This window comes from Astyanax mexicanus, chromosome 1 (assembly GCF_023375975.1).
Source record: "Astyanax mexicanus isolate ESR-SI-001 chromosome 1, AstMex3_surface, whole genome shotgun sequence".
In the NCBI taxonomy this organism is placed as follows: Eukaryota; Metazoa; Chordata; class Actinopteri; order Characiformes; family Acestrorhamphidae; genus Astyanax; species Astyanax mexicanus.
In genome coordinates, this window is record NC_064408.1 from 77,411,203 (window position 1) to 77,555,381 (window position 144,179).

General features: G+C 38.2%; 1 protein-coding gene across 3 annotated transcripts; it reads left to right on the top strand.

Moving 5' to 3' along the window:
• Window positions 1-16,786: 16,786 nt before the first annotated feature.
• Window positions 16,787-112,355, top strand: kif26aa (kinesin family member 26Aa). 3 transcript variants are annotated; one of them, XM_049483550.1, is made up of 14 exons: window positions 16,787-17,262; window positions 35,987-36,153; window positions 73,836-74,028; window positions 85,847-86,059; window positions 87,696-87,789; window positions 91,135-91,397; window positions 92,663-92,846; window positions 95,884-96,043; window positions 96,587-96,749; window positions 97,901-100,973; window positions 101,793-101,986; window positions 105,321-105,341; window positions 106,683-106,833; window positions 110,781-112,355. In XM_049483550.1, the coding sequence occupies exons 1-14, from the start codon at window positions 17,110-17,112 to the stop codon at window positions 110,948-110,950; spliced, it is 5,199 nt and encodes a 1,732-aa protein (XP_049339507.1). In that variant the 5' UTR covers window positions 16,787-17,109; the 3' UTR covers window positions 110,951-112,355. The 3 variants fall into 3 exon arrangements, with proteins under 3 accessions (XP_049339507.1, XP_049339518.1, XP_007258273.3); XM_049483561.1 differs by lacking the exon at window positions 105,321-105,341; XM_007258211.4 differs by lacking the exons at window positions 16,787-17,262; window positions 35,987-36,153 and adding an exon at window positions 65,987-67,332.
• Window positions 112,356-144,179: the final 31,824 nt, after the last annotated feature.

Below are 144,179 nucleotides of genomic sequence, written 5' to 3' on the forward strand. Positions count from 1 at the left end.
TTGGATTTAATGTGATGATTCGTCTCTCTCTCTCTAGAAAACATGTATAGTGACATCATTGATACACATTTTTTTTTTTTCAATATGCTTGTATAATGTATGTTGTAATGCCTGGATAACTGTATTATTTCAGGTAAAAACGTTTCAAATTCATAAAATGAAGATGTAGGTTATATACAAGTGCTTACTTTAATTTAAATGGAAATATTATTTAATTTGCATTTTTCTGTTTTAAAATAAGATTCAAATTTCTGTGGCTGACATCTGTTTAATCTCTTATACAGTATTTTTAAGTTAATAGTATTGTTAAAACGTTCTCTCATTTTTATGTGATTTACAGGAAAATAAGTATGTTTACTGTGACATTATAGATTAAAAATATAAGAGATTATTATGCAATGCAAACAATAAATGCTTCACTGTACCATATTAACTTTTGTAAGACTGCCGCTACTTTGTCTAGATAAGGGGTTCTTAACCTTTTTAACTGTGCGACCCCCTTGTAGGCTCCAAACAATTTTGCCATTCCCCCATCGCCAACCATCCCACCCCCCCCACCAGCATTAGCAGCACAAATAAAACACTAATTAAACAGTTTGCTTATTAATGTGATGGTTGTTCAATGCGTGGCTTAGTTGAGCTGTTTCAGGGCAGTGGAAATCCATATTCCAAATACTTTTTATTAAAGTTTCTCGCTTTCTTCATCTTCTCCTAAAATTATTGTCCTGTATTGATTTTTATGCTTATAGTAACATATTGCCAGTTGTGATAAAGAGGCAAAACAAATTGAATTGAATAAAAAAAAAACTTGGATTATTTAGACAAATAAACAATTCTAGAAACAAGGATGCACAGTGTCATTTATGTAAAGCACCAAATGCCATGTGAGTATTAACATTGCTCCCTGGTAGCCAGTCTTGCTAAAAGTGATGTACCTGAGTGAGTGAGTGAGTGAGTGAGTGAGTGAGTGAATCAGTGAATGAGTAAAAGTCAGGTCGATGACTTTTGGACCCACTACCAGTGCATACCATTCCTGGCTCTAGTGAGCCTTTGGTTTTGCACATTTTAGTGTTTACCCTGCTCCCAAGACACCTGCTCCAGCTAATTAGCTAATTAACAAACCCTTTCTAAGCTAGTTTTGTAGGAGTGAGTTTGTAGGCATGTAAGTGCAGGAAACCACTAAGATCTCTCTAAATGCAGCCTGACTCAGATAACTCTTTACTCTTCAGCGCAGTGATGAAATCACTCTCAGTCACTCCAGTGTACATTTCTGATTTGGCTGATAGCATTATTCCGTGCTGAGTGTCAACAGCTGCCGTCATACAGACTAAAGCTGTCTGAGGCTGAGAAGTAGTTTATTAAAGACTGGGTGCGTGCAGCTCCCTCAGTGATATCTGTATTGTTTGTCAACATTGTCACATAGAGTTTAATGAAATAATATATGATTTTTTGCGTACTGTAGCAAAACAGACAGACAGATCCCATCACTGTCACCCTGTCTACAAGCTAAAGAACAGATGCACATAATCATTGTGATCTGTTGCAATTTGCTTCAGTGCCATCATTTATTTGTTTGCATACTCCAATGAAATTAGTACTGGGAATACAAATTGCACTACTATGTTGGTGGAATTTCTGTTTCGCTGATTATGCAAATCGCTAAAAAGTGCCATTCTGAATGCAGACCCTTGAATGCAAAATGTAACCGCATGTCATCAGAAGCTGCCATCAAGTGCTCACTCGCCAGCGATAATGGGAGCCTATCGGCTGGGATGTGATCGTAATCATGCGTAATTGCTCTATTAAGTGCTTCCATTATAATATCTCCCCACGTCTCATAGTCAATTATGCCTGTGTCGTTAACATCATTATCTTCGGTGTCGTTGGATGTGTGGCTAATATGGGTCTCCTGACTGACTGCAAAAATGAAGTATCTGTCAGATATCAACCTTCCTTACCTTGTCTGAAGAAGGAAGACTCCAGTTTGAGGTCACAACAACAGCACTTACAGCAGATGTAAGCAAATCTATGCAAAAAAAAAAGTATTTGCTCGGGTATGCACAAAATGACCAAAATTATAAAATATTACGAATTAGGTTGGCTGCCGTCAATGGATACTGACATTTGTGGACATTATTTATTTGGAACTTTCAACTGCCAGGATACATGATGCTAAAAGCTCCATAGTAGACACCTGGGCAAATACTGTTAAATCGGTTGCTAACTTTCTAGAAGAAACACACTAATACATTTACTACTGTCACTTATCTATTATTATTATTATTATTATTATTATTATTATTATCATCTGATTTCTTTTTATTACTTTACTACTTTACTCAATTTATTATTAATACACATATCTTACACTTTTTGTGGGAGGGAGATCTATGGTAGGGTGGGAGGGAGATCTATGGTAGGGTGGGAGGTATGTGGGAGGGTAGGAGGTATGTGGGAGGGTGGGTGAGCAAGTTATTTCAACTTGGAGAATCTGTGAATGCTGTGCGTAATAACAGTCCTCCTTTAAAATAAATAAAAATACTTGATAAAAAAAAAAATTAATAATAATTGGTGATCTGGACCCTGGTCATTGCAGATCCAACATACATGGCTGTAATATTTATTTATTTTTAACCTTCATAAAGTGTGTTACATCAGATTAGAGAAGTAGTACATAATTTTCAGGACCGTCTTGTGTCACCGCAGATGTAGTGTGTCAAAGATGAGTGGCTTATCCATATGTTACCCCACATCCGAGAGATCAAAGCTGACGTATGCTGAATGAAGTTCTTTAGATCACTGACATTCAGATCTTCAATGCATTTCTAATGCACTTTCAGCTTTTCTGCAAAGAGTAAGGAAGAGTTGTAGAGACCTGCAGGTGTAAAAGAATAAATCATTAGATAGAAATAGTGTTTTATATGTTGAAGTGCTCATACCCTATATTTTTTGTTTTATATTTAACATTTGTAGGATTCTATTTTTTATTCATTTTTACATGGCCATTGCCCAAGCTTTCTTTATCCCTTAGAATTCAATAAGCTGTTTCTGTTACTGTGTGCCTTTAATATAGGTATAAGTTATATTAGTGTTTTGTTCTTGTTCTGATTGTCTGGGATTATCACAAAAGCAGTTAAAGCATAAACACTCCTAAGAATTGCAGTGTAAATGGGTGGGGCTAAATTGAGTTAGGTTGAATGGGTGGAGATAACTAAATTAATCAATTCTCTTATCAGAGAAATAATGTCCACTCTGCACTGGGATTCAACTATTGCTTTAGTTTAGGGGTGGAGGGTATTGCCTGAAAATAATATTGCAATATTTTTGTGTATAGTTGCAATAACGATATTCTTGCCAATATGACAAAACACTGACATTTAAAAAAAAATAATTTCAAGAATATTCTATTGCAAAAATATAAAATGTTACTTAATATAAATATACGAGTTTCATATATTTAGTAGAAACTAAAAATCTAATTCTAATCTAAATCTAATCTGTCTTGTAAATGGTAACTTACCAAGACTCTGATTTTGTATAAATATGGTAATATTGACAAATGTAACAAAAAAAAATACAAAAAAAATAAGTAACGTAACAACAAAAATCTACCACAAAACATATTTAATGCGTGTCAGCTACAAAGAATTAAATGTAAAAACAGTAAGCAGCGAAATAAATACAAAATTAATACTAAATGCTTTCAGGAATATTGTGATATTCAAGATTCGCATTCACATTAAATCATTATTATATAGCATTTTTACTCCTAAGTATCAGCTTTAAAATCATGACGCTCTTTTTTCTTGTAATAGAGAGGCTAGCGTCTCTTTTATTGGTACTCTGGGCTTGGCAAGCAGCTAACTGTACTATGTAACTCTGGTGACATGAGCAGGACAACACAGATTATAGTTCTGTAACTGACAGCTTGTCCAGAAATGCATGTGTAAAGCTTGTCCTGTTGATAAGACTCAAAGTGTGAATTACAACAGTAGGGGGTTACCCAGAGCAAAAAAAAAGCTAATAAATGTTTAAGAAACTCTTTTTAAACCTTTTTCAGTCTTGATAGTAGGTACATTCTGACTTTTGCTCATCAAGAAGTTGCATAATTAAGTATAATATTTATTCACATTTTCTCTAAACTCAATAACAGGTTTTTTCTGGCTTTAGATCTTTTTATTCATTTCATTAATGTGTTATTTTATATGTTCCAAGGACCTGTGAAGTATATCCTCATTAAGGCTTGTTTTTGGTTGAACTGCAAAGGGGATACACACAGGTGATTTTTGTTAGCCGACTGCTGGCAGCATGAATATGCACAAGCCCTATTTTAAATGTTTTTTAGGGGATGGCTGTGGGTGGAGGTCTTGTGTTGACTTCAAACAAGACTTGGCATGGATGAATCAGACACATGCCTGTCATGTCATGGCATAGCTTAGAAATGTCCATGTGCAGATCTTTTGGATTTGCAGCAGTTTACAGCTCAGAGCTGATCCTACTGCAGACTCTCTATTCAGCAAATCACACGTTTAACACACTCTTGACAGGCTGGAACAGGTGTGTTACAGAGATAGATGTCACAGGCAGTTTCAGTTCACAGTTCAGTTCACACAGTTTAATTGTTTCAAATCATCACAGCAGCACAGGAGAATTGTGTGTGTATGTACACTGACATTACAAAAGTCATGAAATAGCAGTATGTAAATTAATTACCTTAACGGATGGCCCTTGGCAGCAACAACTGCAATCAAGCATTTGTGATAACTGACAGTGAGTCTTTCACATCTCTGTGGAAGAATTTAATTCAGCTACATTAAGGGTTTTTAGCCTTTGATTAGGCCAATCCAGTAATTTTATTTTTTGAGATATTCAGAGGTGGACTTGCTGTTGTGCTGTAGATCATTGTCCTGCTGCAGAACCCAAGTATGCTTGAGCTTCAGGTCACAAACTGATGGGTGGACATTCTCTTTCAGGATTTTCTGGAAGAAAGTAGAATTCATGGTTAGTTTAATTACAGCAAGTTCTCTAGGTCTTTAAGCAGCAAAGCTGCCCCAGATCATCACACTACCACCAGCATGTTTTACTTTCATTATGATTCTCTTTTTCTAAAACTATGCTAGTTAGTTTTATGCCAGATGTTACATAACTCACTCCTTCCAAAAAGAGGATGTCATCAAGATGTTTGTCGGCAAATGTCAGACAGGATATTCGTTTTCTTTTTGGTTAGCAGTGTTTTTTTTTTTGCCTCAGAACTTTCACATGAATACCATTTTTACCCAGATTTTCTTACTGCTTAATCATTAACACTGAGCTTAACTGATGCACGTAAGACCTACAGTTCTTTAGAGGTCCTTTTTGACATCCTGAATGAGTTGTCCATGCCCTTTTGGAGTAATTTTGGGATAGACCAATGATTTATGAAGGTTATCTATTATATTCTTAGATATTAAAGTTTGTTTGAAATTTGAAAAAAAATTAAGTATGTCCAAAAAGCGAAAATAAAAATAATCTGTAATGGGCTAAATACTTTTCATGTCACTGTACATGAGCGTAAATTGTTAACTTCTGAGTGAGGTTGAAAACATTCCAGTTACATTATATTATGTTTCTTTAGTTGTGCAGGGTTTAACACTCCTCAATCCACAGTGCCTCACGTGATGCATCATAGAAGGCATTACCACCCTTAGTGAACAGCGCAGTGTGTGGTAATGATAGTGACCAGCTGTGTCTAGCTAGAATTGTCCTTACAAAGTGACGAGTGTGTCTGATAGAAATCTTGCCCACATTCAATACAGGAAGCCCCACACTCACATCCCACTTCTCAGCTCATCTCTCTGCATTATTCTTTAGCCACCACTGGTCATGGCCAAAGTCATTGGACTTGGCTAAGGCTCATTTAAAGCAATTTATGTGCTCCAAAATCTTCCTCAGGAAAATTTTGAAACCAAGCCTGTTTATAAACTTATTGGAAATATTCATTAAATCTATTCAGCCTTTTACCAGGACATGCAGTTTTTTATGTGACAGTGTGGTATCCTTAATCACGCATCCAAATCAGGGAAATGAATTGTAGAGCCAGATTTTACAGAAACAGTAAAACTTCTAGTAAAACCTCTGGTAAAACTGCTGGTAATTCCCATTTGTGAATGAGAAAATGTGTTACTGTGACGGTACAGTATTTCTTTATGGTATCACAGTAAATCTGCCAATATGTTTTATGACACTGGCTGATAGTTCACATTCACAGAATATTATGACCACCCAACAGGACCACCACAGAGCAGGTAATAGTTGGGTTGGTGGTTATTCTCAGCACTGCATTGACCCTGACATGGTGGTGGTTGTATGGATAGTGTGTGTTGTGATGTGTGTGTATGAGTGGATCAGACACAGCAGTGCTGCTGGAGTTTTAAACACTGTGTTTAAAAACTGATGAAAATGAGGTGTTTAAAAACCCCAGCAGCACTGCTGTATCTGATCCACTTGTACCAGCACAACACACCCCCACCATATCAGTGCCACTGCAGTGCTGAGAATGACCAACCACCCCAATAATACTTGTTCTGTGATGGTCCTGTGGGTCCTGTCCATTAAAGAACAGGGTGAAAGACGAATAATAAAGCATACAGAGAAACAGATACAGCACTACAGTGTGTAAATATAGAACTACAATGTGTTTCTATTTGCTCAGTTTAGCTGATGACATGAACAAGGAGTGTAGAAGTATGTAGGTGGTCATAATACTCTGACTGGACTGAGTATAAGCTCACACATTAATCTATATAAAAATGTAAAAATTTCATTGTGCTGTAATCTCTTTAACTGTAAGGTTGTCCATCCACACCCAACCGTTAATGAATTCTCATTGTGTGGAATTTTTCTGTGTATTTATCAGTGTAATAAGAGTAACATTATTCTAGGTGTATAGCTACTGGTTTAATGGTGCAGGTAACAGTTAAAAAAGTAAACAAAGGGTCCTATTTTAGCAATCTATAGGCGAGCCAACAATTGCACATAGCACAGCTGGATTTAGGGCGTGTCTGTGTGTCTTTGGTATCTTGAGGGTGCAAAAAATATGCCTTGCTCAGCTCAAAACATGCAAAAGTCGTGAACTAATTTTTTAATAATTAATAATGAGTGTGTTGTGGGCATAATGTGAAATAAACCATTTAGCCTTTTACTTGCCATTCCCTTTAAGAGCCAGGTGAGCTCTGACTTTGGCGCATTGGTATCTTAACAGTGCGGCTCTTTTGCACGTCATATGACCTGCACGTTCACGCTGTGAAGGTGCACCAGCAGCTCATTCATCAGCAATGTTATTTTATTTAGTATTTTGTTTATTGTTCATGTAAAAGTTGAATTTGTGCGCTACAGCACGTTTAATATGTGTGTGTAACGAGCTGTGGTGTACATGAGCTGATAGGTATGAATGGGTGACTATTGACTGTTGTCAGGGTTTAAACCAGTCAGTGGCGCCCCTGTGTTTTCCACATCAGAAATTTTGCTGAACACACTTCATTTTCAGACCACCACACACATCAGCGTAGATTTAATCCTAAACTCCAACGTTATTTTAAGGAAAATGGTGCAAGGGGTAGAAATAGACTGTTGACAGGTTGTAAAATAACAGTGAGCATCGTGATGCGCTTTGCACAGGGTGTAAGATAGTGCCCATACAGTTTCTATTATCTAACCAATAACTGTTAAAAGTAAGCTTAGCTTATAATATATTATATTATACTATAGACTATTGAAGTCCTTTAATTGGCTGTGGTAAAAAGATAACGGTTAGCAACAAATCCAAAAATCAGGTCTCAACATTTTTTGTGAGGTTTCCTCTTGATTTTTATTTTATGATTTTTTGGTTGAGCACTACTATTTTCAATAATGATTCACTACTGTTCTCATTGCTTCATTCTAAACAGTTTTTTAACTGAGGCAGTAAGTGTGACTCCCCCTCCCCTTTCCCCAAACTACTCCATCTGCTGCTGTGACAAAACTCTATTTATTGTGTTTAGTGATTTATGTTTTAGTGCAAAAGGAGTCAGAGTGCCTTCTTATCCCATTCAGTTGTGGATTTGGTGTTGAAGCAGCAGCACTGCCTTATTTTAGAGGCTAGGAGGACTTAGTGGACCACTAAAAGAAAAGTTGATACCTAAAAAAGGTAACAAGAATTTTGCTCATTTTCTTGTCATTCTATGGTCCATTATTTTGTGTTAGGAGATTCTCATGATCATCATAATGTTTTATTGTGTATATTTAATTTAACATCCTTATACATGTAATGTTATACATGTAATGCAAGTTGACAAATTATCTGCAGTGAAGGTCAGTGACATTTCTCTCTGGACCTCTTGCTCTTACATCGCTAGTCTTGGTTCTGTCTGATTAGCAAAAATGCTCAGACATGCTATTCACTAGTGCTAATAGACCTGAGACAGAATCAATCTGACTTACTAAATTTACCCACAAAGTTGATATATTTGTTATCAAAACTGACAGAAAACCTGCAAGATGTGTTTTAAATGTGGTTTAATTTAATTTAATCATCAGGAATATGAGTAGACAAAAAAAGAAGTGTGTTTTGTCTGCTTTATATTTAGAACTTACATGTTTCTGCTTTAAAGATCATGGATCTTTACTCAAAGTTTAGCATCTTTTAATTTTTTTTTTTTAGTTTCGAAACCTTATTTAAATGCAGTCTCCTCCTGTCTTTTTTAATCTCATTACTCATTACTTTGATCCATTTACATCTTGACAAGCTTCACATAATAGAATTTTAATTAACCTGTAATTGTGCTATCACAGAAGACACCCTATATGTTTTATATGCTTCTTATTAGAACTGCACTATATATTGTTTTAGCATTTCCATCACAGTGTCACATCACTGAGTATGCAGTGTCATAAAATACAAATTAAACCAATAACATTCTGCTACAACCTGCTTAATATAAAAGGAAAACTCTCACTGTTCTTATTTTCCAGGAGTAGATTTTATCTGCCTAAAGTCATTTATTTTTACTCAACCTCGATACAAAAAGGACATTATTAACAGCTTTATACATTAAATAATAGTTTTTTTTAATCTGCTGAAAATTAATGTATTTTAAATATGATAAATTGTATATTGGAGAACAACAACATGTTTCACTTTACTTTTTATGGGTCATTACAGATGCCTCGTAGATGCTCAACTAATGTTCAACTCCTTTCAACTGAGTATCGATGAATAAATAGCATCTGAACTCTCAGCTGATTGTAAAGGATTCTTAATTGAACCTAATCTAACCTACATTTAACCCTAAAACTAACCTTAATCCTAACCTTTAATCAACCTTAAAAACTAACCCTCACCCTACTCTTAGCATAAAACGTAAATCTTAAAAATCAAACACTTAACTCTTAAGCTAGGTTAAGGTTAGGGAATGGGGTTAGGATTGGGTGTAGGGTTACATTCAAAAGAGAATAATTTACATTAAACTAAAAATTAATTTACATTCAATAGATATTTAGTTTAATGTCAGGTGACACTCTACAAGGCATCAACAATGGACTTTTAAAGTATTCAAGTCTTACCTAAAAAAAAATATTTCAACATCAGTTTTTTTTCAAATACTGTGTAGCCCTATCTCATTAGTGTTGTTTAAAAACTATGTTGATTTTTGATATTTTTGGCATAATGTGAGTCTAACAAGTAACATTTACATTGTTTTTTTACATTCATAATAAATGGACCAATACAAACTATGACAAATAATTCTTTAAAAGTATAAAATTCTTTTCCATTCTTCTTTTTTTTTGGAAATATGAGCTTTGGCATGATTATACCTACAGCTCTGGACCACTTTAGTTTCTGAATCAGTTTTTCTTATTTTGCTATTTATAGGTATATGTCTGAGTTTTTTCATTCTATAAACTGCGGACAACATTTCTTTCAAATTCCAAATAAAAATATTGTAAATTAGGACATTTATTTGCAGAGAATGCAAAGAAATTTTTAATGCAAAGAAAACACGTTCATAATTATAAAGTTTTTATGAATCTTGGCATGTTCTCCTCCACCAGTCTTACACACTGCTTTTGGATAAGTTTTGTGCCACTTCTGGTGCAAAAATTCAAGCAGTTCAGCTTGGTTTGATGGCTTGTGATCATCCATCTTCTTCTTGATTATATTCCAGAGGTTATATTTTCAATTTGGTAAAATCAAAGAAACTTTTTAAGTGGTCTCTTATTTTTTCAAGAGCTGTATGTCATTCTCTTCATTTAGCTTTTACAGATATAAAGACACAGTTACTGATCATTTTAGATGGTTAAGATCAACAAAACACACACAGGTGTCACAGTATGCTGACAGTTAAGCACAGTGGTCCCTGGTCATTGTGTTCTGGTGGTGACGGAACGAGAAAGGCAGCTGGTGGATTAGTGTAAAGACACTTCACCACTCTGTTGACTGTTTCCTTTTTTTTCTTCCTTTTTTGTTGTGAAAGTATCCTCAAAGTGTGCCTGGTCACCCGTGCCTCTGTCTGACAGAATGCAGGGACCAATAGAGACACACTTGGGGTGGTGCTCTGGGACAGCAGCTCTTTGAAAGCAACTGACTCGTGAGTAATGGGTGTCTGACCTCTCAGTGTGGCTGGGCCTGCGGAGCTCCAGAAGCCCAGTAGATGCTGTTTAGGATGCAGACGACACCTTGGCTATTAAACTTTATTGAAAGCAGGCAGCATAAAAGTCTGCCAGTGTTGTACTAGTGCCTATTGTTTGGGCTGTTAGTGGGTAGATGGACTTGCTCAAGCTCTGCATCTGTGCTTATGTATTCTGGTCAGACTCTGTTTTATTTATTCTTCAGCTGTCACGCTATAAATGTCACTGCATGTGTGTAACAGATGGATGAGATATCAGTGGACGCTGTATTTGTTGCTTTAAAGTGTGAAATTTTAGGTAATATGATTATGCCCAACTGATCCAAGCTTAAGCAACTTTAGTGGAGTGGATAATGTAGTGGATAACACCTTTGCCTCGCAAATTAAATGTTTGTAGTTTAGTTTCTCATGCATGCAGGAAAGCCAATGTTACACCATTAAACAGACCATATTTACCTACTATTGTAAAGCCCTCTAAAGATGACATAGCATGTGTTATGTATTACTATGTAGATATATCTTATCTTGGCTATATATTGAATTATCTTAATACAAATATGTCTATCAGTTCCATTTGGAGCAAACATATTAAACCTATCAAATCAATTATTGTGGGAAAATAAGATAAAACATAAATACTTAGACAGAAAAATACATTTGCTTATATTTTATACCACTCAAAAAAAACTATTTGTGGTTCTTTGCATTTGAGAGTCTTTTTGTCAGCAATGCAAACCTAAATTGATCAATTACTTATATGTATTATATATTTTATACAGTATCAGTCAAAAGTTTGGACAAGCATTCTTTACAGCAAATAATAATATTTGTTCTTTATGTATATTATTTACTACACTGTGGATTTATATTAAAGCCTATGAAGAAACTTTATTAAAACTATGAAGGAACACAATACAACACAATACAATTAGGTTGTAGAAAAAAAAGTGTCTGGCCTTAGCAGTTAACAAGTGCTCAGCACTTCTCCTTTAAGAAAGTTGGAGAACAATTCCAGGTTCTACATCATGAAGCTAACAGAAAGAATGTCAATGTCAGGGTTAACAAATTTGGCATCAAAGCAAAAGATGCTTCTTTGAAGAATCTAAAGTATAAAACTTGTTTTGGCTTGTTTTACACTGGGTGATATGGCAACAATGGACCTTTCAAGTATTCAAGTATTTCAAGTATTCAAGTCTTTCAATGTCAGTTGAAATGTCATCTCATTAGTGTCGTTTAAAATCTATTTATGTTGATTTTTTTTGTTATGTTGATTTTTATGTTGATTTTTAAAAGAAATGGTTAAAAAAAAGTTATTTGTTTTCGCTTAAATTTCCCCTTTGTGGTTAAAGTGCAACCGGAAACAGGTAAAAAAACAATTGTAAACAGTGAGAACATCCAATAACTTTTAGAAAGCTTTCTCCAACATAGTTTAGATACTGACACAATGCACCCTCAAACTTTAAAAACAAAATAAACAAGCACACCCTCAAAAATACAAATAGAAATAAATTAAATGGTGCCCTTTTTGATAAAACTGACAAAAGAGAAAACAAGTACAGTTTAATATGCTATTAAATAAATAATTTTCATTATTGGACTTGACTTGCAAAAAAAGCTTTTAAATAAATGCCAGTGTTATATAAAAATCAGATTATCTTTTGCCCTAAATATGCAAAAAAACATAAAATGTAGTGCATACAGAACCTGGTACACAATTAGAAAAGGAGGGGGCTAAGCTCACTGTGAATGTCAGTGGTGAAAATTAAAACTCAGGGAAAACCAATTTTTATAAAAGCATATCGTCCTTAACTGTACATTCGAATTAATCCATTAAAACGATTAATAGCCCAGCTCTATTAACATTTTTTTGGTTGCTTTATAATTGCATATGCCTTTCTTCACAGTTTTGATGCCTTAAAAATGAATCTACAATGTAGAAAAAAAAAATAAAAACATTAAATAGAGAAGGAGTGTGTCCAAACATTTGACTGTTTCTGATTTTTCATTCATTAATTTCCAAAAAATATATATCTATTTATGGTCTCCATTACAGATTGGAGATTTTAAAGGCCTGTCTCTGCAGGTATTGATTCTTACCCACAGTGGGCAGAACGTCTGGGCTGAATCAGCCAGGCATGATGTTCAGCTTGAACAGGTTGTGGTGCTCGCATGCCGCTACATCTGAAGCAGATTGCAGACATCTGGTGTGCCAGATCAGTCTGAGCCCGCCTGCAGCGAACTCTTTCTAGTGGTCCCCTGGCCTCAGACAAAAGCACTCAATCACACAGAGGAGGACGGTTCACTCCCTGACCCTACACTTCACTCCTGCACACAAAGCACTTCAGAGAGGGGCAACACAAGGGTTACCCCAGCACTGTGCTCGGCTGTGACTGAGCATACAACAGCAGGAAGGAGAAAAACAGGAGTGCAAGCTTTAAATCATATTCTACACATTGTTCAGGGAGTGATTTAGGATTTATAAGAATGAAGCAGCTGTGAGGAGAACTAAATAGCAGCAGACTTGCAAGTGGATGCTGGAGATGTAAAAGTAGAAGCCTTTTTATGTATAAGAACAAACAGGTATTTAAAAAATATATATATATATTATATAAGATAAATTATCTCCAAGTGTTCAGTCATCCTTCAAAAAAGTTAATTAACACTAAGCAAGGAACAATATACAGGCAGCTACCTGCTTTATCAGTCATCATTGTGGTCACTTGCTGCTTTAAAGTAAAAATTGAGCCATCAAAAATGTTTAAAAGCACTACTTTTACCAAGGAGCTAAAATATTATGAAATCAAATGAAGCGAATAATGTTGATCATGTAGTAAAAATGAATCCTTTTCAAGATAAATACTTAACTTAAACTGAACAGTCTGTCAGTCTGCCCATTCAGGACAATAGTTCTCCTAAAGTCTCCATTTCCCAGCATTCTCAGCCCATTGACTACAATAACTCGGCTGAACACGTGACACTGCAACGTTCAGCCTCATTCACCTTCTGATTGCTCATTTTCCACACCTGTTTGCACCTGTATAAATAGCCCTCTGTTTCCTTTGCTTCTTGCTGAGTATTATCTAGTTTTCTAGCTGTTACAACGCGTTTCCTGACTTTCTTAACTTCTTGTTATCAACCCGTTTCTGCTCTTTGTTTACTCTCTTACCTAGCCCTCTAGTTTTGTTGTTGATCTTTGGTTACCAACCTTGCTTCCTTCTTTGACTATTCTCTTGCCTATCCCCTTTTATCCTGCTTTTCTTACCGTGTACCGTACACGAGGTAACTGCGTTGCCTCCACATGGCTGGGCACGTGCTTGTAAGCAGTGGTTGACGGCCTGTCAATATTTCCAGATACAGCCAAAATCACGCAAAAAAATGCTCTTATTTACATTTTAAAAAGCCATTAAAATTCCTGATTAAAGGGCTGATTATTGCTGTTTTGCAGTTTTCCTCGGGTTCTGAGTGATCAGGTGACTCTAAAGCGTTGACTCTCAGTCGGTCCGGATCTCTGACACGAGACAGCACAAGGGTGGGAGCGGGGCTGGTAAAGTCATGGGTTCTGCATTGTTTAATATCACGATATATATATTGTGAAAAATAAAACATTGCAATGTAAATTTCTTTCAATATCATGCAGCCCTAGCTTCCATCATTGATAGGAAGTGTGGTTCATGCTTTAAACCACCACTAAAAGCTTTTCTGGACAAGCTGAGAGATACAGAACCATCAATAAAAGTGATTAAGAATTATCCTGCCTGTTTCTTTAAAGTTACATACCGCTGTTAGGAGCGTGTCAAGACAGAATTAGCAAATACAGTGCTGCTGTTCTCTATATTACAGGTCAATGGCACAATAGCATCATAGTAGCTGTTATTGCAAGGTGAAAATGGTACACAAAGTTCATATTGAAACATAGGAACTTTTAAATAGATGAGTGACCCCAAGTCATATATTGCTTTAGGCTCTTGGAGAGCTAGAGTTTGTCTAGATCTGGGCAAATTAATAACTAACATACAATGCTTTTCTAGTGAGTGTTTTACATATAATGTTTTGGTCAACTTGTAAGAATGATCCTGTCATAAATTCTGCACCAGTGTAACAGTGTAACTTAACCTTTATGTGCTCTACAAGAATAAAACTGCATTCCAAATCAGATTATCATCAGACTTTATCTATTCCTGTTCTTTGCTGCCTGTAAAATATTTTCATTGAGCATGCCTGTGGCCTAGTTTTAGAGGGCACATGAGATATCTCTCTTCACTACTTTTGTGCAAATTTGTTTTTACCTTTGTAGCTATCTGACTTTTCTCATCAAGGGAAAGACGGCTCACAGGGAAAATCTTGACTTTTGGGTGTACGTGATGACTGCTCAATTTCCTCTCTCTCACTCTCTCTCTCTTTCTCTCTCTCTCTCTCTCTCTCTCTCTCACACACACACACACACACACAAACACACACAGCTTTAAATCTTCCCTCAGCTCTTGGATCAATTTAAGTCTCTAAAGGTCGGATATCGGCAGAGCACTATCTTAATATATTATATACCTTCAAACAAGCTTGAAAATCCCTTTTTGTCTGGGAGCTGTTGGCTTATAAACCACTTCGGCACTCAGTTCTCAGGTGATATGTGATTCCTTTATGCCAGTCACCCTATCACAGTTCTGCAAGAAGCATTTTAGCACTTATATTGGATTTTTAGATTAAGAAACTGCATTTACTCTGTTGAAAGCGATAGCAGTGGCAACAGATCATTTTCTTTTCCATGTGTCTGATTTGCTTAAACAGCTTTCAAGTTCAAATTTTAATTATAGCTTGAAATCTAACATTTGTCAGATCCAAATGGGAATTTTCACCTTATGATATGGTCAGATTAAGAAAATATTTTCAGGTATTTGTCTGGATTGGTTTGGATTAATATTCTAAAGTTATTGCCATCGATCTGTGCTGGCTAAAAATGTAATTCAGATGTTCTGATCAGTTTTAGAGAAAGTAATTGTTGGACTAACTTTTAGGGGTGTAAGAAAATAGTAGTAGATATATTAAAACATTGCAATATTTATTTTTTACTATTGTACTGTTTTTCAAAAACACATTATTGATTTTTTTTAAAGAAAAATCAGTAAAAAATGCGAGCAAATGTAAGAAACGCGGGTTGCCAGGTTTGCCAGGGTTGCCAGATTGACACACAGGGGCAAGCAAAGACAAATCTTACTTCATAGCTGAATATAGTGAATATACACGTTTCAACGCTCACCTGTTTCCATGGCTGCAGCCTACTGTTTGCATGCTGTTGTTTATATATAGTGTGGAAATGGGACTAGGGGATTGATGATGGGCAGATTCAAAGCTACATCCCACACAGATTACTGTGATGTACCACACAGTTTAGATAAGAATATACTGGCTGAAGCTCTGCTGACACCATGCTGCCAATTCTTAAACTCAGCATGCTTCCTTAATATCTGATGACACATCCTGAAAATGTTATTACATGTTATTTCTACAAAAAATATAATCCTTCATGGTCCTGTAATTGTTAGTTTACCAAGTTTACGGAAAGATTTGTGTCAGACAGTGCTTCCTTTTGTGATGTGTTTAAATCTGGCTGCAACATAGCAGAGTTGTCCAACTAGTCTATTAGGTCCCACTAATGTACTTGCATAAAAAGTAAGCTTTTCTTTCAATCAGATTTTATATGACTTTAATATGACTTGCTATAAAAAAAATTCACATATATCCTTATATACAGTATCACAGTACATTCGGTAGTCAGTATATTGAATTTTAACCCATGTATTGTGATACATATTGTATTGAAAGTTCTTACTAATACAAAACCTTACTACATTTGGGTCCTAACAGAGTTTAATTGGTTTTGAACTGAATTTTCTCTTATCAATTAGGCATAGGTCAGATTTTGTCAAGTTACTGTCATGGTTCTGTTGGGTTAAACAGCATTTAATCAGCCTGGTCTTGTGCTTGAACACATTCATTTCAAGCTACAGTTGTAAATCTACAACTCTGAAACTAATTGTGATGTAGAGATTCAGTAAATATATAGTCAGTATAGCTTCCTCTGCAATGCTGAACCTGTCTGAATAAGATTTTCACTTTTCCTCTTTTTTTGCAGGGTCCTGGCTTTGCAGCGTTCCTCCTCGATAAGCTCCAGGCTGTGGCATGGCCTCCGCGGGGTCGTGGTGCTGAGAGCTGCTGTGAAGTGTGTGGGACGCCTCTGCACCAGCTGAGGCGCCTGGCCCTGCACTCTGCTCTGGGGCTCGCACTGGATGACGTTCCTGACCTGCAGTCTGGAACCTTCTCTGGCCTGCTGCCACCGCACCCGGCTGCCCACACTGCGTTCCCACCACACCTTTCCTGGGACTGGCCAAAACAGCGCCCCCTGCACACAGCCAGGCCACACCCCTCGAGGTCTCACGGCGAGGCAGCAGCTGGCGGGAAGCACAGGGAAATGGGCTGGATCAAGAGTGGGACTGCTGGGACGGGCATCAAGCCAACCTGCCATGCCACAGTCACTCCACTACCTGTGCATGCACAGCACTATCTGGAGGGAGTGTGGAGTGTGGCAACTGTCAGCAGAGTCCAACAACAGCAGCACACACAGGTAAGTGTCAGAATGTCAGAGTGGCGGAAGATAATTAACCCTTTAAATTATGGGTGCACAGTAATTGATATTGGAATGATATTGGTATCGAATGATAATTGCTTTTTTTAAATCACCATTTGCCAAAATTACAGACATTTTAATTGTATTCAAGAAACGAGTGATGCTGGCCGCACTACTTTCAAATTATTTGATTTATGCTCTTCATTTATTTATTAATTTTTTTTTAATGAAATGTTATAAAGTTTTATCGGTGTGTGTAGTTTTCCATAAGTTGTATACATGTGTATATTGGCATTGTGATCGGCAGATTATACATGTGAAATATCGGATATCGGCATCTGCTTAGAATTCCCACATCGGTGCATCCATACTTTGAATGGGAAGTTTCAGAAACCTAGCTACCCTTAATGTTATGTCCCTGACTACCTTTGTTTGGTTTTTGTCAGAAAGTCACTAAATATATCTATCCTATTTTTATCTTTCAGAGTAATATGACCACCTCCTTCTTTCTACTCGCACTGTCCTTTTAATCAGCTCCATTAATCATATAGTAGCACTCTGTAATTCCAGCAGACACTGTGAGATATTTAAGAACTCCAGCAGCACTGCTATTTATACACAGATACAGACAAGAAACACCTGGAACAGTTAACAAGGGGGCTGGGTTACAAATGAGACAGGTGGGAACACTAATGACAGGGTGGGGCTTGAGTGGAGAGAATCAAGAAAGAAACAAAACAGAGCCATGTACTACAGAGCACATGGATAGGAACACAAGCATACCGGGAAAGACAAGCAAGAACAAGAAAGAAGTCAAGTCAAGTCAAGTCAAGAGGCTTTTATTGTCATTACATCTGAGTACAGGTACACAGTGTGATGAAATTACGTTCCTCCGGAACCATGGTGCAACATAGAACCACAATCAATAGACAACGTAAAGTGCAGGAGTGACGACAGTGCAACATAAAATTATAAAATTAAAGAAAGAAGCAGAAAGTACTAAAAAAGGAGAAACTGACAAACATGGGCTAAAGTGCAACATATACTTAATAGTAAAGTATGCAGATGAACAGATAAACTACAATCTACAAACTACAAAGTGGACAATAAGTATAGAAACCATAGAAACCGTCATCAGTAGTCATTTAATTTTGTTATTTTATAATAATTATTATAATTTTACACTATCATCTTAGTTATAATCCATAAATAAATATACATAATTACAAAATGTATTCAGAAATGATGGTGTTTACCTGAATAAATAAGTTAATGAATAAATGAAATAAATGAATAAAAAATGGAAGTAGACCTGGTTCAAAAGACCAGTGCTTTGACCCAATGTGACCAAGTGAATCAGAGCTGTTATGAAGCCTCATCTCCTACCAAGGTCTTTTAAGATCATCTCCGCGGAGACTCTGATCACATGATGGCTCATCACTCTATTCACGTGTTCTGGCCCTGTGAATATGACTTGCACATTTGGCTTATGGTTTCATCTCCAGCAGTGTTCAGGAGTGGTGTTCATGATGTGGACCCTCGTCAGAAGTTTAATAGGAATGAATGTGATTACATCATGCAGCTCTCTTTCAGCTCAGGGCCAAGGCTCAGACATTACAGCGGTCAAACGGCCATCTTGCCATATTGGTGATCCATTCTGATTTGAGACTTGCAATTTAGATAGAAAATGTTTTAAAATAATCCACATAGTCTACGGTATATGTTATTTTAGCTTATAAAGTAGTTAACAGATATATAATTGTTTTAAATGTCATATTAGCATTAAAGTTACACTTGTAAGGTTATTTAAATGAATCCTTTAGTCATAAAAGTCTTACAAAGAGGTGGATAAGCCAGAATAAAAAAAAACTTAAAAATGTTGCTTCATTGTAATGCATATTAATTACATGCATCAGACACAATACAATTCTGTTTAATATCTTAATCCTGTAGGAAAGATGGTGAAAGAGAATACTCAGGGGTACACTTACTTAAATTAAGATGTAAGACAGAAAAGTTGCAAGGCAGAAAACAGCAAGATCCCCAGAGGAAGTTTTAAACGGATTAAGAATGGCCAAGTGTAACGAAACTGAACAGAGGCAACAAACACTTGAATTACTTAAAGTAATAATGTCTTGGTTAGTGAAAGGATTAGCACTGTCTGAGTGGCGATGTTTAAGACATCCATAGATAAGCTGCCACTGCCTTAAACTTTCTATTATTATTTCAGTTCCTTGGTACGTGAAAGGCTGCTGATGCTTAAAGCATATTGTCGTTAATGAAAGACATTTTCGTGGGCATTCTAACTGATTTAGGATCATTATTTAGTGAATTAGCCTTGCTGGTATGCTGTACAATTGGCCTTCTAGTGGCTACTTGACCTTCCCTTCAGGATATGGAGCGCTAAGTCATCTTGATGTGGAATGGCACTACATTAGCATTGGGACGGCCATCTCTGACCTCATTGCCTTGAGGGAGCTATAGATTATTCCTGACGCTAACTGCGACGGATAAGGTTGAACAAACTTTAGATGTGATCGGATGGTCTAAGTTTAGTTTGAATGCAATGTCCACTGTTGGATTTGAGATTTCATTGTGGAATCAAGTGTACATTCCTTCTAAATTGTACTAATGTACACTGTAAGTAATATAAATATAGCAATAAAGAAATCAACTGTATACCCTCAAAGTGGCATAAAGGGTTAACATGCAGATGCTATAAGGAAAAATGATGTGAAAGCTTTAAAACTACATGAGTTTTGTGTATTAACTGCTAATCAGTTGATTACTGATCATTATCTAAGTCACAATTATAGATACAAACATACCTGTCACAATAACAGTTTTTGAGGTTGATATATCATCCCAAAAAATATTTCAATAAAAGATATCCTTAAATGCCACTGACATAATGATACTAGCAATAGAAATAGAAAAGCAATTATACCCTTTTTAAAAGACAAAACCATTTTAATTAATCAAAGTTTGGGAAATATATAAATTTTTTTCTCCTACTGCAGTCCACATTGTGTGTATGGAGTCACAGTTTTTAAAGCATTGATTATTTTAGCATGACTGGCTAAAATACTGTTAAAAAACAACAAGAGACCGCTTAAAAATTATGAGTTTCTTTGATTTTACCAAATTGAAAACCTCTGCAATATAATCAAGAGAAAGATGTATGATCACAAGCTCAACTGCTTGAATTTTTGCACTAGGAGTAAAGGCATAAAGTTATCCAAAAACAGTGTGTAAGACCAGTGGAGGAGAACATGCCACGATGCATGAAAACTGTGATTAAAAACCAGGGTTATTCCACCAAATATTGATTTCTGAACTCTTAAAACTTTATGAATATGAACCTTTTTTTTGCATCATTTGATGTCTGAAAGCTCTGCATCTTTGTTGTTATTTCAGACATTTCTAGTTTTCTGCAAATTAATGTTCTAAATGACAATATATTTATTTGAAATTTGGTAGAAATGTTATCTGAAACCGATTGAGAAACTGAAGTGGTCTCTTCATTTTTTCAAGAGCTGTACATGTGAACAATAACGTACGTAAAGAGGGCTGTACATAAACAGTATCTTAAGGAGGGAGATATACCCAAAAAATCTTATTTAACATCACAGGATGGATCTACATAAAAAGTTTTGTGGAGGTTATTGCCGCTAAATGGGTTATTAGATTCCATTTATAAAATTAAAGGGTTCACTTACTTTTTCTAGCCTGCACTCACTGTGAATATTTACTCAGTGTGTTCCAGAAAAAAAAAACTTGAAATTTACAGTTATATGTTGTGTCAGTTTAATTAGAGTGTGTTTATCTATTTTCGTGACTTTTTTTGTTAGTAATCAATGCAGACATCCAGACACTTTAAAAGGTTATTTACTTTTTCTTTCAACTGTATGGTAATGCAACAGCAGAAAATGGTGTGTTTGTACCATCGTCATTTTGTAATATATATTTAAAAATATATTTTTAAAGCAGCATTATGTAAGAATTGGTATTTTTCTCCAGGGTTCCCCCTTTTAGTCAAGAAGTAGAGTATTTGTGCTTTGAGACACCCCTCCAGACTGACATGTTTACGTGCATGTACCAACACAAATATGCATTATGCAGTTCTCGCATCGTTTTTTGCTCGCTTGACATTAGCACGTTTAGTTCATGATGAGCCCAGAGTAGCAATGGAATATAGATGTTACTTTTCCTATTAGTCAGTGGAGCATCAGTATTATTTTGAAGTTGATATTTTAAGGTAAAGATGCAGCATATAATGTTGCTTTAAATCATGAAATATTCAACAAAATGCCTTATTTTGCTTATATGAGTTTGTGCCATAAGCTATTACCAATAATAATTCATCTCTGGCTGTGTGTGTGTGTGTGTGTGTGTGTGTGTGTGTAAATGTGTCATAGTCTCCTTTCTCTGTGTGGGTGCATAGTTGTCACCTCTTATCTTGTCAAAAAGCAACAAGTGTACAGATGGAAGTAGACCTTTACATGTTTCGGAGGGACTGAGACAATGCTGAGGTGAAGGCAAGCCAATCGCCTTCGCATCAAAGGCAGACAATGACTGCTCTCTTGCCCCCATCTCACAGGGACTAAAAAGCAATTAGACCTTGAGAAGCACAGCCTGCACCAAACACAAGGTTATTTCAGCCTTGGAGAATTCTTTGGCCCAGTAGGATGTTGTTGGGAGGCGTGACACCATGAATTTGAATGAAGCAGCCCTTTTTTTCAGCTTGTTCTCGTCTGAATTTGTGTGTTGAGGCGTGTGCACATGTTTGGCATATGCCTGTGGAGTGCACCTTTTGTCTGTACGTTCGCAAGACAGCCAAGGAAAGCGGTGATACACAGTGGTAGCTCAGCGTTAGGTAGAACCAGGGACCAGTCAGTGGTAAAGCTCTTTTGTTTATACAAAAGTAATAGATTAGTTTCATTTATTTAGCAGTTCTTGAAGATTTAGGTATGCTGCTTGAAGTGTATGAGCCTAGTGGGGTCTACTACATGTTAACTACATTAGCATCTTATTACCAGTGCTAAAATAAAGAAAAAGGCATTTGCACACCTAAGAAAAATGTGAATCTAAGTCTAAATCTGGGTTCATGTGTATGTTACATTGTATAAATTTGATCTAGCTAGTTTTCAATTCACTCTATACAGTTTAGAGGGAGCACTAAAGATTTTGCCATATTCTGTAGGCTGCATCTCATTATACTTTACACTGATTCGTTTGTAGAAAGTTGTTGAATGATGTTTGGCACAGTGCCTTTCTAGGTGTTGTGCAGAATTCTGCCTTCCTGGCAGACTTCGACTCCCATTCACATGCCCACGCATAATGCTGCAGAATGAGCGTAACAGATTACACTCCAATTTTCTTTATTTCTGTTTAGAAATAAGAGTTCATCTATAGTTACAGTAGATACAGCAGTCACAAGCATCTTTTTCTTCTTCTATTGTTTAATGAGTGATCATAGCCTGCTTCAACTTCCTGTAATCAGTCTAACAATAAGTCTGAATCATGTAGAAAAGTACTGTATTTTCACACTGCAGACTAACTGGACTATGATTCAGTAGGTCCAAACAGAGACTGCCTCTTTATTTTTTTTTATATTGTCCAAAAAATTCATGGTCAATTAACAGATAAAAATACTCTGTAATGACTTGTAATTAAATATTTTAACATTTAAACTTTTTTTTTTCCTGTGAGGTAGCCATTTTGCAGGTACAGTTTTTAATCCGCTAGTCTGAAGCGAAAAAGAATATTTAATTATTAATACATATCAAAATTAAACCAAACCTTTGGCACAGCAAAGGTTGTGTGTCATTTCAATACCTAGTTGTGTGAGCGCAATACCTAATAATAATATCCCATTGATATCTCATCGTACTTTGGTTACCATAGCACATTTCACACCTGCTATTTTGATTCAGATCAAGCTGAACAAAGTAAAAACCTCTGGACCAAAAAAGATGGATATAAAAGCACTTTAAGCTGATTAGCCACTATTAAATAAAGGGTGAATTAATTTGACAAAAGTCCACAAGTTTAAAGGTCTTAAAGAACACAGACCCTGCTCTTCAGGATGAGCTTCAGGTCTGCACGTCACCTACAGTCAACTAATAGGCCTCCACTGGCAGCCCTTCTAATTTAGGCCACTGTCGACTTAGAGCCAAGCCTGGTTTGAATGTGTGAACAGAGCCAAGGCTGAAAATTGTCAACAGATGGGACCACAGTTTCACCAAGGGTGAAAAAATGGCACCTGACGTCCATCTGGGGCAGTTGTCTGCTCGACTGCACACTCAGAGCTGTGCTGTGCAGCCCTCTTAACCTGGCACTGTTCCGATCCGGTGAAGGACACGAGGGCCACCCCGTGCTGCCCTGAATCTGAGCCACTCACAAACAATAGACTGAGTATTTTCTGACAGCCTGATTATTAATCGCATAATTATAGTTTTTCATGAATTCTCAGCTGTAACAGATAATATCACTATATACATAAAATCAGTGTTTTCCTCTTCCCAACACACCCAATATAAAACCAATTAATTAACAAGCTCTTCTTGTGGTAAACTGTGTAAGCAGAGTCTTGGGTCTTGATATGTTGCCAGATTATGGATTTACCCCTTCAGGCAAATGTTTACAGTGAACTTTCAACTTGGTAGCTCATTGTTTTTTTTTTACTTTTTGACATAATGTCAGAATCTGGCTGTTGTTCTCAACATTTCATGGTGAATAAACATATATAAATACTCTGTAATGACTTGTCATTAAATATTTAACTTTTTTTTCTGAGAAGCAGTCATTTTGCAGGTAATTTACACTTCTTAATCTGCTAGCAAAAACAGTCTGAAGCAAAAACATTATTCCATTATTAACCCATATTGAGCTAAAAACAACACTTAGCACAGTAAAGCAGGGTTTCTGCAGGTCCTTAAAAAGTATTAAAATGTCTTAAATTAAAATCCCAGTAATCAAGGTCTTAAATTGTCTTACATTTACTGTAAATGTGCTGTAGGTATAACATTTTCAGACGTTTAATGCCGGTGGGAAAACACATGGTTTAGTGGTGAGTTATCTAGCTACATTACTGGGGAGAGAACTAAGGTTACAGAGAGCTAGCTTAAATAGTAACATTAGCAGCAAGCTAGCTAACATGCTAACATAATAACATTAGTGGCAAATTAGCTACATTACCGGAGAGAGAACTAAGGTTAACGGAGAGCTAGCTAACATGGTAACATTAGTGGCGAGCTAGGTAACATGCTAACATAACATTAGCTGCAAATTAGCTACATTAGCAGAGAGAGAACTAAGGTTAATGGAGAGCTAGCTAACATAGTAATATTAGCAGTGAGCTACCTAACATGGCGAGTTAGCTACATTACTGGGGAAAGAACTAAGGTTAACGGAGAGCTAGCTAACATAGTAATGCTAGCGGCATGTTAGCTACATTACCGGGGTGAGAAATAAGGTTAGCAGAAAGCTAACTAACAATAGCTATATATAGCTATATAACATAGTAACTTTAGCTGCAAGTAAGCTACGTTAAGTTTTGATTTCCAATACAACAAACTATTTTTTACCAAATAAATTATGACTATGTTTTGGTTTTCTTAAATTATATTTATTGTGGTCTAAAAAAAGGACTTAAAGAGCATTACATTTGACTTTTAAAATGGTGCAAAAACCCTGTAAAGTATGTGTTCCATTTCAGAAAAGATTTTTGCAGCATTTAAATTTATGGTTTTCTGAGTAGTTTTTTCCCTTCAATGTCCAGTCCAGCATTTTCTGCTGTCAGTCTGATTCCAATACCTAATAATAACCCATCAATAACCCATTGATAATTCATTCACTATGATAAGCCATCATTATTGCCCATAGAAGCGGTTTTGTAAATGAGATGCACAGTTGTGAAGAACTTATTTTTTTTAAATGTACAGAACCTCTGGAGGAACAAGCTCTTAGGAACCTTTATTATAGTGCATAAACAATATGGCACATCGACAGATGGTGTCATTAAGACAATACTGGGACTTGCCATGGTCTAAGAAGCGTTATTAAAAAGATATTTGAGAATAATTTTAGATAAGAGAAAGCTGCTAGGAACTGTTGCCCTTGGCTATGCTTAATTAGAAATAAATTTCAGTGCTTATTAGAAATAAATTTGAAATGAGTTAGTAAAATGAGTTACGCATAGGTTTAACTAAATGGAAATTCACAAGAGATTCCTGTTAAGAAGCAGATTGGAGCAAAATACTTATGTATTTTAGCTGATCTGTTTTGAGCTGGTAACAAAGATACTGTGTGATGCTGTAATTTTAGCAATGTTATTTTTTGAATGCTGATACTACATGTATTCCTCTGAAATATATGCTAATTAAGCAATAGAACACGAGAGGGAGTGTGTTATCACAAGTAACCTCACGGCTGTGATTTGGTCGTAGGCATGAGCCGAAGGCGAAAATAAAAGACCCTCAAAAATGTATAATGAATATGCTTTTATTACAGACTGTGCCTTCCGGCAAAAAGTAGTTCCACAACAAGTGAACTGTAACAGAACTGTAGCTACAAAACGGCGTGTGGTTTATACGTTAGCTTGAAAATCTAAATTGGGTGTTGGTAAAGGTTAGCACTATGAAATAACACTGAAACACTTCTCTCCTGCTCCGTGGAGTCGTCTTCATGTGAAAGCTGTGCGTTTGTGAGCTTTTCTGCATGTTTTGCTGTGTGGTGTTGGTTAGCTAGCCGGCTGGACTGTGTTTAGGTCTGTGTAGCTTGCTTTAGCTTAGCCTAGCCTAGCCTGGCTGGTTACCGTTCCAGCTAGCAGACTGATGGATTTCTTTCTCTTTTTTCCACAAAAGACGAGCCAGCACAGGGGGCTGCGGGTGAGCGTGCATTGGCTGGGCGCTAGCCTGTGCTAAGCTAATGCTGCTGCTGCTGTTGGTGGCGGCGATGATTCAAAGCTGTCCTGTATGTATATGCCGTTGCTCTGCAACGTGTACGCGGAGTGATAACGATTTAGTGTGAAAAGCTGTGCTGTTATCACAAATATCAGCACGGTTAGAACACTTCTCAACCAATCAGATTGTGAGGTTGGAACTAACTGTTGTATAATATTTTTATATTAGCCAACTGTGTTCCATTTTTGCATCATCAAAATACTCACCTGTATGTAGGAGTGTTAGAAAATATTGTTATAGCATTCAGGACATCTTAACATGGAGAGACCAGACAAGAATCATCTTGTAAGAAAACCCACACCTGATTGGATAAAAAGTGAAAAGTGAGAATATATCACAAATTATTGTAACATATATCATATATAAGAAATGGTGCACCTTTAATATTCAACAGCAATTGGCAGGAAGCTTACTATACTTGAACTTTGTATTGAATTTGATTGTATCTTCTTTCTTAAATAAGATAATAAAATGGATTCAGGTTGCCAGTGAGTTCTCATCACGTCCCGTGCTCTGGAGCACAGCTATGACTCACTCACTTGTGTGTGTGTGTGTGTGGTAAGGAATAGAGTGAGTGAAAATAAGAAAATAAGAGAGTGTAAAAGCGAAAGTAGGAGAATAGAAGTGAGAAAGTGAGATTGATCATCGGTGTGTACCTGTGACACTGACTCACGAGTCTGAGTGGGTTATCTGTTCAGACTGGTGATTCATTCAGTGATAGTATTGCTGTAGGTTTTGTTGTTGACAGTGGCGTGATTTTACGTACCCTAATTTACCATAATGAATACGCAGGCCCATTGACGTTAATTTAAATTAATATCCTCCCTGCCGAGCCGTGCCTTTATCGATCCGCAGTGGTGGTCTTGTGCGTGGGCTTTCCGAAGCACTTTCATACAAGTTTGACTTAATTAGAAGGAAAAAAGCGAGTCTTCCATTTTGAACTGAAAACGTCCATCGCAGCGTCCCTGCTGGGCCCTAATAGTGGACTCTGACATGAGTATGTAATTACTGTGAGTGTGATGGGACTTGGATTAGTGCATACAGCTGGGCTGGGTGTTAGAGATGCTGCTCTCTGGAGCCAGAGGGCCTATTTCCACCACCGTCTGTGAGCGAGAGTGAGATTCCTCTGCTCTCGTTATCTCTGTCAGGCTGTCAGCAGATCACAGCTCGTCCAATTTTAAGATTCTTGCGTCCCCCTTATTCCTGCTAATGTTTCTACTGTGCCCTTGTCCCTGAAATGCTGGGACCACGCTTAAGTGTGTGTATGTGTCAATCTGTGTTGTGTGGATGCTCCTTAAAATCTAGGGCAAACCATTCTAAGTCTAGCATGCATACTTTTAGTACAGGAGAGCTCTCACTGACAGTTCTGAGGATATCAAAAACAGACGCTGTGAATTCTAATCGTCTGCAGAGCGGTATTACATAATCAGAGGGGTCATCTCTGTGTATGAATACAATGTTGATTACCACTGTGATGCACCAGGTGCTGACAGGTGTTTTTTACAGTATACGTCAAATGCAGAGACAGAGAGAGAAATGACTGTGTTTTCCCTTCCAGAATAATAATTAGCAGTGAGTTGTTTATTTCTATCACTGAATATCCTGTGGAAGGTTCAGGTTCCACATATATTCCCTTATGTCAGTTCAAAGCTTTCTTTTTGCACACAAAACAGTGTCTATTTTACCAGAGTCAGTTCATAATAAATGACTACTTCTAAAAACACAAATGACCTTGACTGAAACCTATATAATGTGGTGTAATGTAATGATCTGTTTCACCAGAGATACATAGTCTAGTTCCTAAGAGCAGAAGATGCATATAATCATATGGATATGTATTTTTTATATATATTTACAGTGCCATAAAAGTAAACGTATTTGCCACTTTACAGATTTTTTTTTTGTTTTTGTATTTTTGACATACTTCCATTATCAAACAAACTTTAATATCAGACAAGGATAACCTGATTATATATAAAAAGCATTTTTATATGATGATTTGATTCATTAAGGGAAAAAATATCCAACTATCCCTCCTCAGGAATTACCTGTGATTAACCACATTTTTTAGAAAAGCTCAGTTAAAAAAAAAAAATCTTGAATGTCTGGACATCAGCTTGTAACCTTAAGCTCAGACGTATGTGGGTTCTGCCACAGGACAATGATCTAAGGCACACCATCAATTCTGCCTGGCAAAAAAAAGGCAAAAAAATCACAAAATTTGGGTTTTGGGGTGGCATGGTCAAAGTCTGATCTAAACGCTGTGGCATGATCCTAAACAGAACGTTTATGCTCAAAAACACACCAATGTGGCTGAATTAAAACAAGGGTGGCACAACCAAGTTATTTGATTTATGGCCAAAAAACATTTTTACATAAGGTCAGATTGGTTTGAATAGATTTTTTTCCCTTCATAAATGAAATTGTCACTTAAAAACTGTTTTTATATTTACTCATGTTATCTGTGTCTGATATTAAAAATCTAGGCGACCCACACCACCCGAATTAAAGAACACTGATCTAACACAATAGCCTACTTTACACTGCATTTGTATATGACATTATTTGAATGTGACACAACCATAAACCATTTATTAATAAATGGCTGGGAATTTGCAGGAAACAAACTCTTAAAAGTTAAATTATGTAATAATGTAGTAATTCCCATAGTACAGGAGTTTATATTGGATAGATGTGGCACTCTCTGGGATTTGGTACAGGTGCTGCCTGTGTGGATTAAGGAATTTGTGTATGTAATCCTGTTAAGCAGAGAGTGTGAGCTCAGAGTAGAGCTGAGTAATTCAGCCACAGACCTGAGCTCATTCAGACAGTCATCATGAGCCATGAGTCTGGTGTAGAGCTATTAGCATAGAGACGTGTATAATTGAAAACTCTGTGTTGTGTTGCACCTATGCTCTCTAATCTTGTTTTCTAATGCAAGAGATTGTACATCAGCAGGGTTCAGTATATAATATTTAGATAGATACCAAATATTAAATTAGTGCTGTGTGATATGATGATAAATATCGTGGGGACGATAGAAAAGTGTTTCTACAGTTTCTATCGTTTCTACAGTAATTTCATCAATTATTCATGCAAATATATAAAGTAGGCTACGATAAAATGTATTGGCATGGTCACTTTGCATAAACTTGTTTTATATAAGTGATAATAAAGTAATCTTCGCAAAATAATTCATAATGTGGTTTTGCGACATGACGCTGCTTTACGTTATTTTACGGACACTTTAAAAATGTTTATTAAGATTATTTTGATAACTCAATTTAATTTAATATCTGTATATTTTGAAAAAAAAAATAGCTACTGCATCTACCTCATCTGTTTTCATTTGATACATATATATATATTGCGGCACTAAAAGGTAGTAATTCTCATTTGTGAAAGATGAGTTTAATGTCACTTTGAAATAAAGTTGGAAAAAAAGTAAGCATTGATATTTTTTTGTCATATTTTTCGAAGAATAACCGGAAACATACTCAAATGTGGTATATCATGATATATATCGTTATCGTGATATAAACAATTCCGTATCGTGATATATGATTTTTCCCATATCGCCCAGCACTACGTTAAATACTACACCAGAGACGCTCGTATCTGTAACAGAAATAAATGAGCTTAAACAGTCAAATACAGGTTGGAAAAGCATGTTGCTAGTAAAAGAGTGAAGTAAGTTCAGTTTCAAACATTACTGTGTGCCCTCTCACGTACTTGTTGTGAGGGAAGATAATACAAGGTTGCTACAGATGGTGAGATGGGCCCAGGGAGTCTGCACAGATCATTGCCTCCTCTGTTCCTGCCAGTTTAACAGGTATTCCCTAAGGATCTATAGCAGGAGCAAGCCTGTTTCTCAAACAGCTGGACCGGATCGGCCCGCATTGCTGATTCCGTCGTCTCTCTGCCTCGGGGCATCTGCTCCTTGCTCTAGGCTGTGCTCCACTTGATCTCTGACTTGCTTTTACACAGGAAAACTTTCTTTGTCTTGTGTCTCTATGCAGTGTTTCCTTGTACATATCTTAGAACAAGGGCTCATCCAGGAATCAAATTTACACCTTTTTCTTTTACCTATAATTGACTTTATCAGCATGAGTCATGATTGATGTCCAGAGTGTGTTTCTTAAGCTTTAAAATGGAGCTCTATTAGAAACTAACAAAAGTGAGAACTTGAATCGAGTGACTTTGACTTTCACTATCATTACTTGATACTAGGGCTCCATCTTTTGGCAACTGAAACATGTTTGGAGAATAAGTGAAATAATAAGCAGTGACTATTAAGAACTAATTATTAAGCAGTAGTTTATTTTAATGCACTGTGCCAGGTAACTGCATGTCGAAATTCTGAGCTTCATAACCCGAAATCAAAATAAAATATATCAATACTCATATAGATAATATAGATTATATAGAGATAAAATATCATATCAAACATATCAAACACTTATATCATATCAAACAGCAGGACTTAGCCTATCTAGGCAGTGCTATTGACCTGTTACTAACTTTCACTGAGTAATCCAGCTAGTAAAATGCATCAAAGCATCGTGGCTAACCTGCTACACTATGCTTTCCAAATCCTTATCACTTAACCTGTTGTCAAATGTCAGTGAGTAATCCAGCTAGGAAAAAACTGCACTCATTTCTCATTACATTAAGGTCCATTTTTAATCTCAAAGCAACCTTACAGTTCATGTACTGTATGCCACAGAAATCTTTTAAGACTCTAGTCACAATTTGAAATATAATATAAATCTGTGATCAGTTTTATAAATAATAATTTCAATGAAAGTTTTGTAATTTTTTATTAAACTCAGCTTTTATGCAGATTTCTACACAGGCAGGGATTGAATCAGATCCCCTGTAAGCTTTCCAAATCAGCCAATTAAAGATACTATTGTAACAGGGTAAGGCCCCAAACAGGGCTATGTGATAAATTGTATTTTTATCATTGCATTAATTTGAGTATAACTCACTTTCACATTCTCATTTTGGTGTATTTGGTAACACTTTATAATACTGTTCCATAGTTAATAGGTAACTAAGCAGTAACTAAGCAGTAACTAATTAATAGTGCTGCATTAACACCTAAATATTTTCTATTAACTACCAGGGAGTACTGAATAATTACTCAGTAGATAGTACTGAACTAATGATTATAGTAGTTCACTATTAACTTCACAATAATTACTGAGACTTACATATCTCCTGGAGAACTACTTACTAATTATGTCCCATTTATAATAACTATTGATTACTTACTGCTCAAATCAACATTAACTACTGAAAACCCTTACATGCCACCTGGGGAACTATAGATCTAAATATCAGGAATATTTTAGTTAAATGCATAATAATTGAAGGCATATTTGAATTAAGCAAGTGACACCATGTGTAACTACCTTATTATCCTCAGTTCCTTCCAAATATTAGCAACATATAGTAAAATACTTTAGTGTGTATTACTCTGCTTAACCATCATTTTTGGAAGAAAAAAAACATTATAACGTAATATTATTGCTTAGGAGATATTAATTAAAGTTCTCCAGAAGGCATCTAAGACTCTAAGAATGACTGTAAGACTGTAAAAAATTAATAATCACTGCTTTAATACTAGGTATCAGCCTTGTAAAAGTGCATCTTCAGCGTTTGCAGTCTCACAAACTTTTTTTTTTTTTTTTTTACTGCGCACTATTAGGGTAATTACGGTAATTTTACAGCGGACCAGCTCTCCTGGTCCTTCGTGTAAATTCTCTGCTGTGCCCTGCTGCTGCTGCTGCTGCTGCTGGAGGAGGAGGATTAAGAGAGACTCTGCTGCTTTCATATTTCTGTATTTGATAGAAAATAAACTAGTAATCAAGATATTGAGATCTTTTCCAGCTTATTTTACCCCCGGATCAGATGAGGACTCTTTGTGGGTTGTTAAACAGCTTTAGGATGTGTGTTAGCTAGCTAAGTTAGCTAAGTTGTGTGTAGTTAGCGTTAGCCAGCTAAGTTAACTAGGTTATGTGTGTGTTAGTTAGCTAGTTTAAATGTGTGTTAGTTAGCTAGGTTATGTGTGTTCGTTTGCTAGCTAAGTTTACTTAACTAGTGTATGTGTGGGTTAGTTAGCTAGGTTAGATGTGTGTTAGTTAGCTAGCTAAGTTAGCTAGGTTAAATGTGTGTTAGTTAGCTCGATTATATGGGTGTGTGTTAGCTAGTTTAAATGTGTGTGTTAGTTAACTAGGTTAAATGTGTTATTATTATTATTATTATTATTATTATTATTATTATTAATAATGTATATTTCCCTTTGTAATACTGTGTTCTGATCTGCAGTAACTCTCTAGTTATTAGTAATTATTTACCATGTGTTTCACTTTATAATACTGTGACATGATCTACAGTAACTCCTCAGTAATTAGTAATTAGTTACCATGTTTCTCACTTTATAATACTGTGGTATGATCTACAGTAACTCCTAAAGAAGAACACAGTAACTCCTCAGTCATTAGTAATGGGTTACCATGTGCTGCTGTTAACTCCCGAAAAAAGAATACAGGGACCCCTTATTAATTATCTATGAAGAACACAGGGACACCTAGTCTGTTATCTAACACAAATATTTATTCATTAAAACATGATTCCAAAAATGGGGGTTAAACAGACTACTGCACATTTCAGTGTCTAACATTTGGAAGATATTGAGCATACTATGGTAAGTAAGGTTAATATATGATAAGTGGTGTCACTGACTTTAATATCACCACTCATCGAATGACCCGCAGCAGCAGATAGGCCAGCGTTCCAGCGCTGTGGAATTACCGTAACTACCCTAATAATGGGCACTCAAAATGTATGTGAGACTGCAAGGCTGAAGATGAACGTTTATAAGGTTGGTGCTTACAATTAAAGCAGTGACCATTAAAACAAAATAAAGTACAATCAGTCTTAGAGTCTTAGATGCCTTCTGGAGAATATAATTAATGTCTCCTATGTAATAATGTTACGTTTCCTTTCCAAAATGTGGGTTAAGCAGACTACTAGACACTGTAGTATTTTACTATATGTTGCTGATATTTGGAAGATAATGAGGATAATAAGGTAATTAATGTTACTGCTACTACAAATGGTGTCACTGGCATCAAATATGCCTTTAATATCACCACTGATCAAATAATTGTTTGTGTAGACTGATTTAGATCTATAGTTCCCCAGGTGGCATGTAAGGGTTTTCAGTAGTTAATGTTGATTTGAGCAGTAAGTAATCAATAGTTATTATAAATGAGACATAATTAGTAAGTAGTTCTCCAGGAGATATGTAAGTCTCAGTAATTATTGTGAAGTTAATAGTGAACTACTATAATCATTAGTTCAGTACTATCTACTGAGTAATTATTCAGTACTCCCTGGTAGTTAATTGAAAATATTTAGGTGTTAATGCAGCACTATTAATTAGTTACTGCTTAGTTCCTCCTTAGTTACCTATTAACTATGGAACAGTATTATAAAGTGTTACCGTGTATTTTAATAAAAGTATTGTCAATAATAACTATGCACTAGTGTCTGCTATAAACATTCTCATTCCGTTTAGCTGGGTTCAGGACCTGGGTTTGGTGGGTTGTCACTGTTGGGCTCTTCAGCAAGGCCCTTATCCCACAATGCTTCGGGCTTGTGTTCTCACAAAATCACTGTGTGTGTCTCACTAGTGTGTTTTTATGTGTGTTCACTACACAGACGGGTTAATATCAGAGGCCAAATTCCGTCTGTGCCCATCAAAAGTATGGAGTATATTCTTGTCTTGTATTTTCTTGCTAGTTTTTGTCTTACAGTGCATTAAAATGTGCTGGAAGTTGTATCAATTAGTATTTCTTTCCTCCAGCAGTGAATTGTGTTTTTTTTTATAAATATGTACTCAGTGGATTAATCATGATAGTCACAAAGAAGGATCCACATACAGTGTCGCATCTTAATTTAAGTCTGTTTTCATGAATGTTTGGCATAATTAATGAAGGGATTGCTTCTAAATTGCATTAAAATTCCATTTTCATTTTCAGTGAAGTACATTTGGGAGAGAGCACAAGACGTTTCTGTATTATGTTATGATAAATATACCAGTTTTGACCTTTTTCAAATGGGAATTTATTTTAATTTATGTGTAATGTTCATAATGGGTTTTGGACTGAAACTCTTTAATTGTAGAAATTGTAATATGTAAAATGTAAATGAGAACCTTGTTTAAAAAAAAAAAAATTGCCTTACTTCACTCATGTTATTTTTTTAGAAATGCTAGGCTGTTTTTTTCTGTATTTGTAAAGCGTCCTTGGGTTTGGGAAAGGCCCTTTATCAGCTGAATATATCTTTTTTTTTTTTTTATAGACATTAGTGCCCTTAAACATACACACACCTGTACATGTATATCTATACTTATTGTGAAAAAAATGGAAAGCTTTACAAGGTAAAAGCATTTAAAAAGTAGTTTTAGTTCTACTGTAGTTATAGACTCTTGTCACTTTTGCAATATAATATCTAGCCTTGAGAACAAACAAGAATATTAAACATTAGTAATACTAGTAAGAATAAGTGGAGTTCTGGAACAAAATCAGTTGTAGGAAATCAGACAGCACTTTTATTATATAATTTCAGTATGATATAATAAAAGTCCTTTGCCAGAATGTATAAATACAATACCCAACATTATCTGAGTTGTGTCTTATACAGTTGTTGACATCGTACAATTTAATCAAGTAAGGATGGCATAGTGTTATATAAATGCTCGGAGGTCATTTGACGTTAATTCATGTGTCTATGTCCTTTTTCTTCTTTCTTACTGCTTTTATCGTACCGTATTTTTCTCACTATAAGGCGCACATATTATGGCATTTAGATTTAGATGACACTTTTAATGAACTATCAATGAATGTCTATTTTCTGCTCTATTTCCATACATAAGACACACTGTATTATAAGGCACATTTTAAGAAACACTATAAGGAACTTCTAATTCAGCAGGTCTCACTGCTGGGTGTTGGTGGGGGGTAGCTAAATAAATTAGAAAAGCTAAGCTAAGTTAATAAAACTGTAATAAAAAAAGACTTTCAAATAAGTGCTGAATATTAATCTACATAGATTTCTCTCCTAAAAACTGTTTTTTTTTGGGTAAGTAAAGCGCTCCCATTTATTTATAGTAAACTTAAATTTCTGAATTTCTCCAGCACTAAGGCTGGAGCATTAGCATTATCATTAGCGGCTAACCACTAGTGCCTGACAGTGCTACACTGAGGAACCCTGAGTGTTCCAGAAAGCCAGGACAATGTTAGCTAACAATTACCACGTAGCTTGTTTAACATGGTAAACCTGCAGACTATAGTCCGATATACTTCCCTCTGAGCGGCTAAAGTGCTAGCGCTTAGCCAGTAATGCTAATGCTGCTGCAGCAGTGCTAGCCGGGGTTAGCAGCAGGCTACAGGCTGATAATACTCACCTCTGAACAGGGAAATAATGATTTGCCAAACGGCCAATGCTGCTCCTGTAGAACTAAAGTGAAACGCCTGTATAGTGCTGTACTTCAGTGGAGTGTCTTTACTGCTCCTCACAAAACTTGACTGGAAGAATTTATACATTAGGCACACCAGATTATAAGGCACAATTAAAGGATTTTAGGTGCGACTTACAGTAAGAAAACTACGATAATAGATAGTTTCAATTATTCCACATTTTTAACAATATTAATAATATAAATTTTCCATATATCTATACAGAGTCTGGCTCCAAAGAAGGATCATTTGGCATCGGAAGCTACTTCCAGGACCATCCAGGCCGGCACTGTTTCTTCCATCCCATCAGCAGGACATAGGCACACCGGCCAGATCCAGCCAGTATCTACTCCTGTATCTCAGAGCAGCTCAGCAGCCTCCTTCTTCCTCAGGTAAGCTCAGCTCTGCTTCAGCTCTGTTGTGAGGTAGAGGCGCTTGTGTATGGAGAGCCCATATCCAGGAGGCAGTCAGTGATTTAGCTTGGGCCATGCTGCATGTCTCCTGACGCCGTGTCAGAGTCCCTTAGTCTCTCCCCCAGCCTCTCTCTCTCCCAGGAAACCTGGCCTGGCGTTCTCAGCAGCCTCTGGCGCTCCTGTCAGCACGTAGCGTTCTCACTGCCCATTGAGTTTGCAGGCGTGTGTAGCAGCACAGCGTAATGTGGCGAAATGTCATCGATCAATGCCTGGGCTTAACCGTCTTACGGCGTGCAAAATCCAAATGGGTGAAGACTGTGCTCAGCAGGGGCTTTGTAGATGCAGCAAATGCATGCCCTCCAGGAGAAGGCTTTATAGTGCACATCATATAGTAATATGACTAAAGCTAAGAGGTATCAGATCGCTATAATCTGCTTTGGAGAAAATGAGGATTTGCTCTGATGTTTCAAGGAAATGTTAATCCTTACGTTAAGCTTTTCTGCCTTCAGAAAAAAATATTAAATACAAACCAAAGCTTTTTTTTTAGTTTTTTGGTCATGGTTATGGTTAGGTTGTGTTATGTTAGCTTAATGATCAATAACATTGAGTTATTTGGCTCTGTGATGATTTTAAAAAGAGATATCAGATACACAAACACGATAGAATCATCAGATATAATTCAGGTGGAATTACAGGGTGCTAAGAGGCTTTGTTCACGTCTGTTGATATATAAAAACTTTGTTGAGGCTCATAAAGTGTTCTTTGATGGATGATGGATAAGGTTTTCCCAGTATGCAATAGATTCAGAGAAAACATAAATACGCTTAGAGCAGCTTTCAGTTAAATATTTGCATAGCATTTACAGTAAAAAAAAACATCTAGTACATGATAAAACATTGGAAATGTGCTTTATCCAGACCTGAAACTTAAATGCGCTTAGATGCGACTTAGTAGTTGAGAGATTTAGTTGTGCTTAGTTTTCTTGGGATTCTGCAAAATGCACAATAAATCATATTTCTACTGTGTCATGTAATAAAAAAACAGAGAACTAGCTAACACTTACTTATAATACTTATTATACTTATTCTCCATGTCCTAAATGTCAATATTGTGTGAAATATTTAATACTTTCTGTATGCAGTAGGTCCTAGATGGTTAAGGAAGGCAGACGCGTAGCAGTAACCACAGAGCCCACTTGTTGTTTTTAATTAAAATTAAACTTGAGAAAAAGTTTTCTAACAAGCAAAAATTCCAAAAACGTCCACTTAAAAGGTAACTATTCTACAAAAGTCTAAAAACGTGTCCTCAATATATACATTAATGGCAGTCCTTCTTTTGACTCTTATACTCTGATAAAAAGGCATGTTCATTGTATATATTTTAAACATTGCAAGTGGTTGCAAATTAACTGTGTTATATCAACACAGATTTTGCCAAAACTAGTAAATTTAAAGAAGGGAATTTTGTTTATATCAAATATTTAATTTATAATTTGACTACAAGCAACGTGAGCATGAAACTGTAAAAAATACACTCACCGAAGTGCATTCAGAAGACACCTGCTCATTTATTCAGTCATCTGATCATATCATCTAATCAGCCAATCATATGGCAGCAGTGGAATACATAAACTCATGCAGATATGGGTCATCAGTTTAGACAATGTTTACATACACTATTATAGTGGAGGGGTCAGTGATTGTTGGTACCAGACCAGCTTGTTTGAGTATTTCTAGTACTGATGATCTCCTTGTATTTTACAAAAAACAAGTCATCCAGTGAGTAAATTAAATGGATTCAAACTGTTTAAGGTTGTACACTGTATAAATCTGGAAAGGAGAAAAAGCATCTCCGAATAGAATATATAACACAGATAGACTGCAGCTGCAGGAGGTCAGGTTTCACAACTGTCAGTCAACAACAGAAAGCTGAGGCTGCAGTGAGCACAGATGGTGTGGTAAGAAAGTGCTGAACTAATGTAACACTGAACTCATACATACAGTTCATAGGCTTTGGAAAGCAGTTTTTCAACTGTCTTTGTTAACCATTATGCTTATTTAATTGTGATTTTCTGTTAAATCACAGCACTTTATGAATTATCTCGATGTTTGTGCAACTTTTTTAGTTCTAACATCAAGTATCTCCATACGGTCTGTCACAAATCAGCCAAATCAACTACAAATATTTTCTTATCCAGTTCTTACCCCATATAAGGAGGATTTCTTGTTGTTTTACAAGCAGGAGTGATTAGCATTAAGCCAGCCTGATCTGTCACATTTGCCAGTGTCCTCATTTGTGCCCAAATAAGCGGTTAAAGGACTGACAATTGCTCATACAAACACAGGCTGGAATTTGTTTGTGTAGAAGGATGAGACTGTGTGGCCATGAATAGAATGAGTTGCTTAGAGGTGTTAGACACTAATTGCTGTGTGACCATGCATACAATTAGACTATAGATGACAGGTGCTTTTCTCACCAGCAGACAGGGGTTCACTGTCTTCAGAGCAGCAGCCCACTGTAAATCACTCTGGCCATAAAAAGGCAGGAAATGCTCTGGGGGGAATACAGTCATCTGTTAGCTGGACTGCAAGCAGTGAACAAACCTGGAAACAATCGTGCGTTTTTTTTCTGGCTGCTGTTTGCTGCATGTTAGTCTATTTAGCTGTACATCGCTTGAATCAGTTAATTGTAGTGGGGGGTAATAAAACGTAGAGTATAATGTGTTTTTGCACTTTGGTAAGATCCGTTTTCAGTACGGAAGTAACACAGTGGTAAAAGAGCAAATCTGTGACTGGAAAAAAAACACATTAAATAAGAAGGCAAATAAATAAACACAAAATGTAAAGAGATTTTACAGTAAAACAATATATAATGATTTCAATATGTTGTAAAATCTTGTATCACAAGTATTTTTGTAGCTCATCATCTTAAAGGACAGTTTAAAATGTTGTTAATAAGGTAATGCACAGTTTATGAACAAGTGGCCTATGAACAAGTGGCCTATGTCATTGTGAGTGTTTATATTTGTGCGTTGGTGTGTATGTGACAGTGCTAAAGGTGGAAACGTAAAGGCAGAAATACGATTCTCGAGCAAACTAGTCATTAATTCCAAAGACAGTTCCTACTAGTAAATTATCTTTCTTTGCTTATGATGAGCACTTTATGCTTAGCAATGATGGGTCGAAGTCGCTTGTTTTGCATTTTTTTCCTCCTAATCGGTGTGTGCGGTGAAAGGCAATGGATGAGGCCAGGTCCAGTATGATTTTGAGTTTGGTGATCATGAAATAAGGAGATCTTCAGGTTTTTTTTTTGTGCATCCTTGGGGATTCCAGAAAAGACTGTGTTGTATCTTATACTTTGTGCTTGTAATTTCAAAATCGCTTTGTTCACTTGTTTTTTTTTTTCAAAATTTTCCCATTTTCAACCCCAATTTACACAGCCAATTATTCAACCCACTCATTAGGACTCCCCCTTTCACTAGTAATGTCCCAACACACCAGGAGAGTGGAGACTAACACATGCTTCCTCCGATACATGTGAAGTCAGCCACCGCTTCTTTTCGAGCTGCTGCTGATGCAGCATTGCCGAGCAGCCAGCGCGCTCTGAGGAAAGCGAAGCGACTCGGTTCTGATACATCAGCTCACAGATGCCCTGTACGGCAGACATCACCCTAGAAGTTATGTGGGAAGAGAGAGCAATCTACCCACCCGGAGGGAGCTGCATTAGCGGGGGGTTTGAACCTGCGACCTCCCGCTCATAGTGGCAGCGCTTTAGACTGCTGGACCACTCGGTGCCGCTTGTTTGTTTTTTATTCAGAATTAATGATAGCTGGTTTGTGAGTTGGCTGACAGGGTGCTGCCGTGTTTTGTTCTCTTTGGTAAATGATATGATTTGTCCTTGGCTAAATTCCAGACTTTCAGGAGTGCTTCGATTTCTTTGTGGAGTATTTCGACTAGCGAGAGTCTAGTTCTGAGTACAGTGATATTAGTGATATTTATATCACTCTTCTCTCCATCATCCAATAAAACAGGACTAATTACACTCTCTGCAATAAGATGGGCTTCTGAGCTTTTGTTCAGTTTTAGCACTGATGGTATACTCTGGACATGCTTAAGTAAGAAAAAATAAAATAGAATGTACAGCATCACTAACACCACAATAAAATATATCACCATGTGATTAAATATCCTTAAATTGCCAAACTCTACTTAACTGTATAAATTCCACAGTTCATACCTACTTAAAAACCCTGGACTAGCAAGAAATAATATAAACATATATCATGACACCCACAGTTAATTGGTATGTGTATAAAAAAATGGAAAAACATCCTGGAGTTTGGGTGGGCAGACATAACAGGGCATGTCCTGTGGTCCGTTCTCATTTGTCGCCTCCTGAAACGGGTATTTCTTTGTACATCCACTCATTCAATAATCCTTTGAAGTAAAGCGTGCACCATTATGCAAATGAGCTGCAGCCGACAAACACGCTCGGCTTTAAATATTGCTGAACAGATCGCCCGTGGCCAGTATACATATTCACTGAGAGATGTTTTCAGAGCGCTCAGACTGGGCGGGGAGTGGGTGCATCTCTATTGTCTGGTAATGTCTCTGCCCTCACTTTGGCCTTGACTTCCAGCAAGCTCACGCACACCTTGTCCAAGGTCTCCAGAAGCAAGTTGCCATGGTTGCACAGTTGAAAGTGTGAGACACAAATGGGGGAGAATTGGAGAAAGGTGAAAAACGGGAGTGAACAATAGTATGAGATTTTGGATTGGAAGCACTGCTTTTGAGAATCATGCTCTCCATCCTTCTTAAAATACATCAAATTTATTCCCTCTTCAATCAACTCACACATATTAAATATTAGATTTTACCTTCTGTTGTTGTGCAGTAGAGCTAAACTCTAAAATAAAAGTGCACGCTGACAACTTTTGGTTTCTTAACCTATTTTGAATATTTTAATTTTTGCATTTTTTGTTAGTTTAGGGCAATGATAATAAAATAAAGAGTACATTTACATACAGTTTTTTTCTTTTCAAATATAATATTGTTAAGTACAATTCCATTCATCAACACCTTGGAAACTATAATATGCATAACATTATGATTACCTTTGAAAATTCCACAAAAAATATTCCACATGTGTAGAGTGATTTGCAGAAAAAGTGACCTACAGTAGGGCTGCAGCTATCGATTATTTTTGTAATCGGGTACTCTACTGAAAAATCGATTCGATTAATCGAGTAATCGGATAAAACATTTTTTTTTTGTTAAAGAGCAATTAAAAAGGCATTTTACTTAGTAATGAATGACCAATTGGTTTCCTTTTTTAGATAAGTTATATTTTTTAATTCACAACATTTCCAAATTGCAAATACAAATAAATAAAACACAATAAATAAATAAATACCACAATAAAAAAATATTAGTAATTACATTACTTTCACATTAGGATTTCTTGTAAATATCAAATATAGTGTATAAATCAATAAAAAAGGCATAAACATCGTCTTTGTGTTGTGCATCTTAGCTTCTGAGACGTTGTCAGTTCTGCCAGTGTTGGATCAGTGTGCTGCATTCTTTTACCACCAAGCCGCTTCTCCAAAATATATCAGGACCTGTGCAATAATTGTGACACACAAGTATTACAAATGTTGCCTTTTTCTTTATTTATATGTTGGACTACTTGGGTCTAATTACATCACTAAGACTAATAACTCTAATAATAAGTTCATGGCCGTGCATTTATGAACACTAAGATTGAAACCTATCGCACTGGGGCACATTAGACACTAGTGGTAATTAATATTTTATCCAATAAATAAGAGACACACTTCCTTATATGAACAAAAGTGTTCATACAGTTTTTGTGTCACCAGCAAAATGTACTCTTAGATGAAGAAATTATGCATTTAGTTTTCAGCCAAAGTAACTTCAGTTTAGCTAACTTTTAACATTTTTATTGTTTATATTCTGAACTGCACAGCGCTGTGTTTACTGTTTACATAAAGCCTGTATGAACTCTGTTCTAATAAACTAACCACACATTATAGACAGTGCTTCTATTAATTCACACTCCAAAACGCTGTTGTTTTGTTATTAATTCACATTAATGTTAATCTCATTGATTTATTATAAGTTATATTTACCTGCTCTCTAGGCGTCCTCGCGTCTCGGGTGTCCTCGGCTCAGATGGTGCAGCATTAAAACGCGCTGTTTTGGCACTGCACCGAGTACAGGTCACAGTTCGAACATAAAATGCTTTTATTCCTTTAAAATCGCTGTTTTCTCTCGCCACTTCCATTTTTGCCGCTGCTCAAACCTCCGTCTCTCTCTTCCCGGGTGAGGGTGACGTAACGCTGAGCGCGTTGTCAAAATAAAAGTCGCGAAAATACCGCGCGCTGAGTTTATTAATTAAATAAACGATTACTCGAGGCACAGAAAATTTATCGATCAATTTTGTGAATCGAGTTACTCGATTTACTCGAGTAATCGTTTCACCCCTAACCTACAGTGAATTTTCTTTAACAAAATATGATTGATATATGATATATGATATATATGGCGATTTTATTGTTGATAAAAGGTTAAGGTTAAGGTTAGGTGTACGGTTAGGTTCTATTTTATATAATATATTACATAATCTGGCTATAATTGTTTGATGAGTTTATTTTAGCAGAGAAACAGATTATCAACAAATATATGAAAAAAACCTGTTATTAATTAGTATTTAATTAACTAAAATAAGTATTTGATCCCCTGCCAACCAGCACAAGTTCTGACACCCATAGACTGCCCATGAAGCACACAAATTAGTTCTGTCCCTTTAAGGAAGTATTCTTAATCTCACCTCGCTATGTGTATAAAAGACACCTGTCACAGATCATCAATATCTTCCATGCAAACCTCTTGACCACCCTGGACAAGACCAAAGAGACAAAGAGCTGTCAAAGGACAAGGTTGTAGAGCTAGCTGCACAGGGTTGGAATGGGCTGCAAGACCATCAGCAAGAAGCTCTCTTTGTGGAGCTCAATGCAAGATCTTACCTCATGGAGCACAGATGATTCTGAGGATAGAGAGAAGTGCTTGTTAATGATCTCAAGGGAGCTGGGAGCACATTCACCTAGAAAATCATTAGTAGCATACTTCACCACAGTGGATTAGGATCCTGCAGTGATTCTGCTCAAAAAGGTTCATTTACAGGCCCATCTGAAGTTTATTAATGACCACCTGAATGATTAAGAGAGGGCTTAGGAGTATGTGATGTTGTCAAATGAGTCTAATATTGAGCTGTTTGGCATCAGCTCGACTCACCATGTTTGAAAGCAAAGGAATGTGCACTATCAAACATGAAGGTGTAAACATTCTGCTTTTTCACCAGAGAAACCCTTAGTTTCTCTGCTAAGGGTATTTAAAGGCTTCACCACATTGAGAGGCTGATGAACCATGAGCCATGTACCCTAGAATCTTGAATGATAAACTCCGGACTTTAACCAGAGCACTGGCTTGGATTGGTCGTCCAGCATAGTGCTGACCCAAAACATATGGTCAAGGCAACAAGGGAGTGGGCTAAGAAAAAGCACATTATGATCCTGGAGTGACCCAGCCAGTCTTAGAACCTTAATCCCATAGAAAATCTGTGGTGGGAGCTCAAACTTCCTATGTTCCTATGTTCCTATGTTGTAATCTCCTCAAAATCTTCAGGATTTGGAGATTTTCTGTAAGGAGTAGTGGGCCAAAATACTTTCTGAGATATGTGCAAACCTGCTACAAGAAGTGTCTGACTTGTGCTTGTCAACTAGGCTTTCTCCGCAAAGTAAATCACGTTATGCTTGTGGATTAAATACATGTTTCCTTTGATCAAATCCAGATTAATTTATCTTTTATTTAACTGTTGTTTAATATTTTATTCTGGATTTTAAATATATTTCTTAAATATATCTTTGTAAGAGGGTAAACTTACAAAATCAACTAGATATTGAATAATACATTTCATTGTCAAAGTAACCTGGATTTAAGTAAGTAAATTATGTGGAGTTGCTGCAGTTAATCAGGTCTGGGTTCAGCAACAGTATGTGCTGAAAGAATGAGGTCAGCTGACTACCTGAATATACTGAATATAGACCAGGTTATTCCAGCAATGGATTTTTTCTTCCCTGATGACATGGCTATATTCAAAGATGACATTGTCAGGATTTATGGGGCTGGAATTGTGAAAGAGTGGTTCAGGGAGCATGAGATCATCATTTACACACATGGATTGTTCACCACAGAGTTCAGACCTTAACCTCATTGAGAGTCTTTGGGATGTGCTGGAGAAGACTTTGTGCAGCGGTTGGTCAGACTCTACCATCATCAATGCTGCAAGATCTTGGTGGAAATTTAATGCAGATAATTCTTGTGACATTGCAGAAGCTTATCCAAATAATGCCACAGTGAATCTGTGCTGCAATCAAAGCTAAAGCCAGTCCAATTACATATTAGAGTGTGAGACCACTTTTTTTTTGGCCAGGCAGTGTATGACATATTCCTGGATAACACCAGGACTGTAGGGGCTACAGACTCAGGGCTTTACTGTTCACTTGGTGGCTTATGTTAACAGTAAGGGGGATATTGTGTAGATAGAATTATCCCCTAGATATCACTTTAAAATAAACACTTTTCCCCTTGGCATTCAAAAACAGAGAGTAAGTCCATGTCTTGTTATGTCCCTACTGTTTGCTTAAGCTTCATGTCTCTTGTGCCTAATGCCCTCTCACTGTGCTGCCAGAGCCTGTCGGAGCGAATCACGGTGCCATTAGCATACACGCTGCCTCCTCAAGTGGCATACTGCAGCTTCACTGACCTTTGATCCAAGTGTTTGACCAAACAGTGTTTGGGAATGGACGGGCTGTTGTGACAGTTTCCCTTTCACTCTCTTAGGGCTTGACAGTGTAGTAAACAAACCTGAGGGAGTGAGAAGATGCACACAAAGCAAACAAACACACACACACACACACACTGTCAACACACACACACACACACACACACACACTGTCAACACACAACATTTTCTTTTTCTTTTACAGCTTGCTCTTTCAGAATACTACTACTGTCAGTTCTACTATTACTGTATATACACTGCCTTAAATTTACTTTTTTTCATTGCAGATGGTTTGAACTCAAGATATTTCATGTGTTGTCTAATAAACTTCTAATCAACTTAATTTCATTTATTAATATACATCATATATACATTTTTGAATTTTAGCCCTGCTTCACATTTCTTCTCACAAACCTAAAAGGATGTTTGTCACTTTAGATACCAATCGAAAAATTGTTTATTTTAGGTGTTTTTGTCCCATTATTCCTGCAAACACATCTGAAGCAAAAGTTACATAAGGCTTTTTTAGGCCTGAAATGCAGGAATTGTCTGAATTTGTCACATGAGCCAGCCGAGACGTAGACATGCGCAGATACTTTACATAAAGTTTATTTACTAAATGGTTACATTTGCAAGAGTTACATGGGACAGACATGGTAGAAGTCCACATAGAGCAGCAAGATACAACAAACCAGAGAGAACAGGCAAAAAAGGGTGATACACGGAAGATCCAAAAACAGAGACAGAGGGGCAAGGCAAAGGAGTATTTCAAATAGCAAAACACGGTTGCTAACAAAGTATCAAAAAACGAACAAAACACAAAACAAGTAGGAGAGCTAGTGATAAAGGAATATTAATAAGGGAAACAGAAACAGAGGGGTATTTATACAAAGGGAGACAGGAAATCACAATCTCCTAAGTCACGTGAGCCGGAACACCGAAACGTCATGTAATCCAGCATGTCCGGGAGGTTAGTCACAGGTGCATTCTGGGAAATCTAATCATTAGAATCATTAGAACGAGAACTAGAGTCCGTTGCAGGAAGACAGTAAGCGAGACAACAGGAGTGAAAGAAGTAGAATGAAAGTCAAAGCAGTAAATAAAGAAACAGTGCAGATATTGTTTGATTAGCATTTTTCATACTGTACCGACTTTGTAATAATAATAATAACAAGAAAAAGAAGAAGAAGATGAAGAAAAAGAGTAAAGAAACTGTTTAACCACTGTTCTTTAGGAGAGTTTAAGATTTGAAGGTGGAGCTCATAAAAAAAAAGTGTTACTGTGTATCAATGGCACTATCTGTCCATGCCCTTGTTTAAGGGGATACTGATATTGTATTGTAAAGAAGTGGGTACAATCATCTTTGCCAACTAAGATAGACATAAGGAATTGCCCATATTCAGTGCATACCGTGCAGAAAATGAAAAATACACAACAATTACATTTGCAATTACGTTTATGGCATTTAGCTGACACTTTTATCCACTTTTATTGACCTACAAGGTTTTTTTTTTTTTTCACAAAGATGGTCAATGTAGTGTTAGGAGTCTGCCCCAAGGACTGGTGGTGTGGCGCAGCATTTAGTCACCCAGACTGGGAATTGAACCCTAGTCACCCACATGATGCGGCAGCTCACTGACAGAAAGGTCTTCCAGCTGTGATCCAGTTTTGTGGGATTGTCTTTTAAGCAGCAGTAAGGGAAATCAAATTTGTTAACATGAGCCAAAATTCAGTAACTCCACCCTTATCAACCCAGTCCAGCCTATATGTAAAAAACACTTACATATAGGCCTTTACTGCTCATGCGTACTGTAAATGATATGCTTCATATTGTCTATATAGTCACTGTGGTGTAAAATACCAGTCATAAAGACGTGCAGTGGCTTCAGTCTGTGTCGAGTGTGCCACACCGTTTAATCAGCTGTTCAGCATGGGAGGAAGCTCAATCTCTGCTTTATTACCAGTCTAAATCAGCTTCTTATCACCAGGAGGAATCTACAGAACCCCAACCCCAACTATCACCACTAGCATGGCCACCACCATCATGCCTGTAGAGGTCGTGACCAGAGCACTGCAGTAGTGTGATATGTAGCACGCGCACATACATGCGTCATATCTGGCATTTATATGTTGGACGCAGCACATAACACACCTTGTATTACATCCTCCGGTGTGGCACAGAAATCTGCGGGTGTGTGCAGAAATTGGGCGCTGGGAGCAAGTGGGTTTTTACGACAGAGGATCGGCCGTAATCTCTCCTTCAAAGATTTACAGATAAAAGGAGAGTGGCTTCTCTTTGTCTGGAGTTAGGGCATCACCGCCAAGGCTTTTGATGTTGTTCTCTGGCTGAAGAGCAGCCTCTCATGTGCTTGGTGTATTCTCTCTCTCTCTCTCTCTCTACGAGTTTTTTTTTCTCTTCTGTTTCTACACGTTCCGTACTATTGTCAGTATGTACAGGAATGAATGTTGTGTTTAAATGGTTTCTTTCTCACAGTGAGCCACAATGAATTATTCATATGGATGGAGAGTCACTCTACCTGTTGTTTTACAAGGAAATTACATGTAATCGCAGTTGATGTGAGAGACAGTGTAGAACTGTACATTGTTCATATAATGGATGTCACTGACCGTCCAACCAGAGTGACTATATGCTTTTAGCAAGTGCTTGTGAGCTTTGCAGCATCACTCAGCATAGCAGCATAGCTGGGAAAGTGAAGACTGAATGACATTCCTGCAGATAAATAGGATGTTAATTATATATCACACACTAGAGGTGCACGATATGGACCAAAAATGTGTAAATGTACGAAAACATTGTTATATATGACTGTTATATCGATGTGAAGCATGATAAAGATCCTAAAGTAGTCTAGGCTTTTTGGCACTTGTCTGTAGAGCTTAGATCAGGCCCCAAAAATGCAACCCGTCCCTGCCAGGGCCTGTGCATGCTCTGTCCGATCCGGCCCAAGGCCACATTATTTTCTTCTTCTTTATTCTTTTTGTTTACATACATTTATTCTATTCTATTTTTCTCGTTTTCTCCCAATTTATGTGGCCAATTGTCCCACCCATTCAGCTGCTACAGCTGTATTTCCCACATTACTTGTGATGCCTCAACACAAGCCTCCACGACACATGTGAAATCTGCCACCGCCTCTTTTCCAACTGCTACTGATGCAGCATTGCCGTGTAGCATCACAGCGTGCTCAGAGAAAAGTGCAGCGACTTGGTTCTGATACATCAGCTCACAGACGCCTTGTGCTGAGCGACATCACCCTTTTGGAGTGGATGAGAGGAAAGAGCGCCTGTGATGATTTTAGGGCTCTGAACACATCACCACCTATTCAAGAGACATTTTATCCACACAGACATTCATTAAACAAACTGAGTACTTACCTGGATCCTGTGAAAAAGGCGGCGCGTGAGCCACCCGGGTCCTTAAGGTCTTGGTTAAGACCAAGGGCTGTCCTGGGGCAGGGGGGTCTGGGGTACCTGTGAAAGAGAAAACAGAGATAATAATGTTTTAACATTATAAGTAACACTTACCTGGACATCTAAATGGTTACATGCATGTGTTCTTGTCTGTAAATATGTAAAAAGTGTGCAATAATAATTGTGCACAGTTATCTTACCCACTTGCCCATTAATTAATTACTTGTTGGTTTAGCCGGGGGTGGGCTAAGAGTATTTAAGGGCAGGCGGGTACATTATTGGAGACATACTGGTAGAGCGTGGCTGTTATGTGACGGAGAGTTATCTGATTTATAGAGTATTTTGGTGGCTGCTAATCCACCTTAAACTCCTTCCAGTGTAAAGTGTGTAAATAGTTTGTTTATATTGTATATTTCGTTTTGTTTTTGGGTTTGGTGCTTCGGTGGTCACAATAAACACTTCAAAAGGGATACTTACCTGGTTCCAGACTGTTTTTACGTCTCTGCATCACCTCTCCCCGGTAACCTCCTGAACATTTGTCCTCACACTACCACAGCGCCATCTACACACCAAGAAAGAGCAAGAGTAATTGTGCTCTCACAGGACTCCTGCAGCTGATGGCAAGCTGCATGACTGGGATTCAAACCAGCGATCTCCCGATCATAGTGGCAGATCTTTAGAGCGCTCGACCACTCAATGCCCCGAGCCCACATTATTTAAGTATCAAATCAAAATCAAATTTATTTGTATAGCGCTTTTTACAACTGGTGTTGGCACAAAGCAGCTTTACAGAAACATCAGAGTTGCACTCCCTGTACTTCCTGATTTTTGCCCCCCTATAAGTTTTCAGTGCTTTTTTATGATCACAGTGTGATTTGTTGTGATTGTCACACCATAGCTTAATATAAAATAAAAAAAAACATCATTAAAATTTGCCTTGAGTCACAGATCATTTTTTGAGTGTGACAGGGCCAGAGGAAAGTGGTGAAAAATCTCAACAAACCAAGTTTTTAGTTGGGCAGAGAATCTAAACTCTACTTGTCTGCCCTCATTTTTTCTCCAGGATGAGAAGTAGTTTTGTGTGGTGTTCACTATAGACCTCTACAGTATGTCACTCTACCTTGCTCTGCCTTACTCTGCCTCCAGTTTAGTCATGCCACGTGAGCACTGTCTGCTGTGTGTACTCTCTCCATTGCTGTACACTGGTAATACAATGTTAATTTGCTGTTGACAATGTTTTATTGCAGCTCTTTCAATGTTTTTTAATGTGAAAAATGTAATCACAATAGCTTAATAATAATTTATCTTACATCCCTACTGCACAATCAGTGAAGGAATGGATGAAGAGGAGAATGTTTTGTTTTCTTCACCAGTGTGTGAATGTCGCTGCATTGCAGAGCTTTAAAACATATGAATGTGTGAAGGTTAGGGTTCACCTCTAATGAAGGCCGAACAGCATTCTGCGTTCTTCTGACCTTTCCAAACTGATAGATCTGACTTTTGCACACACTCCACTGACGCTTTAACTTCTGCTTTAATTTAATCCTCACAATTGCTACTCTGTTGTTCAGGAAATAGCTCTAATGGGAATGCATTATTATATAAATTATTTTAAATGCCCTGCTTATAAAAAAATATGTTTACATAGTGAGCCACTACAGAACTCAGTCCTCCAGTATGACTAAGCCAATTAAGTGTACACTGCAAAAAGCATAAGATGGTTTGAGCTACAAGCAGTTATTTAACCATTAATTGAGCGTTTTTCAGTCTTTTTATCAGTGTAATCTGCACATGAGTTGCATGTTTCAGTGTTATTTAATCCTTCATTTGGCCGTCTACCCAAAGAAAAGCCCGAATTGGATTGTTAAAGTTTGGTTTGTCAATCAGCTTCTCCTAATCCATGATCCATTGGTTAATTTCTTGTGAGAAAAACACGATGTCAACAAGCTGTTAACTCAAGATATATACAGTGCTTTTCTTTAAGTGCTGCTGGGGTTCTTGCATTTCATGGATATTTCAAGTCACAAGTTACACATTTTCACTTTCTGTGGTATCTTTTGGTTTTGTATTGATCTAATAATGGAATATACATGACAATACATTCCATGCAATGCTGTTTAGTGCTTCAAGCTTCCAGTTTCATCTGCATTCACACATTAACTACGAGAACACGTTTCTGTGGTAACCATCTGATATGACCTATTCCTTGACCTGCACCAGTGACAATATCGTCATCCTGCCATAATTAATAAAAGGCTATAAGACACTTTTGAATCAATCTTGTGTATCTTGGTTAATGAAATGATATAAATATTTAGTAGAATGTGGAACTCCATCTCCTATTTCACCTCATTCTTTGATTTTTTAAAGTTATTTTTAGTATATTGTAGTAGCACCTGTATCACCTCTCCAAGGAGCACAGCTCGTTCTCTGGCACCATAACGTCTGTTCAGTTGCCTTAGGGATTAAGCAATGGTGTAATGCTCTACTGTTAAACACACACACACACACACACATTTGTACACACATACACACTGTTATTTTAGCAGTAGATATACCTATAGGTTTGCACACATATCCACCCCCCCACACACATACATTGACACACACACACACACACATTGTTTTTTAGCCAATAGATATAACTATGCCTTCTGAAGGTCTAACCAATGGAAGAGCTTACTTGACTGTATGTATAGGAAAAAAAAATCATTTTGTGTTGATTTTTCACAATTTTAACCTATTTGTTCAACATAATAGCTAAACAAAGATGTTTGTAGACTTTAAATAAAGAATAATTTTATTAATTAATAGTTAGAGCATTTTTACACCTACATTTTTCAGTCTGAGACAGTTAAGTGAAGGTGGGATTGGTCTGATCCCCAACAAACTCTGGAATGATTTATTTGTGGTAACAGTGTGATCTGACCTCGATCCGACCAACTATCCAGTATCAGTACTCTGCAAGTTTGAGTTAAATGTCTCCTGTAGACAAGCTGGCATATTACCCAGATAATTACTACAACTATGAACAAATGCCATTTCTGCCATTGCCTTATAGTAAACTGCACATAAATATAAACTAGTCCAGAAAACAGGACCTTCATTTTTGTATTTAGTTTCTTGCTACTACCCCAGACAGGTCTGACCAATAAATAGAGAGAATGTTCTCACATGGTTTGTTGTGATACAGTTTGGCATGCATGGAAATCAAACCACACCATGGTAAAAAGTTTCCAGGTTTACAAACCCATTAACTAATTTTTTTACCATAGCAAACCAACTACAATCGTATCGCACACAATAATATCGCCAATATTTTTTTTATATCGTGAACGATATTATCTCCTGAAATGTTATGCCATATTACCCACCCCTATTTATCACAGCAGGGTACTTTTTTATGTTTTTAGCAAACATAAAATTCACACTGTTCTCATTTCCCATTATATATCTACTAGAGACAGATTATATCTGTTTAGTATCATTTATTTTTCAGTTTGGTGTGTGCCATATTTTGTCATATCGCCAAGAGTATCACTATCGCAAAAATACTATGAAATATTGTGAATATTTTAGGGACATATTGCTCACCCCTAGTGAGAAATCATTGGTATCTTTATTGAAAACAGTAGAAGGCCTTTGTTATTGTGAAGATGACGCTACATTATTTTATATGCGAATGATGATTGGGATTATAGTGTTGGAATTGGAATGATTGGATGATTGGGATTATAGATTATAGTTATATTGGGATGGTGAACATGTGTTATTACCTAAATGTAATTTAAGAGTTTAGAATATATCTCTGACAGAGTTTCTCCACTTGTTTTATTGAGTGAGAATGTGTTTGTTACTTGCTTTCTGCTGCTGAGACTTGTAAGGGTTAACTGAGAGTGGCTCTGTGTGCCGGGCGTCAGACTGGCCTTTGTTCCTCACACTGTGTAAAGTGTTGCTGGCTGATAAAAAGCTATTTCCCGGCTGAAGCTTAATCTCCATTTCTCCTTTAGAAGCAGTGCAGTCTGCTCTCTCAGTGATACTCTCTGTGAGGACTGTGTTTGTTCTGCAGGGGATGTGGGCACAGGAGACGTAAATAACACACACTGACCGTATGCTTTCTCCTTTCACGTCTTCTGTCTGTCTGCTTAATCTAACACTTCTTTACTTCTATCTGCACAACGCTTCCAAAATTTCTCCCATTCTCTTTTTCTGTAAGAGTCTCTATAAGGTTATCTTACTCTCTCTCTCTCTCTCTCTGTCCCTCACTTTTTCACTTTTTGCTGTGAAGTAGCTGAAGATGGAAAGTGTGTTGAGCATACCTAGGTGTGTGTGTTCGCTCTGACCCTCTTCCACAGCAATTACATGTCAGTCTGGTTTCCCCTCTCCTGAGTATTCAGTGTATGTTTATTTATACACCTCCTCAACCATAATTACATTCCAATCCATCTTCTGCAATAAAAAGAGAGAGAGAGAGACAGAAAGAGACAGACTCTCTCACACATTTTCTCAGGAAAAAGAATGAGTCAGTGAAAACAGAGTTTAAGAGGAAAAGAGTGAGAGCAGAAAGACAGAGAAAAGATGAGAGAGAGAAATGAATAACTAAAGAGAGAGAGAGGAGAGGAAAGTGAGGTGAGAGAGACAGAGTAAAGTACAGGACAGAGAGAGTGAGAGATAGCAAGAAAGAAGGATGAAGAGAAAAAGAGAGAGATAGGAAGAGAAAGAACCTTAAACCCATTTTTCTCAGGACAATAAACAAGTAAGTGAAAACAGAGTTTAAGAAGAAAGGAGTGAAAGCAGAAAGATAGAGAAAAGAGGAGAAAGAGAAATGGATAAATAAAGAGAAAATATGAGAGAGAGAAATTGATAAATAAAGAAAAAAATGAGAGAAATGGATAAATAAAGAGAAACACGAGAGGAAAGTGAGGTAAGTGAGACGGATGAAAGTAAATAACAGAGAGAGTAAGAAATAGCAAGAAAGAAGGATGAAGAGAGAGAGAGAGAGAAAAATGGAGAGATAGGAGAGAGAGAGAATCTCTTACCCATTTTCAGGAAAAAGAATGAGTCAGTAAACACAGAGTTTGAGAGAAAAAAATAGTAAAAGTGGAAAGATAAAGAAAAGACGAGGTGAGGTGAGTGAGAGAGTAAAGTACAGAGAGAGTAAGAGAGAGTAGGAAAGAGGGAGGAAGGGAAAAAGAGAAAGAAATAGAGAGATCAATAAAGATACAGAATCTCACCCATTTTCTTAGGATGGAGAAGGAGTGGGTGAAAACTGAGAAGAAGAAAATAGAGGACAGGGAGAGTCTGGAAAAAAACTAATTTGAGAAGAAAAGAGTTAAGCAGAAAGATAGAGAAAAGAAGAGGAAAAAACCTGATAAATAAAGAGAGAGACGAGAGGAAAGTGAGGTGAGAGGACTGAGTAAACTTAATGACAGAGAGAGCAAGAGATAGCAAGAAAGAAGGAGGATGGGAGAGAGAGAGAGAGAGAGAGAGAGAAAGAGATGAGATGAGGGAGATGGTGATATATATATAGAGACAGAATATCATTCACCTTCATGAGGATGGAGGAAAAGTAAGTGAAAAGAATGAGTTGAAGAAGAAAAGAATGAGACCAGAAAGATACAAAGAGAGAAATAGACAGAAGTAAGGGAGAGAGACTCAAAATCTCACCCAATTTCTTTGGATGGAGAAAGAGTGGAAGGAAACAGAGTTTAAAAAGAAACTAGTGAAAGCAGAAAGATACAAAGAAAAAAAGGTCAGAAGGGAAGAAGGGAAAGAGGAAGACTGATAAAACATTTGTGAACTATTGAGAAATTAAAAGGGGGAATGTGAGAGAGAGGGAGAATGTGAGGAAAATAATAAAATAAAGGACACAGAGAGTGAGAGATGGCAATAACGAGGGAGAAAGCAAGAGAGCGAGAGGGAAACAGAGAGAAACTCGCACATTTGTTTAGGATGGAAAAAAAGTCAGTAAGAGAGAGATAAGTAAAATAAGAGAGAGAGAGAAAGTCCACCAAGTTTTTTTCAGATAGAAGAAGAACAGAATTTGAGAAAAGAAAAACAACTAATATCACAAAAAGATAAATCTATCTTGGTGTCAAAATCAAAATATTGTTAAAAATATGATAGAAAAGGATTTCTAGGTAAACAAAGATATTTCAAGTCGTAAGTGCCTCTTGCTCTAACTTTCATCAGTTTCATTTGTACTGTCTGACATACAGCAGATACACAGAACAATGAACTGTTATCGATTATATAACTATCCTGGTCTGATTATGACACACATTTTTTAAAAGTTGTTTCTACATTCTGAAAAGCTGAACCCAAATCTCATCTGAATGGCTCTGCGCTCAGAACTGTCTGGTGTGTTTGCACTCCCAGATGTGTATTAAATGTCATGAGAGTGACATTTTAACCGTCTGGATTCCCAGTGACATCCATAAAAAGATTGCATATGACTGTAAAAATGATTCATCTTAAAGCAAAGATTCTCTTAATTCTGTTGGCCTTTACCTAATGGCAGAATGACAGATGAGAGTGAAAGACATTCTGAAGGAAAAGAGGCAAGAAGAAAGAAACTAGGGGACAATGAAAGTAAGAATACGATAAAAGAGAGAGAGGGAGGAGTACACAGAGAGGAATGTGGTGCTAGATAAAGAGAAGAAAAGAGACAGTGTGAAAGGACACGCAGGAGAGATGGTAAGTGATAGAGTAATACAGAGAGATGCATCATCAGCTGAAGGATGCAGTGGCAGCACTTGAGCTTATCAGTGGCAGGGAGATGTGAGTCACGGAGACACCGAGCAGAATGAAGAAGGTAAAGGATGGAAGTGCTTTCCTCCTAGTCACCTGTCAGAGAGCATCAGAGATGGGTTAGGAGAAGTGTGAGACTACGTAATTATTTTTAGCCTGTCTGCATATAGCCCTGTTCTCATTGGGTTCAATATGACAGTCACGTTCCATGAGAGACAGTTCTGAACCCGAGAGGGTCATTAAACCTGTGCAGAAAATCATTCCCCATACATGCACATGTTTATCTGTATTATTGCAGTATTTTTCTTCTGCACTGAAACAACAAGTGCTTTGAATTTACACAAAATAAAAGCGATACTTTAACATAATTTCTGATTTAAAAAAATCTAACAAAACAATTGTGTGGATGCACTATATTTTTATTTTATGTATAACTATCTATCTTAATTTGGTCTAAATACAGTTTAGGTTAAGGTTAGTTTAAGGTCAGTATAATGCCTAAAATAGATAAGAAAACAGTGAATATGGTTGTCTATATCCAGCTCATTTTAGGCATTGATTTTGAAGCTGCCCTTCAGGTTTTTGTGAAGTTAAACACTGGCCAGTGTGCTCATGGCAAGGTGGTGTGAATCATTAGAGTTGGAGCGAGGCCTGATAGTGGGTTGGACATGGATGGGTAGGGCATTTAATTTCTGAAGTTTCTTCAGTGGACATTAACACTCCTCAATCAGCAGTGTTTAGAAACAGTAGGGTTTCATTCAAGCAAATTATTTACGTTATCCCATCAGGTGTCGAAAGTGCTGAAACAGGTTGGTTGTGCTGCTACGTTTGGTGGCAAGCAACTTTTGACACAGGCTAAATTTTCATTGTTTTGTTTCAATTCAATTTCTATAAGGAAATGTGTGACAGACGGGCGGGTGTGGGATTATAACAAGCGATTTTTGGCAAGAGCAGGCGGTAACGGGACTAAAATAAGCGGGAGCGGGCAGGAGCAGGTTTAAAAAATCAGTCCCACACAGAACTCTTCTCTAAATTGTGTATTTGAAGGTAAAGTTAACATATTATTCATATAACACATAGGTTGGATCGGACAGTATGTTCCTTTCTTTCAATTGTCTTTCCATTCCTTTCCTACAAGCTGCCTTAAAGTGATTCTCTGACTGACCTACAATTCTAAAGCAACAGTCTAGTCTTCAACTTCACTGAAAGGGTGGCAAACCATACAGTCATGCAGCATTTCATCACACTTTCAATTTTATTAAATATAAAACAATATTAAAACCCTATTGTTTTCTGTTGTACCACATGATCTCTACCTCCAAAGAAAGCAAGTCCGTTGCTGTGTCTTATTACAAACAAATTACATGTGACTATTTTCTTGATCTGGACATGACGGGGCCAGAGGAAAATAGTGGGAAATCTCTACTCAATCCAAACTCTTCCCAGCACACCAAGAACACATCCAAAAGACAAGGACTTCCTCTTGACAACCGTCACAGGTTTGTAAGAGTTCTAAAATTCTGTCATATTGGCATCTTTCATCAAGTGCTAATGCGTGATTGCTCGGTTGTAGCTATTTAGTGTCTCATCCTCCCTTAGCGCACACCGATGCCTCGGATCGTTATTATCATTCAAATGTGAATACTTCTCATTTAGTGTTTAAATAGTTTCATTTATTTTGTGCCAACGGAGAGTCCTCACCCTGGGAATTGAAGGCTTTCTGAAACAAGTCCGGTGTGGCTCCTGCAATCATTTCACTTTGAAATTTATTCGCTGTAATTTATCGGAGTTTTGAGCTGGCTATCTGCCAGAAATATTCTGTGTACCCCCTCTATTCATCTCATCTCACCTCCCTCCCTCCCTCCCTCCTTTCTGAAGCACATGCTCTCTTTCCTTTCAGTGAAGGATACCCCTCGTCCCTCCCCCAGCCTCTCCTCTCATGAGGTACTTGCCTAATCCTGCCTCTCTCATTTCACACCCCGTGCTGTCACAGATGAATGCTAATAAGATCACTGGAGATTACCTGCTTTTCATTTTTAAAAATACCCCCCCCCCCTCACCACAGTCCCCCACCCTTGCATTTTAACCCTTTTATTGGGGGGGCTAGCCGCATGAAAAAAAACATGGGTACAGTAGATTCTTATTCAGAAGGGTTAGGGTGGAAAGAGATGAAGAACAATGAAGGAACACTTCACATCTAGATATTGACAGAGAGTGGAGGGTGGCAGCCCTGGAGACTCTGAGCCGGAGCGTTTGATGTTTTCCGCTCTGGCATTATTCCTATGAAAATGATTTGGGGTTTGAGCCATTATGAGGTCTGACGGGGGCCTGGAAATCCATCCATTGACGGTGTGGCTGAAGAGGAGGATGAAAAATGTAGGTTAGCTCAATAATAGAAGCGTCTTCTTGCTCTTCTGCCAGCTGAGCCCCTGCAGCTCACCACCATCAACAACTGCTCAACCTGTGGGTGGTCACATTAGTGTTAATGTTTGATTAGCACCAGCAGCTCAAAGCTCGGCTTCTAGCTGAAGTCCCTCATGACCAGTTCACTCGATCTGTAGCACCACAGGGTGGCTTTACTCTAAAATGGGAGGGGGTTGGGGGGGTAAGCTTGAGTACTGCCAAGGTGCACCACAATGGGGTCAGACAGACCTACTGAGTGTTGATTGTCGCTTGCAAAACCAGACATGTTAGCATGCTGAGAGAAGCTGTGCACGGGCATGGTGCTGCTGCTGCCCCCTGACATCGCACAACAAAGGTGCCCCAATGTCCCTCAGGGCACAATCTTATACGTGAAGCGCCATCCAATAAGCCAGGCAGCATTTGCCCTATAATACAGTGACCCAGATGCAGCTGTCAGCAAGAATTAAGACTATATGCCCTATCTTACACCCAGTGAAAGGCGTGTCAGAATGCTCATTTCTATCATACACCCCGCCAATCGTGTATTTTCACGCCATACACCTGTGTTGTTTAAATACAGTAGGAGCAGAGCCTACGAATATATCCGCACTGATGGGCGTGGTGATCTGGAAGTGACATGTGTTCAGGTACATTTCTGGCGTATTTCTATTCTGGTAACAGAAAAAAACACAGGTGAACTACTGACTGATTTAAACCCTGACAACAGTCAACCGACAGACGTTCGTTGCTATCTTGGCAACGCAGGTGCACCATGCAGGCACACAAGGACACGCAGAAATGCACAGTTTTAACTTTTACAATAAACAGAATACAGATCAATTTCCTCTCCAGAGAAGTGCAGAAGTGCTGCACCATTAAAATACCAATCTGCCCAAGGTCTGAGCAAACCTGACATGCCCTAAATTAAGCGGCACAGTTGATAGATTGCTAAAATAGGGCCCACAATTTTTACTGCAGAAAGACCGAACTACAGAAAATGGCCTCCCAGCAGGTTATAGACATTTAGACAGGAAAAAGAGGTCAGGAGGAAGCATTTGGGGAATGTCACTCAGAGTTTAGTCCCAGTTATCTAGACCCCGTGCTGTTTATTTGAGTGTTTTAAGCCTAAGGCTCCATTGCCTAAGGCTGCACTGCGAACTCTTACACACATTATCTGCTTTGTTAGTGAAAAGAGGCACTCAGGGCTGAAATGAAGGAGATCATAGACTGATCGATCCAGTGAGAAGCTCCATAATTGAAATGCCTGTTATAATATAAGACTCCTGCTTTAATGTAGATGTTTACTAATGATGTGGGAACAGGAAAAAGCAAGGTAGGCAATCAAGCAACAGCTAAATATCTTCCTGTGTACAGCTGTGTCTTTTGTCTTGTCAGTATAGAAATCGCTATTTATCTACATCAAAACGTAATCTTCACCTAACTTAACCTTAACTAGTCCATAACTAAAATAATCATACCTTACTCATTTATCTACACCTGATCCTAGTCTTTACCTAATCTTATTCTACATATTAATATACACATACACCTAACCTTAACTCAACCCTAACATATACCATAATTGACATCAAAACCTAGTCTTTACTTAGTCTTAAACTTCATCTTTAAACATTTTATTTCTATTTTTTCCCATTTTCTCCCCAATTTACACAGCCAATTACCCAACCCACTTATTAGGACTCCCCCTATTACTAGTAGCAACACAAGGAGGGTGAAGACTAGCACATGCCTCCTCCAAAACACAAGTCAGCCACCGCCTCTTTTTGAGCTGCTGCTGATGCAGCATTGCTGAGTAGCATCACACTGCACTCGGAGGAAAGCGCAGTGACTCAGTTCTGATACATCATCTCACAGCCGCCTCGTGCTGATCGGCATCACCCTTTGGAGTGATGTAGGGAGAGAGCTCCATCTACCCACACAGAGAGAGCAAGGTCTGTTGTGTTCTCTCAGAGTTCCAGCAGCTAATGGCAAGCTACATGAGCAGGATTCAAACCAGCAAACTCCTGATCATAGTGGTAGTACTTATCATAATCTACACCAAAACCTGGTCTTTACTTAGTCTTACTCTACACCTTAATCAACACCAAAACCTAACCTCACCCTTTACTATAACCTACACCTAAACCTTACCTAAACTTAACATTAACTCACACAATAATCTACTCCCAAACCTATTCCAAACCTAACCTTTTTCTAAACTTTAATCTACATATAAACCTAAGATTAACCTATAATTCAATCTACACTTTAACCTCATCTAAACCTAACCCTATCCTAATGCATCATTAGTGTTTTTTCATGAATTTATTTTATTTGTTTATCTTAAAAACTTCATATATAATAGAATATAACTTTCAATACCATTTTGAACACACAACAGATGTGTGTAATTTTATGTATTTCACCCTACAGTGCCAACAATAGATGAGTAAGAAATATAACCAAATAAGTTATATTTTTATACTGGAACAACTGGAACTCTATGAACACTGTAGTGTGAGGTCATGTGGCTAGAACAGACTCCTTCAAAAAACCTTCAACTCCTCTGTTTAGATAGAGAGCTCTGTTCTCTGTCAGTCTACAGAAAGTAACTGTCAAAGGAATTGATGGAAAGATATGGAGCTTTTCATGTCATGTTGCATCACAGCTGAGGTGTTTCTCTTTAAACCTTCTATCCTACCTATCCAACGTATCTCCCATCGTTCTTTCCATCTCGGTAGGGAGTTTTATCCATATTTAAAGTCAAATTCATGACATATATTTTATAAAGCTTTGTCTTCCACCTTGTTATCCCACTCACTCAACCATCCAACACTTCCTTCCCCAGAAATGCGATCGTATCTACTCTCCTACAGCTCTACTAGAACACCCTCATGAAGCAGTGCTGAAATGGACGTATATATATCCCCATACATCATGTGATAGGTGAATGGTGGCTTCAGAACAAACAAGAAAAAAGAATATCTGAAGCCTTAATTAAAGAGCAGGACTTAACCGCCGTTCCATTTTCTTGCCGTCAAGTCCTCCATCCCTCACAATGATAGATATTATTGCACCTGGACACTTCATCTCTCTCTCATTCACAGAGCTGGATTGGATCCATTTTCTATTTAGGTCTCCCTTTTAGAAAGCTGACGTATGACCTCTTATCAGACACTCAGTGCTCCTGTTGCTTTAAGCATCTGTTTTAAGCCACAGTTGCCTGATTAAATTCTGCTTTTGAAATAGCTCCCACCATCCAGTTAAGGACTTAAGGCTGCAGTAAGCCCCTTCTGATGCTGACCTTTCTTGGGGGGGAGAGGCCAGAGGGTCAACCCTGTCCAGTTAGGTGTGTTTCCTTGGCATGTCCTTCCGTTCATATCAATCACAATTACTGAAGAAAAAGAGCCTTTGGAGCAGTGCCATAAAAAAACTGCTTTTGGTTCCATGAAGATTATTTCATTGATTTAGATAGTTTTCACACCGGCAGTATTTGGTCCGGTTAAAACGAACTCTGGTCCTTTTGTAACTTTAGTGCGGTTCTGTTGAGTAGTTGTGAAAACAGTAATCACACTCGGGTGCGGATCAAAAGAACCGGACTGAGACCAGCTAGAGGAGGTGGTCTCTGTCTAGTCGCAAACGAACTTTGGAGCAGTTCGCTTGTGGTGAGAACGTGATCCGGTCTCGATCCGACACAACTATTAAATATAGTCCATTTAGGTTGTTTTCACACATGTAGTTCGTTTCTCTAGTCTGAATCAGTTGATGAGTTTGTTTAGTTGGAGCGTTTTCTCCCATTGTTTGGTTTGGTTTCACACAGACATAAACCTAAACGCACCAACAAACCACGCGAGCAGGCTGTGTCCTCTGATTGGTCGAAGCTATAAGCTGATTGTTCCAGCGCGTATATCTGTGCTTTAACACTAAGCGCTGAAAAGCTACGCTTTCAAACACAGACCAAGTGTGCATGGACCCAGCATCATAGCTGTGGTAATTAGTGTTATCTGGCTAAAATATCAGTTAAAACTGCACCTTATCAGCATTTCAGTTCAAATAAAAGGAGTATATTTGAAAGATGGGTCGGATCGAGACCGGATCACGTTCTCACCACAAACGAACCACTGCAGAGTTCGTTTGGTACCGGACCGAGACCACTTTCACTAGCTGGTCTCGGTCCAGTCCTTTTGATCTGCACCTGAGTGCAATTACTGTCTTCACACCTGCTTAATCAAACCGCACTAAAGTTACACACGGACCAGAGTTTGTTTTAACCGGACCAAAATATACTGCTGGTATGGAAACGCCCTTATTTCCGCTAAACTGCTGATAAGATGCAATTTAATCTGATATATTAGCCAGATAACGCTAATTACCACAGCTATGAATAAACACTGTTTACACACACGGTCTGTGCTGCGTTCACTGCTCACAGCCACGTGACGCAAGTTCAAACACTTTGTTTGAAAGTGCAGCGTTTTAGCATTCAGTGTTAAAGCACAGAATCTTCTTGATGTTTTCTTTTTTCGTATATTTATATTTACTCCCACGTCAGACAGCTCTGACCAATCAGAGGACACAGCCGGTTTATTGGTGCACATCTTGGTGCGTTTAGATTTATGCCTGTGTGAAACCAAACCAAACAGAGGCAGAAAACGCTCCAAACGTAAACAAACTCATCAACTGATTCAGACTACAGGTGTGAAAACCCCCTTAGATATACTCAGAATTTTGGGGCCTAATCTTAAACTATCTGAGTTGTCTTTTGAGTTGTCTTGAAAATAAGGTTCATTTTGTGATTTTGCTCCAATTTATCCCCTTTAGCAGTTATTTTATAATGAATCGTAACTGTGATTGCTACTAAATCAAGCATTGTCTTGTTCAATGTGTTGATCTGATCCAAATCCACGGTGGACAAAAGCAATGGAAAACTAGAGAAGTCAGGATGTCACACTTGGTTGATGATTAGACATATCCAAGTAATTAGCCTTAAGGCTGCGGTGAAAGTGTGCTTGGAGACCAAACAAGCTAATGGCACCTCAGTGACCGCTCCACCTAATGACTGACCGCTCCACCTAATGACTGTCAGGATAGAAGAATGACTCTCGCTAATGTGACAAACCTTGAAAAGACTATTGAGCAAGAGGCTTGTTGTTTGAGCCTCGGTCATGCCATTCACCTTTAACTGTCACCCTCTGTCTTTGTTTTTGTCTTCTCTTGCTTGTCCTACTCTATATAAAGGGCTTTATGTATGAGAAGACTTAATAAGGAACAGAGATTTGCTAGAATGAAATAAAAAAGGAATATACTGTATTGTTCTCAGATTGCATAGATGGTAGAATCCAAATGAGTCAACAGGAAAAAAAAAACAGGCAGAAATAGAATATATAGTTAGAGATCTTTATAACTGACAGTTTGAGGGTGAAATTGTAAAGTTAGCAAACTGTGTAACATGGAATGATGGTTTTTGAATAATAGTTGCTTTGAGTCACAAAAAGGAGTTAATAATGAAGTGAATGTTATCATAGACATTATTAATGAGGAGATCAGCCACTGGTTGAAATATAAATGTGAATTTTTGTAACTCTGAACATGGTGTCTGTTTACGAATAAAGTCCAATGTTTCAACAAAAACAGTCAAACAGCTTTCTGGTTGTGCAGAGAGTGAAGAAGGGTCAGTATGCTAGTGGGCAAAGCCCCCTTAATGTGGAGATGTGCACAAGAGCAGCAGCCCTAACAAGCCAAAAAAATCTAGTTTGTTTGTGCATTATCAAGCCAAATCAGTGAATTTAAATATATTTTTAAAACAGAAACGTGACCTTTAATACCGTTTCCAGTGTTTTGGTCTAACCCTATTAAAAAAGATTGGAAGCTGGTCTGTGACTGAAAATAACTGCCCGCTGGCATTTCAAACATGGCTGCCGAATGAACTAAGGACTTTGGTGTGAGTCATATAAAAGTATTTTTTTCCCTCAAACTAAGCAATCTAGCAGCAGCTTCAAGCACTGTCAGGTTGACCAATAGGCTCATTAGTAAGCACCAGGGAGTGGTGACAGTGGCTGGACTGGGATTGTTTCCAGGGTGCACACATGGCAGAGTCCACAGACTCTCAGTCATCCTTTTGTGCGAGATGACATTCTGATTAGATCTTTGGAATCAATAGAATTTCTTAGGTTCTTCAGACATCAGTGTTCTGCCAGCGTTCGCTTTTAGATGGATTGTGATTTTGGAAAAACAATCCCTGATTATCATTATCGGTTATAACAATCTCAGATTTTATAAACCTTCAGCATATGTCTGTTAATGTGTTCAATGATGCACACAGATCTAAAGACCTAGGGTTCTGGGTTAAATTATTACTAAAATAAAACCATGTGTGAGACAGTAGATGTTTTTCCTGATGCATCCAGGTGGATTTATTCCAGGTAAAGCAGCCCCCCACGCACACTTCTCAGAAACACACATTATAAGAGAATTGGCTATTTTAAATAGCCCCTAGGTGTGAGTGAATGAGTGTGTGTGGTATGCTATGATGAATTCAAGCCCTATCTAGGAGGTATTCCTGCCCATTGCCCAGTGATATCAGGTAGGACCCACCGATAATGCCTTCTTTGACATATTCCCTGTACTCATGTGATGCTTGTGCAACCTTTGGTAAGAAATGTCCTCCCACCCTCCCACTAATCCACCCATCAGCCCTAAATCAAAAGCCCATAATACTGGTCACCTTGCCATGAGCACATTGGCCGGTGTTCAGCCTCACTCAAGATAACATCTAGCAAATTACACGGTTGTGTGTGTTCCTAAGCCACCCTCTGAGGTAACACTCTATGATCAATATACATACTGTTATCCTTGCTATGACTTTTACAATAAGTGTATTGTTACATATGTAAATAACTGTGTAGAGGATAATTTAATAATTGGGTAATTAAGTATTAAGTATATTAAGTATTAGTATTGTAAAACAATGGCAATATCTGTCTGCCAGGTTCAAAGGGTCAACAGTTTTGAGACACTTTAAACTGCACTGGTATTAAAAGCACTATCAGAGCTAGGGGTGTAAGAAAATATTGATATATTGAAGTATCACAATATTTTGTTTTGCAATACAGTTTCAAAATTAAAAATTAAATTATTATTTTTTATTTTTCTATTTTTTTGGTGTCAGACATAGTAACAGTACAGCATTACACAAAGTGCTGGGGACAGAAGCGCAATGGAAGCTGGGTAAACTGCTCTCTCATACAGGTTAAATTAAACTTAGTTGGTCTCTCCAAGAGTGCCTAAACACAACAGATTACATATTTAAAAGTATATATCAGTACTTTTAACATCATCTAGACTTAGATTTAAATGTCTTTTGAATCTCATGTTCATCGAAAAAATAATCATCAGATTAGTCGACTATTAAAATAATCATTCGTTGCAGCCCTAATTAGACAGTGGTTGTATTTTGTTTAAAATCCAACCAAAAGTTGTACTCTGCCTACAGATCCCACAGTTCTGATTGGATAAAAAGTTAAAAGTAAATACTTTTCAGAGTATTTTTACACTATGACAGTTTTCCTAAAATTAGGAATTTAAACAATTGCAATATATGCTATATGTTATATGTTGCAATATATATTGAATCATAACCCCTGTATCGCGATACATATCATAATCGCCAAGTTCTTCACAATTCACAATGCACCCGATGCCCTAATCAGAACTATTGAGTGCCTTAGTGCCTGATGACTGCTGCCTTCATTAACATGTCATAACTCACCTAGCCCTCTAATCCATGCACATTCTTTGTCTTCTCTGTCTGCACATTGATTTATCCATCAGTGCTGCCATCCATCCTGCTGTAATCATGCTCTCATCCGTCTCGGCAGCTTTAATGTGTGGACCACTCTCTGGCTTTCTTTGTTTTTTGTTTTTCTTTCTATGGACACCCTTTCATTTCCTGTAATGCTGTGTATTGTTATCTAGGATGCTCTTTTGTCTCTGACTGTAGTAGGAAAGTGTTGTGAGTAGATTTATATGCTAGTGTAAGCACACACACACACTCACACACACACACACACACACACACACACACACATACTCACACACTAACCTAATCTCTTTGAAGTCCAGCAGAATAAGTTGAGAGGGCTTCTCTATGCTCATGAAGTATTCATGTCATACGACGTGAGGGCACGCGCGGGCGTATGTGCCGTATATATATATATGAGAGTGAAGTGTGTGTTTGGAGGGTTGAGAGAAAAGTGGGTAGGTGTGTGTGTGTGTGTGTGTGCATATGCTGGTGCGAGACGGAAAGCACATGTGTAAGTGTGTGTGTGTGTGTGTGTGTGTGAAGAGCACACTGCCTATCAGAGTGGCTTTGCGCTGCAGTTGTGCACTGCTGCTGCTGGTGCTGCTGCTGCGGCTGAGAAGTGAGTGGGAAGGAAGGGGGCTGGGCTGGGAGGAGAAGGAGCGAGTGAGATAGAGAAAGAGAGAGAGAGAGAGCAAGAAGGTGAGAGCGACGCGCAGATTGAAGAAGACGTGGAGCGGAGAGGGAGTAGAGAGAGGGAGCGAAGAGAAGAGGAAGGAGAGGAGGGACCGTTGGACTTCTGCCAGGGTTTCCCAGCAACAGCGGCGGCGGGAATCGCCTCCTTTTCCCACCTCCTGGTGGACCTGCTGTTCCGCTGTGGGCTTTTCCGCCCTCCTGGACTTCTGTCATCCTTCAGCGAGAGCAAAGAGAGCAGGGAGAGAGGGAAGCAACTGAGAGAAAGAGGAAGAGAGAGAGAGAGAGAGAAAAGAAGAAGAGGAAGAGAGGCACTAGTCTTCGCATCCTAGACTGAACCCAGGGGTGAGCTGAGGGTTTTTAGAAAGAAAAGAAGTGAGAGAGAGAGAGAGAGAGAAAGTGGAAAGATTAAGGAGTATGGAATAGTTTGACAGTACAGGATTGTTAGTATAGTGTAGTACGGTAAATAGTGAAGTATAATTTTCTGTGGTTTCACTTTTATAGTACTGTGTGAGGTGCAGTTTACTATATGGTAGTGAACTAGTAGACAGGAGTGTGCGCTGAAGGAAGTGAGGTATTAGAGAAAGTGAGTGAGTGAATGAGAGAGTGAGTGAGCAAGCAAAAGAGAAAGTGAGAAAAAGAGAGAGAGAAAGAAAAGAATGATAAGTGACTGACATGTGCAGAGATGGGTAAATGGATAAGATAAATGGATAATTGGTGTCTCGATTGGAGCCTCTAGTGAAAACCTACTCAAGACAGGTGGAAAAAAGTGGTCTTCAGGAAAGCTTCCTCTTTTACACACAATTCTCAGCACATATTAGGAACAGCTTCCTGGACCTAACCGGCGCTAACGCAGCAGATCCCACCTGTTTCACATCCACAATGCTCTTCTCCAGGATTTGCACTTCCCGCTGGGAAACTTTTCCGGGTTCATTATGAGCTCTCTGCTCTGCGTTTTCCCACGCCGCCGTACGGTTTTTCCATCTGCTTCCCGTCCCGCTTACCTGAGTCTCTGATGAAAGCCCCGTCCTCCGGCACACACCTTTCACCCCCACCCCTGACTCAGCCGCCTCCTACCCCCTGCTCGACTCCGCCTTGGATGTGTAGGAAACCATGGGATGCTCAGGCAAAGGTGTGGAACAGATGAGGAACAAGGTGTCGCCACCAGTTTCTGGCTGGAATGAACTCTAAAAAGAGACAATGGACTGGAGAGAACTGTGAGTACACTTGGTTTGGTTGGTTTTAGTGTGTTTTTTTACCTGGTTTCATGGGTCAGGCCCATGTTAACTCATTTGTCATCCGTGTTTTGTTTTCTGTGTTTTATTTTTTTCCAAAAGCTTTACCTTTACTTTATGATTGGAATGGATTGAAAGACTCTTTTTGATTGGACACATTTTGAATACATGAGCTACTATTTGGTCTTGCTGGAACCTCTTAAGCTCCTGACACTTGAGCTTTTCTCAGACCTGAATGAAGCCTAAGCTCAGCCTTTGGGGTTTTTTAGTAGTGAAACACCACTAAAATAAAGTCCAACAACAGGCTTAATCCACGTCTTTCAGAAACCACGTGTCTCTCATGACCAACTGCTTATTTTTGTTATTTTTACATATACATACTGCTATCCCTCTTAGAGTTTCTGTCTAAGTCCTCCAGTGCCCTTTGAAGAGGTTAACCTTGTAAAGGAGTTTTGTAGATGTTGCTCCCAGTTGTTTCACAAAAAAAAAAAAAAGAGAGAGTGGTCCCTCTGCACTGGTGCATGTGTTGTCACAGGAGGGGGATTTAACAGGTGGCTGCGTCTCAGCAAAGCCTAGCCTAGCGTGTCTGAACTCAGTCTAGCATGCTGTTAGCTTTTTTTATCCCACACGGGTCAGCGAGCACCCTAGCATCTCAATTTTCTGTGTGTGTGTGTGTGTGTGTGTGTGTGTGTGCAGTGATGTCAGTCAGATCTGCTTGCTTTATGTGGTGCAGTAGATGCTGCTCTACTTGGAGAGAGTATAGAGCTCTTCAGAAGCTTGCTGTGCTGCCTGGCACAGTCCCATGAGTGGGCGTGGGTACTTCTCTGTACTGTGTGTGTGTGTGTGTGTGTGTGTGTGTGTTAGTGTGTGTGCATGCATGAGCTAGGTGAGATTTCACACAGGGAAGGCTTTGTCTCCAGAGGTGGGTCTGGGGCAAGAAATCCCGCCTCCTCTCTCCTCTGTCTCTCTCTCTTCTTTTCATTCTGCCCTTGTTTTCATCTGATTGCCCTCCCTCCTCCACAGTCTCCCACCCTCATTCACACCTCTGATGGAAATTCAATAGTTCTGCCAGTAGAGAAGAGCAGAGCCCTGTGAGAGTCTGCTGGGATTATTTCACCTTCTATCTGTTTTCGCATTTTTATTGCGACTCTGTGACACCACAAATATTTGTCATACTAAATGTTGCAGGTTCTCATCTTGTGTGGTTTCCTTTACTGCTCTCTCTCTCTCATTTACACTCTATATTACTATACATATACACTGTATATTACTCTCTCTCTCTCTATCTCTCTCTCTTACAATATTTCTCTTAACACATTTCATCCAGTACAGATATACATACCACATATTATACTGAACTATACTAAACTAGACTACAGTGTATCAAACTAAAAATATATTACACAACCATATAATAAACTGAAGTATTTAATATTATTCAACACTACTATATACTGTATTATGATATAATACACTACCTTGAATTACCCAAGCTATTACATATGCATACTATCTTATACTATATTATTCTATACTAAACTATACTAGCATACTATATCACATATCACATCATCTTATGCAATAATATAGTATGCTATATTATACCATAATCAGTACCAATACTGATCTATTGCATTATGTACCACATTACTTTATACTGTACAATACTATAGAATACTATATATAGCATACCATACTCAAACATACCATACTACAACATACTACACTACCTAATACTGATCTATAGTATACTATATAGCATCACATCATCTTATACAATGCTACACTATGGCAGAGTATATCATGCCATATTATTCAATAATATTCCATACTATACTATAGAATACTATACTACACTACACTATACTTAACTATAGTATACTTTAGCACATTACACCATCTTAAACAGTACTATGCTATAATATACTGTAACATGCTACACTACCCTATACTGAACCATAGTATATTGTACAACATCACATCATCTTATACAATACTATACCATGTTATACTATACCATGCCATATTATACAATAATATAATACGGTTTACAATTCCATACTATACTATAGATTACTATACTACACTACACTATGCTTAATTAAAGTATACTTTAGCACATTACATCATCTTTAACAGTATTATACTATACTATGCTATACTATATAAATGCTATATAAATGCTAAGGGTGATTATTCCTGGTCCTATAGTGTACTGAACTATAGTATACTATACCATGCCAAATCATACTATACTGTACTCCACTCTACTTTATATTACACTTTACCACACCACATCATATACTATTCTATGCTTCACCATACTACATACTACACATCGTCTTATACTATGCTATACAATACCAAGTTGTTCTATACAATAATATAATATGGTTTACGGTTTCATTGCATACTATACAATACTATTGCACAGTATACTACCTTATATGTAATTAATAAACTATACCACATTACATAATCTTAAACAGTACTATACTATGGTATATTACTGTACCTCACTGGGCGCTCGTTCAAGGTGTCGTGGCAAGGACAGCTGTCCTCAGCCCACTCCCTATCCACTGGGGTTCCCCAGGGTTCGGTACTGGGTCCCCTTCTCTTCTCAATATACACTGCCTCTCTTGGTCAGGTTATCCACTCACATGGCTTTTCCTACCATTGCTTTGCTGATGACACCCAGCTATACCTGTCATTCTCACCTGAAGATAACTCAATCTCTGCACGGATATCGTCGTGTCTCTCTGACATATCCTCTTGGATGAAGGAGCATCACCTTCAATTAAATCTCTCAAAGACTGAACTTCTGGTCATACCAGCAAAACCATCTTTTCAACACAACCTCTCTATAAGCATCGACTCTCTCTCTCTCACCGACAAAGGTTGCTAGGAACCTGGGTGTTATGGTTGATGACCAACTCTCCTTCACGCACCATGTGGCCTCGGTTGCTCGATCCTGCCGCTTCGCGCTTTATAACATCAGGAAAATTAGACAGTTTCTGACGCAACAGGCCACCCAACTCCTGGTGCAAGGTCTTCAACCAGCCAAAACGGGCTCATGTCACCCCGCTGCTCATTGAGCTCCACTGGCTACCAGTTGATGCTCGCATCAAATTCAAAACTCTTACAATCGCCTACAAGGTGATGACAGAACAGGCTCCTTCCTACCTGCACTCACTCCTGAAGGCTTACGCTACCTCCCGGCCACTGCGCTCCTCCAATGAACGTCGCCTCGCTTTGCCAAACACTCACACAAAGCAATCCAGACTGTTCTCATACAGAGTTCCCCAATGGTGGAACAAACTACCTTCCACTACCAGATCAGGAGAATCTCTCGCTATCTTTAAGAGACTCCTGAAGACAGAGCTCTTCAAAGAGCACTTACTCTCCTAACACCTCTAACACACTAACTACTTCTAACCCCATTTCCTTCTTCCCCTCCTTCACTTCTCTATCCCTTTATTTCCCTTCGACCTCCTTTAAGCCCTATCTAAAAATGGGTTATCTAAATTCCTATTACTTTTGTACTTCATTATTGTAAGTCGCTTTGGACAAAAGCGTCTGCCAAATGAAATGTAATGTAATGTAATACCTTACCCTACTATGGGCTTATTCCTGGTCCTATAGTATGCTGAACTATAGTATACTATACCACACCCCAGCATACTATACTGTACTCTACTCTATACTTTATTATACTTTACTCTACCACATCAAACTACACTGTTCTCTACTCTATACTATATTATGCTCTACCACACCATACCATATACTATTCTATACTATTCCATACTACATCATATCATCTTATACAATGCTATACTATGTTATAGTATATCAAGCTATACGGTACAATAATACCTCACCTTAAACCGTACTATAATATGCTATACTGATATACCCTGCCCCTACATTATGCTATACTATATAAACTTTATACTGTACACTTTTCCAGGTCCCATAGTTTATTGAACTATATAGTATAGCACATCACATCGTGTTACAGTGTACTCTACTCTACTCTACTAAACTATACTAAATTATACTCTACCACACCATATACTATTCTATACTATCTATACACTACCCTTCACTGCCCAATCAAATATATTATATTCTAGTCTTGTGTCTCTGTGTGTATATTGTATAATAGATAGATAGATAGATAGATAGATAGATAGATAGATAGATAGATAGATAGATAGATAGATAGATAGATAGATAGATACTTTATTGATCCCCGAGGGGAAATTCTTGAACTTTAAAGTTATATTTTAAAGTATAATGTTATATTGCTCAATATAATACTAAATTATATTCTCCTAATCCATACAAATGTTCCAACACTTGATTGGATTTCACTCTTTCTCTCTCTTGCTCTCTTTCTGTCTTTCTGTCTCATCATACTCTCACTCCCTCAGTTCATCCCGAGCTAGGGCAACACACCCCCCAAAACACAAACACACACACACACACATGCCTGCCACTATATTCCTCTTTTTCTCAAATCAGTTCAGTTTCATATTAACCATAACAACAACAGGAATATATATGAGAAAATATGTATGAGTTATTTTCTCCCTCCTTCCCTTTCCCTTTCCTTCCTTCACTCTTTCATTCTACCTCTACTCTCTCTCTCTCTCTCTCTGTCTCTCTCTTGGTTTTTCTCAGTCTCTCTTTCTCTCATTCTCCTCTTTCCTTTTATATATCTCTTTCTTACATACACACAGATACACAGTGTACATGCACACCCACTGTCTCTCTCTCTCTCTCTCTCTCTCTCTCTCACACACACACACACAAACACATATACAGTCCCTCGCTCTCTTTCGAAAATACACACACACAAATCCCGGGAGGGCCTCCCCCTGTGTCCTTCACGGAGGCTGTAATTACACAGTGTATTCTGTGATTTTGCACCCCTGAAGAAACTGCACTGTAGGAAGTGGGTTGATAAAAGACGAAGGAGTGTGTGTGTGTGTGTGTGTGAGAGAGAGAGAGAGAGAGAGAGAGAGAGAGAACCTGTTACTTTTAATGGAAGCCAAGTTTAGGAATATTTTATTTAAAGCCAAGGTTTCAACAAAAAATTTTTTTCTAGGTTCAGATTATATATTTATATTTAGTATAAATAAATCTGCTATGTATTTATTTTTTATTCTAGCCAAGTAATTCTACACCTACACATAAAGCTAACTCTAAACTTAACCCCTTTCCTACGGTAAACTTACTAACACCAAATCTTAACCTAAACATTTCTTTTCAGTGCTTTACTCCTAAACCTATTCTTACTCTTAACCTTAATGTCCTATACCTACAGATCATAAACTGAACCTATGTAACCTTCTCCCAATCCTAACCCTAAACCCTGTTTCCATAACATGCACCTAAACCTAAGCCTAAACTTAACCTTGGTTACCTACTCCCAAACCTAACCCAAAACCCCTTTTCTTTAACATGCACGCAAATTTAAGCCTAAACCTAACCTTTATAACCTACTCCCAAACCTAACCATAAACTCCTTTTTGTAACATGTATCTAAACTCTAAGCCTAAACTTTACCTCGCTAACTTCTACCAAACCTAAATCTAAACCTAAATCCATTTTTATAACATGCACCTAAACATAACTCTTAACTTTACCTTGGTAACCTTTTCCCAAACCTAAGAATAAACCCTTTTTTCATAACATGCACCTAAACTTAAGGCTAAATTCAACCTCTGTAACCTACTTCCAAACCTAATCCTAAACCCCTTTTTTCGTAACATGCACCTAAATTTGTTCATCTACACCCAAACCAAACTTAACCACAGTATCTAAGATCAGTATCTATTTTTTTTACATAATAATAAAAAAAATGATTTTTCAGAAGTCCAGTCTTTACATGATCTAATTTGTAATGTTGAGAACATTTAGTCATCACAGAGATACAAGTAGTACCAGAACACACACACACACACACACACACACACACAGAGACCAATTATTTTCCTGTCCATCTTAATTTGTGTTGTCACATTTACAGTTCTTGCATGAGGTATATACTGCCCCCTCTGGTGTGGTGTGAAATTACACCACTCCCACTCTGTCCTGTGTTTAGAGATTTTTACACTGATCTACAGAGTTGTCAGTAGAGATAATGAGTATATCTAATGCTGAAACTTAGTAAGTTTACATTTTAGTATATATGATCTTATAAACATGCAACAGACAGTAGTACAGTGTGAAAATTTTAAGGTGTACGTATGATATTTTTAAAGGTTAAGGTGGTATTAATGACTATACCACAATAGATGGATAGATGACTATAGATGGCTTTGAGTAACATCATGAAAATATGAGCCAAAGATGGAAACATATAGTCCTAAAATACCTGCTGCACCTCATGGAAAGAAGGAGTCTCCTGTAATTGATTGAACTATTCATCACTAGTTATTATTGTTCAGTTAATATTGTTGCATTTTTTTTTGCAGGGCTGCTCAGAAGCTGAACCTCTCCAAGCGGAAGAAGCCGCACCCCCCTCCGCCCCCCTCTCCCCCTGACCCGGACGAGCCGTTCTTCTACACCGAGGGTTTCAGTGCCACCCTGCAGGTGTCGCCTCCACCTGTCCCACCATGCCTGCTGAGGGCCGGTGCAAAGGTCAAAGACAGCCCCGGGATGGGAAAGGTATGGTCGTATTCAAAAGCTAATGGTTCAGGCCACTATTATTGACTGTAACACTGCATGAAGATTACATCAACATTTTCTTTGGGTGACATAAACAGTGTATTACTTTGTCTGGTGGTTTCGGCTATAGAATGCCCGGTTTGAACATTGAATTTGGCCGTTTTTCAAGCTAGCATCAAAGCAGGCTGTGTTTGCCAGCTCGAGACCGACCCCATTCCCAGGCTGCTGGAATTCCAAGAAGCTCCTTTGGAATACCAGACACATTTTTCTCTCTGAGTGTCTGACAGCAAGTGGGAGTGTGAAAAAAACTGTCCGGTCAGAAGGTCATATCAGAGGGCCTGTAGATGAAAGAGAAAGTTCTCTCTCAGAACAGGCGTGAGAACGAGTGCTGGAACATATGGAGGCAGGTTTGGGAGTTGCAGAGTTTTTGGAAAGCACTGTTGTGGCTTAGAAGGGCAAATCTGTTAATGACCACAAAAAGCACATTGTCTGATGAGTATGATCTATATACACAGATATGCAACAGCATACTTGACATGCAGCTTGCATGATATGTTGGAAAACATCATCTTACCATCTTATCTGCTGGTTGATACTTGGTTACTGTACTCTCGCACGCATAATATGTGTTTAACCCCTTAATCAGTAATTGCATACTGTGTATATTCAGCTTTATTCAGTAAAGGGGCGATACAAAGAGTAGTCAGAGCAAGCAGGGTCAATGCCAGTAAACAGGAGCCAACAGGGAATGACATACCATAAACGAGAGAGAGTCCAGGGTCAAAAACACAGGCAACATACAGCAACGTAGGGCAGGCGAAAGGCAGAGTCGAGGTATACGAAAAAATGGTTGTAAACAAGAAAACAAACAGAGCAAGGGAAACACGTTGTAAAGCAGGACAAGCCAAAGCAATACTCAGCAGTGAGAGAGAGGGCTGAAGGGGTCTATATACAGGGGAGCACAGGTGAAGCTAATTACACAGATTACTTCCTGAAAGTGCCGTGTGCAGAGTCATGTGATCATGTGAGCAAGTGAAGTCCATGTGTGGTGCGTTCTGGGTAATGTAGTCCGGAGACTGAAAAGTGTAGGAAGAGCTGAATGCGAGTATATATATATATATATTACATACATTTCAAATAATATATAAAAAGCAATTAAAAATAGATTTGCACACAATAATGAACAGATCTGTGCAGATCATTCCATAAAAATAAGAAAACTAAACAACAATGTAAAACTGATCTAACAATTAAAAACTATTGATCTAGATCATCACATTCAATTATTTGTTATTTTAGAACTGCTGTTCCACAAAAAAACAGACTTTAAAAAAGCATCTAAAATACTTTGATTGGCTAGTTAATATTGTACTAAAGCTAAATTAAAAATACCTATTCTAAGGGAAATAAATACTGTTTGTCTATTCAGGTTTTGGTTTAAAACACTAATAGACATTTAACTAAACATTTAATAGCTTATTTGGCTAATCAGCTGAGAACTGAAGTGTTAGAACACATACCAATCTTTATCAATCTTTAAACTTACATAAAAAACCATGGATTAATACAATGTGGCTCATCCTAAATGACACACATAGTTAGGTGCCATATTAGCTGCTTGACTGAGCTCTGCTGGACATTTTTATTTCATCTTCTCTCAAAAAGGCTTCTAAATGATTCGTCATTAAAGTCAGCATGATGTACATATTTCATGCAGGAATATTCCATGTAAAGTCCATCCAATAACCATCTCACAATCCTCCACAAATATTTCAAAGGTCTGGGTCTGTCTGTCCCGGTTCGTGTGGCCGGCTGAAGATAAAGTGGAATTCTCTCTTTTTCTGCTGTGTGTGATGCCAGAGTGTGCCAGGCCTTGATGCCGAAAGCAAGGCTGAAGTGGTGTTGTGTGCCACACACTAAACGAGTGCACAGAGATTACACTGAAGTGGATTAGACATGGTCCTAATATAGCACTGCCAGCCAGCTCCTTCACTTCACACCGGCGTCACTGCCAGGATCAGGACTTGTGTGACGAGACATCTGCTTGTTTGTCTATAATTGTAACATCGGTGAATGTGCAATGTGGACAAAATTAGTAAAGATTGTGTAAGAGCAGAATTTTTATATAGTTTATATATTTAGAATTGCAATGTTGTGTTTTGTAATACTCCATGGCCCAACACACCAGGAGGATAAAGACTAGCACATGCCTCCTGCGATACATGTAAAGTCAGCCACCGCTTCTTTTCCAACTGCTGCTGATGCAGCATTGCTGAGTAGCATCACAGCGCGCTCGGAGGAAAGCGCAGCAATTCGGTTCTGATACTTCAGCTCACAGACGCCTCGTGCTGATCAACATCACCCTTTGGAGGGATGAGGGGAGAAAGCGCCATCTACCCACCCAGAGAGAGCGCGGCCAACTGTGCTCTCTCAGGGCTTCGGCAACTTATGGCAAGCTACATAAACAGGATTTGAACAGGCGATCTCCTGATCATAGAGGCAGCACTAAGCTTAGCCCACTGGACCATTCAGACCACCCTATATTCTATTAATCCTCAAATACACAGTGCTGGTTTGTAATTATTAGTTTACATGCAAGATCAGTGGCCAGTGTACCACTAGACACCCAGACAACTACAGCTTTGGAAAAAAAATAAGAGACCTCCTAAAAATGATGAGTTTCTTTGATTTTACCAAATTGAAAATATGGAATATAATCAAGAGGAAGATGGATGATCACAAGCCATCAAACCAAGCTGAACTGCTTGAATTTTTTGCACCAGGAGTGGCATAAAGTTACCCAAAAGCAGTGTGTAAGACTGGTGGAGGAGAACATGCCAAGATGCATGAAAACTGTAATTAAAAACCAGGGTTATTCCACCACATATTGATTTCTTAAAACTTTGTGAATATGAACCTGTTTTCTTTGCATCATTTGAGGTCTGAAAGCACTGCATCCTTTTGTTATTTCAGCCATTTCTCCTTTTCTGCAAATAAATGCTCTAAATGACAGTATTTTTGAAAAAGACTTTTTTTTAGAAGAAATGTTTACATGCAAGATCAGTGACCAAAATCTGTAATTTTGCATTGTGTTGTGTATGGTTGTATTGATGAACGAAACAAAAGAAATCTTAAAAAAAAACTAAAATAAATAATTTTTACATTCCATTGAAAGTTTAGAATGTTTTATGTTTTTTCCTGTAAAGTTGCTGTTTTGAAGATACATGGTCTTCACTGGTCAACAACAATATTGTGATTTCTTTTAATTTTTTTATGGTTTTTATGCCATGTCTGTACATTGCATGCTTGTTTTATTTATTTTATTTTTTTTACCTGTTATTCGCTTTTGGTAGTAAATGTGATCACCTTGATTCATCCACACAAATTCATGTGGAGCATCTGAAATTTGGTTGGTATGCCTCCAAGGCTCAATATAATGTGATTTTAAAGTAGACAGATTTTTATTTGACATCAGTATAAAAATAACAATATAGTGATACCTTTAAACATTACATATCAACCTTCCTCACTTACAGCCTTAATTGTACTCTCATAACTCAGCTTGGCACCTTTATGTTGGGTTGCCATTGCTTTACAGACCCCCTGAAGGTTTAAAAGGTCATTCAGTGTAGATAGCATGACTCTGTAATTGTACCCTTGAAATACCTCATGTAAACTGATAGGGACTCATCTCCAAGACCAGTGTTTCTCTGTGTGCAGATTAAGATGCAGTTTGTGCTCTTGCCATCAGCCACCCTGTAGACTGTGGAGTATCAGACCTGTTGACTCATAAACACGACCAGATGGTGTTGGTTTATTATGCACTGAAACCTATTGGGAGACGTTTTCCCACAACCGTTGCACTAAAGGCAATGACATCAGCCTCCTTACACTAACTCCACTAAGGAGACCTTCGAGGACCCCCTAAATCTCTAGACGTGGTGCGATGTGTGTGTCCTCACCTCACCTTTAAAGCCTGGTCTACACAGCTACAGGAGCTTACATTCATAATCAGACCTGAGCGTCTGCCAATTTAGAAGCTTTGCATTAGAAGACAAGACTGACTCGAGCACTATCTTAAAAATGCACAATAAACATTATAAGTGGGCAGCTGCAAGTTTTTAATGAGGTTTATATCAGTAAGGCAGGGTGGAGGAAGTCCTAATGAGGTCCACAGAGTTGCTGTACATTAGTAGGAGCCAGTGAGACACAATGAAGTGCAGAGCATGCTGAAATGCAGAAGAGTGAATGTTGGAGGCAGGCACTTAGTGTATTTATAGCCGTAAGAGAATGATTCCTGTTGGAGGATGAACAGACATTACTGTATGTCAGGAGTGAAAATAGACTGTAAATGTTGCAAGTAGAAGACGTACAGTTGCATTACCTAAATTTTTACTAATCTGGGATCACAAGGTTTGATTAAAAAAATATATTAAAAAAATAATTAATTAATTAATTAATTATATTAATGGACATAGATTTGACTTGGTTCTCTCTTTGTTAGTTTGTTTGTTCAACAGGGTTTCAACCTCTATGACATTAATTAATTAATTTATTTATTTGAGTAAAAGAAAAAAAAAACTTAAGTGTACATTGATACAGTACAAGTAAAAAGATAATTTCATATTTTTATCTATTTATATTTTCCTACATTGTAAATGAATACCGAAGTCATACAGACTATGATAGTCATGTAGTAAATTAAAAAGGGTTATTTTAACTGTAAATAAAAAAAATACTCTGTGTAGCATTTAGGTGCTCTTATCCTGGATGCTGTTAACTTGTGCTTTTTTATGAGGCTAGTAAATCTGATAAATTTATCTTGTGCAGCAGAGGTAACTTCTGCTCTTCTTTTCCTGGAGCGATCATGATGAATTCCAAATATTTTTGATAGTTTTCGAGGCTGCACCTGAGGACACTTTAAAGTTCTTGAAATGTTTCTGGTTGACTGGCCTTCATTTCTTAAAAGTGATTTTTTTTCTTTACTTAGTTAAGCAGTTCTTGCCATAATATGGATTAGAACATTATTCACATAGAGATATTTCACTGTATACCACCAACCCTACCTTTTCACACATTAAGAGACAAGAAATTACTAAGCAATTAACTCGTGAAACGTTTAGCACAGCTGTTAACTGAAAGCTATTCTAGGTGACTCTACCTAATAAAGCTGACTAAGAAAATCCAGCTAATATGTGCAAAGCTGTCATCTAAACAAGAAGTGCTATTTTGAAGAATTGAAAATATAAAACATTCTTTTTTGTTTATTAAATAATTCCATATGCTTTTCTTCAAGAAAATTTGACTGGTACTTTATCATTCATATAATCTATCCCAACCCCCCCTCCCCACCCCCCCCCCCAGCCCCCACCCCCCCACAGCCTACATCAGAAATTGATTTGTAGCCTCAAGGCAACAGCATGCTACAGGGGTACTAAAATGGCAAGGTTTTCTTTATATACGCATAACACTAAACAAAACTGTGAGAAAAAAGCGATTTGTACAAAAGAACATGATTATATATTTTTACGAACATCAGATTCATGCTTGCACACACACCATCATTTATCCACACACACCACACTTGTCACAGGCCTGACTGACTCTTTACTGACCAGTTTTCAAAACCTGATTATCTTACTAATTGCTGGCACAGTATCCCGTGTGGCTTTGGTTTTTCAAAAGGATTGCTCCACCCCCAGAAAAAATGCCATGCCCACTTATACCAATTATTTTATTGTATGGATTTTTGTTATACACGATGTTATATAAAAAAATATATAACTAAAAAAATGGACAGACACTGTGTAATAAGCATCATTTAATATAATGTTACACATAGAAGGTGTATTATACTGTAACATTTTAATTACCTAAAAGAAGCTCAGTTCAATAAAATCTTTCTAAATAACCACATAATGTCATGTGAGGTTCATTAGTTGCTACATAACTCTCCAAATTATCTTTTGACTTTATTTTATGAGTCAACTTATTAGGTAATCTGTTGACTTTTCCGCTCAACTATGTTGGGAATGTTTAGTCACTTTGATCTTGTTTCCATGTTGTTTTTAGTAGAGAAATATTTAAGTCATGTTAACTTGTAGATAACTTGTACCAGCCAGAGAGGCGTCAGCGCGTACTGTCCAGAAAGTGTGCTGAAGCAGAAAGTTGAGGTGAAAATGTACGTTCACACTGGAGGAAGTGTGAAATGTGTGCTGGCGTTTAGTGACTCTTTCTTGCGAAATGGAAAGAGATTGCAGAGAGTTACACTGAAAATAACAAGTCTTATAGTCAGATGGAGACGAGGGCGTTTTTATGACAGTGCTTGAGGTGTGTGTGAAGGGGAGGATGGGCTGGCATCGTTTTTCTCTCTTGACCATAGAGGTTAAACTTGAACAGCAGAAGCATGTGTGGTATTACTGTTAAATTCTACATGTATGGACCTGTTTGTTGTGCTCTCTAATGTTCTCTCTTATGAAGTGCACAATCAGAATGGTTAGCACTGTTGTAGTGTTACTGACACATGAGGGGTAATTGACTAGAGCTCCCGGACAACGACTAATTATGAACTAAATACAGCGACGAACTTTGAGAGCACCCCTTTAAATTCTGTGATGGTCAATGCAGGAAAGTACAACACAACTGTAATCAGAATCCGCCTCAATAATAATATAATCAATATAATAATAATAATAATAATAATAATAATAATACTTTATTTTTATATATCGCTTTTCTAAAACCCAAAGACACTTACAATCATTAGTACAAAGAAGATACAGATATTTAACACACAGACAATACAAATACAACATTTATAGTGGAGGACCAATTCAACAGTACTACATTATGTAAATTACATTACATTACATTATATTACATTTGGCAGACGCTTTTGTACAAAGCGACTTACAATAGTAAAGTACAAAGTAATAGAAGTTAAAGGTAAAAACATTTTTAGACAGGGCTTAAAGGAGGTCGAAGGGAAATAAAGGGATAGAGAAGTGAAGGAGGGGAAGAAGGAAATGAGGTTAGAATTAGTTAGTTTGTTAGAGGTGTTAGGAGAGTAAGTGCTCTTTGAAGAGCTCTGTCTTCAGGAGTTTATTAAAGATAGAGAGAGATTCTCCTGATCTGGTAGTGGAAGGTAGTTTGTTCTACCATTGGGGAACTCTGTATGAGAACAGTCTGGATTGCTTTGTGTGAATGTTTGTTTGGCAAAGCGAGGCGACGTTCATTGGAGGAGCGCAGCGGCCGGGAGGTAGCGAAAGCCTTCAGGAGTGCAGGTAGGAAATCAGTAGATTAGAACATTGAGCAGAAAAAGATCATAAGCAAGAGAGAATACATGAGTTTTGGGATTTGATGGTATGTGAAGTATGTGAAGAATGGGAGATAGCTTAACTGCAGTTGGAAGAGAATTCCATAGTCGGGGAGCAAGTCTGGAGTAAGCCCGATCACCGAAACCACGGCGATTGGTTGACGGGACATTTAGAAGCCAGCAGTAGAGGATCTGAGAGAGTGGGAAGGTCTATAGCAGAGGTCGGCAATTGAGTCTGGCCACGGGTCAGATATTTTCCAAGTCATCATGTGACGGGCCAAATGGGGACGCGGGATCGAACCCGGGTCGTCAGGCTTGCGGTCCAAAAACACTACCGCTGCCCCAGCAAGTGAAATGGGACACAACCACGAAAAAAACGCCGCTATAAGGAGATAGGGAGCCGGAAAACGAGTAGAAAGACGAGAACGGGTGGAAACTAAAGTCACACCGAGCGCAACAGAATGACAGGGGAGGAATGTAAACAAAATCTTGCCAGAAAGGCATTTTATTTTATTTTTCCATCATATTTTAAACAATCTCACGGGCCAGATGTGACCCCTGCTCTATAAGGACGAAAAAGGTCAGAGAGATAGAAAGATGCCAGGTTATTTAGGACAATCTTGAAGTGAATCCAGCGTTTAACAGGAAGCCAGTGATGATCTTAAAGAACAGGTGTAATGTGAATGTAACAGGTTAGTGATTCCTGCAGCCAACAAAATATCAAAAAACTCTGCAATCATGAAGCAGAGTTATCTATCAGGAAGGCAGAAAAGGAAAAAGAGAAAAGAAAAACAAGACAGTGATCATTAAGTATAATAAGTGATACTTTAGTAAGTGATAATTTGCACTGGATAGTTTAGGTCTACGTGTCTTGTACAAATGGTGTAATTTAACAGCACGTAGGCATGCAATAAAATATATGGGTAATGTTTATATTAGCTAGGGTACCTGCCTGGCAGTTGAGGCTAGTAACAAACTAGAACAGTTAGTGCAGCTGTTTTTGGGCTGATAATTTGGCTACACATTATATTACTGTATGTTATATTAACTAGATAAGAAAAACACAGATCTTTTCCAGATTCACTGTTTAACATTGTCTTAACTTCGGTTTTGACAAAGAATGCATAGCCCCAATTTGCTTGGGGCCCCAAATGCCTTTGAAATGGCCTTGCCTACAATTTCAGAGGAAGTCAAATTGTAGAGCGAAGTTTAAAACTCAGTAAAGCTCAATAATCTGAGGAATTTGAATCTAAGAAAATAATCCTGATATAAAGAGAAGACCGAAAGGGTCATATGAGATCAGTGATCCTCTTTCTTTAAAAAAAAGAAAGTCCTATCATCACTGGCTCATGGCTTGTAGAGTCGTGTCGGGACTGTGCTGAGCTTTGCGTGACAAAGAGTTGTGGACGGATGTGTGGACAAATTGACACCTGAGCCTTTGCAAAGAGTGGCCACAGATGGGTAGGCCATTTTTGGATAAGTGCAGGCCTGAGTTGCTCTCTCTGGACGTGGCGTGCTCCAGGAGCTGTTCTCCAGGCCTGGCCCCAGCTGGAACCCTTGTTCTTTTGGGATTTGCTTACATAGTGTTCCCATACTGCATCTCCAGAGGGCTCAGAACTCTCAAATCAGGGTTTGATGAAGTTATCTAACATTTTATGTACAAAAAAATGTGGTTAAAAGTACTTTAACTGTGTTGAGCACATTGAGCCATTTAGTACACATGGTGCCATATTGGAATAGTCCAGTTTTTGACAACTTGGTTTAGTTGAGAGTCCATTTTCCATTCTATGGGACTCACACTTTTAATTGTGTGAATTCAACTCTAGACCTGTCACAGCATGTCGAGCCATTTCCAAAGAGATGACTTTAGCTTTCCTTGAGGGCAAAAGCTGCATTTACTGAAAGGCTTTGGGGACATTTATAGCACATTCTCCTCTGCTGGAGGGAAACGCTGAATCGGCTGCTGTTTGATTGTTAGTTATACTTTATTGATCCATTTGCAAGAGAAATAAATTGCTCGTTTTTCTGCCTAACAATGCCCAGCCCGAGAGGAGCAGAGCATCGTCAGCAGAGCAGTGCCACGCAGCCTTGGGCAATGAGGACATTGAATACTGTGCCTCAGAGCTCAGGAACTCAACTAGGAGGACCCACTTCCTTCTGATAGCTGACTCAACTTTTTTATTTTCTTTTATTTTACATCTAGACTAGTCACGTGGATAGGAGGGATTCTCAAGTAATAATACATTTTATTCAGTTCTTACATAACCATTGAAAAGCACACACCATCTAGAGCAGCATTCTTCATTCCTGGTCTTTTTTGCCCCCTGTCCAGTACATTTTATTGGACTGGATGTTTTAACACACATACTTTGTTAACCTTAGGTTTGTTGGGAGAAGGGAAAACCGTAAATTTGCAGAGCAGGGGAGCCAGGACTAGGATTCGAGATCAGTAAGCACCTTCTCATAGCCTTAAAAACAGATTTTATATTCAACAAAGTGCAAAAAAATCCTTATGTTTTAGTTTAGGACAAGTGTAAAAAAATCACATAAAAAATAATTTGATTCATCTATGTATTTGGGAAGGGAAATCATTAAAAATGAGAAACTTAATGTAATGTAACTTTGCGTTATGTAAACATAAAACTTTTAAAAGGTTCTTTACACTATTTAAAGTAGTTCTTCTCAAAGCAGTCTCAAGGGACCGCAGATGGTCCAGATTTTTGCTTCAGCATAATTTACAACACAAAGAATAGAGTAGAAATCTGGACCAGGTGTCCCTGAGGGTTCTGCTGCTTTTGGGAGGCAATCGCGTATCTTCTGGCATTTCTTAAAGAACATTTTATAGCACTTATTAAAAAGAATGTTCTATACTTATTCTAAACTTCATTGACTATGTATGTATTTGTATGGAATGTGTATGAGATTCCTTTTAATGTGAGTGGTGAAATATGTTTCACCCACATAAAGAATCTGTTTTACGATGGAGTGGAGGCGTTCTCTTCAAAAAACGTGAACTCCAGTGTCAGACAGGGTCTGGCAAGGGCAGGGGGTGATTGTGTGAAGAGTCCTGTTGCTCTGGTCAGACATATTTTACAGCTTAATATTCTGGAATTATGAAGAGTTTAGTTGCCAGGTTGCAGCCTTTTTTTCAAGAGATGAGCGTAGTGTCTAGTGTTGATAACTGTTGCATCATGCTACGATGATCATCACAAAGATAAATATGTCGCAGCATGGACAGCAATATGATTATATTTGAATTATCACATTTTTTCAGACTAACACTTAAAATCCTTTAATTTTCTCAAAAATCGACAATGCATCTTATAAACTGGTGCACCTAATGTATGAATTTTACCAGTCAGGTATTAAGTAGCAGTGAAGCCACTCTGCTGAGGTACAGCATTATAAGGGTGAGTTTCTCCAGCACTAAGGCTGGGTGCAGCAGCATTAGCATTAGCCGTTAACCACTAGGGCTGCAACGATTAGTCGATTGTTGAAATTTGACAACTGCAAGTTTTTTTGTTGATTAATTGTTAATTAGTAACAGTCCTGCATTACACAAAGTAGATGGGTAAATGATTCACTTACACAGTTTACACTAAACTCAGTCTGTGTCTCCAAAAGTGCCCAAACACAAAAGATTACATATTTACTCACTAAATATCAGTACTTTCCCCATGTAAACAACATCTAGACATTTAACTGCATTTAAAATCTCATGTTCCGTTTCTACGTTTTTAGAGATGGAGGACATGGCAAAAAAAAATCGTTGACTTATCGAAAAAATAATCATCAGATTAGTCGACTACCAAAATAATCCTTAGTTACAGCCCTACTTAACACAGTGCTAGCTCTTTCGCTATTCAGAGACGAGTATATTGGACTGTAGTCTGTGTGTTTGACGTGATAAAACAAGCTACATGGGATGAACGGCTAGCTGATAGGGTTCCTCTGTCTATCGGGCAGCATTTACTTCCTGCTAGCCCTGCGTTTAGCGGCTAATGCTAATGCTGCTGCACCCAGCCTTAGTAAATGTTCACTGAAAGTTCACTGAAAACTCACCCTTAGACAAATATTGGAAATCGAAGCTTACTGAAAATAAACAAAAGCACTCAGCAAAATAAGGAAAGAAATCTGCATAGATTAACATACAGCGCTCATTTGACTTTGAAATATATATATATATTATATATGTTTTGTTTACTTAGATGCTTCCCTATTAGAAAGGAAACATGGCGACACCCTTACTCACTTCGATGTAGCATCCTTACTAGTGTTGCTTAATGTGCCTCATAATCCAGTGTTCTTTATGTATAAAAATAGACCAGAAAATACACATTCACTGATAGAACACCTTATTGTTTGAAAAATGTTAATTATTTTTATGTACTATTTTTTTCCATTTTTTTTTTTTTTTGTTGATCTCAATTTCATTGAAACCTGTTTATGTGATGTTGTTTTGTACTCTTACAAAAGCATTGTGTGTGTTTGTGTAATTCACAGGTTAAAGTAATGGTGCGTATATGTCCTGCCAAAGGGGCATGGGACACTTCTGAGTCCATGTCCTTCCTGAAGGTAGATGCCCATAAGAAGCAGCTGACCTTTTGTGAATCGCCTGCCAGTACTCACTCCAATGGAGGCCAGAAGCGCTTTTCTTCCACCAGTGCCCCAAAGACTTTCAACTTTGATGCAGTTTTCACCCAGGATGCCTCACAAGTAAGTGCTTCGTTCAAATCAATTTGAACTCAGTGGGAGAAAATCAGTGGAAGCTGCCGGAGGTCTTTTGTTGATTTTAGCAATGAAAGGCTGTGGAGTGTTGCTGCAGAAGAAGAACAGCTTTGGCATCTGGTTCTTAACTTGCTTGTAGAAAAAATGTTTTGTATAATTTAAATATAATACATTATTTTGCCCAAAGTATTCGCTTAACCAAAAAACAATTGAACTCAGGTTCCAATCACACTGAAAAAAATGATGAGTAAAATTTACTTTAAAAAGTTTTGCAACTTTCTGCATTTGCTTTTTTTAAGTAAATTTAATTTCATGTAAATTTAAGTAACTTCAAGTCGGTTTTAAGACTTAAATGTTACATAGAGTAAATGAGTGAACTGAACTTTTAGTAAACTTTACTTAATTTATTTTTGCTGAATCAATTCTTTCTTTTAGTATCCTTTACTGAATTTCTGCATACAATATTACCTAATTACAATTACAATTTATTCAAAATTACTCAAATAATTTATGATACATAATATATTATAATTCCTGAAAATTAAATATTTTTAGTTTGAAATAAAATAATACGGACTGCGACTTTAAAGTAGTAACAATATTCCCTTTGCTGTGAATACCTGCCATGCTGTTCTATTCATAAACATCCAGTGTTAGACGAGGATACCCGAGAAAAGATCAAAGCTCCTTCATAAAATAGAGCGACAGAAGGTTCTGCTGGTATATAGAGGAAGTAGAGCGTTCCCACGTGTGTGAGGAGGTTACCACTCCAAGCTATACGGTAATTCCGGTACACTGTTAGAGGAAGACGTGGCCTATGGCCTACAACAGCTTCTTCCCTCTGCATCCTCCTGCACGCTGCGGGGGGGATTGCACAGAGTTTCAGGGCTTCCTCTCTCAGCAGCATCGGTTGTGATGATCAATGTCCATCCCACATCGTTCAAAAGGAGAGAAGGCTTTGAAGAAGTTGAGATCAGAGGCAGTTTGTAGTAGCATGCTGTCAAAGCTTTACTCAGACAGACACACGCACGCACACAAGCTTCTATAATTTGAAAACTTCATCGCTGAGCCTTCATATCCCTTATCTCTTCATTCCTCTCTCTCACCCTGTAGGTGGAGCTGATTATCGCATAGTTGGGGAGAAAAAAAAGCTGTTATGTAACAAAAGCATGGCTGTATCTGCCGAGGGGTGATGCTGGCTGATCACTGGAAGCAGAAACAGCAGAGCTAGCTCGCTGGACTAGACGTTGCTTTTTAGGAATTAAAAGGAGCAAGTGGTTACTAGAAGTTCAGTACTACCAGAGGGCATGATGCAATACTAGGGAAAGCTTTTGAATGTGTAATACATTCTCTTATGTATTTTCCATATCTTTGATTTAAAAAAAAATCTTTGATAATGTTATTATGCAATTGGGTAATTGCTTCAAATGATGTTGCCACTGGCTGTCTGTCAGATTTCACAATTTATACTCAACTACTATTTACTAATAGTGGTTCTTAGATTGGCTCAAATGATGCTGAAACCTAATATCCTGGAATGTTGGGTCCATTGACTAAATCTTCTATTGTAAAGTGTTTATGTCTGATGTGTGCATGTGATACTGAGTCCCCTTCGTTTTAACAGGCAGAGGTGTGCTCAGGAACTGTGGCTGAGGTCATTCAGTCTGTAGTCAACGGAGCAGACGGCTGCATCTTCTGTTTCGGACATGCCAACCTCGGTAAGTATAGACTTCACCTTGCTTCACCTTTTAACTGCCTTACTTACATTGTATTTAATTTATGCCTCTAGAATTAAAACCTCTCAAAGTTAATAGTTATGCATGATTTACCTATTTTGGTATATTTAAATATATGTAGTTTTGAAGAAAAAAGTGTGGGAGGAGACTGTCTGTTATCTTTTCTTGGGGATGGTTAGGGAGTTAAGTGTTTTTTACCCTTCTTGTGTTGTGTTGGAGGGTGGATAAGTGTCTCCACCAGTTGATCTGTCATTTTATCAGAGAACCATTGCTTGTTGGCAGTAATTTCATGCTTTCTCCCCGTTCAAAATTAAGTTTTTAAAAGAGATAGGTCTAAAATTCAGAAGTTTTAACCTTCTATCTAAAAAAAATCTGTACCCAATCCTTTGTGTTGTTTGTATTTTTTTATCTTTGTCTTGAGTGTCGTGACTCAGGCAGTAAAGGGGTAATGACAGAGGGTAGTCAAAAAAAGCAAAATCAATAACGGGAAACAGCGGCCTCAGAGGATAACCATACCGTAAATGTGAAAACAGTCCAGGGTTCATTCATAGAAGTGCAATAACGAGCATTAGGCAGAAATCAGAGTCTGTAAACGAAACAAGATCGATATCCAAAGGGCAAAAACAGGCAAATAGAAACATTTTAAAAAGTGGAGATTCCAAACTAAAATACTCAGCAAGGAGTGAGTGCAGAGGTGGAGTATTTATAGGGTGGAGACCAGGTGAATTCAATACTCAGGTAATGACTTCCTGGAAGTGCCATGTAAAAAAAAGTCACATGAAAGTATGGAGGGGCGATGTCGAGGTGAGGTGCATTCTGGGCATTGTAGTCCGGAGACTGGAGATCGCCAGCAGAGCTGAGTAGGAGAGACAGGAGCTCCTTCGCAACTAGGCCTGACATTGAGAAATATGTTTATTAGTCGATCCTCTAAACCAGGAGTCAACAATTAAGTTTGGCTGTGGGCCAGATATTTTCCAAGCCATTAAATCTGTTTTGGAAAATGAAGTGTAATGGGATGGAGTGCTGCAGACTAGTAGCTCTTCAGCCCAGAGGGTTGCTGAACCCAACTGCAGAACAGTTGAATTCAAAGCAGGTAAATCCAATAAAAAAGGAAAAAATAAATAAGTAAACACACCGCTCCTCACGCAGGATCAAACCAGTGTCTTCAGGGTCGCGGTCCAATACACTACCGCTGCCCCGGCTAGTGAATTGGGACACAGTCGGGAAAAACACCCTTATAAGGAGATAAGGAGCCCAAGAATGAGCGGTAAAATGAGAATGGGATGAAACTAAAATTGCGACAAAGAGACAGGGGAGGAATGTAAACAAAAGCTCACCAGAGAAGCATTTTTTTTTTTTTTTTTCATTATAAGTTCATTATAGTTCAAGCAACCTCACGGGCCAAACTGTTTTATTCTTTTTTTTTTTTACCAAGCAAAATATTTGGATATTTTTACCACATTCATCCAAATCAATTCTGCATAGTTACAACCTTAGTTGTAAGTTTAACTCCAGATTTCAATGATACTAGCCTGAACAATACTTAACATCCCATGTTAAAAGATCATATTATTCAGTTCAGTTTTGTGCTGAGATGAATCTCATTCAAATAAGAGGAGCTGGAAGTGTTTAATGATGGGTTTCATTAGTGAGGCGTACTTGTTGTGCACAGAGTTTCATGCTTGTTGTTTGGAAATTGCAGCAGTCTCACTTTGGTTCTTTTCACTGTTGTTCACTCTCTGACTGTGAGGCTGTCTGCCTCCTGCTGTGAAGCTGCAGTCCTCCACACTCTGCTTGGCCACTTCCATTCTCTCAGCTTCATAACAGGCTTCTGCCACTTCATGTCCTTTTAATGACCAAAAATCCAATTACATCACTATTTTATTTATAGTTTCTTTAACAGTGAATAGTGCTGTCCAGCGTGTGTTACTATTATGTATCAATTATGTGTAATTTTAGGTGATTAGTTGGAGTAGGGTTGTCCGGTTCCAGTCATAAATCCAGAGTTTTGTTGTTGGCCTTTAGACACATCTGAAACCGGACTGGGCCGACCTGGGTTAGGTACAATTTCCAAACAACATAGAGCTAAAAAGAGTGTGCATACTTTTCACCAACCAGTGGCGGTTCTAGACCATATTCACTGGGGGTGGGGGTTATTAGAGGAGCCGATTACTTTCTAGTTTATGGTGCTTTGCAGGCATTAGAAAGAAAAGTATGTATTCAATTTAATTAAACATTTTATTTATACAGTTTTCTGTTACAATTTCACAATTTACAAGTTGCATAATCTGCAAAATTCTATATTTGTCATGTCATACTAACACACTAACTGATGATCACATTTCACATTCCAATGTATTTGCTATGATTTAAACATTTTTAATCCTTTTTGTTTAATGTCATATTAAATTTATATTACACCAGCTGTCTGTATGGTTTGTATGTTTTCTTACCAACAGAATTCTTACAGGTTATTTTTTCCTATTTCATATAAAAAGATGAGCAAAATCAAACACCTTTCAAAGCTTTTGCAATGCTTTACAATGTTGTTAACTCTTTTTCTCTTCAATACAATTTGCATCAAGTGTTTTCTTGCAACAAATCAACATATTCTCACTGTTTTAGTTCACAGTTTTTTAGTGCAAAAACTGCTTACAGCATACAGCACTTCCTGGGAGTGAAACAGCTAATTTGCAGTATCATATTCAAGTTTTCAGTTACATATTCAGTGTATGTTTGAGCAGAAGTAAAAAAGAAAGAAAAGGGAAAAGTATTTATACTAGCTTACCAAAGTGACCATAGGGGGATCCAAGCATGTTGTGGGGGGCGGGGACTGTGTAAAAAAAAAGAATATTTGAAATATTGGTGTTTTTAGTTTGTATGAGTGCACTCTACTTAAAGAAAGCTCAAGCTAGTCAATGTGATCTAGCTGGTTAAGCTGATTGGCTAGCTTAGCTTATAGACAGTACAGGGTGTTTATATTTCAGTTCGATTATTTTACATTAGTAAAAATCGATAAGTGTGATCAACCTGGTCAGTATGCCCAATTAAGCCCAACAAAACCATGACCAACAAAACCACACTGGTCAACCTGAATGATCCTCAAAAACAGCTCCCAGCTAAATCTGGTCTTAAGCTGTATTTTTCAGCACTGTATCTTTTGTGTTTTTGACCCTGAAGTTGAACGTTACTTGCTGACAGACTGTTATTAGGTGTTCGACACAATGCACAGCGTCCTCTCTCTCGGGCTGTATTGATTTCCACTAGCAGCACTAGTGCACTTTCTGAGTTCATGCCCCAGCTTCATTACTGCCCCATTCTCCACAGGCAAGAGCTACACCATGATTGGCAGAGACAGCACTACCCAGAATTTGGGCGTGGCCCCCTGCGCCATCTCGTGGCTCTTTAAGCTGATCGAGGAGCGGAAGGAGAAGGCCGGCGCGAGGTTCTCTGTGCGTGTTTCGGCCGTGGAGATCAGTGGCAGGGAGGAGGTGCTGACTGATCTTCTAGCTGACTTTGCTCCCAGCACCTCCCAGGACAGCCAGGGGGCGGGGGTCTACCTGAGGGAGGACCCTGTCTCTGGATCCCAGGTATGCAGGAAAAGGCCATTCCTTTTTTTACGTTAGGAAACTATTGATTTTTAGGTAATGTTCATTATTTCTCCATGTAAAAGCATTAAGTGACTTTTATCTGTATACATGCTTTACAATGCAAATACAGCCTTTTTCTATGAACTATTGTTAATATATCTGTTTAATATACTGTAATCTCTTAGTTTAACCCTTAGAACCCTGCGGATGGATTTTTCATCCAAAATCGCACCTTGTGTTCTCAGCTTAATTACTCAGGAATCCCTTCACACATCAACATAAACCATATATGGTTAGAAAGGGCAGAACGTACTCTTTCTAAAAATAGTAATGGGTTAAAGCATCTACAAGAAACCCATTGAGAAAAACACCTAAAAACTGTGAGATCTCCTTCCCCAACCAATTTTATTTACCTTTAGTACTTCAAACATATTTATATTATATTTCAAACCAATTAATATCAGTAAATGACTCGAAAGTGTGTGAAATTACCTGCACTTAAACTAAAGCTAGGTATAGCACTACTTTATATAGTTTTTATTTTACTTGCACATTTTTACTAAGTAGTTCTTTTTTTATTTAGTCTAAAAAGTTTAAATTTTTGTATTGTGTATTGTTTTCTTCGTGTGTCCTGATCAAAATACTGAAAGGCGTAGGCTGCTCTGGGTGTCAGGTTTTTAGTATCTACATGTATCCTAGAGGTGTGATTATCAAGAAAAATAACTCCGCCTGATGCTCCCCATGTATTTTGTCAAAGTAATAATCCATCAATCATCAATATTCTTATGGTTTCAACTCATAAACACTCTATTTAAACACTCCATTTTTTAAATTATGAATATATTTAAAGTCTATACATTCAAAAATAAGTTAAAAAAAAAAAAAAAAAAACAGGCGCTTGGTAAAATTTGGACCAAAACATGATCAGTTCCAGGACAATATAAAAATTCTGCTTCCTTCTACATTTTAAATGAATATATTTTTGAGCAGCTGTATGTCTTCTGAAGTAAAAGAGCTCAGGGCATGTGTCTGTCTGATATAATTACTGTGTTATAAGACCTGAAAGAGAGAGAACTGACAAAAACGGAGAAAAAACACACCGAAACAGCCTAGGGTTCAAATGGTTAATAGTTGTAAATAGTATTGTGTGTTCTTGCCTGGTCTATGTAATGTGTCTCACCAAGAAAAAAAAATGTGTGAGTTCTGTATAATAGAAGTGATTCTGATTCTGATTCTTTATCTGGTGAATTGTTCTCTGTGTGTAGCTGCAGAATCAGAGTGAGCTGAGGGCGTGTTCTGCAGAGAGAGCTGCTTTTTTCCTGGACTCAGCTTTAGCAGCACGGAGCACCAGCAAACCTGAGTGTGAAGATGAGCAGCGGTGTAACTCCCACATGCTCTTCACCCTGCATATCACCCAGTACCGCATGGAGAAGAGCGCCAAGGGAGGAAGTACGGCCTCATGTGATTTTCTGTGTGCATGTTTGTGTGCATATGTGAGAGTGAGAGAGAAAGAGAGAGCGAGAGAGAGAGAGAGAGAGATTGTTTTTAGAATAATAATAATGAGAAGAAGAAAATATTACACCTATGCAGCCTGTAATAAAAACCCACTAAGAAACACGTCAAATAGAAAACTGCATCAGTTTGATTTGAAAAAAATCTCCATAATTCAACCTTTAAAACTCTTTGTTGTTCTAAGGTAACGTGCAGAGTCTGAATTATTCACGCTAGGGATGATAGTAATCATATAGAAGCTTTCAATACCCTCAACTCTCCCTTTCAAAAACCTATTACACAAACACGGTTACAAATAATCTCCCCGCTGCCTTTTTTATTTATTTTTTCCAATTTAGTCATTTTCCAATTTCTTCCCACCAGTAAGGACTACCCTCTCACACAGTGTTACCAGCACTGTGAGCGTGAAGTAAGCCTCTGCTCTTTCTGAGTCACATGAAAACAGCCAATCACGTCTTTCAGAACTTTCTGTTGGAAAGCTGAACGTGCTGAACAGTCGCCCACGCTGGGTAGCGTAGCGTAATCGGGGAGCGAGCGTGAAGCTCTCAGATTCTGCTCTTTTCGCTTCCATGCAGAGCAGAGAGGAACATGAAAGTCAAAAATATACTCACATTTTTTTTTTTTTTTTTTAGATTTACCACCATTTTTTACTTCACATTACCCAAGCTGATCAGGCTGGTTATGCTAGTTTACTAGCTTAGCTTTTGAATTCCCTTATGAGCTTTTGTCAACTCTCATGACCGGTAAGACTAATCTGGATGACCAGCATGTTGAGCATGAGCAAAATCAAATGCAACACACAGTGTTCCAGCCAAGAGCTGGTTAACCAGTATAAGGTACATTATTTTTTTACTTGGTTAGACAAAGTTTTAACCACTTTGACCATTACAAACCAGTTTAAACCATCTGAAACCAATTAAAGCTACATTTGAGATTTTTACATTTGGATTTTCTAGCAGGGGTATGTAGATGTATAGATATAAAGATGTAATCAACTGTTATTGCTAGTTTATATCAAATTTGCACCATTTCACATCTACACATTCTGAATGCCTGAATGTTACATTTGTATGCTTATGGTGCTTTTGAATGATGATGCAAAAAGTTCATTTGCCCTCAGATGAACTTAAAATAGCATTTAGCATTTAGAATAAAGTATTGCATTACTTGGATGGTCCATTATGGATGCTATTATAGATGTTCACCTTCAATGTTCAGCTGACATTTAACTTTAACATTAAACAAATATCTTTTGAATGCAACTGAACTTTCAGCTGAAAATAAATGAGTCTCAGTGCTTATGCTAACCTTAACCGTAACCCTAAATATAAACCAAACCCTAACATTAACCTAAAACTTAAATCTAACCCTAAAATGAACATAAAATTTTAATCTAACTCAACCTTAAATCAACCCTAAATCTAACACAAACCCTAAAATTAACCTAGAGCTAAAATCTAACCCTAAAATTAGTTTTTAATAGTTAATGTTATGGTTTGGTTTAGGATTAGGTGTAGAGTTAAATTCAACAGAAAATTATTTACATTCAACTAAGCATTAAATTGCCTTTAATGTACATCTTGTTAAATGTTAGTTGAGTGTTCTGAATATTATTAATAATAAAAAACAAATGTATGCAGCGTTTGCTGAAGCGTCATTAATTTACAGTATCAAACAAAATAAAAAGCCTGTTCTGACAAAAATAACATTATCCTTCGACATTTTCTAAGCTTCCATCACCTTTTCCTTCAGTCGCGCATTAATTACCACATTTTTTTTTTTGCTTTGTTGGTAATGACTGCACAAGAATACAAATGATGAATAGAGCTTGTTCAGTTTTATTTAGAGGCACGACCTGCGCATCGCGTTAGTCTATCAACATTTGAATTATCATTAGAATTTCACTCCTGTCGCAGGGGTGCAAGCTGGGCGCTGGCCGCTGCCAGAATAAATTTCAATATGTAATGAGGTTAAAGTCTCTTCTTCTGGGATGTTTATGGAGCTTGACATGAGTGAGAGGCTAGTTTGCATTCCTCCCTCCACAGAGGCTTGTTGACGCAAGGTTAATGGCCTCCTCCTCGTTCTCTGTGTGAAATAATTGCATTACTTTTGTCCCTTAATGACAGCAGGTTTACAACTATCGGCCTACGTGGGAATATAGTCTAAGTTTACTGTTAATAGTAAAGACTGCAGAGTTAAATGAGTAGCTGCTCTAGAGTGTACATTTAACGGTTGCGTTCCCTGCTGAAAAAATCCAGTTCAAGACCAGCGTTTGATGGAAGCATGTTTCAGAGGTTCTGAGCTAGTCTTTGTTCATCCAGACATATTATATGATACTGGTAAGCTAGCTGATACACCAGCTTTTCACCAACATACACCGTAAAAATAAAAAAGTTGAGAAAACTCAATTTTTTTTAAGAGAGCACTTAAAAATCATGAGTTTCTTAGATTTTACCAAATTGAAAACCTCTGAAATATAATTAAAAAGAAGATCGATGATCACAAGCCATCAAACCCAGCTGAACTGAATGAATTTTTTGCATCAGGAGTAAAGGCATAAAGTTATCCAAAAGCAGTGTGTAAGACTGGTGGAGGGGAACATGCTAAGATGCATTAAAGCATTATTCCACCAAATATAGGTTTCTGAGCTCTTAAAACTTCATGAATCCTAATATGAACTTGTTTTCTTTGCAGTTTTTGAGATCTGAAAGCTTTGCATCTTTTTTATTATTTCATCCATTTCTCATTTTCTGCAAATAAAAGCTCTAAATGACAACATTTTTATTTGGAATTTAGGAGAAATGTTGTCCGTAGTTTATAGAATAAAACAACAAGGTTCATTTTACTCAGATATATACCTATAAAAAGCAAAAACATAGAAACTGATCCAGAAACTGAAGTGTAACTGAATTCTAAACATTAAGTCCTATTTTAACAGGTATATATGTATGTGTATAATCTCTGTCTCCTGTAGTGTCTGGTGGTAGGAGTCGCCTGCACCTCCTGGACCTAGGCAGCTGTGAATCTGACCTCAGCAAGACAAGAGACGGAGGAGGGGGACAGTGTCTTTCACTCTCTGCCCTTGGGAATGTCATTCTTGCTTTGGCAAACGGTGCCAAGCATGTTCCGTACAGGTATGCCCAGAGCGACACTCGGTAACGATTCACCACACAGCCAGTGGGGTTTGACAGCTCAGCTCAGATCAGCTCAGCTCAATAGCGTGTGCTGATGTATCTGAGAGCAGCTATATAGCCTCACTGCTCGGTGTATACATGAATTCAGTTCTCATATCCCTCAGATCAATGAAGCCAATTAGCCCTGTTGCAGGAGTCAGAGGGGTAAGCCATCAAAGGAGGAGATGGATAGAGGTGGGATGATACTGGTAGAAATTTGGCTCGAGAAATGGCTGGAGCTTTATTGAATGAGGAACGTGAGGGATTCTAGGGAAGTGATGAAAGCAGCTGAGAAAGATAACAAGAATGCAGTGCATGTTCTCCCAGTAGAAAAACATGGGAGCTAAGAGTTAAAACTGAGAAAGCTAGTAGTAGTAGTATCCTGCCTGTGACCAGCATCAGCTTTCTATGATCTTAGGGAAACAGGGATTGAGTTTCACGTGATCCAGCATCTTCAGTATCTTCTTTGGGTAATGAAAGGCCTTTTTTTCATGTATAATTCAGGGACAGCAAGCTCACCATGTTGCTGAGGGAGTCACTGGGCAACATCAACTGCAGAACAACCATGATTGCCCACATCTCTGATTCGCCAGCCAATTACACAGAGTCACTCTCCACTGTTCAACTAGCCTCCCGCATCCACCGCATGAGGAAGAAGAAATCAAAGGTACGATCTTCATTTCATTGCTTTTTATGTAGCTTATCTGATTTACATATTAAATGGTGTCTGTTTTTCTGTAAAACATACCTATGGCTTGGTTCTTCGTGACTCAATTATAGACTTAATTTTCAGTGACAGAGAAAAAAAGCTTCTTTAGTTAGTATTTATGCTTTTCATAAGGTATTATTTCACATGGACCTCCTCAAAACACGATAATCAATCAGTTATCTTGTAATTATCTGAAAAAACCTTATAATTTCTTTAAGACAATTGGCTATTAAAGCAGTTCCAGATTTTCTATATAGGTGTTTTACCCTTTCTTTTGAATATACAAATGGTACAACATTTATTTGTAAACTGAACAGAAGTGGTAATCAATGTGTAATGCATCATAGTCAGGATTCAAATGCAGAGAGGTTTTATTTGACATAAAAGAAACAAACAAAGCAACTAAAACACAATAAAACGAAACAACAAAAGACTATGGCAAGAAAACAAAAGCCTAACCAACAACTTAACAACAAACCAGAAAGCAGAAACACAACTGGAACAAACAAAGCACAAACGAACAGCTCAGCAAAAGCAAGCACATCAGAGAACAAAGGAAAACATAGGGTTATACACCGACATAGACAAGGAACACCTGGGGTAAGATAACGAGAGGGCAGGATAACAAATGAAACAGGTGGAAACACTATAGCAGGGAGGGTCTTGCGCTGAGAGAAAACAATAACAAAAACAGGGCCATGTGCTTAAAGAGCACATGGCATGGAAAACAAGACAGGAAAACACAAGACAGGAACAAAAAGGACCAAGAAAAGAACAAGCACAACAAACATAGGCTAAGGTGTAACACAATGTTGCTGTTCCTGAGGGAGAATATAATTCTTTCAGATTACAGATACATATTTCAAAACATACTTAAACAGCATTTGACATCTATTAGTATGTGACAGACTGCATCATTTGGAATGGAAACATAAAAGCCAATATATTGTTTTAACATTAGAGCTTGTCACGCCTTTGGAGTGCACTTTTAACCTTTCCTCATATTGACAAGTAATTATAGAGAAACTGAATTGATTGTGCATAGCGAGAGGTACTTAACCTCTTTAATGTCCTGATCTCAGTGTATTTTAATTTCCTGTTTCCCACAGTACACCTCCAGTTCATCAGGAGGGGAGAGCTCTTGTGAGGAGGGACAAATCCGACAGCCGGCTCATTTGAGACCCTTCCACCCAAGGACGGTGGCTCTAGACCCAGAGCACCCTGCCCTTTTGTCCAGTGACCCAGACTACTCCTCGAGCAGCGAGCACTCCTGTGATACAGTCATCTATGTGGGTCCTGGAGGAGCTCCGATGTCTGACCGTGAGCTCAGTGACAATGAGGGACCTCCTGCTTTTGTGCCCATCATTCCCTCGTTGAACAAAAAACGTGCAAACGCTCCCAAATCCGATGGCGATCATTTGAAATGTAACACTTTCGCAGAACTACAAGAGCGACTTGAGTGTATCGATGGAAGTGAGAGCACATCTGTATTCCCTGGTGAAGGGAAAGCACCCCAGACAGTCCCCAAAGCTCAGCAAAGTGGAGCTGGAAAAGCGACAGAGGGGACTGCTGTATCTTCTAAGACAGCTAAATCCTCCCTCCAAAAGCCTGCTTACATGGAACATTGCAAATTGCCCTCAGACGGAGCTTCATCTGAGGCTTCAGCTCAAGACTCTGAACCAGTTGTAAGAGAGAAGGTCTACCTCAGCAAAGGGCCTTTACAAAAAACCCACACCTCCCTCTCGCTGCACAGAACCTCAAATGTGGTCACTGATAGTAGTGGCTTAGCCACAAGAACACCTCCAGTGGGTATGAGCCAACAAGCCCTCAGGCAAGGGGAACATGCTTGTTCTCCAGTCCTTGACCGACCTCATCATCTGAGTAGGAGTCCCATGGAGGTGAGCCACCTCCGAGCTGCCCTGAGGAGCAGATGCCTAGACAGGGAGGTTTTAAGGACAACTGTCACTCTTCAGCAGCCAGTGGAGCTGAATGGGGAGGATGAACTAGTGTTCACTGTGGTTGAGGAGCTGCCAGCTGGTCTCATTCCAGACAACGGCCGACCATCAAGTATAATCAGCTTCAACAGCGACTGTTCCTTGCAGGCTCTAGCCTCAGGCTCACGCCCAGTCAGTATAATCAGCAGTATCAACGATGAGTTTGATGCCTATACATCCCAAATCGACAGTGCACGGATAAGCCACGCAAGGTCAAAAGAAGAGCTGTCTGCTGGACACAGTGTAGTTCAATCTTCCAAAGGTTTATGGAGCAGCACATCAAACGTTGGTACCACGCATACTGATGGCACATATTCAGCAAGGTGCCTTTCATCCAAGGAACGACCTGAAAATAAATCAACAGTGGATTTATCTGGTGTTTTACACATGGAGTCTTTCTCCCAGCAAGGCACAAAAAGCTCATTCAGTGACAGTGCAATCTGTTTCTCAGAATTAGACTATGAGTCGACACCTTCTGAAAAAATGTCTATGACTAAGTGCCCACCACCTCTTGACACTGCCAGAACATCACTGAGAGGTCACAAGCCTGGAAAGTCTAATACCCTCAGCTCCACACAATCCATCCAGATGTCCGGCATTGCCCACTCTACTCTCCCTAGAAAAAACAAGCCTACCTCATCCGTTGCCTCAACCAGCATTAGCAGCCGTGAGTTACAGCAACAAGGAAGCAGGACAGATGAACAATGGTCGCATACCAGCAGCCAGTTAGAGTCAAGAAGTACGGAGTTCATTTGTGCCGGCAAGCCACCTAGAAGCAACTTCAGTGGAATTCCATCCAGAAAGATTGGTGGAAATAGCAACAGTGTTCCACGGCCTCCCAAAATACCCATATCTTCCTCCACACAGAGGGTCGTGGATGGCTGTGAGAAATCCAGCGTTAAGAAAGGAGAGACCCTCAGCAGAATGCCTCAGCTCAGAAGAGGAGCCACAACACTTGGTGTGGTCTCAGTGCCTCAGAGCTCTACAGAAACCAGGTGGGGTCATGATACCATGCAAACAAGTGCTAGTTTAAAATTCTCATCTTTAGGAAAGCGAGCAAATGGACAGAAGGGCAGCATGCTTCCAAAATCCGGCAGCATGTCTCCCCCTGCCCCTCCTCTGAGAAAATCCAGCCTAGACCAAAGGACACGGGTTTTGGTGTCCCCTAGTGCCTTAAGGTCATTGGGCAATGATGCAACTAGATCATCCTCATCCAAAGCATCGGCCTCTGAGGAAGATTTTGATGTGCGACTAAGAGGGGAATCGTTTAGCTTCAAATCATCCAGCTTAAAGGCAGGATCTAGTCTTCAGACAAGAGGAACCAAAGGAGACACTGGGAGATACTTTGGCAGTCTTTTATCCCTTGAAAGATGCGAAAGCTTAACATCAGTTGGATCTAAACAAGGAACATTAAGAGAGAGCAGTAGTGCCAATCTGGGCAGTGGAAGTGGAAGGTCTACTCGGACTGTGCCCAGACTTGGAGTAACCAGCTCTACATCTTTGCCCATCTCTCCGCCATCGACTGCTTCGGCTGGAGTCAGCAAGCTGGGGCAGATCAAGGCCAGTATTACCCCTAGAGTCATTGCTGGCAATGGAAACAAAAAGTCCTTGTCTACAAGCGGCTCCAAACCTCTGAGCTCCACCAAATCGATTTCCACCTCAACCACACGGAACACCAGTCTACCTCCAACTGGAAAAACTCCAACTCGTTCTGTTATCGGTTCAAATGGCAAACCGGGCAAGGGCACCATTATGGGCACTAAACAAGCGGTCCGTGCAGCTAACAGCCGGGTTAGCGAGTTAGCATCTGGCAGCTCCAAGAAACACATCAAGGGATCTGGTGATCAAGCAGGCAGCTGCAGTGAATTTGGCCCGACTCACAGCGAACCCTCAATGCCTTCTGCACTGCCCTCGCCCTACAGCAAGATCACTGCCCCTCGGCGACCTCAGCGCTACAGCAGTGGCCACGGCAGCGACAACAGCAGTGTTCTTAGCGGGGAGCTGCCTCCAGCCATGGGCCGCACCGCACTCTTCTACCACAGCGGAGGGAGCAGCGGTTACGAGAGCATGATCAGGGACAGTGAGACTACAGGCAGTGCGTCATCGGCTCACGACTCCATGAGCGAGAGTGGAGTGTCTACCTCCAGCCGTGCCAAGGTCTCCAAGTCTCCCAAAAAGCGAGCCAATGGTAGGTTTCATTTCCAAAGCACCCAGGAGCTAATGCATTTTAAACTGAACTTTCCAAAGAAATGATGTCTGGCTTAGATACCAGAAATATTCAATCATAGCTTAGAAATATAGATGCTGAAATGCTTTCCTTCACTTACTTATTTCATCTAAGGGTGAAATTAGATGCCTGGCACTTTTCTTAGTGCTTTCAAGGACATATCTCTGCTTCTGCCTAGATTGCTTCATCTAACAGTGTGTGCCTCACTGACAGTACTGCTGATTTCCTCTCACACTTAATACACTCTTGCACGCTTGTGTGCAAAATTACTTATTTAAAATGTAATGTTAACCAAATATTACAAACACGCTTCACCGTTGCCTGGGGTCATCAAGCAGCTCAAATAATACTGATGCATGCCTGAACTGTAATCAGAGGATCATAATTACATTCCTATGAATGACTGCACGATTTGCATGTGGACCCATCCTGCTGTTTATACTCTTACTACTATCACAAACGCTGTTTAACGCATGGCTCCGTGACATTGTGAAGTTAAACGGTGTACCTTTGTGTAGCGTACCTGAAGGTCCTTCCACCTCACTGAGATTTGTGCGCAGCTCTGTAATTAATTTTTGAAGTAAAGGCGGAAGATACCGACTTGCCCTTAATGCATATGTTATCAGAGTCCACTGCTATTTTGAAATCGCTTCTACTTTTAAATGCTGTAACTGCATTCCAGCCTCATACATATTTAAAAGCATGCCTACGTACCCACGGATATTCCGGGTGTGCATCTTCGGCCCAGATGTAGAGCATTGCCCTGTCTGACCCCTCCAGGCCTGCAGCGGCGGCGGCTGATCCCTGCTCCCCTGCCGGACACTTCTTCACTGGGCAGGAAGGCTGGGGCTGCAGGCCAGTGGGTCGATCTGCCTCCGCTGGGAGGAACCCTGAAGGAGGCCTTTGAGATAAAGGTGTACGAGATTGACGATGTGGAGCGGCTGCAGAGGCGCAAGGAGGGCATGGCCACCGAGGTAAGAGCACTCTGGATTTTTCTAAATCTGCATTAGGGGTGGGCGATATGAGCCTAAAAAAAAAATAGCATAATATAACTGGGTATCTTTGCAATAACAATATTCTTTAATGTATAATGTAGAAATTTACTATAAGAATATTATCACTGTCCAATGAAAAACATGCATCTCCATAAAAGCAACTTTACAGAAGAGAGATACAACCTTTATATCCCTCTATGGCACAGTGTTGCCCTCAGGCAACAAACCAAATTTTTGGTTATGAGATGTACAAGTGAGTCATAAATAAAAATGTGTATATGTGCAAGAATATGTAAAGAAGTATATTGGGCTGCTTATATTACTTAATATATTAAGTAATGATCAGTTTGTTATAAAAAATAGAAATTTAGCTATATTTGATATATCCACAGGAACCACCAATCTTTCAAAAATTATATTTGTCCTCCAAAAAATATAATTCATGCCATAGAGGGTTAACTTTCAATGGAAGTAAATGTAAAAAAAAAAAAGTTTAGGTCAGGTAATTTTGGAGAATTTCTTTTGGTCTATTAATCAAGAAATTGTAACAGTGTAAGAGACAGTTTGTGTATTCAAAATATGTTGTGAACTAAAAATCGTCAAAAATGCAGATGCTTGTTTTTCATTGGACAGAAACGATGTACTACTGCAGTAACATAAGTAAATATAAATAAGTTTTATCTAGTATAAATATAACAGTTTCAAACTGTTTCTTAACAGTAAGTAGAACAAAAATAATCTATAAGCGTTTGTCTATTTTGTAAACAGTTACCAAGACTTAACAATTAAAATCTACCACAAAACTAAATAAACTGCAAATTAAACTGCAAACAATTAATTAAAAGTAAATGCAGTTAATAACAAAACAAATACAGGGTAGACTATCGTGATATCTTTTTGGGTAAAGATTTTGGCGATATTACTGCATATGATATGTATGGTACAATATGGCACACCCCTAATCTGCATGCATGATAAATGTAGACCTGTAGAAGAGTCATTACAGGCAGTGAGCGGCCTGATCGCATGCTGTTGGAGTGTTTTGTTTGTGCAGCTGTGGAATCGTGTTATTACTGTTTTTACTGTATTTTTTGTGTGGAGTCACTCCCTCATTGTGTGTGTACTTAAATCGTGGTCATCACCTAGAATCATTTTGAAGATGGTTCTTTCGTTTGTGTGTGTTTATTCTGTTGGAACTGCTGGGTGTGTTTTCCTCAGATCTGTTGTTTTAATGTTATATGGAATATATAAATGATCATAAACATTTCAGCTAATTTATTATTATTTAGGGGAAGCTGATTTTAATTATTCAATTTCGTCCCTGTTTAAAGAAGTTCCAAGTGGGTTTGTGTGTCCTGCATCGGACACGGTCACAGTGTGATGACTTAAAGAGGACAGCCTATCTCATTGTTCCTAATTGAGCGTGGCATTAATTAAAAATCACAAGCATCAGTGGAGATGTTCAATATTTCTCTCTCCGCCCTCATTTGGAAGAGTGCGGGGCATTAGCATTAGTCAGGAATGGAGGATATCTCAGGCACTATTACTGATGGATCCTAATTGATTTGAATATGACTGATAGATAAAGCTTGGGTGGGCTGGTGCTGCGGCTCAGAGCGAGGGTGGGGTCTCGTGATGAATGAGGTGTGGCCGCTCAATCTGCGGTCGGCCGGATGGCTCTTTATGGGGCGCTCTGTGCTGCATAGCCACGGGTCATTAACCTTCCCCGCAAGCCCGACACCCCGTGCCCTGCCAATTGTGTGGAGAAGACATTAACTCCATCCAAAGGTGCCGTGATTTATTTTCAATTAAGAGCAGACGACCTCAGATGCATGTTTGAGAGCTTGGCAGCTCATACTCTGAGAAAGTGCCTTTCACTCTGGTGTAATGTCTACTGTATACAGCTCTGAATATACAAGCTGAACTAGAGCTTAGATTCTGTGCCCGAACCCGACCTGACCCGAAATCGGGTCGGTTCGGGCCGAGATTTCCCACCACATTCCTCGGGCCGGGTCGGGCTCCAGAAAATAGTCTGAGATCTAGGCGTCTGTTTTTATTTATATTTTTATTTTTAAATAAAATTACGAAAACTGAAAGTGAAACTAAACTAATTTATTTATAAGCGCTGTTTTCACTACCGCAGTTCTACAGCGGGGGTGTTGTGCCGATTCTGTCCGCGAAGCGGGAGTCGGATTCAGCAGAGAGTCGGATTCGGCACAAGCGTGGCAGCACCTCGCGGTCCGCGGTGTTAGTTGTAAGCGCTCGCGCTAGCCGCAAAATACGACAGAAAACACTGAGGGAGCTGCAGAATTATGTATGGGACTAGAATATGAGCACGAGGAGATCAAAGAGAACCTTTACCTGTGAGTAGCTCATCAGAACACGCAAATCTCTCTTTCTCTCTCTCTCTCTCTCTCTCTCTCTCTCTCTCGCACATGAACTCCTCCACGTTTGACCTGCAACACTGTGTTTAGCTGTTCTTAAAAATAATTTTAATTAAATAATATTTCTATGCTTCTATATTAGTGTTATTTAACATAATTCTGATCATATTTCGCTCATTCAAACAGCCCGAAAACAGCCAGTTTATGGGGCGGATCGGGCTCGGGCTCATAATGATAGTTCATGGTTCGGGTTGAGTTGGGCTCGGGCAGAACGTGCACGGGCTCGGGCTGGGTCGGGTTGGATTTTTTGGGCCCGATCTAACCTCTAAGCTGAACTGCTTGAGTTTTTGCACCAGGAGTGGCATAAAGTTATCCAAAATCAGTGTGTAAGACTGGTGGAGGAGAACATGCCAAAATACAGGAAAACTGTGCCTAAAAACAGGGTTATTCCACCAAATATTGATTTCTGAACTCTTAAAACTTTATGAATATGAACTTGTTTTCTTTGCAATTTTTGAGGTCTGAAAGCTCTGCATCTTATATTGTTATTTCAGCCATTTCTTGTTTTTTTGCAAATAAATGACCATTTTTTTTATTTGGAATTTGGGAGAAATGTCTGTAGTTTATAGAACAAAACAACAATGTTCATTTTACTCAAACATATATCTATAAATAGCAAAATCATAGAAATTATTCAAAAACTACTGAAGTGGTCTCTTATTTTTTCCAGAGCTGTATATATATGTGCATATGTGTGTGTGTGAAGGGGGAGTGAAGGTTTAATGAGTGCCACAATATTCTCATTTACGTTATATGAGATTCTGAGACAGAACGACAGAGCCTTCATCTCATCTTCATTGTGTGTCTTGCTATATTTGCATTAGCATACTCAAACATCTCTCTCTTTCCTCCCTCCCATTTCCTGTCAGCCATTTCAGGATGTTGAAAAGGTATGTTCATTAGAGTGGATGGGTGTGGCCTGACTTGTGAAAATGCACAAAGCTAACAGAGCTGGTGTGCAGAATTTACACACAGGCCAGAACCTTCACACACGGCATGATGAGTGATATTTAAATTGAGCAACACTGTTTGGTAAAGGACTTTATAAAACAGTATAGATTGGGAAAATAAGTATTTGATACACAAGTTTTCCCATCTACAAAAAACGTACAGGTCTGTAATGTTTAGCATGTATACACTTCAACTGTAAAAGACAGAATCCAAACAAATACAGAAAATCATATTTTATTATTTTTAAATATTGAATTTGCATTTTATTGCATGGAATAAGTATTTGATCACCTGACAACCAGCAAGAATCCTGGCTCTCACAGGCCTGTTAGTGTTTCTTTAAGAAGCTCTCCTATTCTGTTCTCCTTACCTGTTTTAATTACACCGGTACACCCATACAAGGGCTGGGATTGGCTCCAGAAAAATAGGCAAGCAGATTTTGGCCGGGTCTTCCAGCATGACAATGACCCAAAACACAAAGCTTCCAGTCTCCAAACCTAAACCCAATAGAAAATCTTTGGAGGGAGCTGAAACTGGATATTGCCCAGCAACAGGCTCGAAACCTGAAAGATCTGGAAAAGATCTGTATGGAAGATTGGGGACAAAAATCCATTTTGCAGTGTGTGTGAAAACTTGGTCAAAAACTACAGGAAACGTCCGACCTCTGTAATTAAGTTCTGGTTTTCTATTGTATTAAATACTTATTTCATGCAATAAAATGCAAATATTATTTGTTTTCCATCCTACAATGTGGTTTCTGGATTTTCTCTCACAGTTAAAGTGTACCTTCAATTTAAAAATGACCGATTCTCTAATCTTTGTAGGTGGAAAAACTAGCAAAATCTTCAGCGTATTTAATACTTATTTTGCCCACTGTTCGCAGTCTTTGTTTCAGTGGTAGAACACAAAGAGCAGGAATTCAGATAATCTGTATTGTCATTCTACTTTTCACTAACCTGTTTCTCATTGACATGGTCTCTTCTCTTAATCCCAAACATTCCTGCAGGAGCTTTAGGGCTAGCGAGGGCTTAGGCTAATTTTATTTCCAGCTCAGGCGTAATTAATCCGGAGCAGTGCACAGGTTATTCGTGACTCCGTTGGCTTTAAGCCCCGGTGTTGTAAACGTGCACCTACAGCAGAGCCCTCAGTAGTGAACAGGTGTCTGCCGCAGGTCCCCAGGCTTTGCTTGGCAGTTGATCAGCAGTGCACATGCTGAGCTCTACAGTTTCCTAAGCACAGCACAGCCATCACTCACCTCCCGTCACTGTTCATCTTCACAGGGCTTGCAGTACTTTAACGCTCGCCTCAGGATGCTGGAGAAGCGGCAGCAGCAGATCAGGGAGCTGCGGGTCAAGCACGAGAAGCTGAAGAGGGAACTGGAGGATGCTAAGACCCGGCTAATGCTGGACCCCGCTAAATGGATGGGAGAGTGTGAGTTATCTTACTTTCTTGTAGTAGAGCTAATTTACCATACTGTAAAAAGTAATGCAGTGAATTCAATGTACATATGTACCATATTTCCACGCTACATCAAGAAATTTTAATTTAAGGCAAATTTTATTCACTTGCTAATAATTGTGTTGGAAAAAAAATATGTTATGACTTCCTAAAGTTAATGATCCAGCTTAATCTGGACCTTTTGGAGTTTGAATTTAGTGCATTACTTCTTCTCTGTGCATATTATGTTTTTTAAGCTTCTAGGGGGGGAAAGTAATGTGATACTCATTATCATGATAGCTCTTGTGAGGGCTCATTTGTCACCAGGGGCATTTGTTTAGGCTTTGTGTATTAGTGTGCCATTGTCACCAAAGCAGAAATGCTAACTAGATCAAAGACAGCATAAATGGCTTTAAGGCTGTGTTACTGACAGTGTAGCATTATCTTTAGAGCTGAGTGGGCTAATTATCCCCTTTAGGACCTTAAACTGAGTTTTAGAACTTAGCGATTTGTGTTTTGAACGAAATATGCTGAGGTAATGAGAAAAGCAAGCTAGCAATAATAGCATTTAACCAAAATCCATCATAGAGACTTAAAGTATCTATCAATTTAACTTGTTTCCTTTTGCACAGGACAACTGTTAAACCAGTTACATATTTGCTGGCTTACATAGTTTAGAATCTTTTTGCCCTTTAGCATGTATGCTAGTGCTAGCTTTTAACAACCTAATAAAACTAATGGGCACAAGCACTTGGAGGGTCTCTCAGATTTAAAGCCATAGTGAATCATAAATAATAGGTCATCATTTTATATCCGTGGTGTGGTGTTTGTTTTTGTGGTGGGCACAGAATGTTAGCGTAGGTAATACTGAGATAATTGAGCATCTTTGCTTTTGTGATTGGTCGGAATAGGCAGAAATGGAGGTCAGACATAATATTACTGATCAATTATCTATTTATGCGTAACATTGTAATAAGATAATATAATTAAAAATATAATAACTGCAGTATCACAAGAGTGATAACAGGACAATGCAAAAGAGTAATAACACCATAAAACTGTAATAACATATTTATGCAATACCATAGTCATAAAACAATAGTAATAACAGTGCAATTGACACCACACTACTTCTATGACCAACATTTTAACAATCATCTAGCAACAACTTTCCATTCATTTATTTTCTTTCTGTCTGTGTGTGTGTGTGTCTTTATTGTAATTTTAATGTATCTGGGGGCTCCAAGTGGTCCAGCAGCCTAAGAGCTACCACTATGATCAGGAGATTGCCGGTTCGAATCCTGTTTATGTAGCTTGCCATCAGCAATGCTGCATTAGCAGCATTTCTAGAAGAGCCGGTGTCTGACTTCACGCTAGTCTTTACCCTCCTGGTGTGTTGGGGCATTACTAGTGATAGGGGGAGTCCTAATGAGTGAGTTGGGCAACTGGCCGTGTAAATTGGGGAGAAAATGGGATAAAAATGTAAATAAAGTTATAAAAAAATTATATGTATCTAGTTTAACAAATAATTACATTAACTATGTACAAATTACATCCAAATTTACAAAGCCTCAGATATAACTGGGTAAACAGACTTAATAAGTAGTACTTTAAATAAATCCTATGCAGGATATGTATTGGTGGATAAAAAATCATTACATTTACATTTGTGGACGATTATGCCTCTAACCTTAAGCTAAATTATAAATAAGCACGACCTAAGTAAACTGCCCTAGTAGTATTTATAAATACTAACTTATTCGTAGGCCTTGGGTTATTTTCAGGCCGCGGAGAGAAGTATTTGTGGAAATAAAGGTGAATAATGTGATTAGTGTAGCACACTTTGTGGAGAGATAACCAACAGCCTGCAGGGATGAGGATCTGTGGGTTCAGTATCTGTTTTCTTTTGTGCCGTTTTCAGAGGCGTTACTTCGGCTTAGAGGGAGAGAGAAAGAGGCAGAGCAGCAGCAGAGAACACAAAGAATGTTATTTAATAAAGAAGCATTGAAATTGCAAGTGGATAGAGAGAGCGAGCGTGAGAATGAAGGATAGTGTGTGTGTGTGTGTGTGTGTGTGTGTGTGAGTGCTGCTCGGTCTGTAAGAATGCTGTGTGTCCTTGAATCAATAAGGCATTATTTTCCCCTCCTGCAATCAGCCCTATCCCTCCGGCCAGGAGGTGTTTACCATTCATCTGTGACTGCTGTCTTGGGTAAAGTCATGATTGGGCCAGTCATGCTTTATAAATCAAGACCCTCTTGAGCGGTGGGTGAATTGAGGGTCTTGTGTGCGTATATGTGTGTGTGTGTGTGTGTGTATATGTGAGAGAACCTTGTTCCACCCCTGGCCTTCACCTCCTCTCATTCCAGTGTGTAACAGTGTCTCATACCTATCAATCCGCCCATCAGAGCTGTGACTTTCACTATAAGGCAGGGGGAGGGAGGTGTTCTGATTATTGACACTGTACACCATGTTTCTGTGTAGTAAATGGTTAAAATAAATGACTTCAGATGTTTTGATTTATGAAGTATACAGGCTGTATTTAATGGTGCATGAATTTATTGACGTCTGCATTACATACTGTATTTGGACCAGCATGAAGGCACTGATAGAACGGCCTGCTCTTCCTACATAATAGCCTTAAAAACAGGACCACAAATTATGTTTAATACTGAACACCCTGAACTTTAGACTTCTTATAATCCATCGTCCAGATCCAGATTCAATGGTGGTTCATATGGGGTAACAGTTTACTTGGATGGTCCATTTGATGGCCTCATTGATGCTCAACTGACAATCAATTAACATTCAACTACATACTCACATATTAAATGCAATTGAACTGAAAGGTGAACATTAATGATTCTCTATTGATTGAAATCCTACATCCAATTCTAACCCAAGTTCTAATTTGAACATTTTAGCATTGGGTTTAGGGTTAGATTTAAAGTTTAGGTTAGGGTTAGGTTTAGAGTATTTGTAGGATTAGATTTTTGGGTTGATTAAGGGTTAAGTTTAGGGTTAGGGTTAGATTTTAGCGTTGATTAAGGGTTAAGTTTAGGGTTAGGGTTAGATTTTAGGGTTGATTAAGGGTTACGTTTAGGGTTAGGGTTAGATTTTAGGGTTGATTAAGGGTTAAGTTTAGGGTTAGGGTTAGACTTTAGGGTTGATTAAGGGTTACGTTTAGGGTTAGGGTTAGATTTTAGGGTTGATTAAGGGTTACGTTTAGGGTTAGGGTTAGATTTTAGGGTTGATTAAGGGTTACGTTTAGGGTTAGGGTTAGATTTTAGGGTTGATTAAGGGTTATGTTTAGGGTTAGATTTTAGGGTTGATCAAGGGGTTAAGTTTAGTGTTAGGTGTCGGGTTGGGTTCTGTTTTAAGTCATTTTTCCACATAAAATTAAGATTTGGGCCATTGTCTGGACAAGCACACAACATAATACCAATACAATCATTGGGAAAGGCTCCTAACCCTACATTTGTCTCCCACTGCAACATCACTAAACTATAAGTCGAACTATATTATCTGTTAACCGCAGTAAATGTACAGACAGGTCATAAGTATGTAGCATTTTGGTTGTCCACCACACTACTTTCAAAACTGAATCAAGTGAAAACACCCAATATGCAAATATATTGTGCCAGAAGCCTACTTTATTTATTATATATTGATCCAACTCAAAGATCTCTGTTTGAATGTATAAGTGGCCACAAATGTTCACTTAACTCAAAATACTTGACTAATGTTCAAATGGAAGTATTCCATTTTTACATACTACAGGCTTAATTTACAGTGGGTTTCCAGTGTTTGCTTATTTTTAATTTATTCTAATGTTTTTACTAGTGCGAAAACCGTTTCTGCTCAAATAAAGAACAACTGCTACAGATAAAGCAAAATTCAGAACTCACATTCTAACATTCTGTGTTCTTCTCTTCCCCCTGCAGTCGATGTGGATCCAGATCTGGACCAGGACTCCCAGGACTACTTGGAGGCTCTGGCTCAGGCCACAGGCGAGCTGGAGTTCTGTGTTAACCTGTGCAAATCTCGCGTCATGCTGGAGACCTGCTTTGACATCATGGCCCCAACATCCCCAGGACAGGAGATGGAGGTGTGAGAGAGAGAGAGAGTGGGGAGACAGATGGAGAAAATATCATCACAGCACCGTTCCTATGCCTTTCTCTTCTTCTCTTTCCTTCTGAGATGTTACTGCTGATGTAGAAACTAAGGACTGGACAGTGTCGTTCTGTAGAGGACGAGTTCTTCTGAGAATCTGGACTTGCTTCTACCTTTATCAAGACAGAGAAAACAGACAACATATACTAAACAAGGTTTCCTCACTCTGTAGAGTGTTAAATGTGGAGATAATGAGGAGAAATAAGCGAAAGAAGGGGGGAATATATCGTCACTGTCCAATGAAAAACATGTATCTTTAAACCTTTACAGGAGAGAGATAAAAGTCATTTTAGGCAATTTTGGAAGATTTCTATTGGTCCATATATCAAGAAATTTTGACAAGTGACAGTTTGGATGTTCAAATTATGGAACAAAAATGGAAATACTTGTTTTTCATTGGACAGCGATGATTTAAAAAAATGAATTTATGTTACCAGAATGTGCCTTGATCTTAACAAATGCAAGGAGTATCTGTCTTTTCTGATTGGTGCTAGTATTAAGCCCACTGAACCTGAGCAAACTCCTTTTGGGAAACAATACACAAAGTATTTTGCAGTGTAAAATAGTGTATACAGTATTTATATGATCTCACAGTATGTAAAAAAAAAGTAACAATTTAGATAACAAACTTTAAAATGTATAGAAAAAAGCAATAAGGTAATTTATTGCCATTTTCAAAACCTTTGCCTTTTTTAATGATGTTTTTAATGACCTCCTGTGGAGCTTTTTACTTTTCTTATCCTTTCTCATGTCTTTTAAACATCATGCAGGAACCTTGTGTATTCATTGGTTTGGGCTCATTTAATGTTCTTGTCAGCCTTTGCCAAAGCTTGTATTGGATGAGCCAACACTGAACCATTAAACCATCTGTACTGACATACCTGTGTTTTAACAAGCTGAGTGTATATACTGTGGGAGTGACTGACCAGATATTACCACGTTATAATGTATGAGACGATTTGCTGTTTGGATATTTTGTGTTTTTTTAATGCAATTTTATGCAAGAATTGATTGCCTCATACTTTTGGAGAAAAGAGGATCTGAAGCTTGTGCTTGCTTTTTACCTGTTTACTTAACAGAAGGACAGAAGGCCTATGTCATCACTGTCCAGGCAAATGTATTAAAAAAAAAACATGTATTTTAATTTTTCTATTTAAATTTTTATATTCCTGTCTATTTTATTTCTTTGTTTATTTATCTATTTATTTATTTTTCATTTGAATGACCTGCCTGTCCTTTACATCATGTTAACATTTCATAATCAATCAGTGGACTAATGAAAATGCTCCAGATTGAATGAAATGTCTTTACATTTACTTACATTAAAAGTCAAGAGTGTTTTTGAATTTTTTGAGTTTATCATTTATCATGCAAATACATGTTTTTTTCTTGTTTTCTTCTTATTATTCCTTTTATGAAAAGAAGATACTCTACATGCTAAAATATATGCGCACTATTGTGCACTTAAAAGAGTTTTCCAGTGATTTTCAATCTGATCAGCTGATCAGTTTGTTGCATATGATCCCCATAAGAATGAAGCATCATCACTGTGATGAACACAGATAACACCTTTTATCATTCCCCTTTACTTATGCTGTGAACAATAAGAGTACTTTATGATACTGATCCATAAGAGTCATAGAAAACATAAAAAAGCAGTGAAGTGCTGACCAATACAGGCTTTTCTTGTAAGTTTAGAATAATTTTACCAGACAGAAAGTATTCTAAATATTCAAATTGTTTATACGTTTTATTTTCAATATCGATTCTTAAAAATCATTTTTCAAGAGTGTAGAAAAAGAAAAACAGTTAACTCAAAGCATACACTCAGCTTAAAGCATTGGGCTTTGATAAGTAATGTAAAGTTAAGGTTTAGCACGAATAGAAGATTTGTTTGGGAGATGGTTATGGTTTTGTGAATTCCTTAGTCAGGAAGAATAAAATTGTAAATTAATATATTTAAAAAAATGAAAGTGAGCAGTACTGGTACATAGTTCAGATCTCCCCCTCCATAAAATTCGATGCAAACGGCGCCCGCTTTGACCGATGTTTTGTCAGATTGTGCTGCCTTGTCAAACCGTGCTTCCCTAGTGTATATTTAAGGTTTCTGTAAAATGCGGAATCAACCGGAGATACAATTTAAACCTACAGTTACTTACACAAGTTAGCTAATGCTAACTAGCTCTGTAAACAGAAGCTGTAAACTGGGTAAACAGAGCACTTAGCTCCTCCTTGGCTAAAGCTCCTAATGCTGTAGCCCAGGTTCAGTGCTGCCTGTGGATGGTCCTGAGCCAGGTGGCTGAGGCCATGAACTCACTGGTTGACGTAGACACCCTAACCTCTCTCTGATCAACTCATTTTTCTGAGGCTTTTCTTTTACTGCTGCAGACAATAGAGGTTGAGGAAGAGTTTCATATGCAGCATATATATACAATTTAGAGAGACCTATAGTATCTCACAAAGATCAAGAAAAGGCTGATTTAAGCGGAATGAGACCTTTAAGTCACTGACCAGGTTTTTTTGTAGATTGGTGACAACATCCTCAGCTTGGAGGCAAATAGGGGATCATTCAATGCATGTAGGTTAACTGCTGAAAGCTGCTCACTGAGCTGTCACCAAGTGATCATTGACGAGGCACAGACACCCGGCAAATATCTAGCAGCCAAAACCAGCGACCAGCGACAGAGAACCATGTGACCATTGACATACTTCAACTCTCATGACAAAACATGTCTTTGGAAAGCAGCCAGTTGGGTCTTTGATTTGCCAAGATTAAAAATTGCGTAATTTGGGACCCTGTGTCTCGAATCAGTCGTGTAGTGTGAAAGTCACAACAACTGAAAGATTCAGAACGTCACATAGTGTGAAACAGGCATAAGAACACCTATGATAGTGACATATAGGTGAGCTTTCAACCGTGCACCATGTAGCTTGATTTAGGACGTGTCAGTGTGTCTTTGCTATCAGGAGGCCACGAAAAAATGTGCCCCAAAATGCACAAAAGACGTATCAATTTTCCTTTTTTTTCTTTTTGTTCTAGTTTTTCTCACATATTTTCCCAACTTACAGAGTCAATTACCCAACCCACTCATTAAGACTCCCCCTATCACTAGTGATGTCCCAACACACCAGGAGGGTTGCCTCCTCTGATACATGTGAATTCAGCCACTACCTCTTTTTAAACTGCTTCTGATGCAGCATTACCGAGTAGCATCACAGCGCACTCTGAGGAAAGCACAGCGATCAGCTCACAGACGCCTGTGCTGATCGACATCACCCTTTGGAGTAATGTGGGGAGAGAGTGCCATCTACCCACCCAGAGAGAGCTCTCTCAGGGCTCTGGCAGCTGGTGGCAAGCTACATGAATGGGATTCGAACCAGCGATCTCCCATCGCTGGCAGCGCTTTAGATCGCTGGACCACTAGGAGCCCATATTAATTTTCTTAATTAATCATGGGTGTGTTATGGGCTTAAAATGAAATAAACCAATCAGTGTGTCACTTGCCATTCCTTTAAAGAGCCAGGTGTACCTAGACCTTAGTGGATTAGTATTTTAACAGCGCAGAGCTTCTGCACTTCTCAACAGAGGTATGTGAATGAGCAGGTAATTTACAGGAACATCAATGTTATTTTATTTTGTATTCTGTTTATTGTTGATGTAAAACTTGGGTTTTTGCACTGCTGTGTGTCCTTGTGTGTGAAGGTCACAGACAGGTGACTGTTGTCAGGGTTTTAGTCAGTCAGTGGCGCAGTTTTGCTGCCAAGATAGCAATACAACAGAAATATACCTGAACACACCTCACTTCCAGACCACCATGCCCATCAGCTTATATATATATATATATATATATATATTCACAAGCGCCTTTGCTATTTACATGCTACAGGCACAAGGAGGTAAAATAAACTTTGTGGGGTGTAAGATAGGACCCCAAGTGTAGATCATCTACGATGTGAGTCAATCACTGGTTGCTAATTTCCCTGCTTTAATACATCTACTAAATCCTGCAAATAACATTGAGGTGAGCTAAAGCAGAAAAAAAAACTCTCTAGGAATCTGGCTCTCAAGGAATTGAAAGCAATTGTCAGTCTTCTATTATTTGTCAGTTTAAGGCAATTGATTTCTTTTTGATTGATCTTGTAAGTAGAAGGAAATGTTTAACATACTGTGAACTATCTGTGGTATTCAGTGGTGTGATGGACATGCTAATATATATATATATATATAATATACATAAGTGCAGTAATACTACTTTAATCATGCAAATGGCTCAGTCCTGGACTAACTTTTAGTAGGATTATATTCTATTTTAGACAGAAATACATCATGAGTCTTTCTCTCTCAGACACTTCTCAGGACACCTGATGTGTGTGTAAGTGTGTGTGTGTGTGCTTCCTTCTCTAAATCAGGCAACAATTTAGTTTCATCACAGATAAGCGCTGAATATATCCGATGCTCCCTCTGGCGATGTGAAGATGATAAACCTGAGACAGCATCGCTGCATAAAAACAGGGGGATGTACTTCACTGCACCCATCACTCCAGGTTGCACTGCAGAGAACCCAGTGAAACTCACACCGCCTCAACTGTAGACTGCTGCCTGCTCTCCAGAGCAGTGGAGATGATATTTATTAATGTGTTTCACACTAATACATTAATTCATCGGTTCAGAGGAGACAGATTTTTGTGAGCTTTTTGGCAGTAGATGTAGAGCAGTGGTGCATATCTGCTCTGTATAAGACATCAGTCACACAGCTCTTACAGCGCTGATGTTTGAATGGTTCAGCTTAAAGAATGCCGATTATTCTTCACAAAAACAGAATCACTTGACACACAAATGCCAGTGGCGGTGTCTAGTGGTTTATCTTAGTGATTTATGTCTGGGAGAAAAAGTGAAATGTTATAATTTGTCATACTCTAAAGAATTCGCAACACAAACAACACAATTGAATTGTTTCAATTGCATGTTTAAAAAGGTTGAAAATGAAATTTTCAAATGTTACAGTCCTTTCTTTTTAATCAAATTATTCTACTCACATTCTTACAAGAAAAGACTCAGGCTTTTTGACATTAATGCAGAACTTCCTGCTTCAAGCAGAGCTGTTGTCTTTTATTTTTTATATGGATTTTTTTATTGATTATTTACATTTAACTAGTCAATTGAAAAAAAATTCAAGTTCAGATATGTGACATTTTCTTTCAGCTTTATATTGTACAGTTTTCTAATGCTTTGTAAGACCCTGTACAGACTCCTCAGTTTACATTAGCACATGCTTATGAATAAAACAACTATCCTCTTTCTAGCTCTGTGTAAGACTGGAATTGATTACATGTGCTTTGTTGTCTGCTGTTGATAATCATTTCTTAGAACCATAGAATAATCTGAACATATATGGAGTTTTTAATGTTTGTTTGTTGTTGCACGTGCGTCACGTGGCTCAGCGGAACCAGCCAAACAGCCAAATACACTCTATTTATTTAAGATAAAATAGAATTGCACTGAAAGGAAGAACATTTCTTATTTTTTTATTGTTTTTCCTAAGAACAATTATATTTGAAAAAAGAAAGAAAGAATTAGAAAAGATGTCTAATGAGGGGAGAATTTTTATTTTATTTATTTCCTTATGTCAAGGCAGACTTTGTTTTGTTACTGTTCCATTGTATCTAAACAACAATGTTAATTGTGATAAACTATTTTGTTGTCATGTACAAGGTTTGGAGAAGTTTTATCCTTTTGAATCCTTTGGATCTATGAAGCTTAAAATATTAAAAAGTATCGGTATCGGCAACACTGGCCCTGCATTTACTTGGTATCGGATCATTACCAAAATTCCCAGTATCATACACCTCTAATTTGGAGAATGGATAAGAGTGAGAACACGAGTTGGGTAGAACACTGGATAGAAGAGAACTACTGTAGTCCAAAAACTTGGAGATGAAAGCATAGGGATGAACAGAATATTTGGCAACTAAAATTTTCTGGCAAAAAACTGCAGATAATAACATTAGGATTATGATTATATCTAGTCAGCAGAGGTCCTTTTGTTACAAATGTTTTAGTGATGCAAAAAGAAGAATCACTTTTGGTTCTATAAAGAACCAAAATAACATTCATTTGTTGTAACTATTATTCACCAATTTAGGTTCTTCACACCCAGATCTCTATTTTAATGTCTTAGTAGATTTTGAGCAGCAGTGTTTAGTGTTTAGGGTTGTTGTCTTGTTGAAGTATCCAGCCCTGGCACAACTTCAACTTTCTCACTGATTCTTGAACATTGTTCTCAAAATCTGCTGATATTGAATCTACTGAAATCCATGCGATTAATCCTCAACTTTAACAAGATTCCCAGTACCTGCACTGAACACACTGACACACAGCATGATGAACCACCACCAAATTTTACTGTGGGGAGTGTCTTGGAATACTGTGTTTGTCTTGGAATTCTGTGTTCTTTTAACACCATGCATACCGTCCTCCAAATAACTAAATTTTACTTTCAACAGTCCACAGCACCTTATTCCAAAATGAAGCTGACTTGTCAAAGTGTGCTTTAGCTTTAGCATACCTCAAGCGACTCTGTTTGTGGCGTGTGCTCAGAAAAGGCTTCTTCTGCATTACTCTCCCACACAGTCTCTCCTAGTGTAAAGTGAACTAAATAGCTGAACGATGCACAGTGACTCCATCTGCAGCAAGATAATGTTGTAGATCTTTGGATCTGGTCTGTGGGTTGACTATGACCGTTCTCACCATCCTTCTCCTCTGCTTATCTGAGATTTTTCTTGTTCTGCCACTTCAGGTCTTAATTAGAACTGTGCCTGCGGTCTTTCATTTACTCACTATGTTCCTCACAGTGGAAACTGACAGCTTTTTGTATCCTTTCTCTGAACCGTGATGTTGAACAATCTTCGTTTTCAGGTCGTTTTAGATCATTTGTTGTAGAGTTGTTGTGTTGGCACCATCTCTCTCTCTCTCTCTCTCTCTCCATTCTTCGTGCTCCTTTCCTTGCCTTTATTCTTCTACCTTCTTCCAGGAAAGGACAGAGGCAGCAGCAAATGTATCTGGATGCACCCGTAATGATCTAGTGAACTTGTGAATTCAGAGTAAGCTACACATATATCTTTGACACATTCTTTGACTATAATTAGAATAGTCCAATGAAGTTCAGTCGGGTCATGTACCTCTATTAATTTAACTCTGTCAGACTGATACATTATGATTATATGATGGAATAAGAGGAGTAGGGAGTTGTGTGGAAGTAAAAACATAGTAAATAAATAAACAACGGCAGGAACGCTTGCCAAGCCTCTGACAGATGTGGACTTTAAGACCGAACAGCTCACTGATGATTTGAGCAGCTCGGGGAGCGAGATTGTGTAAACTAACGACAGCATAAAATCACACCAAGCGTCCATGGAGGGGCTGTTAACGTGTTAGCGCACACAGCGGACCAGTCAGTAGATGCTCCCGCGAAAGGTTGCCGGAGCTGACGCAAAGTTGAAAATTTAATTACACTATGGATTCATCTCCTTCAAGCTTGTGGGTCAATAAAAGACAGCACTTGGATTAAGTTATTCAATTACACTCTTGAGTGCAGCGCCCATAAAAAATATCATTAGCCACAAAGAAGAACACGGAGGGGTTTATAGATCTACAGGGGAACCTCTGTTTACGAGTATGTCTGCTAGCACCGTACTCCACCTGGTCTCCTTCTCCTCAGCAGATGGCTCCATGAAATAGAAAGAGCCGTTTTAATTAGTCTTTAGTCAGAAGACGGCCATTCATGCCTGTCAGATATACGCTCAGGTAATAAATTCACATCATCCAGGTGGAGACCTGCTGGACTTCATTCAGACACCTGCAAGCACTCATGCATGGTTTCTACACCAACTGCAGGTGTTCCTCCAAAAGCATTTATCAAGAAACCATGTAAATCACCGGTATGTTACACCACAGATCACATTAGCTCAATTGAATTAAAGTATATGTAATGTAAAGTATATGTATATGTAAAGTATATGTAATTACAAAAGTACCAGTATTTTACCAGCCACACCACCATTATACAAATACTGCACATAAACACAGAACATATTACATATATTAAGTGTTAAAAAAAGTGTATATGTTATCCTTTCCTTACAGTGTCCAGTGATTCTGAAAGCAAAGCAAGATTCTACCACCACCATGTTTCACATATGGAATACTTTATTTTTTTTTTGCTAAAATATAGTGCTTTTCTTTTCTCCAAACATTTTTCATTAACACTTTTCACTTAGACCAAACATCTCTATTTTGAATTCTATAGATCAGGGGTCGGCAATTAGTTTTCTGTTTTGGAAAATGAAGTGTAATTAGATGAAGTTCTACAGACTAGTAGCTCTCCAACCCAGAGTGTTGTTAAACCCAGTTGCAGAACAGTTGATCTCAAAGCAGGTAAACCCATGAAGAAAGGGAAAAAGAAACAAACAAACACACTGCTTTTCATGCAGGATCAAACGCGTTTGGTCAGAGACGTGGTCCAGTACACTTTCACTGCCCCGTAGAGTGAATTAGGACACGCACAGGGAAAAAACAAAGATAGGGAGCTCAAGAACTGGCAAACTAGACGTCAAGAACGGGCAGAAACTAAACTCACGACAAGCGAGACAGAGAGACATAAGAGAGGAATGTAAACAAAAGCTCACCAAAGATGCATTTTGTATATATCTTTTTTTAATTATGTTTTACTATAGTTCAAGGGCCAGATGTTTTTATGCTTGCGGACCACATATGATTCATATTGCATGTCCATGGATCAGATACATATCTGATTTGGGACCACATATGAAAGTGACTCAGATTTGATTTGAAAAAAAATCTGATTTGGCATGTTCACACAGCTTCAACACAAGTTATTTACGCCACTTCAGCCTGGTATTGTAAATGTAGCGTTTTGGAAAGCTTTAATAGATTCTCTAATGCTAAAGTGTGGTCACCCACTACCAGCAACATAAACGGCTTAAAATCTATTGCAGAATTCTCAATAAAATAACTGAAACTGCATTTTGTTGCAGCAGGACTGAAACAGTCCTCACTGCAGCCAGCAGTTAATGATCCCAGGGTGCATGTTTCCCCCCCTCTCTCATTCACTCTCATTCATGGATGGGGGAGGGCAGGTTCAAAAGGAAACAGTCCGCCCCTCAGGCTGCGAATGTGATTGAATTCTCCTTTTCTGAATATGTGGCACAATGGGCAAAATGGATGAGGGCACTACAGCGTTTCATTCCTGACCTCAGAGAGAATACGTGAATACTGTATCTAACACTGATGCAGAGTAGAGCAGTAAATACAGCAGAAGTGTGAAATGCTCAGTAGAATAGTGTGAATAGTGTTTTAAAATGAGCCAGGACCATATTCACATACAGTATGACTGCATCAACACTTAAGCAGACCTGCAGTTAAAAAAGGTGTAGAAAAGGACAGTTCAATCACTGAGGTATACCTCACTGTGTGCAGCCACAGTTCACTTCCCTGAACCGCGCTGTAGTAAATATTTATCACTCCTTCCTAGAGCAATCTGAAGATAGTATGATTAAAACATACATTTCGTCGCTGTCCAATGAAAAACAAGTATCTCCAAAGCAGCAACTTTACAGGAGAGAGAAAAAAGCCTTCTAAACTTTCAATGGAAGTCAATGTAAAAAGAGTTTATTTATATTAAGTATTCTATTGGTCAAAGATTTTTTTTACATAGTGTAAGGGACAGTTTGTCAGTAAACTAAAAAAAAAAATGACAAAAAGGAGATACTCGTTTTTTATTGGACTGCGACGATATATAACATATCAACATATAAAGAGTCTCTGTGCAAAACTTAGTATAGTATATTCACTCACAGCTCTTTTGATTATTAGTTTTTCACATAGACTGTTCTCTAATAACATGAATATAAATCATTATGTACCAAAAGCAATACATTCCATCACCAACACAACATTACATTGTACAAAAATGCCATTTTATGCAAATAGCTTTTTGCAATTAAAAACCTTGTCCATAAAGAATGTACAGCAAATACAGAGGAAGCTGAAAATAAATGCTTAGATACAGTACCAGTCAAAAGTTTGAACCTCTTCCCATTTAGTGTGTTTTCTCTCTTTTGACAATTTTTTTTTTTACATTGTGAATTTAATATTGAAGACATTAAATTTCTACAGAAACACATGAGGAATTATTCTGTAAACAAAGAAGAATATGTTTCCTACTTTAGATTCCACGTTTATTTTGAGGACAGATCTGCACACTCTTGGTATTTTAATCTTAGTGTCTTTATAAGGAAGAGTCTCTTGGAATAGTTTTCTCAGCATCTTGAAGGAGTTTCTGGAGGTGCTGAACAATAGCTACTGCTTTTCCTTCATGCAGTGAAGCTCCAGCTCATCCCAAATCACCTCAAATCACCATCTCAGTTCATCAGGTTAAGATTAGGGGATTGTGGAGGCCAAGTACTGTTTTGTTCACTACTTAATTACATATGTGTCCCTAAATTGTTTTGATGTCTTAATAACAATCTACAATGAAAATACATTAAACAGAGAAATAAAGAAAAACATTGAATTAGAGAGTTTTACTGTATTTGTCCACCACTTGTGTTTAGTCATGTTGTGGATGAGATTAAAGAGAACAATAACCACTAACAATGATTTAATCCACCGACAAGACAATGCAGAAGCCACAACACACTAGTGATACAGCGGCTTAAGAAGTGAGGAATTTCAACAACAACAGAGCGTGCCTTGAATTTTTATTTTAGACCAATTAGGATTAAAAAAATGTACTTTTTAAATGACTTAAAGTTCAAAGCTTTCAGATTAAATGCAGTCTTTGTTGTATTTAGTCTGCTTTGTAGTCCTACTACTGCTTAGACTGTTCAACACTTGCTCATCTGTTTCTTTTGAAACTAAGTGTATTATTAGGGAGTTTGTCCTTCTTTTTGTTGCGTTAATAGTTTTTGCTCTCCTAAAAAAAAGGCTATAATTAATGTTAGAATATCAGTTGAGGATTTTGTTGTATTCAGTCACAAATGGTGGACAGTAATTTAATTTTTCACCTGTTCTTAGCAATTTACTCATGTATTCAATTTTGGGCCACATTTTACTTTTACTCCATTACCTTTCACTGTTAAGTATACTACTTTATACTATACTGTATACTGCATTATGGCCAATCTAAAAAAAGTTGCTACTTTTGGTTTATATGTGCATAAAAATTTACTTTATATCAAATTAAAAGACGTGCCAAGTAAGCGCACAAGTAAATGTATAGGGCACACCAGTTATGATATGGTGAAATTATAGTAACTACCCAGTGCAAGCATATGATTCAACATCAGTGTAACAGTGTAAAATTTTTGGAGGGCCTATGCATATATTTATTGAAATAATTACATTTCTGGAATATATAGATACAGTGTAGTACAGAAAATCTTGTTTGTAAACCTTTTTTAAAGGCCAGATTAATGAACTGAGCTAAACTTGTAACAAACTTCACAAAAAGTTCTGGACCATTATTGTCTAATATACACCAATATCCAATCAATTAAAGACTATCTATTAAAAGACTGAACCAATAGAGTATTTCCACCTAAAATTAAGTGATTTAAAAAATAAACAAAATTGTACAAAAAAACAAAAATGATAATGTTTTAGTGTGCAAAATGCCTGTCTCCATTATTATTTGTGGTAAATTAACTAGCTATGGTTAGTAAACCTTACTGATGCTCAGTAATTACCTGTTCAGCAGAAAAAAAGCCAGCTCTCCCATTTTCATGGCTGCAGCGCACTGTTTGCGGGTATACCTGGTATACCGGGTATACCTGAGTGTGGAAATGGGACTGGGGCATGATGGTGGGCAGATTTACTCAGATTTCAGTGAGGCACAGTTCAAATAAAAGCAAAATACTGTCTGAAGCACCATTTACTACAGAAAATATGATCCCTAATGGTCCTTTAAGTAAGTTTGAAGACAAATACTCAAGTGGACATTTTCTACTTTTACTGGAGTAATCATTTTTTTATTTTGTTTATCTCTATATTACCTCAAGCGCATGTTTTGGTTACTTTGTCCATTACTAAACATAAGTGAAGTCAGGTTGTGATTAAATGGTGTAGTAAGACGGTTAGTTCAAGATCACAAACATCACTCTGACTCATCCTGTAGATCTTAGAGATATACTGTATACTTTAAGCTGCTCACACCAGCATTTGTACAGGGTGAGCTGTAGAGTTTTAGTTTTTGTGATGCTCATAATTTCAAGATTGTATCTTCAGTGCTGTATTTATTACAGAGCAGCAGTGCATTTGAATGTGTTATATTGTGTGTTGTTCAGACAGCCGACAGTGTGAATCCTGAACAGACATATTCATAGCTGAATAAACTGCAGCTCGTTCTATGATGGATAGTTTGGTGCTCCTCTATTCAGCCCATGCTTGTATTTACTGTGAGTGTTTTCTGTAATGAAACAACTGACAGGTTTAAGCTCTGGTGGGGATAAAATGAGCAGAGGTGTCTTTAGTAAAGCGTAAAATTGTACAAAAGGACCATCAGATGTTGCTAGTTATCTATGAATAGTCTCTCAATGTGTTAATGTACGTTTTCACTGTGATGCTTTAGGGAAAGTGACCTTGGTCTACAACCATAATGTGCCAGTAAAACCAAAAGTATCTCAGAGCTGTTTCAGGCCCTAAGGTTATTCTATTGTCCTTCACTGAGTGTTCAACATGATGAGCACTGTGCATTAAAATATTTAATGTTTAATTAAGTCACAAAATAGGAAATAAAACTAGCTACACAGTAAATGTGTCAGTTTTACATTAACCCTAGAACACTAGGGTTAAAGTTTAAAATTAGTACACCATCACTAACATTGGATTTACAATGTATGACAAGTTTTGGAACCCTTCTATAATTTTACAACATACAACATCACATAAAAGCCATGAAACCATGGATTACCTTTAAAAAGCAGAAAAATAATTGGGAAATCAGATCCTAAACAGGTAATGCCCTAACAAAAAAAATGCTGCTGGGAACTTGGTCTTTGGTCCATCCATTCCTGGAACATGTGAGCACCTGATTTAAACACACAAACACTAAAATCAGGTAAATTACACCCATAAAATATATATTAAGCTCCATCACTAACAGCAGATGAAAACACCTGAATGCATGCCTCTTAAAAAAACATAGATGGGAGGAGGGAATCAACCATAACATTAATGACATCACTGAGCTTCCTGAAGCTCCCATACAACTCAGACAGCAGCAACACAATGAACATCACATGAACAAATTGTGTAGGTGAAAATCTCCAGACGTTAGGGTTCTAGGGTTAGGAATGTGATTGTTTAACTCTAAAATTGTTGATTTAACACTGGGAAATATACTGTGTAAAAATGACAGTCTTCCCAAGGGATTACTGTATTTCATTTCATGTTGTTGTAATTTGTTGCAGTGCCTTTTCACAAATTTCATTCACATTGAAAATCTACAACCAAGAGATCCAGTGGACAAAGGCGCTGTGCCATCAGCTGCCAGAGTCAGAGAGAGCACAATTGGCCATGCTCTCTTTGGAGGAGGGTACATGGCACTTACTCTCCACATCACTCCAAAAGTGATGTTCGTCAACACAAAAGGTCTGTGTTCAGTATCAGACTGAGTCGCTGCACTTTCCTGCAAGCGGATTATCTAGCCAGTGATGCTAGATCAACAGCAGTTTGAAAAAAGGTTGTGGCTGACTTCACAGGTATCGGAGGTGGCATGTGCTAGTCTTCATTACTAGTGATAAGGGAAGACCAGCTGAGTGGGTGGGATAATCAGTATAGCTAAATTGGGAAGAGAAGTGGGATAAAAGAAAAAAGAAAAAAGAAAGAAGAAAATGTCTACAACAGAAAAATGCTGTGCTTTCTAAAATATATCTGTATTAGAGTTTTTATAAATCCCATGTATTCTAAGCAACAATAAAGCAATTGTTTACAAGAAAAAAACAACACATTTTTTTTTTATAAATTCAAGCAGCAGGAGCTTAGAATGACTTCAAAACCCCACAGTTCCACCCAAAGCCTCTGCAATTGGTTATCTATTCTGTGAGTCTGCTGTTTCCTCCTCTTTTCTTCCTCTAGAGTCCTTGATTAAGAATAGAAAGCAGCTGGTCAGACAATAGGTAGTGATTTGTGGTGAGCAGAGGTAGATTTCCTGTGTGTGACAGTCTGAACGCAGTGTACGAGTGTAGTGAAGATTATGTGGTGATTGGCGTGTAGTAGTGACAGGGCATTCTGGGCTTTTTGTTGGGGTGTTGAAATGAGTTGGGGACAGACAGTGATGGGGTTAATTGGTTCTTGTTGAGGGGGAGCCACACGCCGCCTGTCACGCCTCACACATTAATCCCATCAGAGGCCGCAAGTGCCCGTCAAACGCAGCGTCATGGCAACCGTTGCTGTGGTTTCCTTTGGTTTGTTGGCAGAGTAGCCCTGAGTTACATATAGAATACAGTAGTGGTACAGTAGCTATTATTTATTTATAACTGAAATATACTGAGGTGCACCAGTTTCATCAAAGCACCTAATTCATTCCCTTCTCCTCTAAAGAAAGAAAGAAGAATAGAAGACCAAAAAGGATAAAAAATCATGGAAAAAAGAAAGAAAGAAAGATAGGAAGATAGAAAACCAGAAAGAAAGAAAGAAAGAAAGAAAGAAGAAAGAAAGGAAAAAATGATAAAAAAGGAAGAAAGAAAGGAAAAAAATATTAAAAATGAAGAAAGAAAGGAAAAATGCACAAATGAATCAGAAAGGAAAAATGCACAAATGAATCAGAAAGGAAGAAAAGAAAATTATATATATGCAACTGATAGAAAATTTCTTCCCCAAAAAAGATGTGAAAATACAAAATAAGACAAGATATGAAAGAAAGAAACCTACAAGCCTAAATTAAATAAATACTTATGTTTAAAATATAGCTTTGAAAATATTTTTTTTCCATCAGGGAAATAAACTGTATTGTATTTTTGTCTGTTATTTGCACCACAGCAGCTCTTATAAAGGGGTTTTATTGACTTAGCTGAGAGCCAATCAGCATGTGTTCAGACAGCTAGAAGCTATTGTATTCTCACAATCTCAAAGATGGAGCATTAGCACAAATTCCCAGTCTTAATTAAACTCTGTCACCTGCTCACCGTGAAAGAAAGCGTCAATTAGTCATCATCTGATCCAGTGCACAGCTTCATAGAGCTCTGGCAGGAGGAGGGAGGACTGATGTGCATTTCTTCATTCGTAACATCGCTCCATTTAGAATAGAAAGCATCAGGTAAAGCTTCATTATTATCAAGCTTTATTCTCTATCTGCACTGGACTTATATCATTAGTGTAGTGGAAGCAATTAAAACAATCCCTCATGTTGGATGTAGGAATTCAACACTGCATTTAATAGAAGCCTAATAATAGAATAAATGTAAAAAGGAAATCATAACTCTACTGTATCTAGTTGAATAGCATATCAGACCATACCAGTTACAATTATAATAAACTATTTATTAATAGGTTTTAGACACATTTTTGGACAATTTCTTCTTAAATCAATTGTATTATTAGATCATTAGTTTCCCTTTGCTACAGAAACATCATTCATTCTTTTTGAAAATGCCTTTGACCAGATGTTGTAGCACTGCTGCGAAGAATTAATAATAATTTTATCCCACTTATTAATAAGAATTAATAAGTGGCATAAAATGATATTCTAACGTATCCCAAAGAAACTGAAAAGAGCTTCATCACTCCAGCAGCACTAAGCCAACAAATGACAGTTCAGATTTAATTTAAGTATTTAAATTAGTCTTACGCTTTAACCACCATAGATTTTCTACAACTGTTTTTATATCTTATCAGATATTAAGGAAACATGCTGAGTGTCACTGTCCTGTCCCTTGTCAGTCTTCATGTTTTTTTCCCCTCCTTTGTTTGTTGTCCTAGCCATGTCTCTCCTTGTCTCCACCCATGCCTTCAGTGCTCCAACCTGTGTTCATTTGTAGCTCCGCCCCATAATTATCTGTCCCCAGGTGTTTCCTGTTTCCTGTTCCCTCCATGTGTATTTAAGCCCCTGTGTTTTTAGTGTGTGGTTGTCTGTTCTTGTGTGTGTTCAATGTCAGTCAGGTTGCTGTTTGTATCCTGTTTTAAGTTTAGTTTTGGTTGATTGTTTGTTTTCTTGTAAATAAATCACTTGTGTTTATGTCTGCCCCACATCCTCCTCGCTGCAAACCCTGACACTGAGTTTAAGAGGTGGAAGCTCTTGTCAGCAGGAAAAGTGGAAAGTGGACTCCTGTAGCCATTTCAAACACTACACTTGCTCACATGTATTACTGATTGCTTCTTTAACTCTATATGTGGTGTAATACAATGGATAGTAGGTCTGGGAGCCTCTATATCATAGGTCGGCAATAGGCGGCCCGCGGGCCAGATGCGCCGCAAGCAAGAAACATCTGGCCCGTGAGGTTGAACTATAATGAAAAAAAAAATCGGACTGTCCGTCTCAAAAATGCTCTTTATTTAGAAACTTAATTTTCCAAAACAGAAAAATTTATTAAAGATTTTATGATAGAGCCACGGGCTGTTAGATAACTGCTAGCTTCTTTATTCTGTTATTTTTTTTTTTATTCAAACAGGTATATCATTAATAGCGCCCCCAATGGTCAGTCCACAGATTTCACCCACATCAGCCCACTTGAATGTCTGCTTGTCATTTTAAGAGCGCCCTCCCGCCACCGCGCCCTCCCGCCACCGCGCCCGCCAATCCCCCCCCCCACCCCCCCCCGCACCAAGTGCTTGTGGCCCGCCATGTAATGGCTTGGAAAAAATCTGGCCCGCGGCCAAACTTAATTGCCGACCCCTGCTCTATATGCTGCTCTTCACCAGTATGGAGGAGGAGGAGCCCAATCAATCCAGAGAAAGATTAAACAAGCTATTAGCTGGACACCTGTATCATGAATTGATTAATTATTTGGGATCTTTTTGGACATGCAGTTTAAGACAAATGTAAACCATTATACCAGCACATTTACATGATGAAGCCCAGTAACTCATCACATGTCCATATCTTGTCGACTGACTCCTATTTGCTGCCAGTTTTTAGTGCTTTGAGTCCCAGCTCTGGTCTAGGCTCTATGTGTATTTGGGATATTTTGGTACAAAAACAAAACATGAGAACGGTTCTTAACCTTCTCTTCACCCTTTTATGTCTGAAAGCTGGAAACAACAATATGGCTGGTGCTTGAGTCTCGCCCACGTCATTAATGTGCCAAACGTGTGTGTAAATCACTTAGTCATAAAAAGCTCAGATAAGCACGGGGCACACTGCCAGTTTGATTAAAAAGCCGTGATGCTTAAAAAAGAGGGGCTGAAAAAATGATCAGAGAAATACAGCGAGGCAGCATGTTGTGCTCGTAAAGTAGCTTCACCTTATTTATTGTTTCTTTTTGTGCAACAGAGTGAGAATTTCCCTCTGATTACACTGGGCTGTAATTGTTTTGCAGGCTGGCATGAAATGTTGACCAGTTAGGTTTTGTTTACTTAACAGGGAGTCTTTTAATTGCCTTTGTGATTTTGTCTTAATGTGGGGTATTAATTAGACCATAACTGGGGCTTCAGCTTCAGACTGCCAACACACTCTGACTATGCAAACTTACATGAGTCTCCAAAGCTTAGATGTTGTCAAGCTCTATTAGAGTGAACAGGTATTCTGCCTTTATATGTTTTTTTTTTACTTTAATTTGTCATTTGTGAGTCCAATATGTTGTTGAATGTGAATTGTATAGTTGATTTAATCTATATTTAACACAAAAACATTTACACAAAAATCGTATTTAAACTATTACATAAAACGTCTACACAAAGACAGTCTGGATACAATCTACTTCACTCCAGCCTTAAAACTGTTCAACAGTACAAACAGTGTGGCCATGGCAACGGACAAGCTAGCAAATTTTCTTCTGAACAGGTAATCACTGAGCTTCAGTAAGGTTGCTAACCATAGCTGAGTATTTTGCCACCACCACTGGTGTAGTAGAGACAGTCGTTTTGGACATTAAAAAGTATATATTTAATGATCAATTACAGAGTAAGACTCATTGTCACTTGCCACTGTGTGTCAATCTGGCAACACAGATTCGTGAGCTTCGTGTCTGGAGAGGAGCAGGTGTGGCAGAAAACTCTATCCAGTGTTTGGAAATTGGACTCCTCTATCCATTTTACACACCCTCCTTACATTTGTTACTGATTGTTCCTTTAAGTTCTGAATTAGTAGCTTGTCTTTCCAAATTATTCCATGGTGGTTCAGCTTTGTCTCTGTGTGTTGAGGAGTCTGACTGCCTGGTGGATGAAGCTGTTGCAGAGTCTAGTAGTGGAGGCGTGGATGCTCCTGTATCTTCTGCCGAGCGGCATCAGAGCGAAGAGTTCGTCTGAGGGATGGGTGGGGTCGTCCACAATGCTGGCGGCTTTGCAGAAGCAGCATGTGGTGTGGATGTCTGTAAAGCCTCACTTTATGTAGATAGTACATTTAAATCATTATCAATTTTATATGATAAAAAAAATATCAACAAAACATCAGTGGATCAACATTGGATCACTACCGGCCAGTGAGATATCCACATCATGTGGTAGACAGGGGTTCAATTCCTGTTCTGGATGTGCTTAGGTAAAAAGAATAATTATGGTGCATTTAATTAAAATGATAAGAACCGTCCTATCATATTGGCTGAGTCCTAGAATTTTAAAAAGTATAAAATACTGCATGTTTTACTATAAACCATTACAATTACATAGAATTTGAACAAATATTTCAGCTTCTTAATTTTTTTTTTTTAAGAATTAAAATGACCAAAAACAGGCAAATTAAATAAAACTAAAAAAAAAAAAAACTAATTCAGGTAAATCTTAAAATTTTCCCTTATGTCAAAGATTGCAAGGACTCTGTACTGTATCTAAATACAAGGCTTACTTTACTGACAGTATATCTACACTTCTCATGTGTAAGTTTTTATTTTTTCAGAGTCTAAAGATGCCTGTAACGCATCATGGTTTAGCAGTTTACAGAATGAAGGATTGTGGCTTGCGGGACTGAAATAAATCTAACAATGCAGGCTGGGTTAAAGGAAGAGCCGCCTGCGTGCCGCAGGTCACTGGGCCGTGCCTCAGACATCAAGCAGAGCCGAGGATCTGAGCAATTCTGCTGGGGATGCCATAGTGCCTGGCAGTGGAACGTCCCAGCTTCCAAAGGCAACGCATGAATATGAAAGATACGGGCTTCTTATTGTACCAAGCCCCTCCAACGTCTCTCCGGCAGCCAAGTTCAAATGGTCTCTCTCAGCAGGAGGTCTGCAGAGAAGTTCCCGGAGCCGACGCAAAAAGCCCCCTCTCTTCACAGAGAAATCATTGTCTGGTTGCGTGGCCTACGAAAGCATGTTCAATTTATGAGGCATGTCAGATCGAAACGAGGGTTAATCTGTGAGACAAAAAGGCTTAACTCTTTCTGGGGTCTTTGTGTTGCTGGTTTAGTGCTTTACTGTGTCTTTTGGACTAATTAAACTTTGCTTGCTTGTGTTTTCTTCTGAAATCTGCTAATGAGTGTGTCATCTCACTTTGTACATTAATTAAAGATTACCCTTTTTCTGGCTCGTCAGCATTTTATCCTGCCTTTGTAAAATGACTTGGTACTTTCTAATCTTTTAAAAAGTTAGTAGCTCATTATCTACAACAAATAAAAATAAACACTTTAAGCTTTTTTTACTCTCTCACCATTCTTTAAATGCTTTTTCCAAATGCAATTCCGAAGGGAAGATAAGAAGATAATAAGCGAGATATTTCATTTCCTTTCTACTCAGGACAAATCGCAGATTACAATCCAGTTTCACTGCTCATTATGTTCATTTATTCATTTTCGAATAACACACTACTACTGTCTCTGTTAAGTTATAATTATAACATATAATTAAATCAACTTTGGTCAAATATCTCTTCATGTTTAAGCTCAGGGAAGATGTTCTGGTATAAAGCTCTTCAACACTGGACTGTGTAACAGTTAAAATCATTCTCTGAATTGATGATGTTCCATACAACACGTCTAGGATGAGCTTTAGTGCAGTTTGTGGATGAGCAAAACCCCACAGAAATGTGATATATGACTTACACTGTCCCTGTATTGTCACGTCCTTGCCCTGTTTCCGGTCTGTTATGTTTCTCTGTTTGTTTACCTGTTCCTCGTGCCTGTCTCCCACGTGACCCCTGCTCCTCTGTGTTTCTTCCCCCTTAGTTTTCCATTAACCTGTATCTCATTTGTAGCTCCACCTAGCCCCAGGTGTTCGTGGTTTAGTGTGTGTTTCCTGTGTGTATATATAGTCCTCCTGTGTCAGTTTGTATGAGTCAGTCTTTGCACTAACCCCTGTTGTTCTGTCCTTCCTGCGTTTGCGTTCTCGTTTTCTCAGTCATAACTCTTGTTTATTTCTTTGTTTTATTGCTCCTTGTTTATTTCTTTGTTTTATTGCTCCTTGTTTATTTCTTGTTTAATCCTTTGTGTTTGTTCCTGCCCTGTTAGATTATTCTGTCTTGTTTTAGTTCCTCGTTTGTTAGCATCCCTACTTGTTTGTTATCATTATCTCTTATTTGCTTTTGGTTTATTTCTTTGTTTCTTTGCTTGTTTGTTTATTTGTTTAATACATTTTCACCTTACTTGCAATTACGTCTGCCTTCACGTCTCCCTGCTTAGCCATTCCTGACAGAAAGAAATAAACAAGGGCTATGACTGAGAAAATGAGAACGCAAACGCAGGAAGGACAGAACAACAGGGGTTAGTGCAACCGACCGACTCAGACAAACTGACACAGGAGGACTATATATATATATATATATATATACAAACAGGAAACACACACTAAACCATGAACACCTGGGGCTAGGGGGTGGAGCTACAAATGAGATACAGGTGAATGGAAAACTACGGGGGAAAAAACAGAGGAGCACGGGTCACGTGGGAGACACAAGCACGAGGAACAGGTAAACAAACTGAGAAACATAACAGACCGAAAACGGGGCATGGACGTGACATATATTAATAGTGGGGGGGTTCCAATCAAAGCTAAAGGTGGTCCAACAAAAGGTGGTAGTAGATGCTTCGAAGACGCTCAACTAAAATGACTATTGTTTAAATGTATATTAAATGCAACTCAAAGTTCTCAAGGTCAAAGTTAATTATTCTCTATTGAATGTAACCAACTTTAATTTGAACATTTTAGGGTTAGGTCTAGGGTAAAAAAATAATGTTTAGATTAAGGTTTGTGGTACGGTTAATTTATTGTGACATTAGTCTTAGGGTTAATTAAATCTATAGATTCACCTTACTGTCAACTTTTATTCAATAGATTTTCAGTTTAACCATATGCTGAATGTAAGGAGTATAAGGCATCTATATGGACCATCCAAATGAAGTGATGCCCAACACAATATTACAGTGTGTGACCATTTCTTAAGATAAGATTTCTCTAATATATAAAATTTCATAAGCCAATGCTCCATTACTAAGTTATTGCTATTGTTGCTGATCTATTTTTGTAACATGCTCATACTGATCCTATAATAAAGTTACGTAAACCACATCTTCTGTTTGCTCCCATTAGAAAGCCCTTGCTGTGTTGTCCTCTCTCCCTCAGCAGACACTCAGAGACAGTGAGTGAGAATAGATAAGGCAGCCATTACCACCACATTTTACCAGTCAAGAGTGTTTGCATTCAGGACACAGTCGTCTATCCGGCCGTCTTCTCGTGTCAAGTTGAAACAGATTCCCCTGTCTCCACCTCCACTGCACCTTAATTACCGAAGGCATACAGAAGAGCAGCAGCAGCAGCAGAGCTGAGAGAAAACTGTTTCCTTAAACATTTCCCTGAAAGATTCACTCACTGCCTTGATCCCACATCAATCCCGCGCGTTATTATCCACGTGTTCTCAGAGCGGGTAAACCTGCCAATCTATCTGACAGCCCTGATATGTCTTGCACGTGTTGCTCATCTGTACCATAAAAAGACTATTTGCTTGACACCATCGATTAATAAAGTGGAACTCAATTAGTCATGAAAATGTCTGCTTCAGCTTAAATAAACACGTCAAGCTCATTTCTCATCAAAACAACATTAGACGTCACTTCACACTCATCCTAAAAAATGACATTTATCCCGAGTTGATCCACAGCATTTTTGAAAGCTATCAGTGGCAAGCAGTTGTAATTCATACTGCGTTCATAAAACAACCAATATATTGGTTCAGGATAGTCTAGACGAGCCAGACATCACTCGAATGTGCTGTCAGTCCTTCAGGTTTGTTATTATAACATGTTTTCATGCACAAAATATGAGTTATGCACCTTCTTCTTCAGAGCAACATTTCTAAAGAAACACTTTTGGTTCCTCTAAGTTTCTTTTAATAGCAAATATGGTAAAAAAAACCCCAAAACTTTAAAGTTCATAGAATATCCATGTAACATAAAGGTTATGTGATAATTAATATATATATATATATAAATATATGCAATGACATTCTGAAGCCTAAATCAAGGATTATTAACACAGTGATAATTGTGCTATAAATCAGTAAGATCAGTTATCAGTAATTACACTCATCTTTTAACTGTCATTTATTATAGTTTTAGTATGCTATACCTAGGGTGAATTAAGTATTTTCCAGCCAGTTCATTGAAGCATTGTATGTATCAACATAATGTACAAGCCAATAGGCTCTAATCTGTTAAGCCCACTATCAAACCATATATTTTTTATATTTATGAACTATCGGCCTAATAAACCTTCACAAGGACAATTTTGTTACCTATGAGTTGCTTAAGTGAAGGCATGCTCTATCTTCTGTGTTGTATAATACATTCAATTAAAAATACATTAGGCTCATCAATCATGGCTTATGACCAAACAGATTAGCATCAAGAGTGTAGCAGAACAGCTCATCTTTTTGTAGAAGAGCCAAAAGGAAGGTTAAAATATGGCAGAGCATAGTAAAATCTCCCCAGTTGACCAGCAATATAAACATATATTTGAAATAGCTTGCTATACAGCTGATTTATTGAATGACGTAAGACGTATTTTGCCCAGAGTATACAATATCAACAAAAATCCACTGTCTTTGATCACACTTAGAAGTAGACTCTAATTTCCAGGAAGCACTCACATCGGACTTCCGTGACTCTGCTAATCACATGACACTATAGCGTTCCTGCTCCTCGGGTTACTGATTGTTTTCACCTGGCCTATTCAGTATAAACACCTCTTAGTTTGCTCTGTTCCATGCCGAGTATTAAATGTAGTTATCTAGCCCTTCTACAATGTGTTTCCTTTGTTTATTACCTTTGTTACAGACTTGTTTTTGTTTCAGACTACCATTTTTTGCTCTGCCCTCTCTATTGTTTATTTTCGTTACCGACTATTTTAGTGTTTTTTGACTACTCTTTTGCCTAGCACCTCTTTCTGCTGGTTTGACCGTGTATGAACCTGTTTTGGCATGTTGTTTTTTTATACTTGCTGCCAAATTGCTATTGACCTTGCCTGCCACATACTACTCCTGTAAGCCTCGGCTCTTTGTTAATCAACTGTGTGTTTGGTATCTATGTCAGAATGTTGGTCATTTAAACTAAAGTCTTACAGCTTCTGCATTTATCGAGAATTCCACACCAAGTTTAGACCAAGGTTTCTAAACCATGACATGACACAACCCTGATCAACTCTTTGGCAGGCATCTTCTCACTTCTGACGTCAGTTTACACCCTATATTGGATCTCTGACAGCTCATCCCCCAGCTGCAGCGTGGGCTGTTGCTCTGGTGTGTAACAGTGATTTCCCCTTGCAGAAGGCGCTGGTAACAGCCTGCTCAGTTTCAATCCTCTCTCTTTATGCCTTGTCAGTTTATATGAAGCAATGGAGCTTTTGATGCAGAGGAAGTTTAGGAGCGCTTGTTGAATAATGTATGACTCATATACGCGCCGCTCTGAGGATATGGATAGAATGGGCTTTCTTGTTGTGTTTCAGGGCATATTTTGTGTGTGTCTGCTTATACGGCTTGGATGAAAACAGGTGAGAAATAGTTTGCATTTGCACTTGCTGGTGCACTTGTTGCCTGATATATTCTCTGTGTCAAGCCCAGAATGGAAAGAAGATATCCCAGAGCATAGGGGGACTTTATAACACCTGGTTTTGTATATATTTGTACAGAACTCTCAAAATGCTCTATTAAACCTGTTTGCAGTCATTAATTATTACAGAATAAATATAGAGAAAATCACATGGCCATAGCTGCACTGAAAAAAAATAGCTTAAATTAACTGAGTCAAGTTATCATTTAGATTTGACTCAGTTAAGTTGTAAATGAATAAAATTCAAAGCTAGATAACAACTTGAATCAGCTAAGTTTATTCAACTTAACTGTTCACACAAAAATAGCTTAATGAACTGATAGTTTTTTTATTGTGGGCTTAAGACATTTAGAATATCAAAAAAAAGAAATACATATATATATATATTCTCAACATATTTTGCATATTTTTAAAGAGCAGACAATACTGACAGCATAAAACAAGAAGGAATACTGTAGCTCCAAGCCAACATACTGTGACCAAACCAAACCAAAGGTAACTTGCTCTTACAGCCTACAACACTGAGGCCCCACAACCAGCACATATATTACACTAATTCATGCCCAGTATATATGCATATATATGGTGCCAGGAGCTTTATGGAAAAGCTGTATGAACTAATACTGTACAAAGAGCATTGACATGTGTAGTTTACTAAAAGCTAGTTAAAATCCCATTTTTTCAGTAGCTATCAATCATTTTGAAGTTTTAGCTTGAATTTCTGTGAACTCATTTTATTGAGTTGTACTGGTCGGTAGGTTCAACTTAATTATATTATATAGTTCTCCTGACTAAAACACAAAAACTCTTTTTTTAGAGTGTGTTTATAATGCTTATTTTCCTTCCTTCCTTATTTTTACTTCACAAGAAAGATATTCAATAATGGCTGCTTTTTCTTTTGATTTTTTTTTGACTAAATAAAAGAAAATAGTGCAGTAGGCTGTATTATTTCATCATTACAATATGTTATAAAATATTCTTTTAAGACCACATAAAGCACCAGCGACATCGATTTAACCCATAACTTACCAGATAACCACATAATAGTAATTCCATTAGTAGGATTCCACAAAGGTTCTCCCTCTCTAATTGACTAGCTGGTCTCTAATTAAATATAATATCAATTCCTGCTATCTTAATGTGCATTTTCATTATATTCCAGGCTGAATGACTTTCATTCAGACTCTGGTTCCAATTGTGAATCACATTAGTGCCTTTAGAAATGAAACATGTCTGCGTCTTGGTCAATATGACACTGGTCATTTGGCTCATGCTATGGCAGTTAAATTGGAGTGACACTCTGAATCTGTGGAAAAGAGGAGCTAAATGGAAAGTGAAGGGGCGTCAAAGGTACTGGCATTTCTCCTCTACGATACTGGGGTCTTTCTCATTAAAATCTTTAATTCCAGGTCACAAACAGACAGTGCTGATTCTGCTGAATGTCTGATAGATGTTATTGTGTGCTGACGCAACACCCTGGAGCTCTGGAGATCTGTATTTGTACAAAACCAATGATATCAGCTCTCAAATAAAAAAAAAAAAGTGGAATTAAAGTGGAATTAAATTTGGTTGTAGACAATATATTTTACTGATAAATTATTACACAGAAAGCTCTAAGCACCCAGACCTTAAGCAGTTATTTTATAGGGTTTGCAACCCTACATTTGCTATATAATAATTGATAATTCAAGTAGATTACTGAAGAAAAACACAGCCATGTGTCCACTCTCCTCACTGCTCTATTCACATCCAAGAGAGGCATGAAAACATGAACATCTTGAGCAGGCTGATGTAATGATAATAACGTGGGAAGTAATTAGATGGTGGAATCTAATCAAGTTCAGTGCCATTATGTCCTACACCCTGACAAATCTGACCTCTTGGTTAAATAGGAAAGGCAATTTCTTCTCCTTTTGGAAGAAAATAATCTGAAATATAATCGAGTGTAATTTTGCCCAGTACAATGTTCATATTCAATGCTAGACAGTGTGATTAACATAAGATGAAAGTGAACAGTGTATAGTGTAAAACTTATAGTGCTGTCACATTTTCATCCTGTTTTGTGTCTCTCCTGCTTTTCTCTGTGTTTTTCCTGCCCTCCTGTTTGTTTATTTACCTTTTCTAAGCACATGGCCCTCTCTGTGTTCCCCTTGTCTCTGCCCATGCCTTCAGCGTTCCCACCTGTGTTCATTTGTAGCTCCGCGCCCCCATTACCTGCCCCTAGGTGTTTCCTGTTTCCTATTCCCTCCATGTGTATTTAAGCCCTCGTGTTTTCAGTGTTTGTTGTTTCTTGTACATTTTCACATCAGTCAGGTTGCGTGTTTCTTTGTTTTCTCAGTCTGCTCAGTCTGTAGTGTTCTCTGTTTGCGTGCGCTCTCTGCATCCTCTCCTTGCTGCTCCTGACAAGTGCTATAGTGCTTTCTTAGTGGTCGATATACGTGGAGTAAACAGCCCACGCTCAAGTGCATCCAAATCCTGTAATTAGCTGAAATCTATAAAACATGCCTTGCAATTCCAGGCTAGGTTAATTGACTTAATTAATGTACCTGGCTGCGATACAGATCATATGGCAAGCAGGTCATAACGAGGTTAGGTTAGCTGATTGGAGGTGGCTGTGGCAGTATGCTAATCATGTTAGGGATCTGGCTGTGTTCCTGTCTCCTCTGCTAGTGTGCTGAATGCATCACTGTAGATAGATACTGCAGGATCAGATTTTTTTTTTTCCTGTTTATGACGTTGTGATGCTGTTGAGTCATCTGGAGTCCAAATTATAGTCATTCTTAAGGTTTTACCATTGCCAGCATGGTTTAGCAAAACTACACAAATATCAAATATTATTGAAAATCTGTGGTGTTATTTAAAGCGGGCTGTTTATGCTCAGAAACCATCAAACCTGACTGAACTGGAGATGTTTTGTAAAGGAGAATAGTCCAAAATATCTTCAACCAGAAGCCAGACTCTCATTGGAAGCTATAGGAAGCATTTAGTGGCTGTTAATTTTGTTTAAAGAATTATTGCACACTTTCTGTAAATCCTATGAACTTCATTTCAATTCTTGAATATCACTTTGTTCATCTGCTATATGATATATTTAACTGAAATTGCTGATCCGAACAACCAATTATTTATAAAGGAAAAGCATAAAAATGATCAGCCATGCCCAACCTTTTTAATACCACTGTACAACACTGTACACTGTACAAAGAAGACCTACACCTACACCATGAAGACTGTGTAGATTACACAGATGTCAAATTATTGGTTAGTGCATCACTCAAATTAATTATAGACCATTCCCTTAAAAAATTTGTCCAATCACATTTTTCAGAATGTAGATGTCTAATCTAAAGACCAAATGTGGAATTTACCCTTGCTTGTCCTGAAGTCCAGCCATTCTACTAGGTTGCGAATTGAAATGCTTTTAATAAAACCTTGGGGGCATTCAGCTGCCCGTGACCTCGTGAAATAGCTTGGCAGCAACGTCAACCCATTCTGCAGCAGTCAGACCTCTCACTGATGAAATGCAAACAGCATAAGTGGATAAGCCTTTTCAGCGGTTGAGGGCAGCCATGCATATACAGATCTTCATATAAAAATTGGTTCCTTTGTCTTGAAACCAAGGGGACTTCATTACCGTGTGATGCCCTGACCTTAAATTCATTAGATCGTGGCTTCTGCTCAGATAATGATCCCATATATGAACTATTTCAAATGCATGGCTAAAAATGTGCAAGATATAATTGATTTTAATGACTTTATAGACTTTATTTAATTGCCAGTTCCCACCCACTAGCTATGACTAGCCTTTTCTTAATTGAGCAGAAAGGAAATTGTAATTTAACTTCACACATCCAGTCATTTTGGCAAGTCTGTGAGACACCCCAAACCCACAATGTTAACATTATTCCCCAGTGTTTCAGAAAAAAACAGAGTTTTATTTGGTTATGTTTAACCCTTAAGAACACTAATTTTAAAATTAGTAACACCATTACTAACATTGAACATACACTGCATGACATGTTTTGCATGACCTTATAAAAAAAGCTAATTTTTTTTTTTTTTTGGGGGGGGGGGGGGGGGATCAGGTAATCCTAAACAGGTAATGTCCTAACAAAAAAAAATAATGCTGCTGGGAACTTTGGGAACTTGGACCCATTCCTGGGAAATATGAGCTACCATTACTAACACTATTACTGACAGCAGATGAAAATCACCTGAACGCACGCCTCTTGAAAAAAACATAGATGGGAGAAAAGAATTAACCATAACATTAATGACATCACTAAGCTTCCCATACAACTCAGACACCAGCAACACAATGAAAATCACATAAATATGTGTGCGGGTAAAAATCATCCATTGTTAGCTTTCTAGGATTAAGAACATAACCAAAAATGTGGTTATGAGGTCTAACTGGGATTAAGTAACCCTGTTCTCCAGTCATTGTGCACACTCAGTGTATAGAGACAGGAAAGACTTGCTACTAAGACATATGGGTGGGGTTGAGCAGTCACATGGGTTTGCCTCCCGACTTTAATTCACTTGCTCTGCTTCTAATTGTCATCTGCTGTACAGGTGCAAACAAAATGACAGTCTTAATTTTGTCCATTCAGTTTCTGGCTTCAAAACTTCGCAATAGGAGTGACTATAGGATGCACTCTCCACTCTTATATATCGTCTATAGTTGAGTATTATATAACTTCTACAAACATGCAGTGGTGCATCTGTTTGAATTGGTGCCTTCAGGACAGTGGTTGAGAAACACTTCATCATCATCTAACTGACACCCACACTGACCAGCATCCCACTGAGCGATGTGAGAGAGAAAAGGCCAATTATGCTCTCTATGACTCCAGGCAGACAGTTGAGGCATCCTCAGAGATCCAACCAGAGATTTTATGTTAAGGACGATGTTCGGACATGTAGCAACATTCAAGAGGCCAGATTTTTTTTTATTTGCTGTACCTCATTGCATTTACTATTTCTTTTTCTTTTTTTTATTTAAAATTTTTTCTATTTTCTCCCCAATTTACACAGCCAATAACCCAACCCACTCACTAGGACTCCCCCTATCACTGGTGATGCCCCAACACACCAGGAGGGTGAAGACTAGCACATGCCGATACATCAGCTCACAGACGCCCTGTGCTGTGGACATCACCCGAGGAGTGATGTGGGGAGAGAGCGCCATCTACCAATTGTGCTCCCTCTGAGCGCCGGCAGCTTGATGGCAAAGCTGCATGAGTGGGGGTTCGAACCTGCAGCCTCCCGCTCATAGTGGCAGCGCTTTAGAACGCTGGACCACTCGGCGCCCTGCATTTACTATTTCTATAGAATTACTTATTTTTAGTAAAGCAAGAAAGGTTTGCTCATTTGAATAGAAGTGTGCCAGGCACAGCCTTTGTCAGGTTATCATTCGAATTGTTGTAGTTGTTATGTAGATTATATAGAGATTTTATTTTGTGCTGTGGGGTTTTCCCCATATTCCCTCTGCATTATCAACAGTTAATGTTTACAGCAATCACAGATGCAAACAACATAGAATATCATGCTTTAATATCCCCATATGAAGATTTTAAATATTTAAAAATTTGGCCTATATTGTGACAAATCCTGATATGCTAACTCCACACAAAGATCTGTAGTTCTACTCGAACAGATCCAGCTCCACAATAACTAAGTCGAAATAGCACCCTTAGTGTCCCAGAGGTCCAGCGGCAGCTCTCAGCACTCCACATAGCAGCAATTTAAAACGTAAATTTATTTGGAAGGAAATACATATGTATGTTTAGGTTCAATTAATGCTCATTTGCCTGAAAATAAAATGTCATAATGAATACATTTTGTACCCTAGGATCATTACAAAAGGATCAGCAATCTTACTCTAAAAAGTTTATTAAAAAAACAAAAAAGTTTTTTAAACAGAAAGAATGTTTATTGATTATAAAACATCCAGTCAATAATTCACTTTAATGCTAATTCCACATCATATCTGGAGAAGTCACCTTTAAAAAAAAACACCTCCAGCCTCAGTCAGCCTCATATGCATCTACTGTCAAGGCCTCCAGTGCAGAGCAAGTTATTATTCTCACATTTAAAATGCCTGATTACTGTTCAGTGTGTGACATTCTGGCAGCATTTATTTGTGCCTTTTCATGGCCATTTATCTTTTCAGCACACAAAGGCGGCAAACAATCACTGCGCTACTTGGGGAGAATAAATACATAATTAGAGGAATTTGTGTGCTGAGGCAAACATTTGATTTTGGGAGGAGATGATTGGAATAGTGATTACAGAGAAAAAGAAAAGGAAAATGAGCTTTGCTCGTGGTTTTTGCTTTGCTTTTCTCTACATGGTCATTTTCGAAAATCTCACACAGTACAAAAAATAAAGAAGAAAAAAAGACAAGGAATATATTCAGTGTACTCAAGTTGCAGTAGATCCAGGGCTATCAATCAATAAAAATGCAAAATTTGCTGTGATTAATTGTGATTATTTACATTTTTTTTCTTAACAGTGATATTTTAACCATTTTGAATTGTAAACTAAAGGAAACAATGTATTATCATATCAGTGGGATTTTATGTATATAAAATATATTAATGTGTTTAGGTTATAGTTTATTTATAACTTTGAACAGAGATTATCCACTGTACACACGGAATTTCATCATCATCAATAAACATGTGACATAAAAAATATGATATCAAATATGAAAAAAAGGAAGAAAGGTTCTTTTTTAAATGTTAGACTGTTGAAGCTTATTATTTCTGTAGTTCAGTGTACTCCTTCTTCACATTCAGCCAGTTACAAAGACCAGTTTATTTAATAGAGAGAATTAACATTGTGTGTATATGAAAGAGAGAAAAACAGAGAAAGAGAGAGAGAGAGAGAGAGAGAGAGAGAGAGAGAGAGAGAGAGAGAGAGAGAGAGAGAAGAACACTGGGAGTAGGGAGGTATAAGACACTGAGTGTTAGTTATGAGATTTAATCCATATTGCAGCATAAATTAAAAGTAATCTACCCTCTAAACTCTGACAGTAGTGGCGCCATGTTTAAGTCACTGAAAAACACAAAATAATTCACCAATCTTTGTAAAACAAGTGAATAATGGACGAAAGTTGAGGCCAAACTTATAACTGTAAAATGATTTTGAAAAATCAAATGCATTAACATTTAATAAGTAAAAGAAAGTGTTAAATCGTTAACATTAACAGCACTGGTAATAATGCATTATGGAGTCATAAATGCAAGACTGTAACTCTATCAAAAGAAGGAGCAAGCATCTTTTTCTATTGCAGTTTTATGAGACACTGCAGTGCATCATGCAGGAGGCTGTTAATTCACCCAGCACTATTTCAGAATGCAATTAAATGATCTCCTTGCAGTAATTTCTATGAGGAAAACATGGCAGCTTTGGCTTAATTAGACGCTGGAAGGTGCGAGATGGAGGAACGGGCACATTTATTGAGGGCCAGTAATTAACAGTGTGCTCTTTAAATAGCTAGCAGCTTTTTCCTATGTGTTCAGGGTGTGTGTGAATATTCATGAAGTGTAATCTGAAGTAGAGTTTGTAGGATTTGTAGACTCTGGGCTGTTTGAGCTTATTATGATTCATGCTGCACGTGGCTGAGCAGGCAAAAAAATAAAAGTGTCAATGTAAACATTTACACAAATGCTTAAGAAAAGAACTGCACACTATATTCTGTGTGCATGAATTCATTGATGCAATACAGACACTCAAATGTGTTTTATTGCGTTATTGGCTTTGGATATAAAAAACTCCACCGGTTGGAATGTAAACGTTAACAGCAGTCATGTTCTATCAGACAGCTGCGCACTGCGATGTAAAGGCCTAAACTCACAGTTAGGCACCATATGGCTTATGTTCTGTTTGTAAGCACTGCAGTGTAATGTCAGTTTAAGTTAGACAGGAGCCCCCCTGGCAGTTTCAGAGCAGTGCTGCAAATGAAGGCTCAAAATGACTAATCATGCTGCTCACAGGAGAGTGGATGTCTTTAACCTGTTTTACCTCAGCTTATTCACTGAGTGTCTGCACCCAGATCTCTGAAACAATAACAGCTGTAAAAAAAAACTTTAGATGTTGTTCTGGGTTCTTTTGGGACCTCCTGAATGAGTGGCTAGTCACTATTTTTGAAGTCTTGAGTTTTGAGTCTGTTCTCGGCCCCAAGACCAAAAACAAGCGGTCTTGTCTTGTTCTTGGGGTGAGGTGGACTCTGAGACTTGGGCTAAAGTTTTTTAGAAACTGAACCTTTTTTCTAACGTTAATAAACATCAGCAATTCATTCAAACATATCGAATCAGTCTATCTTCAGTATGCCTAAAACTACACCCGCTTTAATTCAGTTTCCAATCAATTAACACTTTTCATTTTGAATAGTGCGACATTAAGTTAAATGTGCTCTTTTTCACAGGCTCGCTGGAATTATACTCTAGCTAATCTTAGTGATGAATTAGCTAGGGTTGCCACCTTTCAGAAATGAAAATAAGGGACACCCACCAAATAAATAGATAGTTACAAAAATATACATATATATATATATATAAATACATATATATTATATATATGGACATTTATGGAAATAAAGAACAAATCGTTTCACATATTGGTACAATATGGGACACAATATTTAATAGCCAAATTAAAGGGCAATCTGTATTTTACCAGACAGATGGCAACCCTAGAGTTAGCTAAAATATTAATGTTACCTGGGAGAGTACTAAAGCTATTGACGAGCTAGCTAACCATAGCAACAAGCTAAATTACACACTAATGTAATTGGGAAGCATACTAAAGCTAGTGATAAGATAGTTAGCCTCAGTGACATGCTAGCTAACCTTAGCAACAAGCTAGCTAACCTTAGCAATAAGCTAGATAACCTTAGCAACGAGCTAGCCAAAATACTAATACTACCAGGGAGAGAACTACCAAGAAAGTGATGAGTTTGCT

What these genes read in the sequence shown, in the direction of transcription:
- kif26aa (XM_049483550.1), top strand. Translation starts at nt 17,110, where the DNA reads ATGGGCTGGATCAAGAGTGGGACTGCTGGGACGGGCATCAAGCCAACC. An exon ending in TCCCAAAAAGCGAGCCAATG is followed by an intron (nt 100,974 to 101,792) that starts GTAGGTTTCATT and finishes TGACCCCTCCAG; the next exon opens with GCCTGCAGCGGCGGCGGCTG. An exon ending in AGGAGGGCATGGCCACCGAG is followed by an intron (nt 101,987 to 105,320) that starts GTAAGAGCACTC and finishes ATTTCCTGTCAG; the next exon opens with CCATTTCAGGATGTTGAAAA.